Source organism: Urocitellus parryii, chromosome 6 (genome assembly GCF_045843805.1).
Source record: "Urocitellus parryii isolate mUroPar1 chromosome 6, mUroPar1.hap1, whole genome shotgun sequence".
Classification (NCBI taxonomy): domain Eukaryota; kingdom Metazoa; phylum Chordata; class Mammalia; order Rodentia; family Sciuridae; genus Urocitellus; species Urocitellus parryii.
The window spans coordinates 122,113,384-122,235,279 of NC_135536.1; the positions used below are offsets into that span (position 1 = coordinate 122,113,384).

The 121,896-nt window shown below is 36.9% G+C and overlaps 1 protein-coding gene across 19 annotated transcripts; it reads left to right on the forward strand.

Annotated features, from left to right (window-relative positions):
* The first annotated feature begins 43,943 nt into the window (after positions 1 to 43,943).
* Zfand6 (zinc finger AN1-type containing 6) lies at positions 43,944 to 116,455 on the forward strand. Of its 19 annotated transcripts, XM_077799865.1 has the most exons (11): positions 43,944 to 44,075; positions 59,422 to 59,501; positions 77,022 to 77,083; positions 78,871 to 78,946; positions 81,178 to 81,338; positions 92,738 to 92,859; positions 100,511 to 100,681; positions 101,086 to 101,194; positions 102,396 to 102,496; positions 112,802 to 112,915; positions 115,526 to 116,455. In XM_077799865.1, the coding sequence occupies exons 7-11, from the start codon at positions 100,528 to 100,530 to the stop codon at positions 115,672 to 115,674; spliced, it is 627 nt and encodes a 208-aa protein (XP_077655991.1). In that variant the 5' UTR covers positions 43,944 to 44,075; positions 59,422 to 59,501; positions 77,022 to 77,083; positions 78,871 to 78,946; positions 81,178 to 81,338; positions 92,738 to 92,859; positions 100,511 to 100,527; the 3' UTR covers positions 115,675 to 116,455. The 19 variants fall into 19 exon arrangements, with proteins under 19 accessions (XP_077655991.1, XP_077655987.1, XP_077655988.1 ...); XM_077799861.1 differs by lacking the exon at positions 92,738 to 92,859; XM_077799864.1 differs by lacking the exons at positions 43,944 to 44,075; positions 92,738 to 92,859 and adding an exon at positions 55,152 to 55,225.
* Positions 116,456 to 121,896: the final 5,441 nt, after the last annotated feature.

Below are 121,896 nucleotides of genomic sequence, written 5' to 3' on the forward strand. Positions count from 1 at the left end.
AGCAAGTCCTGTTCCCAAGGAGGTCCTAGACTAGGGTAAGTAGCAATGAGACACATGTAGAAACAATTATAAAACAAAATAGAAATCAAAATGTGTTGACATATATCAAGTGACACAAGGATTTTTTTAAAGAAAAATGAATATTTGCTGAAAATCTACTGTGTCAGGACTTATGCCTAGAAGTTTGCAAACCTCATCTTGTTTAAAGTTTGTAGAAGTTATTATTGACTGTTTCACAGAGAAGGAATCCAAGATCCAAAAGTTGACAAGTCATATAGTTAGTAAATAATACAGCTAGGATTAAAACCCAGAGCCATCTGATTCCAAAATACATAGATAAAATGCTACTTATATAAATTTTTCTTAAATCCATATGTGGACAGGAATGAATAAATGCAATCATTTAATAGCTCTGTTTATCCTAACAAACAAATTGGGACTTAATTTCATCATTGACCCTGGAGTATTAGGGCTCCAGCTGCTGCTGCTGAGCTGGTCAAGCAGAGGGAAAATGTCTAGGGTGGACCTCAACAGGCCTCCACAGGGCGCCATCTCGTGTTGGCAAGTAGAATTGCAGCAGAGAAGCAGAAGCCTGTGTGGGCAGGAGCCCCTGGGTCTCTGTTTAATATGGGGCTGGGAAGTACTCAGTCATCATTACCAAAGGCTTAACAGAGACTGAGAAACCACAGACCTCTGGCAACTCTTCATTGGAAAACACCAGAAAATCAGAACAGCTGTGTTGGCTGTGCTTGCAACAAATGTCCTTCATATAATAAGGAGTTCCTTGTCTGTGTCATCCCTTAGCTGAGGTACTGGGGATTGCGGAGGAAAGATGTGGCCCATGAGTTGCTCACAGTCTAACGAGGGAGACAGTAAGTGTATGGAAATCACAACCCCATGTTCCAAGTGCTCTGATAGGGAAGAACACAGAGGGAGTTGGAAAACCTCCAGGATGAGATTATAAGAAGCTGACACTTTAGTATGTGTAGGAGTTTGCCAGGCTGAGACAGGAGCACAGAGAGATGATCCAGGCACAGGGATGGGGGTGGAACAGTTAACTGGAGCTGAGAGAAACTGCAGCGTTTCAATTTCAGCAGTCTAGTCAACAACCAGGGGAAGAAAGGCTACAGGTGGGCAGGGGCCAGGTCACAGTGTCTGTAAGGCATGCTGAGGGCAATGGGGCATGAAGCAAGGCACTGACTCAGCCAAATTTGCATTTTTAAAATAATAGTCCAGGAACAAAGGAGAATCTGCAACAGGGGAAGTGATACAACCTGGTTAAAATGCTTTCATAATCTTGTAATGCTTTTGTAACTAGGAGAGACATGTTTAGGACCCAAATGAAGATAGAGAGCATAAGAAAGAAAGGAAAAGGTGGATTTAAGGAGTCAAACTCAGGGGGCTAGAGTTTTAACTCAGTGATAGAACACTTGCCAAGCATGAGTTTGATCCCCAACCCCTCAAGAAAAAAAAGAAAGCAAACCCTCAGTGATCAGTGGCATGAGAATGGGAAACTGGAGGAGTTAGGTAGGTAGGGGACATAGTCACTAGAGAAAGAAAACCGAGAAGAGCATGTTGGTAGATTGGGTAGAGAGAAGAGATGGGAGGGGAGGGGAGGGGAGGGGATGGGGGGATAGGAAGGATAGTAGAATGAAATAGACATTATTATTACTGTGTGTATATACGTGACTGCATATATACTGTATATACTGTGTGTATATATGTGATTCTGCAACCTGCATAATCAGAAAAATGAGATATTATATCCCATCTGATTCAAATGTATGATATGTCAAGATCATTGTACTGTCATGTGTAACTAATTAAAACAAATAAAAATTTTAAAAATAAAATAAGATTTTAAAAAAAGAAGAGCATTTTGGGTGGACAGGAGAGATCATGCTGGATCCAAGGAACGAAGGGATCATTCAAGAGAGGCAGTCCAGAGGGTCTGGAACTTGGAAGAGATGTTTCAGGTGGAGATTGGGTGTCACTAATATATTTATGATCCTGGAGTCTTGGAAGAGGTTGAACTCAATTACGAGAAGGCTTGCATGGACTAGAAAGGAGCATGGGGCAGTATCCCAGGAATCCCTGATGTTATCTTCCAGCTTCTTGAAGTGGAGCCTGTATAAGACCAAGAGAGTGGGCCAAGGACATAGGAATAGAAGCCAGGCACAAATGGAACACAGACTTCTGAGGGTACTAAAACTTTCCAAAGGGTAGCAGACTCAGACTTCAGGAGGATCCTCATCCATTCTCTCTTCCCTAAAATCTACCTGTGAATGAGCCAGTACTTGAAGGATTGAGCTGCTGGTTTTCTTTTCCTATTTCCTATTCCACACACCCTAGTCTCCCACTGTGGTGAATTTCCTTCAAGGGAAAGAAAAGGGTGCCAAGGCAAAGGGACAACTCAAAGTTTTGGTGTAGTTATTGGGAACATCACTAGGAATCAATTAAATAATCAGCTGATCAATTGTCAGAAGCAATGTGATTACAGATCACTGAGTGATTTTTTGGCAGATGACTGAGTAACACATAATAAAATTTTCATTCCTATCTATTTAGTTTTTTTAAAAAACGTTTTGCAGTGCTTATTGTTGTTAAAAACATAAAAGGAAAATTGATGCTGAACTCTAGGGAAAAAAATACTTATCCATAGACTTGTAAACAAATAGATCAAGTAATTTTTAAAATCCCATATATCTCATTAAAAGATGCATTTCCAATAAAAGTGTGCATCCTGGGCCTGAGATTTATAATATAGTTGCTATCTTGTGTACTAAGAATGATTGCAGTGATAACTGAAGCCAAAAGAAATTTTTGAGTTAAAAAGTTAAAATCATGAGAAATTTCAATGTCAGGAATTTCAAGAATTTACCTCTGAGCTGAGGGTATCAGACCAAACCCGAGGGCAGAAGTTGAGCTGAGATATGGGTTGTCCAAGCCCAGGGCGACTTAGGCAGCTAGTATAAGTGGGCAGTGACCTGGCTCAAGGGGCCCTGGGTAAATTGTGATGAAATAAGATTTCCAGAATCCAGAGAAACAGACAAAACATTCTGTTCTCTGAGAAGAGAAGCGTTACCCCAGCAATGGCTTCGGATATGTAGATGTTTGTACAGTTTGAGCAGAAACAATCCTGCCATGCTGCCCACCCCCTTCCCACCATGACTCAGACAAACAGCCAGTCAGCTGCAAGCTCCAGACAGGAACCCCAGCATCCTGCCTCGCGGCACCGTGCGCCTCTCCTTGTGCCACCCTCTGCACAAATGCCACTTCTGCTCTGAGCAGGGCCAACGCCTCCTGCCTGGCTTTCAACTGCCTGACTGATGAGGACAGACAGGGTGTGGGTTTCAAACTTTCTTCCGAGCTCTTCTTCCTTTTTCTTTTAATCTCATCCTGAGCCTTTCCCCTCTCTTTTCATTGCACTCCATTCCTTCTTCATGGTTAATAGCTTCCTGACTCTCAGATGAATTGCCGTTTGCTCCTGTGGATCCCCAAATCTACAACTCTAGGCCAAATCCTTTTTCTGGGCTTCAAATCTGCCCAAACCAGAATCCTGCAGGGTGGGGCAAGAGTAGGGCTCAAACTCCATATCCAATTGGTCAAAGAGGAAGTCCCTCTCTAATTTCTCCACGCTCACTGGACTGAATTAGTGCCATGGATCTTTGGAAAGCCACCTCCCACCTCCTGTCTCTGGTCTCTTTCCTTTGACTCCATTCTCTTTCTGCCAGAGCCATCTGACCAAGTCACTCCCCTACGTGAGACCTTTTGGAGTCCAGAGGGAGGAGGAGGGATGAAGTCACCTCCTTGGCTGGGCATTCAAAGTGCTAAATGTTATACTTCTGGCCCTGCCCAATTATTTGTAATTCCCAAAACAATGTATCTCCTCTTTCAGGCCTTGGCATCTTGGCTCACCCCACCCCTTTCTCTCTATGATACCCTTTCTTCTTCTGGAAACCTACATTCTCTCCATTGCTGACTCAGGTTCTAGTTAGCAAAGGCTTTGCCAAACTACAAAGCAATTTGATGTCCTGCTCTTCTAAGTTTCTGTAGCTCATCATTCATTCAGTTCAACACACTTTTGTCATAGGACTTAACACTCTCTGCCATAATTGATCCCTGTATCTATTATTTTATCACCAACCAATGTCCTCTTTGAGGGGAGGGTGGAATCAAATCTCATTAATGTCTGTAGAGCCCTAGAAGGGAGAAAAAGGCTTGCTGAGCCCAGGGTAGCAAGTTTTTGGCCACCTGAGTTCCATGGCACTGCTCCAAGAAAAAAAAGCTTAGAGGGAAAATATAGATCTTTTAGTTAACTTTGCCACAATATGTAGAGGGGAATCTAAGGAACAGAAGTGAGACTATCATTGGGACAGTCATGGCTCATCCTGCCCTCAGCTCATGTGTGAAGCTGTGGTCCAAGTTAACACAGAGCATCACAGTACCACGGGCAGCCTGAGCTCAGGACTGGCAGTTTGATGATTTTAAAATGAATCTGTGTCCATATCCACTTACTAGAGTGCTTTCTGCGTTTTAAAATTTTTAAGACCATTGCAAATTCACTTAGAAATTAATGTCTGCCTTTCTGGTTTTCAATCTGCTAAAATCAACACTTTGCTGTGTCACCCTAGCCACTGTAAAGGATAAATGTGGACAAGTGAGTAGTTGACAATGGCCACACTACCCTGAGAAAAGAGAAAATGAAGAGGCTGGCAGAACAAAAGTGTGTCAGAGATTCTCACCAGCCCAGCCAGCAGCTGGAGGTCACATGAGTCATGGCACTCCCTCTTTCCAGGCTTCTGGGCTCAATCTATAAAAACAGATGACTGGACTAGATTCACTACTTGCAACCTGATCTTCAGGGCACTAAGTTTCCATAGAGATGCTTCAGGGACTCCTGTGGGAGGGAGGAGGGTTTGAAGGAATGGGGCTCTATGTTCATGGATGATCTCACTTTTATCAGCACTCCTCCACTTTTATGGGTCTTATATGGTAGTTTCTGCATAAGAGACCATTTGAAAAAAAGGTACTGTTGCTTTAAAAATATCTCAACAGGGCTGGGATTGTGGCTCAGCAGTAGAGCGCTCCCCTAGCACAGGCGGACCCGGGTTCGATTCTCAGCACCACATAAAAATAAAGGCATTGTGTTGTGTCCATCTACACCTAAAAAATAAATATTTAAAAAAGAGTTTTTGAAAAAAAAAATCTCAACAAAGGATCTAGTGACCTCTAGGGCTTTTCCTGTTCTGCTGCTTTGTTGTTTTTTGTTTGTTTGTTCTTTTGGTTTTGGTTTTGTTGTTGTTGTTGTTGTTTATTGTTTGTTTGCTTGCTTTCTTGTTTTTGAAGGGTTCATTAATTATATTCACACAACATTCACTCAGCACATAATATTTAACAATATATATTATACAATATATATTATAAGCTCAAATAAACACAAAGATAACCCCACTGTGCCCCTCAAGGGTTGAAAATCCTGCAAGGGAGACAGATAAGAGAAGGAATTAAAAATAGAGTTTATTTTTATTTGTTTATCCATCTTTTCTTCTAAGACAGAGAAGGGTTTCAGAGAGGTGACTTTGAGGGAGTTGGGCTTTGAAAAATCTATGTTCAGTGATGATGGGTTAGGTGATTTAGACCAGTTCCCCTGCCAAAGATAGCTACTACAATACCTGCTGTAAGGCGGTGGGGAGGTAAGAAGGCAGCGAATATGATCAGGCCCAGATATGAGAGGAGGCAATCCAAAGAGGTGAGACAAGGCATTTAAGACCATTCCCACCAGGATACATTAATTGATTCTGGAAGGAGCAGAGTAATTCTGATGTCTACACATAAGTCTCTCTCCATTCCAGTCCCAAGTTCAAAGCTTCTTAACAGTCTTATCTGCCAGCCTTCTCTTTGCTGGTCTTACCGCTTGGGGGTATGCCTTTTTGTGTCATAAGTGTGTCCCTTTGGGTAGTGTTATAGTTTGGATGTAAGGTGTCTCCCAAAACTCATGTGTGAGGCAATGCAAGAAGGTTTAGAGGATAAATGATTGATTATGAGAGCCAAAACCCAATCAGTGAATTAATCCCCTAGTGGAATTAGATGAATGGTAACTAAAAACAGATATGATGTGGCTAGCAGAGATGGGCATTGGGGGCGTGCCTTTGGGGCATATATTATGTATCTGGCAGAAGAGTCTCTGCTTTCTAATCATCATCTGAGCTGCTTCCCCCCACCACACTCTTCTGTCTCGATGTTCTGCCTCACCTCGCACTCTAAGAAATGGAGCCCACAGTCAATAGACTGAGAACTCTGAAACTGTGAGCCCCCAACTAAACGTTTCCTCCTCTACTATTGTTCTTATCAGGTCTTTTAGTCACAGCAGTGGAAACACTGACTAAAACAGGTGCAGAGCATTAGACCTCAGGCCTGGAGTGAGAGGATGTGGGGAGCTGCACCACATTCCCAGCCCCAAGGACAGGGCTGGAGTAAGTAGGCAAAGGTGCTCCTGGGAGTTAGGCCTCTTATGAATTTCCAAGGGACCACAGGCTCTGCTTAGACAGGGTCTCCTGGGAGGTGTCTGTCCTGGCCTGTTGGAGGAAAATCAGAATGACAGACCCAGGATCAGGACTGTGAGGACTCCATGAGATCTGGAAACTCTGCCAGCCCACGAACCTCTGCCATTTGTCACTGCTTTCTGCTTACAACAAAAATAAGAGGAAGCACCTAAAGCCCACATCTGGCAAGCCTGTCTCTGGAGGTGATGCACCAGGATGCTGGGGAGTGGTTCCCACACCAAGAGAAACCCAAAAAGAAGGTTCTAGAGTTGGGCCATGCTTCCAAAGAGGGAGGAGCATCAGGACTCAGCAGCATCAGGACTTCTGTGAGTATTAGCAACTCATATTATCTCTTCCTGGGAGCAGGCATATTTCAGCACCACTTCTCAACAGGCCTCCCTCCACCATCCCCTTCCATGCATATGTACACGCACACACACATCACATACCACACACGATGTGGTCACCCACTCTGGGTGAAGGAGAAGACACAGGCACAATGATATGGTCTCTCTCTGTCCTGAGTGAGCAAATCCCAGAGAGCATAGACTCCCCAGAGCTGAGCATGCCAAACCCCACACACAAAAAAATCTTATAATTTCATTTATATGAAAGTACAAAACAAGCAAAACTAATCTATGGTGAAAAAATTTAGAGGGGTGGAGGTGAGGATTGACTATAAAGGATATAAGAAAACTTTCTGGGTGACTGCAATATTCTAAACATTGGTAGGGGTTTGGTTATATATCAACACTAGTCAAAATGGAGTTAATGCACACACATCATGGGAATCCCATCCCAATTTAACTGATTGTAAATTTTATATTGAAATCAAAACTACAAGCAGGGGAAGTGTACTAATATCTATAATTTACTTATAATTTAGTTCATCAAAATAAAATGCATAAACTAATGGATAGAGGATGAAAATATGTGTAGTTCTGTGATGAAGCCAGTATAGTAAAATATTAGCAGCAGAAACTAGTTGATGGGCCTACGTTTTCATTCACTATAAAATGCTTTCACTTTTGTATATGCTTAAAATTTTTCATAATAAATGTTAGGGAGGAAACACTTTGACCCAGCAATTTTATCCCAATGCATTAACATGATCAAAATGGAGATATATGTCCAAAAAAAAGGTCTGTGCAAGATTTCATACCTGTTTTATTCATTAGAGCCTAACAAAGGAAACAACTCAAGCTGCAATTCAAAGGTGAAAAGGATGATCTTTTTTTTTTTTTTTTAAAGAGAGAGTGACAGAGAGAGGGAGAGAGAGAGAGAGAGAGAGAATTTTTAATATTTATTTATTTTTTAGTTCTCGGCGGACACAACATCTTTGTTGGTATGTGGTGCTGAGGATCGAACCTGGGCCGCACGCATGCCAGGCGAGCGCACTACCACTTGAGCCACATCCCCAGCCCAGGATGATCTTTTAATTAACTGGTAGTGGATAAAGTGGATACTGTACGTGGAGATCAAGGGAATTTTAATTCTTACCTCATAACATATATAAAAGCTACAACAGAAGAATATAGAAATAATGTCAGGGGGGGGGTTGCAGCTCAGAGGTAGAGGGCTCGCCCAGCATGCGTGAGGTACTGGGTTTGATCCTCAGCACTACATAAAAATAAAATAAAGATATTGTGTCCGCCTATAACTAAAAAATAAATATTTAAAACAAAAAAGAAATAATGTGTGGTATGTCTAAGCAATGTAGTATGGTTTGGATATGAAGCATTCCCCCCTCAAAGCTCCTATTAATACAGGAATACTCAGATTTGAAATGATTGGGTTATAAGAGCTGTAACCTAAAAAGCCCATCTTGGTTTGAATGGGCTAATGGGGTGGTAACTGTAGGCAGGTGGGTCATGACTGGAATAGGTGGGGATATGTCCGGAAGGGTAAGTCTTCATCTTCCCTGAGGACACTTTCCTCTCCCTCCCCCCACCCTCCCTCTCTCTCTCCTTCTCTTCTCCTTCTCCTTCTTCTTTCTCCTTTCTGATCCCACCATGAGGAGAGCAGCTTTCCCCCACTGGAAGGTTCTCCTGTGATTTTGTGCCTCACCTTGGGCCCAGAGCCATGGAGTCAGCCATCTATGGACTGAGACCTCTGAGACTCATGTTTCTCCTCTAAGTTGTTCTGATTGGGTATTTTGGTCAAGCCATGTCTCAGAAGCTGACTAAAACACTATGTAACTCTCTCACCAGCAGTCAAAAATAAAGGACTACTGATACATAAAACGAAAAAAATCTAATGGACATTTGCTGAAAGAAAGAAACTGAACATAAAAGAAAGAGTCCATGCCAGCATGATTCCATTTATGAGAAGCTCTAAAACAGGCAAAACTAAGGTGAAAAAGAAATCAGAACAGTGATTGCTGTGGGTCAGGGAGGCCGCTTGGGAACCTGCAGGAGCCTCTAGGCTCTTGACATGGGATCCTTTACATGAGCATATCCATCTGTAAAACTTGCACAGAGGAGACTTGTGCATTTCAATGTGGGTAAATTCTATCTCAAGACTAAAGAACTATAAGAAAATAACGACTGAGTGGAGGTAAGGAGGGTGGTGTAGATGAAGCAAAGGACAGAAAGTCATAAACAGAAATAGCAGAATATTGAGTCTTGTTAATGCTGAGTGATATGTGTTTGGGAGTTCATTGAACTCTTCTGTTTATTTTATATGTGTTGAAATTATTTCCAAAATAAGATACTTTTTCTACAGATATGATTTATAACTTGTTAGCTTCAAGAACGTCAACTATAGGACAATAATCTAACACAAGATATACAAAAACCTCTCTGCAGGTCTGGGGATAGAGCTCAGTGGTAGAGCACTTGCCTATGGGCCTGAGGCCGTGGGTTCAAATCCCAGCACCACAATAAATAAATAAATAAATAAACCTCTCTGCAGAAAATTACTTAATATTGAGACAAAATAAACTCAAATGGGGATATATAATGTGGTCATAGATTGGAAGACTGTATTTTAATGGTGTGTATTCAATGTAATTTCAATAAAAATCCAAATTGCTTATTTTCTTATGGAAATTTTGACAAGTAAATTCCAGTACATACATTCACATACACACAAATGACCTAAATAGCCAAGATGTGGTTGAAGAAAAACAAAGTTGGAGAACTCGCTCTACCAGATTTCAACACTTACTAAAATGCCACATTTGTTAGTGCAGTGAGGTATCAGTAGAAGAATAGGAGATTGACAAAGAGAACAGAACAGAGCTCCAAAATAGATCCGTATGTATACATCCCTTGATTTAAAATAAATGTACCACCAAAATAAATAAATAAATAAAATGTACCACCACTCCAATGGTAGAAAGAATGATCCTTTAATTGGATGGTTTAGATACAGTGAATGTTGTTTCCGGGAGTAAAGGGTGAGCTTTGATTCTTTCCTTTAATATACATGAAGATAACTTGAGCTAGGTCACAAACCTAAATATGAAAGGTAAAACAAAGTTTTTAGAAGAAAGCATAGGAGAGTCAGGTGTGGTGGCACACACCCAAATCCCATCAGCTCCTGAGGCTGAGGAAGGAGGATAACAAGTTTGAAGCCAGCTCCGGCAAATTAACAAGAACCTGTCTCGAAATAAAATAAAAAATTTGATGCAGCTCAGTGGTAGAGTGTCCCTGGACTCAGTCCCCAGTACCACCCCCAGACGCACACACACACACACACACACACACACACACACACACACCATAGGATAATATTTTCATGAACTCAGGGTAGGTAAATATTTCTTACACAGAACACAAAAAGCTCTATGCATGAGGAAATAAATTGATAAGTTATACTTTATTAAAATTAAGAACTTGTTTAAGGGCTGGGGTTGTGGCTAGTGGTAGAGTGCTCACCTAGCATGCATGAGGCACTGGGTTTGATCCTCAGCATCACATAGATGTAAAAATAAAGATATTGTTTCCATCTAAAACTAAAATTTTTTTTTAAAAAAGAACTTGTTTAATCAAAAGACACTATTAAGAGAACGAATAGACAAAGCATGGATTGGGAAAGGATATTTGCAAAACACATATGCAACAAAGAGCTCATAACTATGAAATATATAAAGGATTTCTAAGGATCATTAAGAAAAATGAGCCACATTTTTAAAAAATAGATTTGGTTAGGAACTTCATTATTAAAACCACATGCAGCTGGCACAATGGTACACACCTGTAATCCCAGCAGCTTGGAAGGCTGAGGCAGGAGGATCTGAATTCAAAGCCAGCCTCAGCAATTTAGTGAGGCCCTAAGCAACTTAGCAAGACCCTGTCTAAATAAAAAATTAAAATTAAAAAATGGGCTAAGGATGTGGTTATGTACCCCTGGTTTAAATTTCTAGTACCAAAAAAAAAAAAAAAAGAGATGCAAATGGAATGGTCAATAGATATATGAAAAAGTGCTTCACCTCGTTACTCATTAGGGAAATGTGAATTCAACCATAATGTGATATTGTTATATACTCAGTAGAGTGGCTAAAATTTAAAATGCTACACGTGTAAAGGTAAACAACAAATAAAAAATAAAAGCCTGGCAATACCAAATACAGAGGATATAGAGCAACTGGAATTCTCTTACATTGCTTTTGGGGTATAAAATAATGCAATCACTTTGGAAAAGGTTTTGCATACAAACAGCGTGGCCTGGCAATCCCATTCTTAGGTATATACCCAAGAGAATTTGTGCCATGTCCATCAAAAGACATGTTTTTAAAATGATCATAGTAACTTATTCATAATAGCCCCAAACTGAAATAACCCAAATAGCTAATAACAGACAAAAAGGTAAATAAAAGTCAGAGCCTTGTTTGTTTTAGAGCAGGGTTTTCACTAACTGGGAGATTTCTGGTTTGCTATATACATTCATCTTGATCTAAGTAGTGGGCATGTACACACATAAAAATCTATTGAGCTGCACACTTAAGCTTCATGCTTCTTATGCACCTTATACATATTACATCTCAATTTTTAATATTTTCAAAAGCTTCTACCAGATATTATAAAAGAATATATTCATGAAATTTTTCTTAAGTAGGACATTAAGCATCAATGATATAGAAAAAAATAGAGATTTAAGAATGTAACAATTAAAAACTTCCTTTATCAAAGGATGACATTAAGAGAATGTCAAGGGGCTGGAATTGTAGCTCAGCAGTTGAGCACTTGCCTTGTACATGTGAGGCACTGCATTCGATACCCAGTACCACATATAAATAAGCAAAATTTTAAAAAGGACCATCAACAACTAAAAAAAATATTAAAAAGAAAAGAAAATGACAAGCCTCAGAGTAGTACAGATATTTGCAATTCATGTAACAGGCAAGGCATTATAACTATATTACATAAAGAGTTAACTAGTATGTATGTGTGTTGTGTGCGTGTGTGTGCGCGTGCGCGCATCTTTCCAGGACAAGGAGAGAAAATGACAGCATATACACCAGATAAGTAAGCAAAAAACTAGAATCAGGGGCTGGGGTTGTGGCTCAGTGGTACAGCACTTGCCTAGCATGTGTGAGGCACTAGGTTCAATCCTTAGCACCACATAAAAAATAGACAAACAAACAAACAAATAAAAGTATTGTGTCCATCTACAACTAAAAAAAATACTTTAAAAAACTAGAATCAGCACTTTGCAATAGAATATACTAAATGGCCAATAAATATATGAGAAGACGCTTAATTTCCCTAATCATTAGGGAAATGCAAATTGTATTTACACCCACCAAAATTACTAAAATTTAAAAGATCAACAATATTAAGTGTTGGTATATGCACAGAGCAGCTGTAACTTTCTTGTACTGCATGTGGGAATATAAATTGTGACTATCATTTGTTTTCTGTATTTATTAAAATTCTAAGATCCAGAAAATCCATGCCAAATTTCATACCTAGCAGAAATGTATATACATATAGTGCAAGTGATATGCAAAAGAATGTTCATAGCAGCACTATTTGTAAACAACAAAAAAAGAAGAAGTAACCTAAATGTTCATCAGCAATAGAGTGGATTGTTAATTTGAGGTATACTCAACAGAAATCTGTAGAACATCACAAGTTGTATTCATTGCACACAGCAGCTGCACATGGCAATCCAGATGGCTCACAAATACAAAATTGAGCCAAAGAAGTAGAACGTGAGAGGGCATACTGTATGATTCTATCTGCAAACAGTTCAAAGCAGACAGAACTAACATGCAGAAGTTAGGGGTACTTCCTATGCAGTAAAAAGAAAAAACAGGGACTGAATGTGGTGGCACACACCTGTAATCCCAGAAACTCAGGAGGCTCAGGCAGGAGGATCACAAGTTGGAGGCCAGCATCCTCAACTTAGTGAGACCCTGTCTCAAAATAAAAATAAAAAGGCATGGCGAGGGGGCTGCAGTTGTAGCTCAGTGGTAGAGCGCTTGCCTAGCATGTGTGAGACACTGGGTTTGACCTTCAACACCACAAAAAAATAAATAAATAAAGATATTGTGTCCATCTTCAACCAAAATAAATAAATAAATAAAGGCCTGGGGAAAGAACCCCTGGGTTCAATTCCCAGTACCAAAAACAAGAAGGAGAAGCAGGTAGAGGAGAAAAAGGAAAAGAAAAAGAAGAGAGAGAGAGAAAGAGAGAGAGAGAGAGAGAGAGAGAGAAGGAAAATGGTTCTATAAGAAATACAATAGAGAAGGCCTTTGGGGTGAGAGAGAGCTTTTAAAGTGAGAGGGGGCAATAGTTGAGTTCTGGGAATGTTCGCTTTTTTGTTTCAAGGGTTGGTTACTTGAATATTTGCTATATAATTCATGGAGTTGTGAGTTTATAGTTTATGCACTTCTCTGAGTGCTGCATTTCATGATATTAAAAAAGAGAAAGAGGCTTTACAATTATCGGGGGGCAGGGGGAGAACCTATAGGACTCAACCAGGTAAACAAGAGAGAAGGAAAGTAGGGGTTTTCCAAACTGGGAGGAGAGCATGCCCACAGAATGAGGGGCCTGGTGAAGGGGAGGATTGTCTAAGGGTCCCCCCACAACAAAGAAGGGAGCAGTGGGAGGTGAAACCAGGGGGACAACTTGAGGCCAGGTTCTAAAGGACCATGACTAGAGCCACCACATGACTATGAAAATCGAACTGCACATGGGCACCCACCCAAGAGGGCAAAGGTGTCTGCCCTGGCACATGCGGCATCTGCCAGAGGAAGAAAAGTCCCTTTCTATTTTGCACAAAGCTCCGTGTCCTGGAAGGGATAGTATCTTCTTGTATTGTCTTTTTCCTACAATTTGGAAGCTTCTTTTTTGGTGAGAGGACATGGGCCTTTACTCCAGGGGCACTGCTAAATAATAATATGCAGTAAAATTCTCCCAAATCCGACTCAAGTCTGTGTAACATTTCCTTCCCTACCCTGCCCAAATTAGAGGGCTCTGGAAGAGGAGCCACTACCCAATCTTTGGCTTCTTTGCCATATGTCTGGAAGGTTTCCCTAAATATCGCAGACTGTCTGGCTCCATGCCTCCATTCAGCACCATTACTGAGGCTGGGCCAAGGCTGGCAAAGGATTCAGCAATTATGGTCATTAGCCGGATGAGGCCATCTCGCAGGTGAGGCAGGTTCCAGCTGCTTCAAAAAACAAAAGGGTCAAACAGTTGCCAGAGATTTTTACACAGGCAGGCTTCAAGGAGTAAAGAGTCTCCAGCCAGATGCCAAAGGCCTGTGGTAGTCCAGGTGGGTTTCCTCCGTCCCTCCTCCTTCTCCACATCCTTGCATCTCAATTCTTCAAGTCCATGTTCTTAGATTGGCTGAATACCTTAGAAAACCTCCTCCTACCTTCATTAGGTGAGTAAGAAAACTAAATATAATCAAGTGTCATTCAGTCACACAGGAAGATGCACTAAAGACGATACAGACTGAACACTAAGCAGGAAGTCCTATTATGTTGACCACTGGTCTATGAGCAGATCAGCACCTGTCAGCTCCCTGCTGCCTGCCCTTCCTACACCTGTGTTCGTTCCTCAACTCCCAGCTGCAGGCTCTTTCTGTGCCCCAGGCTCCAGAACAGGGCATAATCACGGGTCCTCAGGCGTATTAAGGTGCTTCAGTAATAAGGGAGACTGCTATTGTCTCTGAGTCATAAAGACCTGAATCTCTTTGCCTGTCTTTCTATCCTAATAACCTGCCAGGCCCCTAGCCCTCCTGGAACATATGGACCTTTCCTGGGTTTCTGGATACTGTCAGTCTGAACTTCCCATTCCCAGGCACTTCACTGGTGAGAACTTCTGCCATTTTTTGCAGGCTCTTTTAGAAAAAAAAAAAAAAAAGAATGATATCCAAACTGGGCACAGTGATGCACACCTCTAATCCCAGTGACACTAGGAGCGGAGGCAAGAGAATTGCACGTTTTAGACCAGCCTCAGTAATTTAGCGAGGCCTAAACAACTTAGTGAGACCCTGTCTCAAAAAAAAAAAAAAAAAAAAAGGAATTGGGGGCGAGGAGCCAGCGATGTGGCTCAGTGGTTAAATGCCCCTTGGTTCAATCCCCAGTACACTCCCTGCCAAAAAGAAATGATACCCACCCAGACTTTATCTAGGCTTTTCATCTTAATCCTGACTGAACTAAAGCAAAAATGGCTTTTACACTGTAGCTAAACAATGGAATCCAGCTGCACAATGATATTATCATGTTTTATATCTAACCACATATTTCAACTATATATTCCTTCCCTGTTTTGAAAAGTCAGATATTGGTATGACATGCTGAAGTTAAGCTGAAATGTTGAGAAAGGAATGTTTTTACATGGACAGGGACATGTGTGGCCCCATCCATGCCACACCACTGCTCCCAGAGGCCAACCACTCATTCATAGGGAGCCACCCCCACCACTTGTAAACATCCTCTCTGGTTTCCACAGTCAGGCACCCAATAAGCATATCTAATTGCAGGTTCTTGACACTTTTGACCTGCTCCATTTAGGTAGAGTTAATTGCTCCATACCCAATCATGTCATAAGAAAAACCAGAGGTGATTGTTACTATAGTTCAAAAGCTAGGCCTTCCTAATTTGATGCACTAATACATTTTGCATGACATTGAGGAAAATGAGGCATTAAGAGGCTCAAAATGAAACTCAGTCATATATAATTACCATGTAATGAAAAGAAAATAATTTAAAACCATTAAATTAAAAAAAATTGTCCACATTTGAAAGTTAAAAAGCTTCCATTAAGGATAAATCCTCTTAAAACATATGGATTATTATGGCCTAGGGGTCTCAGTTAAGCCTCACCTAAGGTGAGTTCAATTTAAAGTTCATCTCAGCTTCAAATTTTATGAAACCTTTGACTTCATTAATATTTTCCATAGCTTCTCTCTCTCATTTTAAGCCCTTTGGGCTTTGTCCCTCTTAAAGTCTTTTTGTACCTCAGATCTTTAGAGCAGTATTTTAATTATATACAATAATTTTCCAGTTCCTGTTTTCTATCCCCTCCTCTGTTATTGTCAACTATGTTTAGACACACCCATTCTGTGAAGAAGAAATCAGTCACTGTTCTGACACTCTGAAGGAAAAATAATCTCAAAATATACATGTTTTTCTTACAGCCTAAAAAATTAACTGAAGGAGGCTGGGGTTGTGGCTCAGTGGCAGAGCGCTTGCCTAGCACTTGAGGCACTGGGTTCGATTCTCAGCACCACATAAAAATAAATAAATAAAATAAAGGTATTGTGTCCGTTTAAACTAAAAATATTTTTTTTTAAAAAATTAACTGAAGGACTGTGGTGTAACTCAGTGGTAGAGCACATTCCTAGCATGCGCAAAGCCCTGGGTTCCATCCCTACCATTGAAAAAAAAAAAAAAGAAGAAGAAGAAGAAGAAAGAACAGAAAGTAAAACATTTTCTCTCTTCAAGTGATCTTTTGAAGTATGACTCCCCCATGTGATGTTTTCACATATTTGTAAAGAAGGGAGAGCAACCCCACCTGCAGAAATGGAAGCACAGAATCTGCCCTCCCGTCTCACTCCTCCAGTCCTTCTCCTGTGGGGAAAAAGCAGTGGGATGGAGAGCCCCATAGAAGGGCCCCTCAGAACTGGGCACAACAAGGTCAATGAGCCAAAATGGTATGAAAAGGCTGGAGGTGGAGAAGGAAAAAGAAGATGCACACAGAGGGGTGAAGTCCCAGACTGAGGAGGGTCCCAAGCTGGAGTGGAGATGGTCTTGGGGATGTGGGGAGATTGGATGTAAAACCCCGTGAGAATACTCCTGGGAGCTCAGGTCAAAAAGCAAGATCAGAAGCCTCTGCTCGCTCGTTCTCTCTCTCTCTCTCTCTCTCTCTCTCTCTCTCTCTCTCTCTCTGCTGTTTTTGGCAGGAGCTTTATATTTTTGAGTGCCACAAAAAGTTGCTTTGAATCTGGTAGCACCAGAGGTTTGGTTTAGCTCCCCTTTAGGGGGTACCCGAGCGGCTTATTGACACAGAAGCCTGACTGGTGCTCTGATAAGGATACAAACGGGCATTCAAGCAGTTCCCCTGCAGCAGGTTTTGGTCAGCCTACTGCCTGATACCTATCAGTCAGCACCCCTACTTGACCTGATTCAGCAAAGCACGATGGGTAAAAGCCATGAGCCCGGCCATATGGATTCAGTTCCTAGCTCTGCCACTTAGTGGTTGTATAACTATGGGCAAATTCCTTAATCATCATGTGACTCAGTTTCCCTCTATGTAAAATTGGGATAATAATAGTACAGGTTCCACAGAGTTGTTGTGAAGATTGTGTGAGTTAATACATTTGAAGACATTACAACAGGAACAAGAACATAGTAAGCATTCCATAAATACTAACTACTGTTATTATTTCTACTGTCCTAGTTCAAGGTCCTGACCTTTGAAATCTCCCGCATGTTTTCTTCTTCTCCAGGATCCTTCAAATTCCTAACCCACATTTCTTTATCTCTGGAGAGCAAAAGTCCTCATTTTATCATTTTATCTTGCCCTAGAGTTCCTATCAGGAAGAGCCTGATCACTTTACAAAAAAAGTCAGCCCATTTCATAAACTACAAAAGAAAAAAATCAATAAATTGGGCTTCATCAAAATTAAACTATTCAAAGGGTATTGTTAAAAAAAAATGAGAAATTGAGACATTGTGAGAATGTCTATATCTGACAAGAGACTTGTATCAAGAATACATAATGAGCCAGGCATGGTGGCTAATACTAGGGCTTGGCAGGCTGAAGCAGGAGGATGTTGAATTCAGAGCCAGCCTCACTCAGCAACTTAGTGAGGTCCTATGCAACTTAGTGAGATCCTGTTTCAAAATAAAAAAAGGGCTGGGGATGTGGCTCACATGGTTAAGCACCCCTGGGTTCAATCCTCAGTACCACAAACACACACACACAAAAAAAACCCTAGACATAAACTTATCAGATACCTTACAGTTCCACTGCCAATATTCTACTCAAGACAAATAAAAATAAGTCTACAAAAGAAAATTTACTCAAATTTCATAGCAATTTTATTCATAATGACTCCAAACTGAAAACAATCCAAACATCTGTCAATGGAGAAATGAGTAAACAAAGCAGTGTATTCATACTTGGGATCCTAATCAGGCAAAAAAAGAAAAAAAAAAAAAGGCATGAACTGCTAGTACATGCAACAACATAGATGCATTTTTAACTTCTTAAAAGAAGCCGGATAATTAATTTCATACCACATAATTCTATTTATGTGAAATTTTTTAAAAAGGCAAAACTAATCTTGTAAGAGCAGAGAAAACAAATTAGTGGCTTACCAGGGGTAGGATTCGGGAACTGACTGCACAAGGGTAGCAGGGGACTTCTTGAGGTAGTGGAAATACTCTATATCTTGATCATGCTGGGTTACCTGGGGGGGTTTACGCTTGTGGTTATGTGGGGGGTTTACACTTGTGAAAATTCATTTAACTGTACAACAACAACAACAACAACAAAAACCTACATGAAGTGTACACTTAAAATGGGTGTATTTTATTGTATGTAAATTTTATCTCGACAAAATAGTTTTTTAAAACAATCAGTCCCTTTCTTTAGAAACAATAATAATCTGTTCTTTATGCCTGGGGTAGCAGTTACAGGACAATCAGAGGCAAAAGAGGGAGTCAGTTGTTTCTTCTTAAAACAGACTTCATTTTTTAGAGTATTTTTAGGTTCCCAGCAAAATTGAGCAGAAGGGTCAAAGACTTCCAATTTTCCTTGACCCCCACATAACAACCCATACCCAAGTGGTACCTTTGTAACAATTGATAAATATATGGGCAGATCACTTTCATCCAAAGTCAATAGTTTACATAAGACTCATATTTGGTGTTAGACTTTTTGGGGGTTTGGACAAATTAGAGTAGCATACAGAGTGTATTCACTGCCCTAAAAATCCTCTGGGCTCTACCTATTCATCCTCTGTTCATTCCTTCCTATCTTCTAATCCCTGTCAATGACTAATCTATACCTTTCCTTTTCCAGAGCATGGTATAGTTGGAATCATACATGGTAATTAGCCTTTTTAAATTGACTTCTTTTACTCAGTAATATTTGGTTCCCTCATGTCTTTTGGGGGCTTGATAAATCATTGATTTTTATTATTGCTAAATAGTATCAAGTTGAATGTAACATGGTTTATTTATCCATTCACCTACTAAAAGATATCTTGCTTGCTTCCAAGTGTTGGCAATAATGAATAAGGTTGTTATGAATATTCATGTGCAGGTTTTAACTTGTTTGGACAAATACGTAGAAGTGCAGTTGCTGGGTTGTATGTTAAGTCTACATTAGTCACATAAGAAATTGCCAAATTCTCTTTCAAAGTAGCTATACCATTTTGCATCCCCATTAGCAACGAATCAAGAGTTCCTATTGCTCTACATTCTCACTGGCAATTGGTGGTGTCAGTAGTTTGGATTTTGGACACTCTAATAGGTTTGTAGTGGTATCTCATTGTTGTTTTCATTGGCAATTCTCCAATGGTATATGATATTGACACTCTTTTCATATGCTTATTTGCCACCTGTTTCACCTGAGGTGTCTGTTCAGGTCTTTTGTTCAATTTTTAATTACACTGCTCATTTTCTTCCTTTTATTTTTTTTAGTTGTCAATGGATCTTTTATTTTATTTATTTTTATTTATTTATATGCAGTGCTGAGGATCGAACCCACAGCCTCACACATGCCAGGCAAGTGCTGTACCACTGAGCCACAACTCCAGCCCACACTGTTCATTTCCTTATTGTTGAGTTTTAAGAATCCTTTATATGTTTTAGAAAACAGTCCTTCATCAAATATGTATTGTACAAATGTTTTCTCCCAGTCTGTAACTTGTCATCTCATTCTCTTAAAGGTGTCTTTCACATGGGCTGGGGATGTGGCTCAAGCGGTAGCGCGCTTGCCTGGCATGCGTGCGGCCCGGTTCGATCCTCAGCACCACATACCAACAAAGATGTTGTGTCCGCCAAAAACTAAAAAATAAATATTAAAATTCTCAAAAAAAAAAAAAAAGGTGTCTTAAAAAGGCAAAACTAATCTTGTAAGAGCAGAGAAAACAAATTAGTGGCTTACCAGGGGTAGGATTCGGGAACTGACTGCACAAGGGTACAGTCTTTTAAAGATTTAAGAGTCCAGGTTATCAATTATTTTAAAGATTTAAGAGTCCAGGTTATCAATTATTTTCATGGATTGTGCTTTTGGTGATATATCTAAAAAATCATTACCCGACCCAATATTACCTAAGTTTTCTCCTGTTATCTCAAGTTTTATGGTTTTAGTTTTACATTTTATATTTAGGTTTATGACCTGTTTTGAGCTAATTTTTGTGAAGGATGGAATATCTGTGTCTATCCTCTTGTTTAGTTTGGTTTTGTGCGGAGATTGGACCCAGGATGTCAAGAACATAAAGCATGTACTCTTCTACTGAGCAACACCCCCACCCCACCTCTCTCTCTCTATATATATATATATATATATTTTTTTTTTCTGGGCTCTATTCTGTTCCATTGGTCTATTTGTCTATTCTTCTACCAACACAACACTGGCTTGATTAGTGACTTTTATAATTAGTCTTAAAGTTGGGTAGTGTAAGTCCTCCAATTTTGTTCTTCTTCAATATTGTATTCATTTTTTTGTCTCCTTATATAAGCTTTACAATAGATTTGCCAATAGAAAATAATTTGTAGGAAGTTTTATTGGATTGTATTGAAACTATAGATCAAGTTGGGAAGGACTGATATTTGGCAATTTTGATTTTTCCTGTCATGAATATGGAATACCTCACCATTTATTTTATTCTTTTTTATTATATACTATATATATATATATATATATATTCCATTTATTTAGTTCTTTTTGTGTGTATATACACACGTATACACACACATTCATAGATGTGTGACACATACACATATTTGCGGGGGTGGGGGTCTGTACTGTACCCAGAGTACTTTACCACTGAGCTACACGCACAGCCCTGTTTTTATTTTTTATTTTTCATTTTGAAACAGGGTCTTGCTAAGTTGCTAAGTGTCTCACTAAGTTGCTGAGGCTGGCCTCAAACTTGCAAGCCTCCTTCCTCAGATTCCCATGGTGCTGGGATTACAGGCATGCACCACCATGCCCAGCTCTTCTTTATTTCTTTCATCAGAGACTTTTATTTTTTCTCATGTATATTTTAATCATATTGTTAGATTTGCACATAATTATTTCATCAGGGGGTTGCTAATATAAATGGTATTGTGTTTTTAACTTCAAATGCTACTCGTTCATTAGTGGTATATAGTAAAGTGATTGACTTTTTTGTATTAACTTTTTATCCTTCAACTATAATTGCTTATAGTTCCAAGAGGAATTTTGTTGATTCTTTCAGATTTTCCACATAGACAATAATTTCATCTGTAAACAAACATAGTTTTATTTCTTCATTTCCAATAACTATACATTTTATTTCCTTTTCCATTCTTATTACATTAGTTAGGTCTTCTAGTACAATCTTGAAAAGGAGTAATGAGAGGGAATTCCACATCTTATCCCTGATTTTAGAAGAAAAGTTTCTAGTTTCTTACCATTAATATGATCTTAATTGTGGGGTTATTGTAGATCTTCTTTATCAAGTCAGAGAAATTCTCCTGTATTCCTAGTTGGCTGGGTATTTTTATTATGAATGGATGTTGAATTTTGTCATGTGTTTTTCTGCATCTATTGATTTGATCATGTGGTTTTTCTTTTTAGTTTGTTGATGTGATTGAGTACATGAATTGATTACTGCTGCTTCTGCCCACCCCCATACTGAAAATTGACCCCAGGCCCTTGAGCATGCTGGGCAAGTGATCTGCCACTGAGCTACCTCCCAGCTCCTTTTTACTTTTATTTTGGAATCTCATTAAGTTGCCTAGGCTGGCCTCCGACTTGTGATCTGCCTCAGCCTCAGCTGGGATTACAGATATGTATCACCACACCCACACACATCAATTGATTTTGTAACATTCAACCTTAGTACCCCAGGTAAATCCCACTTGGTGATGGCATTATAATTTTGTTGGTAGTAGTGGTGGTGGTACCAGGAATTGAACCCAGGGGCACTTTACCATTAAGGTACATCCCCAGTCCTTTTTATTTTTTATTTTTTAAATGTTTTTATTTTAAGACAGGATCTCACTAAATCACTTAGGTCCTTGCTAAATTGCTGAGGCTGGCTTTGAACTTGTGATCCTCCTGTCTCAGCCCCTGAGTCGCTGGGATTCCAGGCTTGTTCCACAGTGCCCAGTTCTTTTTACACACTATTGGATTTTATTTGCTAATATTTTGTTGAGTATTTTTGCATTAATGTTCATGAAAGATGTTGGTGTATAGTTTCTTGTAATGTCTTTGTCTGGTTTTGACATGAAGGCAATACTGACCTCACAGAATGAGTTAGGAAGTGTTTCCTCTGCTTCTATTTTTTGGAAGAGATTGAAGAGAATTGGTATAATTTCTTTCCTAAATGTCTAGTAGAATTCACCTATCTGGACCTGATCCTTTATGTTATATAAAGCTGTTAATTGTTGTAATAGATGATAGACCTATTCAGATTGTCTTTTTCTCCTCATGTGAGTTTTGCACATCATATCTTTCAAAAAATCTGTCCATTTTACCTAGACTATAAAACCTGTGGGCCATGTTGTTTACAATATTTTTTATGTTTTGTAGGACTATAATAATCTCCTTTCTTTCACTTCTATTATTTATAATTTGCCTTCTCTCTTTTTTGCTTAGTTTGACTAGAAGCTTTATTGTTTTACTCATCTTTTTTAAAGAAACAGCTTTTGATTTTGTCAATTTTCTGTGTTGGTTTCCTGTTTTTTTATTTCATTGAAATAAAATTCATTGATTTCTGCTCTAATTTTTTTTTAATTTTTATTGATTTATTTATTTTTTAGTCATACATGACAGCAGAATGAATTTTGATATATAATACATACATGGAATGTACATACATCAATCATATTGTCTATTCTGTTCTGCTGCCCTCTGCTCTAATTTTTATTATTTCTTCCCTTCTGCTTACTTTGGACTTAATTTTGCTCTGATTTTTCTAGTTTCCTAAGGTGGAAGCTTAAATTATTGACCTTAGTTTTTTCTTCTTTTTTCACATATGCATCCAATGCTATTTTCCTCTAAGCACTGCTTTCACTATATTCCACAAATTTTAGTAAGTTGTATTTGAATCTTTATTTAGTTCAAAATATATTTTAATTTCTCTTGAGATTTCCTCTTGATTCACAAATTATTTATAACTATATTATTTAATCTCCAAGTGTTTGGGGGCTTTCAAGCTATAATTCTATTATTGAATTCTACTTTAATTCCTTTGTGATCTTAGAGCAAATATTGCATGATTTCTATTCTTTTAAATGTTTTAAGATGTGAATGATGGCCTAGAATTTGGTCTATCTTGGTAAATGCTCATAGAAGCTTGAGAAGAATGCAGATTCTACCATTGTAGTCTGTAGATAACAAGTATATCTGGTTGATCTATAATGCTGTTGAGTTCACTTATGTCCTTACTGATTTTCTACCTACTGAGTCTGCCCATTTCTAAAGAGAGATGTTGAAGTCTCCAATCAAAACAACTGACTCATCTATTTCTCCCTACAGTTCCATCAGTTTTGGCCTCATGTAATTTTACTCTCCATTGTTAGGTGCATACTCATGAAGGATTACTATGTTTCCTTGGAGAGGATTACTATGTCTCTTTTTACCCCTGCTAACTTTTCTTGCTCTGAAGTCTTCTCCATCTGAAATTAACATAGGAGCTCCTACTTCCTTTTGATTGGCGGTAGCATGGTATATATTTCTCCATTCCTTTAATCTATATATGTGTTCATATTTAAAGTGGGTTTTCTGGGCACAACATATAGTTGGGTCTTGTTTTTTGAACCAAACTCTGTCTTTTAATTGGTATATTTGGAACATTGGTGTTTCCAGTGATATAATTGAATTAATATCTACCATATTTGTTACTATTTGTTACCTCTGTTCTTTGTTAATATTTCTGCCTTCCATTCTTTCCCTACTTTTTCTGTTTTAAAATTGAACATTTTATGATCCCATTTTCTCTCCTTTCTTATCATAAAATTTTAGCTTTTAAAACTTTTTAAAAGATTGCCCTAGTGTTTACAACATCATTTTGCAATTAGTCCAAGTTCACTTTCAAATAAGAGTATATACAGCTGGGTGTGGTAGTGCATGCATGTAATCTCACTGATTCAGGAGGCTGAGGCAGGAGGATAGCAAGTTGGAGGCCAGCCTCAGCAACTTAGTGAGGCCCTAAGTCACTTAGTGAGACCTTCTCAAAATAAAAAATAAAAAGGGCTGGGGATATTGTTCAGTGGTTAAGCACCCCTGTGTTCAATACCTGGTACCAAAAAGAAAAAGACTATACAGCTTCATGGGAAGTACAAGTACCTGATAATAATAAAATATTCCCAATTCCTCCCTTTTGTCCCACATGGCATTGCTGTAATCCATTCCTCTCAAATGTGTATGTGTGTGTGTGTGTGTGTGTGTGTGTGTGTGTATGTGTGTGTACACTATTACTTGAAGAGGAGAGATGTCTTTCTTAGTCATGGAAAAAATTCTGTGTTCCACAAAAGGGCAAATGATACCATCCAAGGAGCATTAAAGATATTTGGAGAAAAGAAGTAAAATTATGGCCAAACATTCATATCCTATTATCCCCTGGATCCTCCTCCGCTGAGAAACTTAGGTTTTGCTGGGGTTAAGTGGCAGCAGAGTTAGCTCAGAACATAGATAGATCCAAGGTCCTAGGGGCTGGAACCAATCAAGAAATGCCTTCCCGCCTCTGCCAGCATTACTGAAACCCCTAAGAAGAGGAGCTGGGCTCAGGAGCAAAGCCTGGGGGCTCTTCAAGGGCCTGTTTCTCTAGAGGGTATAGAGCTGGAGGTGGAAGAGCCATCTGCTCTGAGAGTCCTATTTCCCATGTCTTTTTCTGCTCAATGCCAAGGGCTCTGCAGGTCCAGCTCTGTGCTGCAGAGGCTGAGATGGCTTCTGCTCTGCCCTCCCCAACACTTCACATTCAACCCGTTACCAAGTCCTGTTGATTCCAATTCCCAAACAAATTCAGGTTTATCCTCTGTGGTCCCTCTTGCCCCCCCCCCCATTCCTCTACATAGCACTATGCTCTTTGTAATTGTCTCCCTACTACTCCTCTTGCTCCTATTTTTTCCTTCCTATAATCCATTCATTGCAGCCAAGTGTTTTCTTTTTTTTAGTAAATTTGATTATCTAATTTCCTGCTTAAAACTCTTCCAACAGTTTTCATTACTTTTAGGAAAAATCCCAAAGTCTTTAAGATTCCCCTTTTAAAGCTTTGCAGGATCTAGTCCTCATGACCCCTCTGGAACTATCTAATGCCCACTTCTTACTTTGGATACTTTATTCACTTTAACTCTCTCCTCCGAAACAACCTCTTTCCTGCCTCTGGGTCTTTGCACATGGTATTCTTATCCAAATCATGCTTCAGGTTTGGGTTTAGAAACTACATCCTGCTGTTTTATGTTCATATAGTACCCAATATTTTTCCATGTAATATCATATTTTTAATTATATTTGTGTGATTATTTGCTTCATGCCCTAACTAGACTTTGTAAAGGCAATGCCTGTGTCTGATTTGCTCATCACTGGATTCCAGATGCCTGGAATGATGCCTGACATTTAAGAGATCTATGAAGGTAGTCTTTAAATGGATTGATGAATGAAGAAAAGCGTGTTTTTAAAGGTGTCTTCTTATTAATTAGAAAGGCAAGGCCAACAGATCAAGAAAAGATAGCTTGTTTTACTCAGATCCCAAGAGAATCTGTTCCCATGCCACACCACTGGGAACATTCAGAGAAGAACTGGCGTCAGTCAGAAGCAGAAAGAACAAATGGAAAATGTGGGCAAGAGGTTTTATTGTTGTTTCCACAAGAAGGAACAAAGGAGGTAAGGTAAACAGGCTTAGGATTGGCTAGTTTGAATAATTTCTGGGGCTCTGAGATATAGGAGTTGACCCGAGTTGTCTGGTACCTGGCCTTAGAGTGATTAGGGTAGAGAGTATAAGAGCCCAGTAAAGAAAGAAGTCAGAAATGTGGGATTTGGATTGGTTGGTTTGCACTCTCAGCCAGAGGTCAGACCCTGCAGAGCCAGCAAGGCCCCCAAGATGTCAAAGAATCAGAATACAAAAATGAAACATGGTTAATATAAGGGATAAGACCCAGTATTCAATGTATACAAATTCCCCTGGAGATTTTCTTCTTCATTTACACACACACACACACACACACACACACTCTATACCCAACCATAGGACTCTGAATTAGAGACAGCAGTCCCTAAGCCAGGGTTATTGAAAGAGGTGCTCAAAGTACAGCTCTTCACTTTCTTTCTGGGAGCAGACTGGACACTTCTTCCCTCTACAAGGGATTAGGAACAGTAATCACCCCCAATTGGAGGCTAAAGAAGACAAGCAGCCACTCATCTGGAACCAGAGCAGTGGCCCAGTCCTATCCTAGTGGAGGGCTGCAAGTCAGCTTCTTGCTCAGAATGTGTTTCTTTGAAGGCCTGTGATTTACCAGAAAGAAGCAAGGTACAGGCAAACATGGGATGCCAGGCATGGGGTGTTGGTCAGAGTTTTTGGTTGCAGACCACAGAACCCGCCCCACCTAGTATAAATAGAAAGGTATTTATTAAGGGACAGATCACAGAACCACTGGAAGCACTGAAGAAACCAACACTGAAGGGAGCCTCCCAGGACTCCCAAACCACAACACAGAAATGTGCAGCCATGGGACCTTCTGGTTCTGTATGATCAAGAAGCTTCAGAAAAAAAAAAAAAAGAAGAAGAAGCTTCAGAAGCAGGAAGCTGCCATGCCAGTCACCTCCAGGAAGCCACCTCCTAAATCAGGAAGCCACCAGCAGCTCTGTACAGCCAATGCCACAATCCTTACCATGTTTCTCTCCTACAGACATCAACATTACGAGCAAGTACATTTGGTTAGTGCAAAGTAATTTATATCTTGTGCTCTAGGGAATCTGGAAATGCCATTTGAAGTTCTCTTCTCAATCACAATGGGTGTGAGTAAACCAATGCAGGTATCCACCACTTTCACTGTGGCCTGTGTGTTCCTAAAAGACCAGAACATGTTTGCTTTTTAAAAATTTGTGAATTACTGCTGGGCATGGTAGCACATGCCTGTAATCCCAGCAGGTGTGAGGACTGAGAGGCAGGAGGATTGAGAGTTCAAAGCCAGCCTCATCAATTTAGCAAAGTCCTAAGCAACTCAGGGAGACCTTGTCTCTAATAAAATATAAGAAAAGGTTGGGGATGTGGCTTAGTGGTTAAGCGCCCTAGGTTCATTCCCCAGTATGAAAAAAAAATTGTGAATTATTAAACACAATTCTGCCTCTAAATTTTGGTGGCTGTCTCTCTGCTCCCCATGGTCCAACTTTCCAGATGCTCAGTGGATGCTTGGATGTTTAAAAGCTACTATGTTCTTCTTCCCTCTTGGCATATACCCATGGTTTCTTAGACAAAATATTTGTCCAAACTCCAACTAGAGATTGAGAAGTTGGAGCCATTTTATCTAGAACATAAATAATACTCCCCAGCGACAAGAGCCATTCATTTTTTTCTGGACCAGCTCAGAAGGTTTAGCAATTGGTCTTGACTTTCTCTTTTCCTTGAAATTCATTAAATAGTAACCTATAATACACACAGGTGACACCTTGTTGATATAGAGAAAAACTTAGGATTTATAATCAAGAATCTGAGTTCAAATCCTGACTCTCACATGATTTATATGTGTAATTTAGGTCAAGTCATTCAGCTTGTTAGATATCAGTTTCCTCATCTCCAAAACAGGCAGGCCTGGTAACAAACTGTAGTCAGCCCTCCATATCCATGAGTTCCACATCTATGGATTCAACCAACCACAGGTCAAAAATATAGGCTTTCTTCCTTGTCATTATTTCCTAAACAATATAGTACAACAACTACTTACATTATATTAGGTATTATAAGTAATCTAAAAATTATTTCAAGTATACAGGTGGATATGCCAACACTGGAATACTTTATATAAGAGATTGAGCATCTGAAGATTTTGGTATCTTTAGGGGTCCAGAAGCAATCTCCTGAGGATATCAAAGGATGACTATATTTCATAAAGCTGTTGAGAAAAGCAAATAAGATAATGTATATAAAAATGTTGTATAAGCTAAGAAACTATCAGCCTGAGCTAGTAGACAGGCTACGCTTTATGAACTAACTTGTGATTTATTAGGGCTGTCTAAGCAACATCCCCTGAGCTACCTCTTGTGGATTTTTTAGGACTATTTGGAGAACTGGGTTGAAAACGACTCTGAGGCTGGGTTCATTGGGAAAAAGTATAATTGTTGGGTAGAAATGCCTGCTAAGATTACAGAGGCTGTTGGTGTTGGAAGGGCATTGGTAAGGAGGATGTCACACATCTCACATGACCATGCCACACTGGAGTTGTAATGATCTGGAACAGCCTTAAGAAGACAAAGCCATGTCATTAAAGCAGCAGTAGAGAATGTAACTTGAAGAAACAAGTGACTTACTTTGTTGAAATAGGAGTGGATTTCCCAAACAGCAAACCCCCAAGCAAGGCCTCACTGCCAGGAATAGAGCTCAACAGTTAGCTTCTTCTTCTTCTTTTTTTTTTTTAAAGAGAAAGAGAATTTTAATATTTATTTTTTAGGTTTTTTCGGTGGACACAACATCTTTGTTTGTATGTGGTGCTGAGGATCGAACCTGGGCCGCACGCATGCCAGGCAAGCGTGCTACCGCTTGAGCCACATCTCCAGCCCACAACAGTTAGCTTCTTTTCTTTCCTTTGTTGAGTTCCATCTCATCTGCCACTTCTCAAGTATCCATGAATCGCAAAGGCCCAGATCTTCTAAGCTCTATACCTGTGCTATACCAAATGCTATCTATACGTTTTTACTTGGTCTATAGGAGACCAAGTGTCCAGTCATAAGCTAGAAAATACAACTCAGGTAATTTAAACAGAAAAAAAAACTATTTTAAAAAAATATTAAGTAGTTCATAGACTCTCTGAAAAGATGACCAGGTTACACAGCAAAGAACAATGTCAAGGATTATGCAACAAAACTGCCACCAGTGGACAAAACCACAGAATCCTAGGCCACTAACATTAGTAACATTGATTACTGGAGGCTGCAGCTAGATCACGTCCCTCCAAGTCCCTAAACACTGGAAGGGTGGATGTTGCTATCTGCCTCAGCTGAATGGACTCTGAGAGGCTGCTGATTCTTTTAGTTTCCCGACCAAAAGTCTGGGGGGAAAGCATCTAAATGACAGAAGCTAAGGGCATGTATCCATGCCCTGGACTTAAAAAAAAAAAAGGTGTGTTTCAAATTTTAAATGTATAGGGAGATATAGGCTCTACTGCACAAAATCTGGAATAAGCTCTAGATGCTAGATGCACTTTGAGATTGAGATGGTACCGGCAGTATGGGTGGAGCCACAGGATGAGAAATCTGGGATCCCTAAACATCATGTCATCATGTTGCCATGCTCATGCTCACCCAGAGCACCTGCATTAGACTGTCATTTATACACAAACAAAAACAAAACAAAATCAAATCAAAACTTCTCTTGTATTAAGTCTCTGTAATTGTGGAGTTTATTCCTAAGGGTAACTAGTAGTGTTATCCTAACCAACATAGTGGCCAAAATAACTTGAAATTTCCACATCATTTCCTCCTCAAACAGATATCTCAAATTCATCAGGTCACCCTCTTTATCCCATACCTCCAAACTTGTTCTCTTTCATTTCCCATCTCTCAGGCCCTTGGTCAGCATTTTGGTTGTCACTTTGCATTCCTTTCTCTGCTTCACCCCTGAGGCAGGCCAAGTCATGAAACCACAGACCAAATCTAGTATGTTGTCTCTGTTGACCCCCTCCTCAGTTTTCCCTCTTCTACTGATGTGACCCATTCACTAAGTCTTATCTTGATCTTGCCCTGACTACTGAATCCATCTTTTAATCCACTCTGCTTCAGCTCCAATCCATTCATCCATTCGTGCAGCCATCCATCCACCCATCCATACATCAACCATGCATCCATCCAGCCAGCCACCTATCCATTCAATTTGTATATTTGAATGCATTATGCAGTGTAAATACTATAATAAATTAGTCCTTGACCCAGATGATTGGGGAGACCAACAGTAATGAAACAGTCCCACTAACAAATATATAATTAGAGGTACTATGAAAGAAAATTACAAGGTGCTGTGAGAACATGATACTGAAGCCCTGAATTGGTGAAGAGGCCAGGGAAACCTTTCCTGAGGATGTGACCTTTGAGCTGAGGGTTAAAGGATGGAGGAGATAACTTGACCAAGGGGCATGGGACTAAGATCCTCTTAGCTGAGGGAACAGTGAGAATAAAGGCTCTGACATATTTGGGAAACCAAAACTCCAATGTGGCAGAGGAGCCAGTCTTTTTTATCATGGTACCCCCTAGGACCTAGCAGCCTGACTGGCACATAATGGGTGTTTCAAACGTTTGCTGAAGGAGAAAATGAATGGAGGGCTGAGTGATGGAGACACATGGACAAGGAGGTAAAACTGTGATTCATAGCACAACCTACTACTAAGAAACAGAGCTGCAGCCTCCATCAGTATGCTGACTTCATGTTCACCCACCTCCAATCCCTACTCCACCAGAGAGCCACAGGTGCTTATGCCGTCCTAGCTCTTATCACGATGTATGTAATTGGATGGTTATTGTCTCCCTCTTCCCCCATAATGAACACCACAGGCACTCATCTTGTTTACCAATAGAGGCCCTGCACATAGTCCACTGCCTGTACAGAGGAAGCATTGCATATAAATATTTAATGAGATGGTAGACAGAGGAGGCAAACACCAAGCATCAAAGTCAGTAGGGCAGGAGAGGGTGGAGTTGATAGTGAGTAAAATACGAGTCAACTGCCAGCGTCAGCCAGCACGGGAGGGGCTGGAAGCCAAGTAGAGCACATACATGCCAGTAGCCTTCTGCAGTCGTGTCTGGAGACAAGCCCAGAGCCTGCAGGTGAGCGAGGAAGCAGGTGCAGGGGACTCAAGGAGGAACCATAGGGCGGCCCAAGTCAATCAGGGGATGGCATCCTTCTGGCTGCTCTAAGGGCCTGACTACCTCTGGAAGGTCACACTATAGCCTTCAAATGAAAGCCCCCTCCCCCACGCCTGACACTTCACTGCTTCTGCTTCTGCAGCACTCTGGCAGTGTTTGTGTGAGAGTGCACGCATGCATGCATATGTGCTCATGGGCCAAGTTCCCCTGATATGTGTGCACCCCTATAAGGATGCCCAAATTATTTCTCTCACCCTGTGCACCCTGCCAGTGCTCAGTCCAGTGCCTTGAACCATGGTAGGAGCCAGAAAAAAAAAAAAAAGCTGGAGGAGAGAACCCTGAACCTGGCAGCAACACAGGCCCGTGGAAGATTGTGAGTTGTTTTCTGAATGCTTCCTGTTTGCTTGCTTGAAACCAGACTTCCTACACAGTCTATTCTCGTCCTCTCATTTTGACTTGCCACCTTTCAAAATGATCAGTTTCACATATTTCATTCTGTCCTTTTAGCTCCTAGTTTCTGTAACATCTAAATTCAATCTTCGTGTACTTATTCGCTGAACACTTACCAAGTCCCTATCATGTGCTGGACATGAAGTCACCAGACTCTGTGGGATTTCGTGGGAGAGTCTGGAAAGAAAGACAGACAAAAAATGAACATTCACAATCCAGAGTGATAAGAGAACAAAGGCCCCAGGGCTCCTTGAGGAGCGGACATTCAAACCAAAATAATATATTATTTGACCTTATATGTTTTTCACAAATCCATTTCCTCATGTGTGACAGTGACTAATGAACCGGAATCAGAGGTATTTGGGTCAGAGATGCCACTAATTAATTGTTTCTCAAACACCCAGCTGCAGCCTCTGCAGCATTCAAACTTCCAGGGATCAAGCCTGAGGGCTTTGCCTTGGCGCCAGCAATGGCTCACTGCACCTGGTCACTCCTCACTCTTAGCTGGCACCTTGCCAGCCCCAGCTCCCTAGATCCAGGCCACACAAACCTCCTGCCTGCTGACTCAGCCACACCCTGGTTGCTGAGTCAGTTCTGGCGGAAGGGGAAGAAAAGCTTGAGCTCCACAGGAGGGTGGAGACCTTCTGCTCTAGTTGGATACTATATACCTAGCAAGGAGCACTGTGCTCCTCAGAGCAAGGGATCAATAAGGATTAATAAGGAATGGTCCTGGTTTCTCTATTCAGAAGCCTCTGGCTCAGGCCACATGTCCCCCTCCTCAAGTTTCCTCAGTAGCAATTAAGCCAAGACTCCTGGGACCAGCCTGCAGAACCCATGTTGCCTGAAACCTGGCCCACTCTCATTTCCCACTCCTCCAAGACTGTTTAAGGCTGCCCAGGCCCCTTTGGCCAGAACTCAACTGCTCCCTGTGGCCTTTCACCCTGAAGAGTTTTGCCTGGTGGCTGCCAGATTTCCTAGGGCCCAGTGCTGAGATTTTCACCTCCTGGGCAGATCTCCAGTGTGTTGTCTGCTCCATCACCCATGATTTGAGGATATATGTCCCAGCCTACATCCCCACTGGGAAATCTGCATGCTGATACTTCTGAACCTCTGAGTTGGTAACTCCTATAATGTTCTATTCCCACTCCCTCAGAGCCAGTTACAACCTGCCAGGTGAAGAGGTAAAGATGAGGCAGTCTTTCCTCTTCCATAATCTTTTCTCCTTCCAAATCAAAACATTTACCACCAGCTAGCAGCTGGGGTTCTGGAAAGATGTGAGGAGGGCATAGGAGGAGCAAGGGGCTATTTGCAGACTCACAGCCTCAGAGCTGCAAAGAACTGTCTGGGTCACTGAACCCTGCCTCCCATCCATGTGGGAAAGAATCTTGCTGCACTTTGCAGACAAATGGACCTTTAGCTTTTACTTGAATCTGCTTTGATGGGCGGCTCCCTTCCTTTCAGGTGTTTGGTTGCTGGTTGGGTCTTGCCCATTTTAGTACGTTTTGCCTACATCTATATCTCTATGAAGGAAATAGCTCCTTAGAGTGCGTATTGTATTCTGAGGTTGAACTCCTAGATTCTGGTGAACCACTGTGGGTGGGAGTGACATCTCCCCCTAAGGATATGACCATTCCCTGGTTTATCAATCAGTATCTCAACAAGTGGTGTACCAAAATGAGGACAAAATAAGGAAGATGTATATTTATGAAGGGACTTTTTATCAAGTTGTGGGCAGGATATAGGTGTACCTCAGGGATTGTGCAGTGACCTGCTTTGAGTAGCAATAGAGACCTTACTCCTTCAGGCTGAAGGATAAGGGAGGAATGCAGAAATGTTACTGGAATGCAGAAAATGGAGTCGTGAACTGTAGACAGCCTATGAGCACCAACTGGGGCTTTCAGTACACTCTCTACCCCCAGACTCTCACAACTTAGACCCAGAAACCAATGTTAGAGTGGAACCTCAGTAGGAGCAAGCTCTCCAGGAGTGTTTTCTGGCACAATTATCCTGGAGTACAAGCTGGACACTAGAGCCAGCAGAACAGAAAAGCTAAATTTTATCATTGTATCTGAAGGCTGAGTTTGGGGCTAAGAAAGAACAAAATTTGAGGACTCAGGATTCAGACAGTCACTGGCTGGGGCAGGAAGCCTGGGAAAAGCATATAGATAGCTCGTGAAAATTCCAGCAGACATGAGTGCTGGCCTCTAACTGTGGTTTTGGGGGGCCTATGTGGCTCCCCAAGATTAATTTGCTGTCCTAGAATTCACCTTCTTGAATGACAGACAACTCCTGCTCACCAGGAAACTCCTGTCTCACTGGACTCTCCTGTGTCCTTGTCAGTTCAGATGATGACCCTGATCAACTGAAATGTGTTGTTTGGGCCTGGATCCTTGTTTTGGGAGCCCACCCACTGCTCAAAGATCCAACCCTCATGCTCCTCAAACTGTAAGTGTACAAAAATTCCCTAGGGGCCTTGCGGCTTTATGTTGTCATTTCAAATACATGTGGGGTGTAGAACCAGAAAAACGAGAAGTTATACTCCATTTATGTATGATGTGTCAAAATGCATTCTTCTGTCATGTATAACTAATTGGAACAGATAAAAACATTACAAATAAATAAAGCAAGCGCATGCGCATGCACACTCATACACACACACACACACACACACACACAAATACCTGTATGGGGTGAGACTCAGTATCCCCTCCCTTTGCCCATAGCACAACCAGGAAAATCATCTCCTGTTGGGGTGTAGATTGCCATTGATCTCCTATTAACAATTGATTTGAGGGACTGAAATGTTCCCATGTGGGGCACAGGCCAGGCTATAGCTAATGAATCCTTCAATATCAGTCTCTGGAATACCTCTCCTCCCTAGGGGTCTGCTGACATCCTTCCTGCCTTCATCTCCCTTGTCTATCTACATGGCAAGGAAAAGAGGACTGACGGACAAGCATCCAACAATTGTTTTCTATATGAAATAGATGAACATATTTTGGCTGCTGAGTGAAAATATTTAAAGGATCAGAAATGTAGTTTCTTGATTGGTTGAAGACTGGTGAAGGTTGGTGAGAAGGAAATGAGATAGCCACTAGGGAAGCCCAGGGGAAGTGTGATGTGATATCTAACATCCCTCTTTTCTACAGCCTTTTAAACCCAAGTGGGACACCCAGGAAGACTATTAATGTGTCTTTTAGGCCTCTCTTCATCGTAGCAAGGGCACTGTCACCTAGTGTCACTGTCATGAGGGTCTCCTGTAACTTGAACACTTTGCAATCCATTGGATGACTCACTCATCTGACAAATATTTATTGAAGGCTCATGGGACAAGCACATTATCTGCCTGGTACCCAAAGCACTGGTGGGGTTGCTAGGCACTACAGATAAACTCTACCCACATAGTGCTGAGTGAAGGCTGTGCTTTGAACTGATAAGGGATGAAGGGAGGCAGCTCTGGAAAGAGCAGCTGGATTAAAAGGGCCACCAACAGGAGCTGTGGCTTTGGTATAAGAATATCACCAAACTTCTTCGACCCAACGGGACTAGAACCAATAATAAAGATCCCAATCTCATACTCTCCCTCTCCCTCTACCTTCTGATCATGTTTCCCATGGACAAAGCACACTGGAGGCCACAGGACAAGGATGCTCAGTGAGGAAGTTCATGTGGGTCAACCTCTCAGGACAAGAAAACCCTGTATTTTGCTCATCCATATTGGATTCCCAGCAACAGATAGGCATCTATCCATCTTGCTTACTGAAAAGGACACACCTTAGCAATGACTGGCTGTAGAGTCTATTGGCCTAAGCCTAGGATCTCAATAAGTGGTGTACTCTAGTGACATCTGAGGTGTCACTAGAGTAAATAAGTAAAAGAAATGCTTTCTTAAGTAAAATTTTTATTTTAGAATACATTATTTTAAATTTTCTTTTAGAATAAATATAGATTTATAGAAAAGCATGAAGATTGTACAGAGCTCTCAGCTTCCCCTATTATGAACATCTTATTGTTGTTGTTTTGATACTAGAGATGGAACCCAGGGGCTATCTAAGCCATATGCAGGTGCTTTTTACTTTGAAACAGGATCTCACTAATTTGCTTAGGGCCTCTCTTAGATGTGAGGCTGGCCTTGAACTTGGGATCTTCCTGCCTCAGCCCCCTGAGCCACTGAGATTACAAGCATATACCACAGGGATATGTGGGGTTTTGTTGTTGTTGTTGTTGTTGTTGTTTTGTGGCACTGGGTGTTGAACCCAGGGTCACTCTACAACTAAGCTACATCCTCCCAAAGTTTTAATTTTTGTTCTTTTTAAGACAGAATCTGACTAAGTTGCTGACGCTACCTTGAATTTATAATCCTCCTGCCTCAGCCTCCTGAGTTGCTAGGATTACAGGCTATTTCAAATATTTTTTAAAGCCCAGGGCTGGGGTATAGCTCAGTGTTAGAGTGTGTGCTCTCCATACATGAGGCCTTGAGTTCCATCCTCAGCACAACACACACATACACACACACACACACACACCCCACGTAAATAAAAGACCAACTAAATAGTTGGGTATAAAATAGATTTATTGAATTCAACACCATGATAATATATTTTATATATATATAAAATCAACAACCAGTTTGAAAATATAACAAAAATGAAATTTCATCTATAGTATCATGAAAGTGTAATATAAGTGAATTATTAATAAGAAATACAATAGAATGTGGTGGAAGAGGCATTATACAACTTCCAAGAAAAATCAAGCTGAAGCACATATATGCCCAAAAGACCACATGGGAAGGGAGGCCCAGATCAAAACCATCAGAGCTCAACTGTCACCTCAAGAGTCTTCCTTTAATATTTCACTGTTATATTAAGTTAAGGAACCAAAATGCTTGGGACATTTTATTAAACTGAATAAACAGTGAAAAGAAGACAGATTTCTTAGTGGGCCATTCAAATACTGTGAAGATGTAAATATTTCTCCCTGCTTCCCTAAATTGTTTTCAGTAAATGCAATCCCAATGAGTACCTTGGCAGGATATTTCTCAGAAAATGGGAAAAAAAATATTCTAAAGTTAACCTGGAGGCATAAGGAGATCAGAATTTCAAATAAAACACAGAAAAAGAAGAGTAAGGAATGGTGGAATGCTATTAAAATGTCCTGGGTGTTGAGTGAAAACACACTATTGAAGCAGATGAGAGGGAAAGCTCAGATCCAGAATCCTTATGTGTACAAGTTGATACAAGGTAAAGGAAGCCTCATACAAACCATGGGGAAGGGGAAGATTGGTACGTTTGTTTGAATAATTGGTTAGAGACTTGGAAATGGATCAATTTACACCCATATTTCACACCTAAATGAAAATAACTTTAGAAAACCAAATTTCTGGTCTAATTAGGGAAAAAGCAAATATATAGACTGACAAATTTCAGTTTAAAATGGTAGATGCTATTGTAGAAAGAAAAATAAAGTGTGTGAAAATTCAGAAGAGAGGAGCCCTAATTTTGACTATAGATGTTAAGAAAACCTTCACCAAGGAGCATGAATGTATATTGGATTTTAAGAGATGAGTAGGAATTTAGTAGGCATAAGAAGAGAGTACATGCACAAAGATGAGGTCATAAAAAGGACCAATGTCCTAAGTGTAATGAAAGGTAAGAGATGAGCAGAAGCATATCCAGGAGTTGAGGGAGCTGCTTCTTCAACTGTAGTACCCTTTTAATATTTTAAGACAGTATGTCAACACAATGGTTCTCAAAGTATGGGACATGAACCTTTATGGGTCCTTGAGAACTACTCAGGTGATCTGAAATGTCAAAAGTTATTTTCATGCCAGGCATGGTAGTACATGTATAATACCAGCTACTTAGGAGGTTGAGGCAGGAGGATAGCAAGTTAGAGGCCAGCCTTGGCAATTTAGCAAGACACAATCTCAAATGTAAAAATAGAAGGGCTGAGAATGTAGCTCAGTGGTAGTGCTAGGCTATCTCAATCCCTAGCACCAAAATAAAACAACAATAACAACAAAACATTTTTTATACTTATTTTTTAGTTGTAGTTTGGACACAATACCTTTATTTTATTTATTTTTATGTGGTGCTGAGGATTGAACCCAGGGCCTCGCAGGTACTAGGCAAGCCCTCTACTGGTGAGCCACAACCCCAGACCCCCCCAAATCTTTTTCATTATAACATTGCCCTTTTCACTCTTATACTCTCAAGAGTATACAGTGGAGTCTCCCAAAGGCTATATGATTTGTGATATTATAATAAACTGAATGCAGAAGTCAGGTGGGCACAGTGGCACACATCTGGAGCCCCAGGCATGGGAGGAGGATTGCTTGAGCCCAAGATCAGTCTAGGCAATACAGACTCCATCTCAAATAACTAATAAGTAAAAGTAAAAACTTGCAGAAGCAAATGAGAATCGCGCTGTCTTGGGTTAAACCAATATTGAAGAGATGTGCAAAAAATGTAACACAATGCTGTGTGATATAGTCTGAAAAATTATAGTTATTTTTCATTCTTAAAATATTCCACATGTTAGCATGTAATAAGTTTGTTATTGATGTCTTTATAGGAATTTGTATCTTTAAATGTTTCACTTTAATTTCTAATAAAGAAAATATTGACAGATATAAACCCTATAAACAAAAGGCTTTATTTATTTATTTTTGGTTTTCAGAAATTTTTTAAGAGTATAAGGGGTCCTGCCAAGCACAGTGGCACACACCCACAATCCCAGCTACGAATTAAGCAGGAAGACTGGAAGTTGAAGGCCAGCCGGGACAACTTAGTGAGACTGTCTCAGAATACAAAACAAAAAGGGGGACAGATGTGTTGGTGCACACCTGAAATCCTAGCAGCTCAAGAAGTTAAGGCAGGAGGACTACAAGTTTAAAACCAGCCTCAGCAACTTAGCGAGACCATAGCGAGACCCTATCTCAAAATAAAATTGGCCGGGGATGTGGCTTAATGATCCGTGAGTTCCTGATACAAAATTCCTGATACAAAAAAAAAAACAAAAACAAAAAAACCCACCAAAACCCCAAAAGGGATGTGAATGAAGCTCAGTGGTAGAGTGCCCCTGAGTTACTGGGATGGGGATGGGGGGTGGCAGGGAAGGAAGGCCCAATAAGCACATGACACTCAACACCATTAGCATTAGGGAAAGGCAAAGCAAATCCAAATCCACCATACTCACTGGCTCACTGGGGTGGCTATAACAAAGAAGACAGATTATAACAAGTGTTGCCAAGGATTTAGAGATATGGGAAGCCTTATTGCTGGAGGGAGCATAAAATGGTAGAGTCCCTAAGGAAAAGGAACAGTCCGGCAGTTCCTCAAATGTTTAAATGGAGATTTACTGTATGACCCCAGCAATTCCACTCAAGAGAAATGAAAATATGTGATTCCATAAAAACCTGGATACAAATATTTATAGCAGCACTATTCAAAGTAGGCAAAAAAATGGACAGCAACCCAAAAGTCCATACATTGATGAATGGATTATAAAATGTGGTATATCAGTATGATGAAATATTTTTGCTATATAAAAAAGAATATAGCATTGATAGACACTACTACATGGATGAAACTTGAAACCATTGTTAGGTGAAGGCAGTCAGTCTGCATATTATAATCCAATATTTATGCAATGCCTACTAGTTGCCTAGGACTGCTAATAATAGGTACAGAATTTCTCTTTGGGGTGATAAAACATTCCAAAATTGATTGTGGCATATTTGTACAACTGTGAATATTTTTGCAACTATGAATATACTAAAAACCATTTAATCGCATTCTTTAGAATTATATGACATATGTGTTAAATCTTGGTAAAACAGTTAAAAATATATTGTAAGAATGAGTTCCTAGCTTTAATAACTGGAATCATGATGTCACCATTAGCCCAAATTGGAACTACAGGAAGCAGAGATGAGAAAAATGAGATTGGGACATATACAGTGGCTGTGATGAACACACACTAAATACCCTAGTCTGGAACTCTGGAAAGAGGATAATAATGCAAATGAGCTGTGATTCATTGAGCATTTATTAGGTAGCTGGTGCTATAAGTATCTTGTTTATGTAGACTGCCAGGTAGGCTCTATACGTACACTATTTATTGTTTCTGCTCCTTCTCTTCCCTGTGTAAACAAGGAGAGGTGGGCTCTTACTGCTGCATCCTGATACCTACAACTGGCAGAAAGATGGTGTGGAACATTCACTGGATGAAAACAAATATAGTTCTTTTAACCCTCCTAACAACCCTCTGAGGTAGATTTATGTTCCTATTTTACATGATTTTTCCTAAGACCACAAAGCTTATAAGTGGTAGTGGTCTATGAAGTGTCACAATTTCTCAATTTCTTGGTATGGATTTGGAATGAAGAAAAGCAGTAAAGGTAATATAGACCCAATTTCTGCAAATTTATAACATATAGGAATACCTAATTGTATTGGTGTCGGTGTAATACAATAGTAAACAGGACAAAAATCACAACAAAAATGTTTGAATTTTTTTAATTAAAAAAATACATTTAAAATAAAATCCATAAGAATTTGCTCATATCGTTGCTAGTAAGGAAGAGCTTTCACAAATATTATCATAGAAAACCCTGACAATGCTCCTAATGGGACGGTACCATTACTACTCCAATCAGCCTTTTGCCTTCTACCTAAACTACATTCCCCAAATTGACCTCCACCTTACTAAAAGCAACTGAAGGCTTAGTCCTCATTGTACTTGTATCAGAAGCTTTTGACACTTTGATCCTTCACACATTTTCCCTTGGCTTTCAGGTCACCCTTACTCTGTTATTTTTCTCCTACCTCTCAGTTTCCTCCTTTGTTACTTCCTGCACGTCTGTATGAACTTTCAACTTCAGAGCCTCCAAGGCTCAGTTTTTGCTTTTCTCTATGCTCACTTCCTGATTATTCTATTGGTTTTAAGTACCGCCTATGTTATAATGACTCTAGAATTTATATCTCCAGCAGACCTCTGCCCTGAACCCCAGTCTCATACATCCAACTACTAACCTGACATTTCCACTTGGCTGTGCTATAACCTCCAGTTCAACATGTGCAAAAATAGTCTTTTGATCTTCTTACCCCAATTCTCAGTTGCTCAAGCCAAAATCCCTTATTTTAACCTTTGACTCATCTTTCTGTCACCCCATATCTCATGTATCATCCCATATATCAGGAAATTTTGTTGACTCTCCTGAATTTCAGCTAGAAATATAGGTGCTTGACTAGTATGTGCAAGGCCCTGGGTTTGATCCCCAGCAGAAGGATTGAGGGACATAAATAGATAAAGATAGATGGATAGATAAATAGATAGATTGGGAGATAGATATGGAAATGGAAAGAAAGAAAAAAACACACATCCACTTCTCAGTACCTCCCTCATTGTTCCTCTGGTCTAATGCCCCTGGATTCAGACAGAACCTTCCTAATAAGGGTTCCTGCTTCTAAACTTATTGTCCTTTGGACTACTCTGAACATGGCATCCAGAATGATCTCTTAAAACCTAACTCAAACCACCAAAGTGGCTCTTGCTTCACTCATAGTTAAGAGTAATAGTATACAAAATGGCCCACAAGACCCTGAATAATCTGGTCCTCCCTTACTTGCTATCTTCCTTTCCTATTCCTCCCAGGCCCACTTGGCTCTAATAACCCCAGCTTCCTTACTGTTCTCTACTTGAGACCTGCGTTCTAACAATTTTCTCAATGTGGAATGTTCCTCACATGACCCTCACCTCTTATGATTCTCCTCAAACCCCTTCCCAGTGAGGCCTGCCCTGAATACACTGCCTAACACTGCAATCTTCCCCCACTCCACCAGCCTTTACCATGCTCTAGTTTTTCTTCTCTCAATTCCACTTTCCACCTTCTAACTCACAACATATACAAATCTTGTATTAAGTTTATTATTTGAAGTCCTTCCATTAAAAATTAAAACCCTGTAAGGCAATGGTCTTTGTTTTGTTCACTGACATTTCCCAAGTTTGTAGGAAAAAATGAAACCTGGGGAGGTTATGTTATTGTTTAATGTCACTGACTCAAAATGTGTCTGAGCAAGAATTTGAACCTCATAGAAAACCCTAATTTTTTTTTTCCCATACAGTTCTATTACCCAATGACCACAAACTAGTGAATGAACCCCTGGCTGCAAAATTATTCCTACTATCAAGCACTATCTATCAATAATCCACCACTTCTTTCCCTTCTCAGTTCTATAATGGCTTCCGGATTACCACTAAGTCAACTACTCAGTCTAGTTTTTTTTTGTTTTGGTACCAGGGATTGAACCCAGGGTCACTCAACCTTTGAGCCATATCCACAGCCCTTTTTTGTACTGTATTTGGAGAGAGGGTCTCACTGAGTTGCTTAGGGCCTTGCTAGGTTAAATTGCTGAGGCTGGCTTTGAACTTGCAATCCTCCTGCCTCAGCCCCCTGAACTGTTGGGATTATAGGCATACACCACCATGTCAGGCTTCAATTTGGTGTTTTAGACCTGTCATAACTGAATCTAAAACAACCTCTAGTCTCCATTATAATCTTGTCTCCATTATCAGAGATGATATCTTTAGGCAAAATCTTCTTTTGTTGGGTTAGCACATTGTTTATATGTGCATACTTTAAATAGAATTTGAATATTTCTTAAAAACACACTTTGAACACCTGTAGGCCCTGGGCAAGCACACTCTACAGTCCTGCTCCCATTTCTTGCCGTAGGTTTAGTTTCAGATGCTTCACGCTTTCTAAGCCCTTGAAGCACCTGTTTGTCACCTCACAAAATTAGACAGTGTTTTTCAAACCCAACTTGCATCTTGGGGCCTCTTTAAGTAGGAATTTCCGTCTTTCCCAGCAGGCTTCTTCACTCTTCCTAATCAGAAACTAATACTAACTACTCCTTGAGGGCCTTTCTGACCCTATCTCCCCTTCCACAATAGATGGAAAAAGGCCCAGGGCAAGAAGCCTAAACCCTATGCTGGTCTGCGATGTTGAAATCCCACCTCTCAAACTGAGCACCCACTGCTGGAAAACCAGTGAAATACTTCAGGCATAAAATACAAGGGTCATCAAAAACTCGGTAATCAAGATAAACTTTTTTTTTTAAATGGGGTACTGGGGATTTAACCCAGGAGCTCTCTACCATCCTGACTCCTTTTCATTTTTGAGACAGGGTCTCTCTAAATTGCTGAGGGCCTCACTGAGTGGCTGAGGCTAACCTTGAACTTGAGATCCTCCTGCCTCACTTCAAATCCCTGAGTCGCTGGGATTATAGGCGCGTGCCACTTCGGCCGGCTTTAATGAGACCCTTTTTTTAAAAAAATTAATATTAATGCAAAAAATCCATGACTAAAAAATATCAAAATCTAAAATAAAGGCCCGGCCTCCTGTGAACCGTATTCGAATTTCACCGTAGGATTAAAAGACCTCGAACTAAGTATCCTGTACTTCCTGCTTGTATTGCATGAAGTGCGAACAAAGGCTGAGAAATTTCGGAGGAGCCATTCTTCCGATCACCCCTTGCACCAGAGCAGCAGCACGGCCTGCTGCACGCACCTGGAACCCAGAACCCGTGCTTTAAGAAAAGGCTGGAATCTGGAGGTTCTTGTGGGGGCGTGTGCAACCGTGCAAGTGTGTGTTACATCTGTGTGCACGCTTCTAATCGCTTCTCTTTCCAAGTCCTGGTCAGGACAGGACAGAGGTTTGCCTCCTAGTATGCACACAGAACTCGGACTTTGGACTAGCAAAGACAGGGGCAATTTGGTTGCATGTGGGGAATGGAAGCTCAGGATTTCTTCTTTGACTACTGGCAGGTGGATCACAGCTCTTCCTGGCGCTTCAGTATGAGAGAGGAACACGCCGCTCATTCTGAGGTACCAGAGGTACCTAACCTATATTACCAGACCATTTTAAGTATCTGCAGGACCCCTATAACTGTCCGCAGTAAAAGAGCGAGAAATTAAGACAGGAAAGGCCCCCAGAAAGCGTGAAAGAAAGGACAGTGAAGGTGGAAAGGGAGGAGGAGCGTCTCTCCTCGTTCCGTCCCGCCCCTCACCTCGGCTCCGACCAATGGTTGCGTGCTCCGAGATTTAGCCCCGCCCCTCCCCGCCTCCTTCGTCCCGCAGCTCCGCCCCGGCCGGTAATAATTAGGCTGCGGGCGGGGGATGCCGCGTCAGCGCGGGGCACTGGCCAATCCTAGGGCTCTCCTAGGCGGTCACGTCATAGGCCGAACAACCAAACAGAAAAGTTTAATAAACAGCGGACGGAGGGGCCGGAGGCTGCGGGGCGGGAGCGAGCTGGGGTTCGGCGGCCTCACCTGTCCCCATTCACCGGCGGCGACCGGCGGCGGCGGGCAGCGCGTCAGGCGGAGAGAGCCGCCGCCAGGTGAGGAGCACGGCCCGCAGACCAGCGGCCCGGGGCTGCCCCTCCCCCGCCCGCTCCCTTCCCCCACCGGCCTGAGGCGCGGCGAGGTCCGCCCCCGGCCCCTCCCGGCGCGGGCGAGCCGGAAGCGGAGGGCTGCAGGCGGGCGCAGCAGGTGGTGGGCCCGTCGTGGCCGCGCGTTCGCTGGCCCGGGCTCCGCGTTAGCCAGGGACCTGGGCCCCGGCTGGGGCGCGACGGGCTCTCGCGGTCCTGGGCCGGCTTCCCGTCGGTGGGCTCGCCGGGGTCCAGGACCCTACTACTTGCGGGCCGCGGAGGCGCGGACGCCAACCGCCCTGTTCCCATTCCGAGCAGTTGGCGGGTGGGGGTCTGGGACCCCGGGCGTCCTCCGTTGCGCCCCGCCCTCCTCTCAGTCTGAGGTCCTCTTTGGAATGTTTTTCCACCTGACGGGATTTAAGAAACCTGTGAGGGGGTTAAAATGGAGCGTGTCAAACTCCCTTCTGTCTGCCGAGGGGTTCGGAAGTTAATCTTTCTTTTCCTTGGTCTTGTTTGGGTTGCTTAGAATTCCGAGTTTTCTTTTTGTTCTTTTGAAATAGTATTTTTCAAGTCTTTAAGTGTAGTTGCGATAAACAATTAACGAAGAATATTGTGTTTCTGATCATTTTAACTTTATTTTAGAATACTCTGCTAACCACACAGTTAAAACTCCTAACTTACCTTCACGACTCCAAAGTTGTTAATTGGCGTGAGGAAGCTTGGACCTGGGGTTACCTACAGACAATGTGTATTAAGTTGTTAAGCGATAAAAACTGAGCAGCCTTAATGGTTTTGATCCTCAGAGAAGAGAAACGAGATTAAATTCCTCTTGACACCCAAATTCGGAATTTGATTTTTTTAAAAATGTAAAATACTGTAAACTGTGTGTGTGTGTGCGCGTGCGTGCGTGTGTGTGTTTTCATCCTGTACTGGGAATTGAATCCAGGGACACTACCACTGAATTACGTTGCCAGCCTTGTGTATTTTCTATTTTGAGACAGGTTCTTGCTAAATTGCTCAGGCTGGTTTGGAACTTGCAGTCCTACTGCCTAAGCCTCCCGAGTCGCTGGAAATACAGGCAGGAAAATACCATAAACTTTTAAGATATGTAATAATCATGTCGCCAGTTTTAGGGCACTTGCAAAATTAACATACAGTCTCCAGAGCATTAGTAAGAATATTTTGTGGAGTGTACATATTTAAATTTCCAAAACAGGTTTTCTTAAGGGTTTTTTGTTGTTTTGTTTGTTTTTGTTGTTTGGGGCTTTTTTGTTTTAAAAATGTTTTTAAAGAAGACAGGGATCACAAATGTACAGGAGGAAAATTTAAGAATTAGTGGATTTATTATCTTCATTGTAGCAATGATTTCCTGCGCAAGTATACATATGTCAATACATCACATTTTACCCTATGCAACTTATTGTATGTCAGGTATTTCTTAAAAATTAAGTAATCAAAGCATATTTAATATCACAATTTAATATCACAATTCTTTTCCCTGGTACATGAAACAACATAGTATAGAAAGATATACTAAAAATGCATGACTCCTCCCCTTAAACCAAGAACTGGAACATTACCAAAATTTGCATCTGCTTATGAGTTTCTATCTACCCTGTAACCCTGCTTCGTCTTACTGAAGTAAACATAGTACTTGCATGAATTTTCTGTTTATCATTCTCTTGCTTTTTTAAAAAAGTAGTTTAATCACATACTTGCTGCAAACAATGTGGCCCTTTAGTTTTCTTGTCTTTTAAACTTCAGCATATTAGTATATGACTGTGGTTCATTTATCTCATTGCTTTATAATACTCTTGTTAACTTTCCATAACTCAAGGGCATCTAGATGGTGGTGTTTTTTATTTTGTTTTGCTTTTGACAGCTGTGCTGTATGAATATTTCTTGTTTCCAGTTCGTGTTGCACAAGTACAAGAGTTTTTCTAGAGTACTAATAAATATAGATTGTATTAGAACTTTTAGATAATCAGAAGTAGATTAAACACTTAGAAATAAAATGAAGTTTAAAAAGGATTCTCTGTTTGAATGAAAGATCATAACCATAGTGATCAGTTCCTAGTTGAACATTTGTATAAGAAACCAATATTCCTGTTCATCTTTATATAATGAATCTTTTCCTTAAAAATTACATTATAAAAAGTTTGGCACAATTTGATATCCTTTTTCATTCAAAAATAGTGTAGTAGAAAAAACACTGCACATTATGTAAAATAAATTGTTCTGTCTTACTTCCCTTGCCTCAAATCTCAGGCAAGTTACTCTTAAAAACTTCTTTACTTTTGCATACTCTTGTAACAAAAGAAACTTCCTTAAGTATATCTTACCAGATTCTTGTGGACTTTAGTTAAGGGAAACACCTGTCAAATGGCAGAGCCTTTAAGGGAAAGCATTAAGACCAAGGTGCTACTGTATGCAGTTACATTGTGTGTCTTTGGAAAAGAAAAAAATATGTGTTATTTCAGGATTTATAATCACATATAAGTATTTTGGAGGTTAGATAATGCCCCAAAGTGTGCTTCTAGTGCAGTCTTTGTCATTCTAAGACACTGCAGAGACAAATGAGGGAGCAATAGTTCCTGAATTTCTTTTTTATCTATTTATATTTATTTTTTAGTTATAGGTGGACACAATATTTTTATTTTTATGTGGTGCTGAGGATCAAACCCAGTGCCTCATACATGCGAGGCAAATCACTCTGCCTCTGAGCCACAACCCCAGCCCTCCTTAATTTCTTGTGTGTAAGAGAGAGAGAAACATGCATGTATAACTTTGAAGTCATGAGAGTAGAGCATTTTTATTATATGTAGCTTACAGATAAATATCAGGATGTTTTACTTTGTTTTGGTAGAGCTCTATTGCCCTGCTTTAAAAAAAAAAAAAAAACCTCATTTTTGTATTTGGTTATAAGGGCAGGAATAATTTGTGTGTTCCCTATTTCCACCCCAAGCTTTAGAAGAAATAGAAAGATAACAAAAGCTACTCATAACACCACCATAGATGACCATTTAACATTTTGTCAGGCATTCCCTTGGTCTTTTTTTTTTTTTTTTTTTTTTAAGAGAGAAAGAGAGAGAGAGAGATTTTTAATATTTATTTTTTAGTTTTCGGCGGACACAACATCTTTGTTTGTATGTGGTGCTGAGGATTGAACCCGGGCCGCACGCATGCCAGGCGAGCGAGCTACCGCTTGAGCCACATCCCCAGCCCTCCTTTGGTCTTTGAATTTTTTATTTCCTAAACTAAAAGTTAATTTGAAACAGTGTTAGGATGTCTATATCTTCAAAATTTATTCCAAATATAATTTGTCTCAATACCATTGTTTTATATAAGATGATAATAGTAGTCATGTAATTGGTATCTTTGCTTTAACTTTTCCCCTGGCTATTCCTCTGGACAACAATAATTTTAAAATATGTATATTAGATTATCATCTTCCCAAGCTCAAACCCCGTCTGTGGTTTTTAAAAACACAAAATAAAATTCAAACTCTTTATTGTGGTTTGTATACACTGGACTGGTTGAGCCAATAAAAATAGTGCAAACTACACATTACAAAAAGAAAGAGGTTAAATATATTTTATTTAACCCAAAAGGCAATGTTTTTACATATGATCAATATAAGAAATTATTAATGGAATATTTTACTTTTTTTTAAATTGTTTTTATAATCTGATGTGTGATCCACTTGCAGTACATCTCAGTTCAACTAGCTATGTTTCAACTGCTCAGCAGCTACATGTGACCTGTGGTTACCAAATTGAACAATGTGACTCCAAAACTATGTTGCCCTGCCTGTTTCTTAGACATCCCTCCTACCATTCTCACTCTTAAGTCCTACGTCTTTATCTATCCTGGCCTTTTCAAGATTCTTGAGTATTCCAAACTTTTTCCCTTAAAAATGTTCCTTCTTATCCCTATCCCCTACTAGGCGATAGGAAAAGTAGCAGAATACAACAATTACTAATTGGGCATTATGTAAAAATGTGGATGTGTAACCGACGTGATTCTACAATCTGCATTTGGGGTAAAATTGGGAGTTCATAACCCACTTCAATCTAATGTATGAAATATGATATGTCATGAGCTTTGTAATGTTGTTAACAACCAATAAAAAAAAAAACACACAAAAGGGAGTGGGGGAATGGGGTGGGCAGAGAATGGAAGTTCACTGTATTAGACAAAGGGAAATGAAAATGAGGATGGGAATAGGAAAAAAAAAAAATGTTCCTTCTTCCTGGAGCACTCAGTCATATTTCTCTCCAGTAATCATTCCTTCAGAGATGGCTTTCATTGACTACTGATTACCCTGCTTTCTTTATAGAAACTGTCATCTGAAATAATTATTTTTTTTGTCTATTCCCTGTTCAACTGTAAATTTCTAGAGGACATGTTTACCACTAAATAATCATGTATTAAAAATACAAATTTTAATTCAGGTACAAAATGGATAATGCCTGTAATCTCAGCAACTTGGGAGGCTGAGGCAGGAAGATCACAAATTCGAGGCCAGCCTCAGCAATTTAGCAAGAATCTGTCTCAAAAAATAAAAGGGACTGGAAGTGTAACTCAGTAGTAGAGCCTTCCTCTTCCCCCCTCCCCTTCCTTCATTCCCTAGTTCTGTTTTTAAGAATTCTTGATTAATACTTTCCTTTTATGGCTTAATAGTTACCCAATTATTGCAGCCCCATTTAAAGAATACTATTTTCTTCTTTCCCTGAAATAAAACCACCTTTTTCTTACAAAAATGCACATACACTTGGTACTTTTTTGCTTATTTAATGCTACTGAATTCCGTCCTGCCAAACCCCCATTCCCCAAACAAATTCTTGGTTGCTGGGGATCTGACCTAGAATTTCACTCATGTTACTCAGATATACTAACACAGAGCTACTTTATATATATACACATACACACATTTATGTAATTAATATATTTATGTATTACATATAATTGTATATATTTAATAAGATATATTATTTTAAAAATTCTTGCAGTTAACAGTTTTTATTGTTTCGACAACATAAGCACCTGCTTCATTTCACAGTGTGCTAAGTGCTAAGGATGCAACTTTGAACAAGACAGGGTCTTTGCCTTCATGGAATTTACAGATCAACAAATAATTTTCAGATTTTGCCAAGTGCTAGAAAGTAAAGAAATGGAAGGTACTAATTAGGTGTCCTGAGAATGTCTTTCATAGGATGTAATATTTAAATTGATTTATACTACCAGTGTGTTTGAAAATTTCTTTATCTTCCCCCAATTGGTTCAGAACATTTTTAAAAATTTTTCAGTTATAGATGGAACATAATACCTTTATTTATTTATTTATTTATTTATTTTTATGTGGTGTTGAGGATTAAACCCAGTGCCTTAACCTGTGCAAGGCAAGTGCTCCCCTATTGAACTACAACCCCAACCCCAGAACATTTTTAATAATTTTTTTGGCAAAAAAAAAATCTTTTTTTTTTTTTTTGGTAAAAATTGCTTTACAGTTTTGAACCACACATCCATTTTCCAACTATAGTACTGCCTTCAAAGCTTGTCCTGTGTGGTAAATTTGGAACTATGATTCTGAGTTGTAAGATCAAGAGGGGCTGGAGGAAATTGCCCTGTGTTGAACTGATAGCTCAAAGGGTACACAGAGTACGTGGCTTGATTTAGAACTTAACAGAAAATTGGAATGACTGGACTTTATTGAGGGAGGAGAATGGGACAAACTTTATTGTAAGACTTATTTTGGACACTTTTATTATCTTCAAGTGGTAGGACTGCTTCCACCTCTCCTCTACCATCCTGTCCAGTTTATTTGGATTCAGTGATTCAAATGGACTCCTACACATAGTTCATTTTATTTTGCCCCTTTGTACTTTTCATCACTGTTTCTACTATATTTTCACTTTTCTCTGCTTAAGACTTTTGCATATGCTGTTTGTTTTGTTGTTGTTGTTGTTGTTGTTGGGTTTTTTTTTGTTTTGTTTTGTTTTTGCTTAATTGTGACTTTCTTGAGGAATCTTCCTTAATACCACAAAATAGGTTAGGTCCTGTTGCTCTATAGTTGTATTTCATATTGGGCATTTCATAAACATTTGTAACAGTTGAAATTCATTAAGTATGTGTGATTTGTTTTACTGTCTGTTTCTTCCTCCAGAGCTATGTTTTACAGTCTGGTAGTTACCAGGCACTTATGGCTATTTAATGAATTAAAATTAAAAAATATTAAAAATTTAGTTTCTCACTGGTATTAGTCCCATATCAGGTGCTCAGTAGCTATATGTGACTTTTGGCTGTTGTAATGAATAGGAAGGATCTGGAGTCTTCCACTATAATAAAAATTAATCTTTGTTTATATAGTTAATGGCTACCATACTTTATTTAAATTAAAATAGTCACATTTTAATCATGAATTGAGGTGTCCTATAAGTATGAACTTGACTTTTAGTACAAAACAGGAATGAAAATATCTGTTTTTAAAAATGATTATATATTGAAGTTAAAATTTGCATATTTTGAGTTAAATAAAATATATAATTACAATGAATTTAACATGTATCTGTAGTTATATTTCTTTTGGACAGTACTGATCTGATTCTAGAGCAGAAGTTTTTTTTTTTGTTTTTTAAATTTTTATTTGTAGATGGACCCAATGTCTTTATTTGTTTGTTTGTTTTTATGTGACGCTGAGGCTCCAACCCAGTGCCTCACACATGCTAGGCAAGTGTTCTGCCAGTGAGCTACAACCCCCACCCCCTCTAGACCAGAAGTTTTTACACAGGTAGAGACTGTTTATTTTGTTGACCATAGTATAACAGCAAATTATACCTAGCACATAGTAGGTTTTCAAATGATTTGGTAAGTGAATAACCTGCCTTTGGTAACTTTGAATGCCATTGTTTAATTGACAAGAGACTCTTACCTATTCAACGTTTACTTTGCAGAATTGTTAGTTTTCTTTGTGACTGATTTTTTTTTAAATTGTCAAGATGCTTTCCTTTTAATATATTTTTGTAAAAATTAATCTTCCTTATCCAATCTTTTAATTGCTTTTCTTCTGGTTTAGGCAGCTAAGGAGACAGAAGGAGATAAAGAAAAGCCTACCAGTCTATTTTTTGTACATTTTTCTATGTCTAGCAGTTTTACTTAGATATCTGTCATATTATTTGGAACGTGAAAAATATTATTTGAGGATTGTGAATACTTTTTCCTTTACTTACACTTTTGTCTCATTATTATCCCTGTTTCTTTTCAGTTTGCATTTATTGGTGACCTTGTTTATTCCTTTAGACTGAAAACAAAGGGCCTTACTGTCTCTTTTACAGAGATCTCTTTTCCTATCAGTTTGGTTTATGCTTTCTTATCTGTATGTTGCCTTAATGTTTCCTTTTTATTCAGTGTTGCCTGAATGGACCATAACTACCCTCTCCAACTCCCCAAATACATGTTGTATATTTTTTTCCATTATGGGTTAGAAGATTTACACCAGAAGTTTCCAAGCTCATATACCTTACTCTTGTAGGAGGAGAATATTTGCCATGGAGATATTTTTTTGAATGATATTTCTTAAAAAATTATCCCTTGGATGGTGGTTTTCAAACTTCATTTTTATTGATCCAGTCATGTTTTGCTGATGTCAGGTTGGTCCTTTCATCAGCTACTGCATAAACCACCAATTGTGTCCAGGGAGAATGCCCAGGATTAATTTCTTTTGTAGGAAGAACAGTTTGAACTATTTTAGTCCTTTAAAATTCAAAGTTTTTGCCTTACTCTGTATGTATCCCACTGAAAGTTCTTTCTAATAGTCTAGGTATCGATTCTTTGTATAGGGTCTTTTTTATCAAAAATAAAATGGGACCAACTTGTTCAGTGGCTTCTTCTAACTTGATTTTAGCTGATATGTTTGGGGAAAATCTCTGGGCTCCTGCAAAGATTATACAATACATTCTTTGAATACTTGATGTTAAAAAAAAAAGTGGCATGCAAGCTGGGAGGGAACTTTTGTGGTATCTTATTGTTCCTATGAAGTAATGTTGTTTCGTACTATACAATTTATGGTCTTGATATTGCTTTCTTTTATTTAGTTTTGTTGTTTTCTTCTGTTGCTGATTTAGAATTGGAGTAAAACACCCTTAGTTTTCATCTGCAAGCCACCTAACATAATTATTACCTCAAAGTTCTTTCAAGTAAGTCCTAGACAATCTGAAATCTCTAAGCCCACATCTCCCATCCTTTTTCTTGGTTATAGATTGAGAGTGGTCTTGGTGTTATATTAGTATATAATTTGTATCTGTTTCATGCAAATAATTAACTTTGAAATGAAAAATAGACATCAGAGCAGAGGTTTATTTGGTTCCCATTGACTCTCTGCTAATTTTATGCTTGCTACATTTTAAGAACAAAACTTTTACCATCTCTTTCTATAATCTTTTTTTGGGGCTATCTGTTTTCCTCAAGTTTCAGACTATAACTCAAATTATGTATTCTTTCTGCTGATTGCTTCTGTACCTCTTTTACCTCCTATATGATCTTTTGTAGAGTATGCACACAGCGGGAGGAAAACCTGAACTTGACTCATGAAGTGCTGGGCATTCAAAGCAGTGATTCCTTGCAAAGGATCTTGGGACTAGACCACTGTGAATTGGCTCTTTCAATTTGTCCACTTAAAGGGCATAATAGATTGCGCAGCTGTTTGGGCTTTAGTAGGGTATTGCTACATATTCATGTCAGGTTGCAATTATGTGAATTTTCAGTTTGTTACAAAGACTTCTCTTTGTATTCAAAACAATTTTGTTGATTTTGTGTTTTAATATGTGTGTTTTCTTTCTGAAAAAAATGGTTGCAAGATTTTGAACTTTGAGACTAAATCTAAATTAAAATTATTAAATATATAAACATTAAAAGCATGCTTTAAGAAGCCATGTTAATTTGCTTTAATTTTCCATTTTTATGAATAACAGAACTTTTTTTTTAAAGATGCAGATGGACACAATACTTTTATTTTATTTATTTTTATGTGGTGCTAAGGGTCGAACCCAGTACCTCACACATGCTCTACCACTGAGCCACAACCCTAGTCTGAGTCAGAATTTTTGATAGAGGTGAAAATTATACTTAACACATTAAATACTTTTGACCTAATCAGAAAACAATTAATGTCAGAGTGATGCTTGATTGGGTCAGGCTACTAAATCATAGCAGTTCTAATGAAAACATAAATTTATATCATGAAATGTAGCAAACTAAGTCATGTATAAAGTCACAGCAAATCTTTTTTGTTTAAAAATCAAAGTACCTCTCTTTAGAATCTCTATAGTAAAAATACCATTTACTGTAGCTTATTGAGTAGTTTAAAAGGAAAATGTCTTTCAGCTGCACTTCAGGATATCCATGACACCTTGAAGTGGGTACACAGTAGTTTCCATCCTTCTTTTAAAAAACAACCATGAATGTGAAAATACTTTGTGTACAACCAGTGACTTGAAAAATTGCGCTCTATATGTGTAATATGAAATAAATTGCATTCTGCCATCATGTATAACAAATTAAAATAAATAAGTAATTTAATAAAAACAACCATTAAGGGGCTGGGGATGTGCCTCAAGCAGTAGTGCGCTTGCCCGGCATGCGTGCGGCCCGGGTTCGATCCTCAGCACCACATACAAAGAAAGATGTTGTATCTCTGAAAACTAAAAATAAATAAATAAATAAATATTAAATTTCCCTCCCTCTCTCCCCCTCTCCCCCCCCCAAAAAAAAAAGAAAAAAGAAAAAAAAAAACAACCATTAAGCCTGGCATAGTGGCGCATGTCTATAATCTCAGTGACTGGGGAAACTGAGGCTGGAGGATCACAAAGTCAAAGCCAGCCTCAGCAACTTTTTTTGTTTTGTTTTGTTTTTTTTTTAATATTTATTTATTTATTAGTTATTGGTGGACACAACATCTTTGTTGGTATGTGGTGCTGAGGATCGAACCCGGGCGGCTCGTATGCCAGGCGAGCGCGCTACCTCTTGAGCCACATCCCCAGCCCCAGCCTCAGCAACTTAATGAGACCCTGTCTGAAAACAAAAAAGGGCTGGGGATATGGCTCCATAGTTAAGTACCCCTACTACATTCAATCCCCAGTTCCAAAAAAAGAAAAAGAAAAATCTTCCTAAACTTTATACCTGGGCCTGAGGGTATAGCTTGGGTAGAGCATTTACCTAGTATGTACCCTGGGTTTAATCCCCAGCACTGCAGAAATAAATAAATAAATAAATACTCTATACCTGAACTTGTCATTAGAACAAATTGTCTTTTCCTTTTAGAACTCCATTTGTAAGCATTAACCTTGGCAAAACATACGGTGTCACTTTGTTAAATGTACTAATATAGAAATAACATTTCTGCCTAGTTTTTCTTTCAGTCTTAGATGGAAATTATCAATTTTTGGTGGTGTTGAAAATTTTACTGTGTTATATTTATTGAGAGCTTGTCAGTGAATTTGATCACTTAGAAATGAATCTTTTGCATTCAGTATTTTAATGCATATTTTCACTCAAATTATCATCTTTAAGTCTTAGAGAACATACTAATACTCTTAGCAAAATTTTATAATGGGTTTTTGTATCCATTTAAAAATTTTCAGACAAAATGTGAATTCTATTAATAAGAATCTGCCTTTTAAAACAACGTAGTCATCTTCATGGCTGTGTAAAAATAAATGATTTAGGTTAAAACTTTTATCACTAAACTTAATGTCAAAGGCTCTTCTGTGGGATTTTTCATTGATGTTATTTAGTTTATTTTTCACCCAGACAAAAGAGAAAGCAAATAGTATATGATGGGAAAACTGAAACATTACTTACTGTTTCTTTAAGAAACCAGCTTATCCAGGGGGTTTTAGTGTGTTTAACCTAACCTGCTAGCAAGGAAAAGTTCTTTAAAATAATGGATATTAGCCGTATCCAATCACAATTATCAGTTTCACTAACAGGGAGGAGATTTTACTCTTCGGCCACTAGAATTGGAGAAGGTGGAGCTTGGTATTCAGGTTTGGTTGCTTTGGAGTACAGCTTCAAGTGAAGTTAATCTGAGGTGAAGCAAACAGAAAATTGTGGAGGTTTTGTTGGTAGGATTTTTGTTCTAATCTCTTAATAATCCTATATTTTGTACTTTTGCTCCTTTATGCCTCTGTGTATGCTAGGTGTTGTTATTTCTATTTTCTGATGCAAACTGAACATTAAAATTAAGCAGGGAAGCAGAACAAAAGGGCTGTTTGGACAGGAAATAGGTGTTCAGAGAATCAAACTTGACTTTCTTTTATCATTATTTTTAGTTCAGAATTAGAGTGACATAAAAAAAAGTCTTTGAATAAAAATCATCTCCAATAACAGGCTTTTCTTTTTGATTGGATGTTGGAGCAATCAATTTTCAGTTTTTATGAGTAACATCTTATAAAGGTCTGTTTGGTGTCATTTTCCTTAAACCTAAGATGTTAAGTTGCTAAAAGACAGACAAGTGTGTCAGGTTTAAACTTGTTTTTAAAGGATTGAATTGCCAGCTGTTTAATTTTCTTTTTTTTACCCCTAGAATGTCCTCCTTCTTTTTAACTCCAGTGTATTTTAAATTTAGCAATATGCTGACATTTTTAATATGTTTACAATTTTAGCTTTGGTTTTAAAAAGGTCATTGATATATTTTTATATAGAACAAAGTAAAACTGCTTTCTTCTCCAAATTCTTCATTTCTTTAAAAGGGGGAGATAAGTAATTAACACCCTTTTGAAACAGGAAGTGGATGGATTTGTATTTTTAAAAAACTATAGGTAAGCTACCAAAACTTGAAAAAGAAAGTATCTACAAATCTGTTGACATTTCTTATTTATGAAATAATTGTATATTTCAGTACTATATTTTTTTCTTGGGAAAAACATATGTTGCCCTTTGCTCTCATAGATAAAGATATGAAAGTTCATTTCAATTATCAGTTCAAACGCCAACTGAGCATTTTCAGCCAGTGTCTTTGTATTTACTGTGCTGTTCATTCCTAAGTCAGACAGAGGTTTTTAAATTAATGCTTTTCTACTATCTCTGTTGCTTAAACAATAATAATAAACAAGTCACCCATATACCCACAGTATCATTATGTGGTGGCCTTATTTTCTCCACCTTTCCTTCTATATATTATGGCTTTTCCCCAATAAATGTGAATAAGTACAGTGTTGTATATTTTTTCACTAAGCTGTATCCTCTCTTATTAAAATTGTTTTAATTCCAGTAGATATGCAATGAAAGTTGATTTGACCTTAACCTAGTCTTTTGCCTGTTCTATTTTTGGGTTGTTCGTAATTTTTCATAATTTTAAATGGAATTACATTGAATACATTTCTGTAGATATCTTTAAAATATTTCCCCTTTTAAAAAGATTTATTTCTTTTGGAACAAACCCCTAGAGTGTGCTTATCTAGATCAAAGGAAATGAACAATTCACTGGCCAGATTGCTTTTCAAAAAGGTTATACCAATTTATATTACCATACTTCATATTTTCTCTTAATAGGTAGCCCCTTAAATTTTTTATTATCCTTTGCCTCTGGAGCTCTCTTGAGTTATTCATTTAGTTTTTCCTTAAACAAATAACCTATTTAAAACTTCATTTTCCAAGATAAAGATGGATCTAAATCCATTTTCTGGATATTAAAATTAGCTGAAGGAAATTGGGGAAATTTTTACCCACTTAAGGGAACAATTATATATCTTTGTTGAGTATTTTATTTATTACATGTTATTGCTATTAACAAGTACAGGGCTTAATATTTTATCCTGGCTTTGTCGTTAATGCCAGCACTCTTTAGTGTGTGCTGCTTCTGGTAAGGACACAACAGAAGAAATATTTCCTTCTAAGAAAATATATCAGAAACATTTTTAGAGAAGGAGCTGGAATAGTTTCAGTTAACATTACCTGTATCCAAACATGTATGAATAGCCATTGTCACTGTGCATTTCTGAATTTTGGGTTTTTAAAAATACACTTTAGAAACAGAATTTGTATGCATAGTTCTCAGTATTAAATGGTATAATAGCACCTTTACAGTATTTCATAGGTTTTCAGTTAAAGGTAAAAAGATACCTGTACACAAAGTGGTGCTAGTCATGTTATTTCTGTTTCTCTGAGAGCATTCTTTGTTTGGCATTAACTGCTGATTAGGTATGCTCTTACTAACTATTCTGCTAAATGGAATAGGCCTTAACTGTTTAGCTTATGAACTAGCTAACAAATTTTACAGAATAAACTTAAAGCAAAATTTGAGACAAAAATACTAATTTAATTAATGGGACAATAAAAAGCCATGGGCTAAGCTGCAACTCATTGGTGCGAGCTATAGTTGAATGTGTTATCTTAACTGGTCTAGTCATTTTCCAGTTTAAATAATTTAAACTTATTTTCTGTAAATTTATTTATTTTTTATTTTTTTAAAAAATATTTATTCCTAAGTTTTAGGTAGACACAATATCTTTATTTTACATTTATGTGGTGCTAAGGATCGAACCCAGTGCCTTCAGCATGCTAGGCTAGCGCTCTACCATTGAACCACAATCCCAGCCCATCTGTAAATTTATTTTAATTAACTGATAATTTAGTATCTCTAACTTTCATAGGTAATGTTGGTATGTTTTTCACTGTTTGTTTTTAGTGGGAAACAATTTTTTTTAAGTCTGTTTTGTTTGTTATGATTGAAGAATGATTTTTCCAGATACTTTGGTTTTTTTAACATTTGGAATAGAAGAGAAATTTTAATTAAATTAAAATTAATTAAAAATTTCCTTATTTACATCACAAATATTTCCTTTATTCTGAATTTGAGAAAATGTAATCTATTTTCTTTTTATCAAATCATTGCTACCAGGTAGAGATGAAGATATGTAAATATAATTTAAAATCATGTCAAATATGACTGTTGATTACATTTTAAGGGATACCCAAGTAAAGATTTACCTACTCTTATACTCTGGAAAACATTAAAAAATTTTGAGAAATTATGATCTTTAATGGATTCTCTACTGCAACTCTACTATATTGGCTTGGTTGACAGAAGTAGGGAGAATCCTCTTAGTTCATTGCTTTCAGTGGGAGGAATAAAAATGAGCTTTCTACCTGGAAAAGAGTACTGTTAAATTGACATAGATGTTGGGGCAAGATATGAATAGTGATAGCTCTGTTTTATCCTTCAGAATGAAGGGGAAAAAAATGACAGAGGGGATATGGAGTGCAGTCAGAGTATCCATTTTTAGACTATTCAGGGGAATGTAGTGATACTTTCCCTCTTAATAATATAAGGAAAATTCTTAATAAGCAGTAAGTTGAGAAAACTTGAAAGAACCTAGAGCCAGTGGCTTAGCATTTATAAGGTCTCTTTATTCTCTGTAATAGGGGAACTGCACAGTTACGAAATGCTTTTCCTGTCTACCTTCTTTATGAAAGTAGGTAAATGTTCGAAGAGGTGACTTTTGTTGATAATGTAAGAGGTGCTTATATATGAACTGATGTCTGTGAGCCTGTTTGAATGAATTTGGATTTCTGTGTTTGGGTATTATTGGAAATAATGAACTTAAAACAATTTTGTGGTTAGCAGTGGTTGGGTAGAAGAAAGCAGATCCATCTATCTCTTCATACATTTAAAAAAATTTTTTTAATTGTTTTTTTTTTAGTTATATATGACAGTAATATTTATTTATCATACATACACGGAGTATACCTTCCTATTTTTGTTGTTGTACATCATGTGGAGTTACATTGATCGTGTATTCATATATAAATATAGGAAAGTTATACCCGATTCATTCTACTGTCTTTCCCATTCCCATCCCTTCTCCCTTCCCTCTTCATACATTTTTTTCTTTCTTCCTTAAGCCCATAGGTCCCTTCTCCCTCTTATATTTTTCTGAGCCCTATACTTGATTTCTCAGTAACATTTAGTGCTCTTGACAGCTTTTTCCTTATTGAAACTTTTCCCATGAGTTTCATGACATTGCTGTGCTTCTTCCTGTTTATGATTCTTGTGTCCTTTGCAAATGTTTCCTCTTTTCAACTATTAAATAATGGAATTAATAGAATTTTTAACACTGCTTACTCTTTACTTTTCTTGGTAATCTCCAGTCCCATATCTTTAATTAAAATCCTATGTGTGGTAATGGTTTCAAGATCTGAATTTGAGACCTATGTTCATCAAACTCACTAAATGTACCATCCAAGTAAGAACCTGGGTGTCATTCTAATTATTTCTTCTTCTTCGCCCCCAATGAGCAATTTTTTTTCTTTTTTAAAGATGGGCATCTGCTATGTTGTCTAGGCTGGCCTCAACTCCCAATCTTCCTGTCTAAGCCTCCCAAGTAGCTGGGATTGCAGGTATGTGCTACCCCGCCCTGCTTTCCTAACATTTATAACTCCAGTATCTCTAGCATTAGTCCACTTCTTCTTTTTACCTGTTAGTGCAGCCACATTATGATTTCTCAATTAGATTATCAAAACAGACACCTAACTGATCTTTGCTTCCCATTTTGACTCTGTATAATACATTATTTACTGTTTAGTCATGTCTGGTTTTTCCTCTGCTCATAATTCATTAATGGTCATTTGTTGCCCTTTGAACTTTAACTTAACTGTCCAGGGTGCATAATGACACCAGCTAGTTCTGGGCTAAATATTCTCTCAGGTAGTCCCAAAATAACCTTAAGTACTAAGTTTTGTTGGTAAGTTAACAATGAGACAATTTAAAAAGGCTAACTGATTTGTCCAAAGTTGCCTTTGCTCCTAAGTAGCAAACCTACTTTGAACTTAGGTTTGACAAAATCCCCTTCCCTTAAGGTACTGAACAATGTATCTTTCTTAGCTGAATTCTGCTTTTTTCCTCATACCATTCTACTTCATCCTTTACCCAGCAATTGACAGTTTTTCCTTCCAGAGTGTGCTCAAAATTTGCTGAGTCTAAAAATGCCTTAAGGAAAACATACATTTTTTTAATATTTATCTTTTAGTTTTTTTTAGGTGGACACAATATCTTTATTTTATTTTTATGTGGTGCTGAGGATCGAACCCAGTGCCTCACGAATGCCAGGTGAGCAGGTGAGCGCACTACCACTTGAGCCACATCCCCAACCCAAAACAAACATTTTAAAAATGCATTTCCGGGGCTGAGGTTGTGGTTCAACGGCAGGGTGCTTGCCTACCTAGCATGCGTGAGGCACTGGGTTTGATTCTCAGCCCTACATATCAGTAAATAAAATAAAGGTCTATTGACAACTAAAATATTTTTTAAAAATGCATTTCTGACCATTTTTTTGGAATACTCCATCCCCAGGTTATTAGAAGTTAGAAGGAGATATAGGAAAAGTAAAGGTAATTTTCCATATGTGATTATGGAAAATTATGAATTTCAAAGCTGATGAATTCCTCACATTTAATAAAAGCTTTTGACCAGACTGTCTTAAGAGGAAGATTAGACAAAGATTGAAAGCACTTTATCTGAGCTATTTGAAATGCTGATGACCTCCTTAAATGGCTGTTAGCCTGGAACTTGTGTAAAAGGTTCATTTGTTTCCAGGTGTGTAAAGTATCTACCTGTGAACACAAGTTAAATAACATGCTCAGTAACTTACAGGTAGGGTACAGAAGCTACATACCTATATTCTCTGTATCAAATATTACATCATTAGAAAAGTTAAATAATGTAGCCAACATCACATAAAAAGAAAATTAAAGTATGTTAAAAAGTTGATTTAGAATAATTTTTATTTCAAATATTTCACTTCTTTTTATTTTCTCTGCTATCCCCTAACAGTAAAATGTGTAACAATAGCTCATTTAATTTTGAATGTTATAATTTATAACTTGAAAAGAATGTGTTTTACATACTTTGATAAAGAAAATGCACGACTGTTTTTTTCAAAAAAATTTAAATAATTGCTTAAAGTATATAGTGCATCTTCTCAATGAGTACTAAATCTCAGCAGTTATGAAACTTTATAAAATAATTTACTTTTAGTAGGGAAATTGTTCTTTGAAGATTATTAAAAGTGAAAAACTACACTGAAGTTGTTCCATTAATTGCTTGAAATTGTTGCTTCAATACCAAGTTCTTATTGACTTGCATGCACAGACCCTAGTCAGATAGCTGTAGTAATCTAGTCAGGTAAATTTACAAAGTGTTGTAAGGTGATCCTTTTCTGAAGGAAGCTCACATTAAGTTTAGTGAAATTGGAGGGGTACGAATATTTACTATTCGATAAATCAGTGTTATATATTACTCAGGTTCAAATTATGGTTGGTTGTAAATTATTGCTGTTGAAGTTCAGCAGGGAGAAAGATTACTATAAGCCAAGGTAATCAGGAAATTGAAAAGTAAGATCAGAGATGTCCTTGGTAATTTATTTTGATATGTCTGAGTCTGCCAGTGACAAGGAACTGCCCTCATCTTATAATTTTGGGTGTAGATCAAAAGCTTAATTTGACTCACCTGAAAAGGAACAATCCTGAAATGTTAAAAATGGAGAGAATAATAGAAATTGTAGATACTCCAACCACAATTTTGCTGGTTTAGCAAGTGGTATCTAATTTTCTACTTGTCAAGTACGTTCCCACTTCCTGGGATTCTCAAGGTAGGCAAAGAGGCCTGGTGGATACTCAAGAATGGTGGGAATGGCATAACTTTGAGTACCAGTGAACTGTGAAGACTTCTATGGAAAGAAATAGTGAAAACAGTGTTAGGATTAATTTAATAATTGCAACTCATTTATTGAACACTGTATCAGATGCATTAACTTTCATTCACTAATTTTTCCAGTGCTAAAGATTGAACCCAGGGCCTCAAGCATACTAAACAAGCACTCTACTGCTTAGCTCCTAAGTTGTTTTTAACTAGACAGTTCAGTGGCATCAAGTACACTCATATGTTGTGCAGTCATCACTACTATCCATCTCCATAACTTTTGCTTTTAAAGATGGGAACTTGATGTGTTGCTCAGGCTAGCCCCAATTTTATGAGCTTAAGGGATCCTCCTGCCTCAGACTCCCAAGTAGCTAAGACTGCAGGCATACCACCATGCCTGGCTTCCAGAACTTTTTTTTTTTAATATTTATTATTTTTTAGTTGTAGTTGAACAAAATATCTTTATTTTATTTTTATGTGATGCTGAGGATTGAACCCAGGGCCCCACACATGCTAGGCAAGCCCTCTACCGCTGAGCCACAATCCCAGCCCCCTTCCAGAACTTTTAAAATCATTCCTACCTGAAACTCTGTACCTATAAGTCCCCGTTTCCTCCTCCTCCTGTCCCTGATAACCAACATTCTATTTTCTGTCTGTAAATTTGACCATTGTAGTTACTTCATGTAAGTGGAATCATACAATATTTGACCTTTTGTGTCTGGTTTATTTTCATTTACATTAATAATTTCAAAATGCATTCATGTTATATAGCATGCATCAGAATTTCATTCCTTTTAAAGACTACATAATTCCCTGGTGTGTGTTTGTGTGTATGTGTGTAAGTCTTTGTGTGGTGGGTGTTTTATTTCTCTTTGGTAGAGATTAGGAATGGATTGCTGGGTCATGAGATAGGTTTCATATTTAACTTCATAAGAATGTTTTACATTCCCACTGATAGCACATAAAAATTCTGTTTTCTCTTTATGCTCACCAATACTTAGTGTGATCAGTTTTTAAAATTTTAACCTTTCAAGTGGATGTAGAGTTCATTGTGGAGTTAATTTACATTTCCTGAATGACTAATAACAATTTGTAATGAATGCTAATATTCTCCTTTGCTGGCTACAGACTCTTGTCATTCCATTTCTCATTCTCATTTACCCATCACATTTACTCTTAAGCTTTATCAAGACCTCAAGCTCCAAATCTCTTGCTTCATCCTTTCCTTTCGCACCAGTTTCTTTTTCAGTCACTGTTTTCCCCAGTATTCTTGGCTATTAATCTTTGACCAATTCTTCCATTTGCTCTGCTTCTAAACCTAAGCTATTGAATGCTACCAGAAGAAAATCACATTGATCTATGTTTTTGACACTACTATGAATTTTTCTGTAACTTTTGACTTAATTTCAAGCTTTTATGTAGAAGTTGCATGAACAGTAGTACAAGGAACTCTCTCATGTCCTTTTCCTAGATGCCTAATTGTTGCACTGTCCCATTTGCTTTATTATATTCTGTTCTTTTTCTCTCAGAATGTGTACACGTACACACACACACACACACACACACACGCATGCATGATAATTTTTCTTAATCATTGCATGTAAGCTGGAGACTTTTTATCCCTAAGTACTTCAGTATGTATTTCTTTAGAACAAGAACATTATCTTACATGGTAAGACTAAAATCAGGGATATAACATTTATGTAATGTATTTTTAAATAATACTGTCCATATTCAGTTTTGTTAGTTGCCCTAACAATATCCTTCATATCTTTTTTTAACTTTACTACAAATGTTATAATTTATAACTTGAGCTTGTACTCAGCCATCCTTTTCCTATGTGGCTATTTTAAGATTTCTTTATTCTTTTTGGTTTAGACCCCCCTTTTTGTCTCATACTTAATAATTGAGATTACCATGTGAATTTTCTCAACTTGCCGCCCCTTCTTTTCCTTAATTTACATTTATATATTTTCATTTATATAGTTATCCTGGGTAAGAGTTCTACTTACATGTATAGAAGGCTAGTACTTTCTAATATGATAGGTAGTAGTAGCTATTTAAATTTAATTAAGATTAAGTGGCATTAAAAATGGAGCTGCCACTAACTGAATTTTAAGTACTCAGAAGCTAGATGTGATTAATGGCTACTGTATTTGCATATGTCTAGGTTCCTATCATTCCAATATTTGAAGGGTTTTTCTTTATTACCACCTTGATCTTGGTGTTTCTCATTTATATATCCTTATGAGTCACCTCACTCTACATGTACCTTATGCTTCAGTCACAACAAATTATATGCATTTTCTCTAGATATTCTCCTTTTCACTTTTCCATGCCTCTCTGTCTTTTCTCACATCTTCCTGAGAGGCATATTCCCAACTGACAACTTCTTTTCTTCCCTAATCATACAAAATCATAATATCTTAACAAATTTACGATTTGTACTAAAGTTGTGAGATCCTTAAAGTGTAGGGACCATACATATCTTTTGCTCCTTGTGTCCTAGCATTCCAAATAGATGTTGAATTGAAACAGTGATATAGTTTTTACCCTCTGGCTGCTTACTCTGGGCCAATTATACTTTGTGTAAATCTCCATGGAAAATCCATGTCTATCTATGAAGGAAGACTAGTCTTCCCTATAACACTGTCTGAGCTCAGTTTTTCTGTCTCCAGTCCTTTAAGAGTATCAATTCACTTGTGGTTCCACGAGCATACTGTGTGGAATTATGGTATCATGTTTTATTTAGCTTGGAATGTCCTTCATTCCCAAAATATTAACCAAGCAACATTCATCATAAACAAAATAATCCTTTCCCTGTGACAAAGCAAATCACACTGTTCTACTACTTCACTTGTTTATATTGTGATGTTTCATATTATATTGTAATTTGTTAACTTGTCTTTCTGAGAGTCGTAACCACTCCTTAATCAAGTCATGCAACTCAGAAATTTTTTCAAGATATATACCCATTAAGCGGCAAAGCAAGATGTTCTCTGTATGTGTGTGTATGTGTGTGTCTGTGTCTGTGTTTCCCCAGTACCTGGCACATACTTATTGCTTAGGAAAGCCTGTTGAATTGATCAATGACCTAACTTCATCCATCAGAATCTATAACTCATTTTTTTTTTCTTTTTGGTACTGGGGACTGATTCCAGGGGCACTTAACCACTGAGCCATATCCCCAGCCCTTTTTTGTATTTTATTTAGAGACAGGGTCTCACTGAGCTACTTAGGGCCTTGCTAAGTTGCTGAGGCTGGTTTAGAACTCTTGATCCTCCTACCTCAGCCTCCCTGGCTGCTGGGATTACAGGCATGCACCACCACACACAGCTATATCTCATTTCTTATGTGTTTTAGCTTGCTTAAATGCTTGGGCTTTGAAGACAGACTCTTTGGATTCAAATCCTTCCTTTACTACTGTTATGTTTTGGATATGGTTTGAGTGTAACCCTAAAAGTTCAAGTATGAGAAGCTTAAGTGTCCCTGATGTGGTAATGTTGAGAAGTGTTGGAAAATCTTCAGGAAGTGGTTTAGCCAAGCATAGTAGTACAAATGTATGATCCAAGCAACTCCAGAGGCTGATGCAGGAAGATCACAAGTTCAAGCCAGCCTCAGCAGCTTAATGAAACTCTGTCACAAAATAAAAAGTTCGGGGGATATAGCTCAGTGGTAAAGCACCTCCTGGATTCTATCCCTAGTACAAAAAAGAAGAAGTGGCGTTTAGTCAAGGTAGTTAGGTCATTTGGAGGCATTGTCCTCAGAAAGGAGTAATGCTGGTCTGGAGGAGTTGAGTTCCTCCAAGTGTGGGTTGTTGTAAAGGAGCAAACCTGTCCCCAGTGTCTATCTCAGGCTTACTGTTTGACCACCTGATCTCTTCTGCTTGGGTTCTGCTGTTGTGTTATTGTTATGAGGCCCTCGCCAGAGGCCAAACCTGTGGAGTCATTTGATCTTGGACTTTTAGGCTCCAAAACTGAACCAAATAAACATCTTTTCTTTATAAAGTACCGCACCTCAGGTATTTTTTACAGCAGCAGAAAACAGATTAATACAACCACTTACTAGCTGTTTGACCCGAGCAATTTCTGTAATCTCGCTAAGCATCATCAGTTTCCTCATCTCTAAGTGGTTTCTCCTTCTAAGAGATGTTGTGAAGATTAGAGGAGATGGTGTAGTATCTTATTTTTAGCAATCATGGGAGCTCTCAATTCTGTTCTTATCTTATGCTGCTATGACTTAGCTACTATCTTCTGTTAGTCCATTCTGCCCTACTGTCACCCCATGGTCTTTTTTACTGGCAGAGCCAATAAGATCTGATAGGAAAAAAGAGAACCCTGGAGAAAAGTCTGAATTAGAGTTGTATTTGGGAAACAGTTGCTCAGAGCTGCTAGGTAGAACTTAAGAAACCTGGACTAGTGTGCATAAAAAGACAAATAGCAGGTGATAGGATTATAAGATACAGTTCCAGGAACTATATATATCTTGGGGGCAGTTAGGATTTTCAAATATTTTTATTGGCTTTCTTAACTTTTGGAATGGTTAAGAAATAATCAGCTTTTTTGGCATCTAAAAATTACTGGGTCACACACTTTGAAGCAGCAAAGAAATTTGAAATGTCCCTTTGTTGGAACTCACAAAAAAGTTTATGATTTTCCACTAAAATATTCTTTCTTGTTAGATCACACATCCTAGGTTTTTATTTAGAAGATGAGGTTGTCTTCATAGGTGTGACCCCATTTGGCAAATAGGAGGAAGCTAAGTCACCAAAGGAAATACTTGCAAAGAAAGATTTCATTCGTGAGCCAAGCATGTTGTACACTATATTTATTTACTTATTTTTATTAGAACTTTATAGTTATGTAGTTGGGTTCTTCCCGACACACTCATACATGCATGGAAATCTGTTTAAATTCATGATCCTCCTCCACTTTCCCTCCTGTTCTTCCTCCCCTCTTCCATTCTCCTTTCTCTACACAACTAGACTTCTTTCATTGGTCTATTAATTTGTGTTTGATTGGTTCTTTATGTTATCCTATCCTTCTCTTCTCCTTTCCTTTCCTTTATTTTACTGTAGCTTCTGCATATGTTTCTGAGTTTGGCTAATTTTACCTAGCATGGTGTTCTCCTTTTCCATTTGTTTACCATATGCCATAATTTCATCCTTTTTTATGGCTGAGTAGAACTTCATTTTATGTGGTATGCTCTTGTAGTCCCAGTACTTGGGAGGGTGAAGCAAGAGAAGCACCTAAGTGTAAAAATTCCAGACCAGCCTGGGCAACATTAAGATAAGACCTTGTGTAAAAAGGGGGTGGGAGGAGAGAAAGGAAAAAGAAAGACTGTATTAGTATTATATTGTCCTTTTAGTTTAGAACAGGTATATAGTTTACCACTTTTGTTAGGTGATTTTGTATTAGAGAATGGAATGGGGAAGAGGAGAATGTAGGGTGTAAATGAGAAGGAGTACTGCAAGAACCATCAATGAATGTAGATGCTTAAAGGCTAATTTGTCTGTGATTAAACTCTAAGCCATGTTTTATTCTAATGTTTTTTCAGAATAATCAAATGTCCCCTTGAAGGCAATGGATTACTAAGAGTTTTTGTCCATTTGCTTTCACAAAGAGTGCATTTATATAAATTTTTTTGTTCAACCTCATTTTTAAATAATGCTCTCTTTCTGTGAAAATCAAGAGTGAAATATTTTAGAGGAAAGTGACATCAAAAATTACTGATTTGTCATTAATATCCTTGATTTTTATTAATTGACTTTAATAAGAAAGAAATCTCAGCTGGACATAGTGGTGTTCATGTGTAATCCCAACTACTTGGGAGACGGAGGCAGGAGGATCACAAGTTCAATGCCAGCTTGAGAAACATAGCAAGATCCTGTCTCAAAATAAAAATTAAAACAAGCTTGGGGGCCGTCCCAGTCATGCATGCCTGTAATCCCAGTGGCTCAGGAGGCTGAGAAAGGAGGATCACAAGTTCAAAGCCAGTAACTGGGTGAGATCCTGTCTCTAAATAAAATATAAAAAAGGGATGATGATGTGGCTCAGTGGTTAAATGCCCCTGGTTCAATCTCCTGTACCAAAAAAAAAAAAAAAAAGGCTTGGAGGTACAGCTCTGTAGTACAGTGTCCCTGGGTTCAATTCACAGTACCAAAAATAAAAGTAAATCAAAGTTTTTATACATATATTTAATACCTCACTATGACCATTAGTATTAATAGCTGATTACATTCTTGAATTTAAACTTTTGCTTCCTGATAATACAGAGCTCTTATTTCTCATAGTAAGAGCAAATCATTTGCAGTGATTATCCAGTTGACAAATTGGAAGTTGTTTTATATTTTCAATCCTTTAATTCTTTAAACAAAAGCACTACATAATTTAGAGTGTGTATTAATAGGGAGAGGGAGAGAACAATATCCTTACTTGGTAGTTGTGGTCATTTGATTCAAATTTAAGGTACCTCTGAGAGAGAGAGAGAGAGAGAGAGAGAGTGTGTGTGTGTGTGTGTGTGTGTGTGTGTGTGTAAGAGAGAATAATTTTAAGAGGACAAACATTTTATACTAACCAGAACTCTTGCATGTTAAATGAATCTGGTAGTTTTTTAGAGAAAGGGGAAAGTGTTGATTATCAGGAATAGGTAGAATACTTTTGTACTGCAGGTAAAATATTTTGTATGCTGCCTGTCATTTGTTAGACCTAGCTTCTTGGACAGTTAAAATAAAAAAGATGAAAGGGTGTTAAATAACATTCAAAGTACATAGAATTAGGTAGTAGGATAATTGAGCCCTAGGGTTTCTGAAAGATGTTAGCCACAGCTGGGCTTTTTATTCTACTTTTTTTTTTTTTTTTTTTTGATAGTGTCTTGGGTGTCTCCCAGGGACCTCCCACATTCTAGGCAAGTGCTCTACCACTAAGCCACATCCCTGTGCAACTGAGCATTTTTAAAATAAAGATCAAACTCTCAAGAGGTCTAATTATTTTATAATTTAAACTGGTATAGTCAGAATATTTTCTTAATGGGCATTCCATCTTTCCAATGGAAATCTTTATTTCATTTACATATTCTACCTTGAAGTCAAACATTTATATGTTGCATATGCTACCTATTTTATGAAAAAAGGAAGAAATAACTGAAAAGCATATAAAATTTGGTTCTATATGAGAGATCTTGGCAGAGAACTAATTTGGTCTCTTGTTAGAGTATCCTTTATGGTATGTGGGTCAGATTCTCACCCTCTGGAAATAGTCAAGTCAAAGAGAATGAAGCTGCGAGATTATTCTTTCAGAAATAGTTTTTCTGGGTTGGGGTTGTAGCTCAGTAGAGTGCTTGCCTAGCATGTATGAGGCACTGGTTTTGATTCTCAGTACTGCATATAAATAAATAAATGTCCATCGTCAACTAAAAAGAATAGTTTTTATTTTAATCTGTTATATATGACAACAGAATGCATTACAATTCATATTACACATATAGAGCACAATTTTTTATATCTCTGCTTGCATATAAAGTATATTCACACCATTCGTGTCTTCATACATGTATTTAGGGTAATGATATTCATCTCATTCCACCATCTTTTTTACCCCCCATGCCCCCTCCCTTCCCTTCCCACCCCTCTGCCTTATCTAGAGTTTGTCTAATTCTCCCATGCTCCCCCTCCCAACCCCATTATGAATCAGCCTCCTTATATCAGAAAAAACATTTGGCATTTGGTTTTTTGGGATTGGCTAACTTCACTTACCTGCAAATGCCAAGATTTTATTCTCTTTTATTACTTAGTAATAATTCATTGTGTATATATACCACATTTTCTTTATCCATTCATATATACGGCTGTGTCCCTGTAGTATTCGGTTTTTAAGTCATTTGGGTATAAACTGAGGAGTGGGATAGCTGGGTCAAACTAAAAAGAATATTTAAAAAAAAAATAGTTGTCATCCCCACCAGCTACCACAACTTTTCTACTTTTTCTCATCTGTGGTACCAAAACCGGAGTGAGGGCAGTGAGTACTGGCTTTGCCATTTAGATTATATGGCAGACATTTTTTTTCATGAATTGAATGAACTAAGTGATATGGATCTAAGTAGTAAGAATCTCTGTATGAGGCCCCGGGTTCAATCCCCGGCATCTCCACTTGTCTTTTGGGGCTGGGGATGTGGCTCAAGTGGTAGTGCATTCGCCTAGCATGCATGAGGCACTGGGTTCGATTCTCAGCACCACATAAAAATAAAATAAAGATATTGTATCCACCTAAAACTAAAAATATATATATAAAAATAAAAATAAAGCTTTAAAAAAAAAGAATCTCCAAGATTTTAAGAAGTGTGTATTGCATATATGCTTTAAATGTGATTTGCTAAAAATTACAATTCTTTAAACTTCCAAAAATTTTTAAAAGTATGCCAAATACCTAATAGAAATAGTGGGTTTTGCCTGTTTCTGTCAAATAAATATCATCTACTTTCTCCCAAGTGGCTGATTTCTTGATCTTATTATTTGTAGATTTTTCCTTCTTAGGTAATTCATTGCAGTTTCTTAAAAGTCTGTTTCCATGCCCTTTTTTTTGCCTGAAAAACTTCTTTTGTTTGCTGTTTAAGTCCCTCATGTGGGAAGAGGGTTGATGAGCAGAGGGGAGATCTAAATTGTCTTTATATCAACTTATTTTCCTGCAAACTTCTCTATTTCTCTAGGGGAAATGGCTCAGGCATAGTGGTACTTTTCTTTTCATCTAGTTACTTAGATTTGGCTTTTCTTCCCTTAACTAAGTCATTTGTCATTCTTTTACTCTCCAGGATAATAAATATATTTGTGGTTTAAGGTTACAGTTGTCTCATGTTTCATTGAAGATAGAATTCATGTTATTTTTTATTGTTATTGAGTTTTGAGACACACTTTTTTACTATGCATGCTTGAAATTGGAAGTCCTCGTGTTGTTCTTTCAGTCACAGTGTCTCTCCAGCAGTTCAGAATGAAGCATATAGACTGGACCATCACGATCCCAACAGGAGAGAATCATATTAGTTCAAGACGTACCATCTTGATAAATTCTCTGTATGTACTTTAATCTCCACCTTCTCAAATTTTACTTTAAGTTTATACTTCAGGATTTGAATATTATTGAATATTAATATAGAGGTTTATTTTAGTTATCATCTGTCTCAAAGATAGAAAGATGAAATCACTTGGTGCTTATTAGCTACTTATTATAGTTAGTATTGACCACTTTTTCTTATGTCAGGCCAACAAAAATATTTGCTAAAATTGCAAAAGGTGGTTTTCCAAAGTTTATAATGGAAAATAACTGCCTTTTGACAGGTTTCTTTTGGGATGCATGATTCAGAATATCAAGAAATAAAGCCCTGTGTGCTAGTGCATGCTTGTAATCCCAACTACTCAGGAGGATGAGGTAGGAGGATCTCAAGCTTGAGGCCAGCCTCAGCAATTTAGTGAGACCCTGTCTCAAAATAGAAATTATAAAAGGGAAGTGAGGTGTAGCTCAGTGTTAGAACATTTGCCTAGGATGGGTAAGATCCTGAGTTTAATCCCCAGTACCAAAGGGAAAAAAAAAAAACCAAGAGATGAGGAAGTTTCCAAAGTCAGTTTTCTTGAAATAATTACTAAACTTGGATTTCTGTGGTAATGGCTAGATTAGTGTCTCTTAAAAACCAAGGATTAGTAGGGCCTAAGGAGACTGGGCTCAAGGTTGGATGTGTGTGCTTTGGCCTAATTTTAATTATCCTAAATTATTCTATAGCTACCATCTTTTTCTTTTCTTTTGGAATTGACCCTCCAGCCCTTTTGATTTTTGAGACAGTCTTGCTAAGTTTCTGGCCCTGAACTTGTGATCCTCCTGCTTTCAGCTTCCTGAGTCTTAAGAGATTACAGGAGTGTACCACTATACCTGGTCTTGAAGTTACCACCTTTACAGTAGTTTTAAACCATCTGATTTTCTGCTGTAAATATGTATTTACTGTGTTCTGTGCTAAAAGTGATACTTCCTATTATGTATCCAAGAATCTTAGAAACTCCGGGAACTAGTTAGATAGTACTAATCCTTGGCCCTAGTCTCCAGAAATTGATTCATTTTGTATGGAGTGGGCCACAGAATTTGCAGTTTTCTGATGTTATAAATCGTTGGTTTTGAGAACCATTAATCTAGAAGTTATATGGGGGAAATCCTTGTTTAGTGATCTTTTCTGGAAAATTACATCTTAAAACTTTGTCTCTTGACATTTTGAATTATACTGTCCTTGATTTTTTTTATTCTAGTTGACAGAAAGCCAGGTTTTTGGGTCTTTAACTTCCTAACACTATATTGGGGTCAATGTTGAAGCTGGTTGGATTTCAGTCAGCAGAGTTAAGACCAATAAATAAGGAGCTATCATAGGGGCACATTATTGATGAAGTAGAAAAGTAGAAAAGTGGGTGCTAGCTGGCTTCAAAAAGTATGGTACCTACCAGTTTATTTTGTGGCTTTGGTAACTACACCTGGATACAGAAAAGGCTGGTCTTGGAATGACTGATTTACACTGTCTAGCAGGTCAGTTCTCACTAATACAGGAAACTTAAGTTATCAAGGTGATCTCTGTGTGATGTTAAAACCAGATTAATGCAGACTGAGTTTTATTGACTTCTAAGTGTTTCATAGCTAATGTCCTTCTACTTTTTTTTCCTAATTAAAGAATAATTGAAAATTGGGTCAACTTGCCAGTGATTTTTTTTTTATCATTAATACATAGTGAAAATACACATGTACTATGTTGTAATAATGTGAAAAGGAGACTACTTAAATTGTACCTTATATACAGTTATTATTGATTTGTTTTTCTTAAGTAACGTATAGATGCTATTAAATCCTTTAAGAGAATACAATACAAATTAGAAAGTCTTCCCAAACACAAGGACTTGTCATCTGGCATACTATTTTTAGATTGTCATAGATTAACCTGCTGACTATTTAATGGTCTGGAAGGAAGAAAGAAGCTAATTTGGACTGGATTAGTATGTTTTACACTGTTAAAGCATTCCCTAATTTATTTTGCAAATTAAAGGTGGATAAAACTTGGTAATTTGATTTTCGCCTAGGTGATTGAATTTCTTATAGTTGATATGCAGGGGTTTCAGGGTTTGTTTTTGTGATGTGGATAAATGCAAACAAGTATTAATCTATTATATAAGCATTTGAATGTTTCTGGCAGGTGTGCCAGAAACTAGAAATACTGTACAATGATGAGCAAGACAGATGGCTCCTAAATTTAGTGTTATTAAATTGTAATAGGCTGAATTAACATGGCTTAATTTCAGCCAGGGAAGTGATTTGTGTATTAACATGTGATTTTTTTTTTTTTTTTTTTTTTTTTTTTTTTTAGTGTTCAGTTTTCTCCACATGAACCTATCCCACTTCTAACAGTATCTACTGATTGTTAACTGATTGTTAACCAGGAAAAAAAGTCAGTTTGATGATGGTTGAAAACAACTTTTTTAGAACTGAACATGGAATTTAAGACATCAGTTATTCAGTTTTAACATTTTTATTAGATAAATGACAACACTTTATTTGAATATTCGAAGTTCTAAATAGTAAGAGAGAAGAAAAGACCTAACTTAGACTGATTTTGTATCCTTCAATACTGCATATAATAAGTAATGACTATGTTTATCCTCAGTATTGTTGTAGCAATATTGATAAACCTATTATGTTGATAGAATTGAGAAAAATTGCTTAAGTTGAAAGGACATTCTTTTTAAAATAGCTATTATTTTGAGCATTTTAATTTTGGTTAACAAGTAAAACATTTTAAAAGTACTATATTTTTAATTTTTTAAAAAATATAATTGGGCTGGAGTTGTAGCTCAGTGGTAGATGCTTACCTAGCATGTGTAGGGTCCTGGTTTTAATCCCCAGCATTAATTAATTAACTAATTAATTAGTTAAAAATTTAAAGTGTAATGCACATTAATTATGTATATCATTTTTAATTATTTTCAGTTTCCTGAAGTCTCTTAGCCTCAAATTTCCCAGTTTACTAAGTTAATCTTTATATTTTATATTTTATTCTTAAATATTGGCAACTAAACTTTTTTGAAAAGGATATCCTACCCCCACTAGGGATTGAACCCAGGGATGCTCTACTACTGATCTTTTTACTTTCTTTTTGAGGAAGAGGATAAGAAGGAATGGACAACTTATTTGCCATTAATAAAAACATTTAAACATCTGGAAAGATAAAACAATCTTTACCAAGCATAGGCTTAGGTGTCTATGCTTATAAATTTAGAATAATAGTTTGAATCAAATGACTTTTGACTGCTCCTATACTATTTTGGTCTTTTAAAATCAGCTTTGAGGAAAAGTATGCAATTTTAGTTTTGGCTTGCATGGTTTTCTAACAACTGTAGTCATGTAAAACATTTTCATTGCCTCAGAAAGTTTCCTTGTAATTACTTTGGAATAAATCCCATCTTCCTACTCTGGTTCCAGGTCTGTGGTCCCCGATCTGCTCTCTTGTCGTAGTTGTGTTTTTGTAACGATTCATGTAAATAGAAACATACATTATATAGTCTTTTGTTTCCTTTTGCTTTCATTTAATGTAATAATTTGGAGATTAACACATGATGTGTTCAACACATTCCTTTTTATTGCTGATATTATTCCATGTGTGGCTATATCATTATTTGTTTGCCCATTTACCTTTTGATGTATATTTGGGTTTCTAGTTCTTGCTGTTACAAATGAAGTCATTTTGAACATTTCTGTACAAGTCTTTGTATGACTTGTGTAAATGAATACCTAGGAGTGTGAACTTTGTTTTACTTTAAATATAATGTTTCTTAGTTTTGGTAGGGAGGATAGAAAAGTGTGTGTTAAACCAAAAGGGGGAAAGAACTGAATCCACAGATGTTAACTCTTATCTTTAACCCACCCTCACAAAAGCTTTCCATTAACTAAACCTCCTTAAATGGCATTTCTTACCTAAAACTTTTGTTTGCAAAAATGTGCTAGTTTTAAATGGGCTAGTGCAATCTTGACTCTACTTGCAACTCCCTACTCCATAGTATTTCTACCTTATACTTAGCTTTTTCAATCTGGAGCCTTTTTCTTTCTTCTTTTTTTTTCTTTCTTTTTTTAGTATTTATTTTTCAATTGTAGTTGGACATAATACCTTCCTTCCTTCCTCCCTTCCCTCCCTCCCTCCCTCCCTTCCCTCCCTTCCTTCCCTCCCTCCCTCCCTCCCTCCCTTCCTTCCCTCCCTCCCTCCCTCCCTCCCTCCCTTCCTTCCCTCCCTCCCTCCCTCCCTCCCTTCCTTCCCTCCCTCCCTCCCTCCCTCCCTCCCTTCCTTCCTTCCCTCCCTCCCTCCCTCCCTCCCTTCCTTCCCTCCCTCCCTCCCTTCCCTCCCTCCCTCCCTTCCCTCCCTCCCTTCCTTCCCTCCCTCCCTCCCTCCCTCCCTCCCTTCCCTCCCTCCCTTCCCTCCCTTCCCTCCCTCCCTTCCTCCCTCCCTCCCTTCCTCCCTCCCTTCCTCCCTTCCTCCCTTCCTCCCTTCCTTTCTTTCACTAAGGATTGAACCCAGGACTCGGATGTGCTAGGTGTGTGCTCTACCACTTGAGCCACATCCCCAGCCCCTCTGGAGCCTTTTTCTATGTTTCTATGCTATCTTCTTTATTCTCAGGAATAGGAGTTAATGCCATTTAAGGTAAGGGAAATACAGAAGAAGCTACAGATCAAAATTTGGGATTTGCTAAATGTTCAGCTATATGACAATTTTTTTTTAATTTTACTGTTTTAAAATTTATTTAATGATATAAAGAGTAATTAGACCATGTTAATTTGACTAATAATGAAAGCCTAAGCTGTATTTGCTGACTCTTATGTAGATGTTGTAATTGCCTTGGGCAGTACAGGTATAAACATCAATTCAGAAGATAAGCTCTTTGTCTTCCTAAATATATTATGTATGTATACACACCTGTGTGTTCTATATTTCTTAAATTTTGTATTTTAGGTTTAACTTGACCTAAATTTGGGGGTTGAATTGGTCAAGTTTCATTCAGTATAAGGTTTTTTGTTTGTTTGGTTGGCTGTTTTCCAGTATTGGGGATTGAACCCACTGAGCTACATCCCCAACCCTTTTTAACTTTTATTTTGAGACAGGGCCTCAGCCTCCTGAGTGTCTGCGATTATAGGAATGAGCCACCATGCCCAGTAGTATGAGTTATTCTTTTATTACAACATCATCTACCTGCAGCAATCAGAGAATTGCAGTTTAACTTTTGTGAGAAAAATTTGCAAAGCAAATGGTTCTGGCAGGGGTGAAGAGTGAACAACACACTACCTGAGAAAATGGACAATAAGGCAGGGATTGGGATTGGAATAAAATAGTTTGCTTGTTTTGTAATTGGGCATTCTACAAGAACCTATTAAAATGCCTTCTTTAATCAAGGCAGTGTTCGATACTGTGGATTTATAAAGATTAATCCGACAGAGATCCTACCTGAAAGAAGGACACAGCTCAGCAATTAATCTCACAGCCTAGAATTAGCTAAAGTACCAGCAAATGTAGAATCAGTTTGCTATCTTTCATCAGGTTTCAGCAATCTATCCAAATTAATATAGGAAGCTAAAATTCATCCCATTCTTCCCAGGTCACATTTTCCCAGCCCTAACTCCTCCTTAACCTCTCTCCTCCTCTGTCAGATTTTACTTTTTTCCAATGTGAATTTTTTTTGTGAGAATTTTCTAGTAGAGTGCTTTTTGGGCCTCTCAATGAGTTTAAAAATATATTTTAAAAATTGAGTGTTAGCATAAGATTTGACCATAGCTGTGCTCACAGTGTCACAAAGATGGACTCTTAGGTGAGATAATAGGTAGAAGAGAAGATAAATTAAAAAGTGAAAGAAATGTTTTAACCATTGGAATAGAAGGATAACTCCAAATTGTGTGATGTGTGGCCATGAGAATTTTCTCGTTTCTTGCATGTTTTCTTTTGTATTCTCTTCTCCCACTTGCCCTCCCCACTTTCATGCTGGTAATTGAACCCAGGACCTCTTATATGCTAAGCAAATACTGTACCACTGAGCTACACCCCAGCCCCTCCCTCCCTCCCTTGTTTAATTCTACTCTTTTGTTTTTGCCACTGAAATATTTGTATATTATCCATGTATGTTAGTCTCTCAATGATTAACATTCTGTTATCTTGTCTTTCTTTTCCAGGTGCTCTGTAATGAATGTGTGCTTCCACAACTTTTTATTGGCAGTATAGACTTTTGTTTAGGGTGAGAGGTTTGTTGTAATATTTTCTGTGTACATTATTGATTACTCATTAGCTCTTGCTTTGTTCTGCATTGCTACCTGGCATAACCAGAAATTAACTTAATTTGGAGTTTTCAGCAAGGAGACAAATTTCCCTACTCTATTCCCAATTAAAATGGAAGGGAGGGAGGAGTGCTCTGGTGGAGAAGCTTGTTTTTTTAACAGTATAGTTTTGAGAAGGTTGCAATAATGTGATAAGGTTGGGAGGCAGACATTGATCTAACTCATATTGGTGAGTCACACCTGTCATCAGTGGAATGTAGTCATATTAGATGTTTTAAACCAGACTACCATTTCTTCTTATTCATTGACTAGATAATCATAAATAGGTTTATACTTCTATTAGATGACAGTTTGAATGTGGATATAAGATAGGAAATTTGGTTTTGTTATTGTTAGATATTCAGAATATTTGAAAATATTGGGTTCGAATATTTTTCAGGTTTTATTTTGAAGTAGTTTAAGTTATAGAAAGTTATAATAATAATATAAATAATTGCTACATACCAGAGTAAGATGCACCATTGTTGACATTTTACCATTTGTTCTGTCATTCACTGTCAGATTGTTTTTTTCTGAACCATTTGAGAATAAGTTACATGCATCATATCCCTTTACTATGTAAAAGTAATACTCCAATTTTAGATTTTTTTCATATTAATGAAAAAGATTAAATTTTATTAATTAAAGCATTAGATCAGTGTTACATTCTGAACAAAGCAGTAACAAAGTGCAATACCAGCTAAAGTTAGTTAAATGTAATCCTCAAGAAAAATGCAAATACCAGTAGTTAAAATGTATTCCTCAAGAAAATGGTTTTTTCCCCCCAGTGCTGGGGATGGAACCAAGGGCATCTGCATGATAGGTAGTCAACAAACAGGTTCTAAGAACAAGGACATTCTCTTATACAACAATATTATCTTATCAAATTAAGGAAATGTAAACTGATGTTATCCAGTGAGGATTTCACTAGTTTTCCCAATAATGTTATTTAAGAAAACTTTTTTTCAGTCCAACTTGGGATCATTCATTGCTCTTAGTTGTCACATCTCTACTGTTCTTTAATCAGGAATATTTCCTCAGTCTTTCTGGGTTTTTAATGACATTGACACTTTTAAAGAGAGTGATAAACCACTTATTTGTAGAATTTCCTCAATTTGGTTTCATCACTGTGTTCATGACTAAATTTAGGAAATGTAGTTCTGACAGGAATATTACGTTTTAAGTGTGTGCTTCTCACTGTATCCTTTTAGGAGGCACATTTCCTCTTGTCTCATTATCAGTTAATACTAAATTTGATCTGGTCAATGTGATATCTGCAAGTTCCTCCACTTAAAAGTTATTTTTCTTTTTGTAATCAGTAATTTGTGGAGAGGTACTTTGAGACTTGACATTTATCAATTCTCATCAAACTTTTATCTACAAAGTATTTAACATACTTTGGTAATTTTGCCTGAATCAGTTATTACTCTGATGGTATTAATTCAGATATTCCATGCACAAGCTTCATAGTACTATAGGCAGTAACCTGCTCCTTTTGTTGTATTCCTTAGCATTAGGAAGTGTTGAGTATTTAACTAGAATACATTATTTTGGGTTTGTTTGACAGCTTTATTGAGATACAATTCAGATAGCTCATGTAAGTTCCTTTGTTTATTTATTTGTTTATTTAGCACTACAAATTAAACTCAGGGGTGCTTGTCCACTGAGCTACAACTCCAGCACTTTTTATTTTTTATTTTGATACCAGGTATCCCTAAATTGCCCAGGATAACATTATACTTGCTGTCCTCCTGCCTCAACTTCCCAAGTAGCCGGGATTACAGGTGTGCATCACCATGCCTGGCTATAATTGCGTTGAGAACTCTTGTGGCATGTGAAATAAACCAGCTTTTCTTTTCCTTCTTTAACATCTCTTTAAAATATGTCCCTTTGCCTTTTCTCTATATCACTCATATTGCATGAAGTTGTTTTTAATAAGAGATGGCTTTTCTGAATTTATAACCATTCTGTTATAAAACGCTCAGTTATCAGTTTCATATTTAGCGTCTAATACCCTATTCCACATACTAATTCTAGATGTGATTTGATATATCAATACAACAGATCACTACTTGCCTATAATCTAGCTTGATGCTAAAGTGTGTGGGTTTTAAAGATACGTAGATCTGGCCAGGTCCCAACTATGTCACTTAACTAGCTCTGTGAACAAACTCTTCACAGTTTGATAATCTGTAAAGAGTTGGTAATTATACCAACTGCTTTTTAGGTGGAGTAAAGATTAAGTGTTCATGTAATTCTTTATATGAAAGATATTATATCAAGTTAACAACTTTTATGAGATGTTGAGTTCTTAAATCTTTTGTTTATATTTGCACAGTTTGAGTAGATTATAAAAAATGTTTGTTATTTTGAATAAACTCTAAAACATTTGGTTACTTTTATAGCACAGCACATGTGTAGTATTTTAAGCATTCAATAATACTTTTTAATTATTGAAATTAGAGTGTTTAGAAGCTGTTTTTCCTGGTGTTTTTTTAAACCATGTTGCTAGTATAAATAGTACATTTACTATGTTCACAAAATCTTAAAGCTTTTCCTAAAATTTACTATAGAAATTAAGGTCAATATAAACACACATATCGAAGTCAATGTACATGTAGGGAAAAAGATATTATATGGTTTTTCTAGGACATTTTTATTGAAGTATACATGTATCTCCTAAAGTTTACTTACAATTGTAGGGAAAAATACAGGTGAAAAAGAAAAACTGTTGAAACATGTAAGACGAAAATTCTCCTTGTCTGTAGCTTTCTGATGCAGTTAATTTTGCACTAAAGTTTACATATAGTAATAGTGCTAAAATATTATTTAAAAATTAGATTGGCTAAGAATATAAACATTAAGGCTATTAAGAATAACCCATGACAAATTTTTAAATGGCACCTCATTTTTATTGGGGAGTATAACTTTAAAAAAAAGTGAATCCTTTAAGTTAATTAAAATCATTTTACAGTTTACTTTGGAAGTATGGACTATCATTGTGACTGTATAATATATATTTGTTAATGGCATAGAGAAATTATTTATTTACTTGTGTATTTAGTTATTTATTTGGTACTGGAAATTAAACCCAGGAGTGTTTTATCACTGAATTACATTCCCAGCCCTTTTTATTTTTTATTTTGAGAAGGTCTCACTAAGTTACTTAGGGCCCCTCTTAGTTGCTAAAGCTGGCCTCAAACTTAGGATCCTTCTGCCTCAGCCTCCTGAGTTGCTGGAGTTACTGGCACGTACCACACACCAGGCTAGAAATAAAGATTTTTATCCTATTGATACTTAAATTTATTTTGTGTATGTGGTTCTGGGGATTGAACATGCTAAGCAAATGTTCTACCATTGAGCTTCGTTCCTAACCCTTACTTCCTAATATTTAAATCTTTGGGGTTTTTTTGTTTGTTTATGATTTGTTTTGAAAGTTCAGTTTGATTAGGATAAATATTTCTTATGGAAATGTTTATTTTTAGAGAACCCTTCTACCACTTGATTAATCTGAAGCAATAATAGTACTATAGAAATTTGAATTTGTAGGGAAGTGTACTTTTATAAACCTTTATGATAGATATGAAAAATATAGCTCCTTCTGTTAGGAGATATAACAGGGTTATACTTGGGACACTGAGACACTCTACTATTTATAAAGGTGTTATTAATTTTGTTGCTAATTATTCCTTTAAAAAACTAGCTAAGGTTTAGGAAAATAGAAAAATGTCTAGTTTTACTTTGTGTGCAAATGATTATAAGAAAAGCTCCTTGCCTACCAACCCTGTGGCTGGATATATAAAAAAAAAAAAAAATCCATGGGTTAAAGTTATATTTGTTACATTTTTACATTAGTGTCAAATACCAAATGGAAGGTTTTATTTTTTAATTTTAACTCATCCATTTTTATATAGCTTTAATAATGAAAGCACTCCTTAAGATTTTAGATGATTAAAATGTGGTACCTGATAAATTTCAACTGTCTCAATTCTGTTTCATGTTAAATGTGTTACAGGAATGAATCTGAAGTCTGCTGCAGTAAAACACTGAAGGCTTTAAAATGTTTTCTTGCATAAAACTCAAACTTTAAGTAGCTGCTTATGAGAATAGGGAAGGCAGGAAGCTAATGTCTGTCTCAAGATACAGGACAGCTGTTTGCTCATCAACCTCAACTGTGTGAGTAGAGAATTAAGCCTGTAACCATGTGACTGGGCATAGAACTTAATTTTTTTTAAATCTGAAGTGCTTGAAGATATACTTAAGTCAGCATAAGACATTTTTATAGGTCCATTTTTTTTCTGGTGGTCAGGATACTAAGGGTGGGGTGGATGGTAGATTTTTATTTGTAAATTATTTTTTGTGTAATATGCAACTAATGTAATTAGTGACCATGCATCTTTTTCAAAATTATTCTAAGCATTGAAACCTGTGTTATTAATTTTAGCAGAAGATCATCATTCTTTGGATTGCTGTTTTTATCCTTTTTTTTTTTTTTTTTTTTTTTTTAACCAGGGACACTCTACCTCTACTACTTAGCTATCTCCAACCCTTTTTATTTTTTATTTTTGAGACAGGGCCTTGCTAAGTTGCCTAGGCTGGGTTGTATCCTTCTGCTTCAGCCTCTTAAGTAGCAGGGATGGATGTGTATAAGTATTCATGGATGATTTAAGCCTTTCCAAATGAGTATTTTGACCAGCCAACCATAAAGATATATTTTAGGAATATGAAGTTTGATGTTAATGCAGAAAATTGTTCCTGAAAATAATTTAGTAATACAATCAGAGAGAACATGTACTTCAAAATAAATGAATTCTTGTTCCCTAAATGCAATTGAGAGTTTTTTAAACTTGACAATTTTTACTTTTAAAAGTACTTTAAATAATATAAATCCTTATTGAAGAAATAGAGGGAAAATTTTTTTCTTTATTACTAAAAGCTATCATCTTAAGAATCCATTTGGGAAGGTTTCTGGGTTTCTCTCCTTTTTTTTTTTTTCTTCCTGGACTTTAGGAATGAGACTCTAAATTGAATTCCATTCCCCTTTAGAGCAGTGCATGGTCTATACAGATGAAATGATTTTTTTTAAAAAAAAAATGTTGTATTAAACAGAATGATGAGCATGTAAATAATAATTTACAAGATTTTGTTAACTGTTTAGTGAGGCAAGGAGTAGAAGGGATGTTATTTGCATGGTGCATTTACACTTAAGTGAAACTTATCTTTACTATCACAAACTTTTATCTTTAATATCACAAATGTGTCTACTGAAAGAAAATAAAAACAGATGCTCTTTAGAATCACTGAATGAGAAGACATTTAGATGCATATTAAGAATGTACATTAAATATTGATGTTTTATGAAAGTAGTCAAAGGGTATGTGGCAGCTACATTGAAAAAGTCAAAGTTTTCTGTTTACCCCATCTTTGCCTCTCTGGATTGATCAGTAGATACACAATGTGAGTCTCCAGAGGTTATCTAGTTCCTAATCTTTCTGTAACCCTAAAAAAGAAATATTGTAATCTTCTTGTTTAATGATGGCAAGCCTCACTTTAATGAAGTTTTTTAAGGTCTGTAATATGAGATTTAACTCTCTGTTCACAGACATTTGGCATTTCACTTGTAAAGCCAAGTTTAATTTTGTGCTGCTGTTTTGCTTATAGTACTTACCAATATTCTTCCCTCTCTTTTTTAAATAGTGTCAAAAATAAATAAAATTCAAGGTGAAAGAAGCCTTTGGAACATATTCATGAAACTTTGATTTTAAAATGAAATTAGACAGGATATACAATGGAAAAGTGAAAAGCTTTTATAGCTTTGGGACATTTGGGAGAAAATTGTATGATAGTAAATTGGTACCAAATTTCCCTTTTCTCCTTTTATCTCTTTTGAGATGATTCCTGTGTTCTATATTACTCTTCTATCAAGGGTGTGGAGGAAAATGCTATGAAGGTAGTTAACTGGGATAGAAGTACATGTGAGAGTGTGTGAGCACAATATGTAAAACTCTTCCACTTGTCCTTTCCTACCGTGTACCTTAACACATAGCTTAGACTTCTCATTCCTGGGCCCATTTCTATGACAGAATTTTACCTGTTTTTATAAATGAATTTTAGCTTCTTTTTCTGTTGTTTCTGCAGGATGACTAAAATGGAGTTCCTAAGCTGTGGTAAAGCTCAGGACATGGTTAAGTCAGGCTGCCTGGTTTTGGACCCTAGGTGTTCCTTTTAACAGCCAGATGATATTGAGCAAATCATGTAAAACTTACTGTGCTTCAGTTTTCTCATCTGTAAAATAAATACAGTAATAATTTACTACCTGATAGGGTTGTTGTAAACTTATAAGCATCAACACTTACAAACTATGATTAATATTGTTAAACCTATTTTCTTTTAAGAGGAGGAATACTAGATTGCATTTTATAAATCCTCGAAGCAACAGATTATAATTAAGGCTTCAGGATTAAGAATCTGGAAATCACAAAGTAGGGTATTTTCAATTAAAGCATCTTGAGAAACTTCCTCAGCACAGTAGAAATTTTACTCCTCTGCACTCCTGTTCTCTATTTGATACATGCATTAGTCCTATTTCACATCCTCCCTAGCCATGGGTGGCTAAATGGCTACTGTGTTGGACACTAGATAAAGTATATACATTAAGCATGATGTTTCTGTTTGTCTGGAACATGAAAAATGGACTCTTGTATTGGCTCTAACTCAATAAAAGAAGAGAAAGGGAAGCAAAAGTACTTTCTTCAGGAATTTTGGAGAAAGTTAGGTCTATTTTCTCTGGGTTTTAATGAAGTGATTTTTAGGCAGTTTGTAAAATTCATTGTAATGTAGTTAAAGTTATTTTAAGTAAAGTATTATTAACAGATGTATTGCATGTGTTGATATCTGTCAGTGACTGTTTTTTGTATTAAAGTGAGCAGTGTGTGTGTTTTATGAAAATAAAAATTGTAATATTTAGATGTCAGAGTTCTTCCTAATCTAGAAGTACCTTTGAAAGTTGGTCATGTTTTGTGTGATGTATTAGAATCTTTCTAGAAGGCTGAAATTTCAGTTAGAGGTCGTAATGGTAAGAGAATCTTACCTGTTTTGAATGATCCTATTAAGGGCTAAAAGTAGTCAATTTCACCATGATAATTCACTTTATGTTTAGAACTTTGTACATATTAAGGAAGTTACCAAGGGTAGAAACATGGTCTTAGGTTCTGGAAGAAATTGCTGTTTACTAGATTTTAATCGGGAACCAAACACATGGGAACAGAAATCCATTTTAACTGAAGAAAGAAAAAGGGGGAGTTATTAAAAAGAGTTATGTGTCTGGAATTCTGTCTTTTCCCTGCCCCAGTCCCTGATTGTAGGTTGCTTCATTGGGGCAGGTATTCACTAGGTCTAATTAACTTTTCTAGAGGGATTATCTCTGGTTCCAAAAGGACATCAAGAGCAAATAGGGTTGTTGTAAACTTGAGTAAGCATCAACACTTACAAACTTCTAATGGATTGTATTAGAAGGGAATGTTAGCAAGGAGGCAATGAGTAATTTTAACTTCTTAAGTTGTTAAAAAGAGGGGTGTGTGTGTGTGTGTGTGTGTGTGTGTGTGTGTGTGAGAGAGAGAGAGAGAGAGAGAGAGAGAGAGAGAGAGAGACAGAGAATATGACCACTCCTATAGACTTGATAAGGGCTTAGTTTATAATAATAATGATGAATTGACATTTTCAATGAGTGCTTACTAATATATATAATTGTGTAGTATTCTGATCCTATTTTTTAATTTAGGGGAAAAGTTTGAAGAATTTAGTGAGATAAATTAGTGATCTTTGGGTACTCAAAGAGTATCTCAATTCAGAGGTGGGGTGCTGCTTTAGTCATTGACCTAGTGACCTTGTTGTATTCTAAAAGGTTCGTGAAAATATATGGACTCTACTTTAAGACTGGCTTACTGTTAATTGTTACGGGTGTGCTCTTTCTTTGGGGATTTCAGGGGTTGGGGGGGCTGGTAATTGAACTCAGGAACACTTGACCACTGAGCCAAATCCCCAGCCCTGTTTTGTATTTTATTTATAGACAGGGTCTCACTGAGTTGCTTAACACCTTGCCATTGCTAAGGCTGGCTTTGAACTCAATCCTCCTGTCTCCTGAGCCAATGGGATTATAGGTGTGCACCACTGCATCCGGCATGGATTTTCTCTTAATCAAGGACTTAAAATAGAGTTTGAATTTTGAACTTGTTTCAAATTAAATCTCTTATGGAAAGCTGGTTTGTGAAAATACTAAAAACAAATGTATTACTTGAAGCAGAGGTTTGTGGCCCAGTTTACCCAGTCCCCCCCCCCTTTATGAAGGATTGCCTAAATGATGTATGTAAGTGTGTGCATATCCTTAGATGCTTTAAGATTTTATTTGTTAAGTCTTGCTCCTTGTAAAGTGTTACCTGAAGTTGGCCATGATACTGTTGGTTTATATGGAAAAGTGGTACCAGAAACAACACTAGAAATTCATATTTTACCTTACAGATATTATAGACCATATCCATATTGTATTCTACCAATGAACTCTTAGGTGAAGTGTTGTTCTGCTACTTAGGTCAAGATTTAATTGTATTCCTCCTAAATAATTGATTTTGTTGTTCTTAGAATATTGTGCCCTCTAACCAGTCATATCTGTCTTTGTGTTAGATGCTAAGAGGAATAACGTCAGCTGAATAGCTTCTAATTATCAAATAGACCCCTATGGGCATATTACATTTTGCTTATTGACAATATTTCTAATATCTTTTTTACCATTTTCCCTTGGATTGACCATTTTTACTGACTTTTGATGTTGTCATGCAGCATGCATTTTAAAGTCACTTTGAATTCTTTGCAGAACAATATGAGGTATATAAAAATGATAGTATGTTGTAGAGGCACTTGTTGAGCTCTTCTTCCTGTTTTAGGTGATGGGATTTCCTCTTGTCTGCAGGTTAAAATGTAGAATCCTTATCATGGATACTAAACCTTCATGATGTGGCTTTATTCTGTTTCTAGGATCATTTCTTAACCATACTATATTCCAAGCACACAGAATTCTCCTCAGATAGACTATATTTACATGTCACCTAATGATTGGGATATGTTCTGAGAAATGAGTTTTTGGACACTTTCACTATTCAGCACGAGCAAAATATACTCACACAAACTAAGATGGCTAAGACTTCAACAGGTGATAAAATTTTATGCAACCACCTGTTATACTTGGAGTTGGTCATTGACCAAAAATCATTATATAGTGTATAGCTGTACTTGCTTTCATCCTTTTACAATTATAAATGCTGAGTATGAGCATTTAGAAAAATTTTTGCTGGCAGTTGTTCAGAGTAATTGATGTATCATTTTATAAACTTTTGAGAAGAGGATGTTAGTAATCATTCCCTCATACTTCATCAAGAAAGTGGTATCATCTCAGATGAAAGTGAGACATTTTCAGAAAACTCTTAATAAGTGATATCTATCTTTGTGGCAAAGAGGCTTTTTTATGTACCTGCCCTTGATGAGCAATGGGTAAATAAGGAATCTTGGATTTATGATTGCAACTATTAGTAAATTCTTGACAGTTTGCTACTTTCTCTCTAATTGTAAACTGCATATGTTTGACTTTTCGGCCACCTAAATCTGTACTAAGCTTCGTATTGCTATTTGTCATAATGTGTTTTCTGCCAATACTGCCCCCACTTGATCTTACTCAAATTTCTATGAATTAGAAAAGGCAGGTATCACACCTATCTTCATATGAGAAACTTGAGGCTGACCATTTATTTATAGTAAGTGATAGAATTGAAACCAACTTTTAGTCCTTTATTTTTTTCACTGTGCCATATATCAAGTTGACCCTATGTGTATGAAAGTTGTTTTGTAACGACTTACAGTTAGGCCTCTTTTCAAGATGTTTATTATCCATTTCCCAAAGTATTATATTTTAATTAATAAAAGAGAAGTCAAGTTCTGAAATATCTTGCAGTCATTTTGAAGTCCTTTCAAAAATATTGCTATGAAGTTAGAGTGCTGTATTTCAAACTTTGTAATTTGGTGTTTCTTAGCAGGTTAGCATTTTGTATTTTTGTGATTTGTGATTTTGGAATTACATAGATACCCGTACACATACATGAAATCAGACATTAATATTTCTGTTCTAGTACCTACATTGATCCTTTTTTTGAGCTAAGGATTGAATCAAGAGCCTGGCACATGCTGAGCACGCATACACTCTACCACTGTGCTACATTCCCAGGCCCCTACATTGATCCTAGAGAGCAGAACCATGTGTCATAAACTTCTGTCATTTATAGTGCCTTGCAGAGCAGTAGACATCACAAAGAAGTCTATTGAGATATCCTTGAACAAAGAGCTCTGTATTAAAAGACAGTAAAACTGGCTTACAGCCATGGAATTTTGTTATTTTTTTCCTGATATTTCTAACCAAACTAATTTTGAAATCTTTCGTTTATTCGCCCAGTGTTTGAGTACCTTCTACATGCCTGCCACTGATCATAGAGGAGGAATTGCCAAAACCTATGGTCTGCTAACCAAATCTTTTCAGTTACATTTTATTGTAGATAGAAGTTTTATTGGAACACAGCTACATCCATTTCTCCACAATTGTCTGACTTCTTTTTCACTACCAAGGTGGATTTGAGCAATTGTAACAGAGCCAGTATGGCCCACAAAATCTAAAATACTTACTGTTTGGTGCTTTAGAAAAGGAAAAATTTACAGACCTAATCTAGAATGCTGCAGTTACAACTCTTTCAAACTAGATAATTGTTTTTTTGTGTTAAATTTGGTATTTTTGTTTTATATTACAGTCTCTCTGGCCTTAACAGACTTCTTATTTATTCATTAGTCATATTTCAATTGATGACATTTATTATTATAAGTAACTGATAATTGTTTACTTCTCAATTTGTATAGATATTTATTTCTCTAAAATGGAAGAATGATTTAGTAGCTATGAGCCTAGAATCTGTACAAAAGTAGACTTCAATTTGTGGTACATAGATGGGAAATTAGAATGAGGAAGGATTTTTTTTTTTTTTTTTTACTCTGGGGTACCGAGATCCCAGAGTAGATCAAAGAGGTAAAGCAGAGTGTTATCTGTATCAGGATTTAATAAAATTAGTAATTTTGTTTCACCAAGAATATGCCTGTATGAAACTTTCTGTGAGGGTATGGTAATAAAGAATATAATGACTACTAGTATAGTTTAGTGCTCTGCCTTCATCCATGCTAAGGTTCCAACTCTTTTTTTTTTTAACCCTCTTGTTTTAGCATAAATACCAACAAAATGAAAAAGATAAAGTTCTTGCTATTATGAAAAACACTTTGACCTCCTGGATCTCTGAAAGGATCTTAAGAATCCCTGGGGGGTCCAGAGAGACCTCTGGAGTTGACTTAGAGGGTATACTCCAGCCAGACTGCTCCTGTTAAATCCCAGCTCTATCATTTACTAGCTGAATGACCTTGAACAGTTTCCTCAACTACTCGGCCTCAGTTTTCTTGTTTTTGAAATAAAGATGATGATAATATTAACATCATAGGATTATTATGAAGAAACTAATATTTATAAAGTGCTTTTAGAATAGAGCTTGGTACACAAGGCACTATGTAAATATTGTGTTTTATTGTTATTGTTGGGGATTGAACCGAGCCTCCTGTATCCTAGGCAAGCACTTTGCCACTGAGCCACATTCCCAGCCCTGTAAATAAGTTAAGCCAATTATTTGTGTTGAAAATTTTTACTGAATTTCAAGGGAGCAAGAAGAGATTTAAATTTGGAGAATGACAGTATTAAACTAAAAAATCTTGAGAGAGAATCATTTACAAATGTTGGAAACCAAGTAGGAGATTTGCCTTAAAGGGTAGAAGAGAGATTCCTTAGAATGGTTAGGTCAAGGAGGTGAAGCATTGTTGAACGGCTGCATGAAAGCCATGGTTATGTGGCTTACAAGCTTTAAGGTCAAAGAAGAAGAAATTAAAGAGAAGGTTATGTGTATAGATCTTATGTATTACGTTGAGTTCTGTTTGGTGTTTTTGAGAAGAAATTTTAATGAATGTCCATGGATATGGAAGCCAGTGGGAAATTTTGAGTGGGTTTCCGTCCTTTTTTTGCAAAAGATATTAAGTAGCCTTCTGTAGGTAAAAACTATGTCTTATTCTTCAAAGTAAGCAATACAGAACCAAGGGCAGTTTTGAGAACATAAAATTGACTTACAACTTAAATTTCACTCATAAAATTACTCTTTGAGGGCTGGGGACATAGTTCAAGTGCTTACCTCGAATGCACAAGGCCCTGGGTTTAATCCCCAGCACCACCAAAAAAAAAAAAAAAAATACTGTTTGGTATGTGCTAAATTAGGCAGATTGCTAAATGAACCCATTTCTAAATGAATTCAATTGGAAAAAATGCTCAAAAGCTTAGAGCATGAGGTAGGCATCTTTGTCCAGTGTACAAACTGTGTAACCATATGTTATTCCAACAGATCCTGCTAGCAAGGTCTACTCTCTTAATAGCAAATTCAGTTTCTTTAATTTTATTTTTGTGGTACTGGGGATCAAACTCAGAGGCACCAATGAGCTATATCCCTAGCCCTTTTCATTTTTTTTGTTTTGAGACAGGGTCACACTTAAGTTGCCAAGGATGGCCTCAAACTTGTGATCCTTCTGCCTCAGCCTCCCAAGTAGCCAGGATTAAAGGTAAATGCACTACCATGCCCAGCCAAATTCCATTTCTTTAAAATGATTCTTTTTAGTTTCTTGCCTGTTAGCGGCAGTGTGCTGGCAAGGTGACAGCAGTTTCAGTCATGCATTCAACAAATATTAAGTGCCTGACATTTGCCAAGCCTTATTTTAAGCACCAGTGAACAAAATTGTCAAAAACCCCTTTCATTATGAAGGTAATGTTTTAGAGGGAAGACAGAATAAGTTTAATTGTAAATTAAGATAAAGGCATTAAAGAATAGTAATACTGAGAAGGTTTATAAAGTACAGTGGGGGTAATTTTAAGTAGAGTATTGAGAGAAGGTCTACCTGAAAAGGTGATGAGCAAAGACTTAAGGGGAATGGAGAGAGTTTAGTCATAAAAATTTTGGAGAATAGAAGAAATCAAGTACAAATGTCTTGAGATAGGAACATACTTGGCATGTGTTTAATAGAGACAACTAGAAGGGGGAGGGGTGCTGCAGATTGTGAGGATCCCTTTAGTCATGGTTAAGAGTTGCTTTTACCCTATGTGAGTTAGGAAAACATTGGAGGATTTTGAATAAGCAACCAGTGTGATTTGGTTTATATTTTACTCCAAATCACTGGCTGCTCCATTGAAAATAGACTATTGGAAGGCAAGCACAGAAACAGAGACATATACCAGTAACTATATTAGTCATCACTTGCTGCATAATAGATTAGTGCCTGGAAGCAACTAAGTTTAAAACAACAAACATTTTGTTAAATGTTTTTAAAGATGCTTAATCTCTTCCTTTCCTCTTCCTTTATCTTTTTTCCTTCCTCTTCTTCTTTTCCCTGATTAAATTCAATAGAAATCTAAATTAACATATGAAGTTGTTTTTTAAGTAAAATTTAGTAAACTAGTGGGGTGTGGTGGTACCTGCCTATAATCCCAGTGATTCCAGACATTCAGAAGACAAAAGGATCGCAGAGTTTGAGTCTGGGCAACTTAACAAGACACTTTTCTCAAAATAAAAAGGGCTGGGTTGAATCCCTGTTACAGCCTGCCCATCCTCCCCACCCGCCTTGCTCCCTAGATGAACTTAATCTAAAATTTGTGTGGAAGTACAAAGAGCCAAGAATAAGAATAACCAATGAAATCATGAGTAAGAACAATACCAGATATCTGAATTTGTACTAGATATCCTTAGCAAACAGTTTGATTTTTAGTAATTAATTCTAATATTCCTAAGGATATTTTTAAAACTCTAGTAATTTAAAACAGGATAGACAAATTGATCAGTTAAACAAAACTGAGAACCAAGGAAAAGAGCCATTCATGTGTGATACCTGGGGATGGAAAAAGATGAGAATGGGTTGTAATAGAAAAAGGGTGATCTTTTCAGTAAATATTTTTTGGTCAATTACATATCCTATGGGGAAAACAGTGAATATTAAACACCTGTTTCGTTTCATACCAAAAACAAAAACCTGATAGATTATGTATCTAAATATGAAAGATAAAATTAAAAAATTGAGAAGAAAATATAGAATGTCTTTATGACCTTGGAGTAGGCAAACGTTTATTTAAAATAACATCTAAAAGCACCATTAAAAAAAAAAAGAACATAAGAACATTTGTTAACAAAATCTAAATTAGATTACTTTAACCTAAGACACCAGCAGTGGAAGACATAAGGAGCAAAAGGGAAACAATACAACAAAAAACTTGCATAAAATTTTTTTTTTTTTTTTTTTTTTTTTTTTTTTGGTGCTGGGGATAGAACCCAAGGCCTCATGCATTCCAGGCAAGTATTCTACCACTGGGCCACATCCCTAGCCCAGAAAACTTCAGGCACTTAACAAAAGAGGATACAGGTGACACCAAAATGGCTCATAAGCATATACAAATGTGCTTAGTTGTATTAGACTTAATGGCAGGGAATATCAGTAAGACTACATTGATATATCACTGTTTAGCCACAAGAATATTTAAAATGAAAAGGCAGATATGTTCATTTCTTAGGGCTCTTGTAACATTAATATAAACTGGATGGCTAATTCAAAGAAATGTCTCTCTTGATTCTGGAGCCTACAAGTCAGTATCAAGTGTTACTATATGTCTATCTTAAATCACTCCCTCTTCTTTGGCTCTTTATTCAAAGGATACATGTAATTCCACTTAGAGCTCACCTGGATAATACAGATAAATCCTCTTCTCCAAATTCTAAATGGCATCTTTTGCTTTATGAAGAAGTACTTACAGGTTTCAGGAGTTAGGACATGGACATGTCTTTAAGGCCACCATTCAGCCCAAAATAGCAGATAATGCTAAATATTGGTGAGATGTGGAAGAACCTGAATGCTTATACGTTGCTAGGAGAGTACAAATTTGTGTAACCACTTTGGAATGAATTAATAATATCCATATAGTGTATGACCCAGTGTTTTTACTGCTAGATGTGTACCGAACCAAATTGTGTATTTTTTCAGCCAGAAGATACATAAAATAACATTCACAATGGAAATATGAACTAGAAATTTCCAAAATTCCCATTAGCACTAGAATAGATTGTGGTTTCTTTGTACAGTAGAATGTGCTGTATAACAATAAGAATGAATAAATTACTATTAGAAAAAACAGAATGGTTGAATCTCATGAGTAATTTGAGAGAAATCAGACACAGAATGTATATGTGTGGTATCTGCCAATAGGAAAGTGAAATTAGTACTTACTGGAATTAACTTTAGGGTTTCTTATTATGTGACCTAATATGTTGGAAATGATGCATTAATTATTTGCTAGGAAAGAATATGTAGTATCCCCATAGATATTGTCCTCATGTTAGCCAGACTCGCGCCTTTTTGTCTTTCAGCCCAAGCAACAGCAGGAAAGAAAATCTGACATAGGGAACTGGGGACTGCTATACAGAGAGAACTACAAAGCATCCTCAGTACAGTAAGAATCCTAATCCAAAGTCCCTATTCTTGTAACAGAGTGAGTAGCATTTCTCCCAAGTGTTTTATATCAAGATGTATTTTGTTATCTATTTACTTTATGAACTTTCCTAGATTTTTTGTTATCTCTGAAAACAAACTATTATATGGGCAATATGTGTATGGTTCTTGGCGCCCCCTTAACCCCAAACATAAAAATTATAGAAGGATATACCATAAATTGCTCCCTTTGGGATCTCCATTTGCTACAATTACAGAGAATTATCCAATTTAAGTGGTTAATTTTCTGTGATTAAATAAATGCAGAGGGTAGGAGAGGCTTTTCTTACCTCTTCTAGTAGTGATTCAGAGTTTATTTTTCAATAACAATTTTTAAAAAATTTATTATGTGCTGACCAACAAAACATGACTGAGCTAGATCTAATCCAAGTTGGCCAGTTCACAGTTTCTCTGGACTAATTCATCATTGTAAATTATGTTTCCTGCAGGAGGAGAAAGCAATGAAATGAAAAAAATATGCATGTCAGGGCTGGGGTTGTGGCTCAGCAATAGAGCACTTGCCTAGCACGTGCAAGGCCCTGGGTTTGATCCTTAGCACCACATAATAATAAATAAAACAAAGGTATTGCGTCCAACTACAACTGAAAAATAATTTTTAAAAAATGCATGCATTTTATAATTGCCTTAGGCTATTGGTCATTCTTACTGAATAGCTGTTTCAGTATAGAAGTCACGAGTACTGCAGAGTAAAAACGGTTTTTCATGATGTTTTCCTCTCCTTTTCAATGGAAACTAATCATTTTTTGCTTAACATGAAAACTTTTAACAATAATGAAGTATGATTAGTAAAATATTTTGTAGGATTCATGTTAGGCATAAATGGGATTTGAAGAATAGACCTAACAGTTTAGCTGGGAAATGAGTTGTATACTTAGTGAATTATACAGAGTACCCCAAGCGGTGGTTCAGGCAAGTTCTTTAGGAAGATAGAGCTGATTTCCTGAAATAGGATTGTTATAGGCAGAGAGCAAAATGGACAGCATTTACTAAGAAAGGAGCCATATGATTTAAAAACTTGTTTCTTTTTTGGGGCCTGGGGTGTGGGTACTGGGGATTGAACTCAGGGGCACTTGACCATTGAGCCACATCCCCAGCCCTATTTTGTATTTTATTTAGAGACAGGGTCTCACTGAATTGCTTAGCGCCTCGCTGTTGCTGAGGCTGGTTTTGAACTCGCAATCAATCCTCCTGCCTCACGAGCAGTTGCGTGCACCACTGCACCCGGGTAAAAACTTGTTTCTAGGAATGAGCATGAGTTGGGTGGGAACCAAACATCCTCTATTTTCAGGCAGAGCAGAATAAGAGCTATTATTCTACTTCTTCTATGTGCTAGGCACTACATTGATGCTTTCTGTATGCATTCTTTAATCTGGTTACATAAATAATTTAAGTACCTTCTTGGGGATTTGAGGCTAGAGAATTTTAGTAACCTGTCCAAGGTAATAAAACAGCAAAGCTGGAATTCAGACTATTGCCAGCATGACTCACAGGCCATTCCCTTTTCACACAGTGTACTTTCCAGGGAAATTTGGCTGGTTGGGGTAAATTATGGAGAGCATGTTTGATATATTGACTACTCCTCCTGGGGGCAATTATTATAAAATAACAGAAGTAGTATGATGAGAACTGGCCATTCCAGGAGAAGGTTAAATAAGTGGATTGGGAGAAAGGATAGTAAAACAAAGGAAAAAAATAAGTAAAATAACACAGGAGTTATACATACAGCCTCTGGGTTCCATCTTCAGTACAAAACAAGCAAACAAACAACAACAACAAACAAAAATCTTGTAGGTGTAAAGTAAGAAGACTTAAAAGTTGGAATGGGAAAGAGCATAAAAATTACTAGAACTTGATGACTGACACTAGGAAATGGAGCAAAGGGAAATAAATTTAATTGACATGTTGCCATTATAATTTATTTGTATTCATTCATTGCTATTCTTTTATCAGAATTTTAAGTTGGTAATAAATTTTCTTAGCAGTCTTAAAATATTTAATTTTGAATTTTTCATACTGATAAGAACTTCTTTGGTAAAAAGATGTAAAGCAAAAACAAATTTTCTTGAGTGGTTACAGCCACTCAAGTGTGGGTGGTGTACACTTCTAACCCAGTGATTCAAGGATCATAAATTCAAGGCCATCCCAGGCAACTTAGGGAGAACCCATCTCAAAAAAATAAAAAAGGCTGGGGGTGTTGCTCAGTGATAGAGTGCCCCTGGATTCAATCCCCAATACTGGGTTGGTGAAGGGGAGTGATTACAGCTAATAAAAGCTGTATAATGTCTTAAGGCTAAATAAATAAATTTTAAATAATAAGACTTCATGAATGCTCGAAGAATTGTAGATTTTTTAGAGATATGGACAGTCATTTTCTCATTTTTAAGTTCAGTAAAAAGATACAGACGTAGCTACTTGCTAGATGTGTGATTTTGGGAAAATTAAGACTTTTTGAGTATCATTTTTCTCATTTTAAAATGGTGCTCAGGCCTGTAATTCCAACTACTGAGTAGGCTGAGACTGGAGGAGCAGAAACTTAAGGACAGCCTGGGCAATTTGGAAGAGATCCTTACTCAAAAAATAACACTAAAAGGTCTGGAGGGTGTCACTAGGTGGTAGAAAGTTCCTTTGTTCAATTCTCAGTACTTATTGGAGGGAGGGAGAAGAAGGAAAGGATATCAATAGCACCAACATGGAGTGTTCTTGAGAGGATTAAATGATAGATAAGTAAAATAAAAACAGTTCCTGCCCCATAGTAAACTCTGAATAACTACTTTGAGTGTTTCTAGGTTGTTAGAGGGAGTAATGAGTTACGAATTTATGTAATAAAGTATCTGAGCTCATTTTATGAATTCACTTCCATTCACAGAATTTTTTAAAAATTATGCTATGCTGATCCATTTTCTTCTAGTAGAGCATTTGCACTTTGTCTCCTTAGATTTGCAGCTTTAGAATCCCACTGCAGCAGTTATGGAATTGTTCTGCCTTCTCCTTTTTCTCTCTGATCATTTGAATGCCAACTGGTGTGTTCTGCAAGTTGTTTACTTACCAAAAAGTTACACCACCAAGGGCTGTCAGGATTTCCATTTTCTCCATAGCTATTCTATCCATAGCGTTATACGTTCAGATAAACTAAGTCACCCTTTTATGGCTTTGGATCTTTCAGAATCTTCTTAAAAGGTACTGGTTTTTTGTCCTAAATGATGAATAAACAGGTTAGTTTTGAGTTTTTATTTCTTTTTTTTTTTTTCATGAAACCCTTTGTGCCTTTTGAGTTATAATCATTGTTAATTTGTTGCTATGCAGGGCATTTTGGCTTGGGAAAAATTGCTAGAGTTACATGGTTTTGAATTTCATTCTTACAAAGCAAGTATTATGGTAGAAAAGCTTTTTGATGGTCTTATTGTACTTTTTATAAAAATATTTATTTTTTAGTTGTAGTTGGACACAATACCTTTATTTTATTTATTTATTTTTATATAGTGCTGAGGATCAAACCCAGGACCTGGTGCATGCTAGATGAGTACTCTACTGCTGAGCCACAATCCCAGCCCTATCTTATTGTACTTTTTATCTAATGTTTACTTGTGGTTTATATAGAAGTAGAGTATTTATCTATTACCCATCCCCTCAAGGAGCCCTTTTAGACTTTTTTTTTCCCTTAAAAACTTGCTCCTACGCCTCCATAAAATTTTCAATCCAAAGATAATTACTGTGTATCTATTTATATATAGTGTATATGTCTATGTTTTATATATAAAGAGGAAGAGATATTTTTTGGTGTGCCTCCTTTCCTCAAAAAATTAGTGTTTGCCTCTTGGAGGTGCTACTGCCTATATTGAAAATGCACATTTTGTTGCAGCAATTCTCAAAATTTTTGGTTTCAGGACCTTTCGTTCTCTAAAATTAGTGAATAATACCCTAAAGAGATTGTTTATGAGGAGTGTATCTAGTGTTATCCATCAGATTATAAATTAAATGGAGAAAAATTTTAAATACTTCTTTACGTTTTAAAAATTAATGGAAAATGTCCCCATCCCCAAAATACACACACTTTTTAGTGATAAGAATGGCATTACTAACACATTTTAGCAACTCTCTTTAAGGTCTGGCTTAATAGCAAGATTCTCATAGTTACCTTTGATTCAATCTGGTAGAGTATTATAAAGCAAATCTGGTCTCATATGTAGTTGGAAAAGGAAAAAGTTTTTCATATAATAGAGTAGTTGTTTGATACTACACTAAAACTTGACAGCTGCTAGTTTTGTAAAGAATAGTTGCATTGTGGAATCTGAAACTACATAAAACCTTTTTGACCTATCCTTGACATCTTTTACTTCAAATGGATTTTGTACCATCACACATTGGATACTTTGAAAATACTACTTTACTAACTTATGCAGATCTTGCATATATTGATTTAATATTGACTGATTGCATTTCATTAATATCACCACCAATATCACCAGAAACATTCAAAATGTTAAAGACTTGTCAAGCCTTTTTTCATTTGAATGCTTGAATACTGTCCTTGAAAGTGAATATTATCAGTTTTGACAGGTGCACTTCATTCGTTTTCAAGAATATTTCCATATACTGCAGTCCAAATAACTAGTTTAACATTATTTCCATGTGAAAAGGTAATTCAGCCAGCTCACAATAAAGAGTTGCACAAGTGTTTTTTTCTTCAGTCATATTTCTCTGTTCAGCAGTAGTGGTTCATGCGTGCATCCCAGTTAGCTACACAAAATATTAATAAGACTCATGTGTTCAAGACAAGATTTAAAGAAATTATTATATGTATTTTTGTATCAGTACTGAGGATTGAACTCAGGGGCACTGTACCACAGAGCTACATCCCTTGTCTTTTTATTTTTTGAGACAGGATTTTGCTAAATTGCTGAGGTTGGCGTCAAACTTGGAATAATCCTGCTTCATCCTTTCAAGTAATTGGGATTACAGGCAATCACCACTGTCCCTGTCTAAAATTAATACTTTTTACTGTTGACTGTAGTGGTGAAGAAGACTACTAGTACAGTTTGATGCCACTGACTTGTTTGGGCTCCTTATAAGGAAGGTTCCAGCTGTTTTATCCACCTTGCTTTTATACCACTAGTGCACATGTCAGTATGGTGAGAAAGACAACTTGTTATTCTGAAAAGTTTTGACCTTTGTAATTGGTTGTTAACCACACTTTGAATGTGGACTTTGGTGTATCCAGATTACCTGGATTGAAACCCAGCTCCATCACTTATTTGCTTCATAATGACCCAGTTATCCTGATAACACAACTAGGTAAACATTATAAAAAAGAAAGCTATAGGGTCTATGGTTGTGGCTCAGTGGTAGAGCACTTGCCTAACATGTGAGGCACTGTGCTCAATCCTCAACACCACATTAAAAAAATGCATAAATAAAGTACAGGTATTATGTCCATCTACAATCAAAAAAAAAAGTAAAAGAAAGCTATAGACCAATACCTTTTAGGAATATGGACCAAAAAAATCAAAATATTAGACATTAGCTTTTCTATACCACCATCATTATCTTTTAATTTGATAGTTATTTATAGGGGTGCAGGATAGGGAGGGATCTGAAGTAGCATATGTATAAAAAGATTTCATGGAGTAAGAAAGGTGCTTGTCAAAATCGCAAATTAGGGCTGGGGTTGTAGCTCAGTGGTAGAGCGCTTGCCTAGCATGTATGAGGCACTGGGTTCGATTCTTAGCACCACATATAAATAAAATATACATTGACAACTAAAAAAATATTTTAAAAATCTCAAATTATATTCCTACTCTAAAGATCTAAATACTAAACAGTTTTAGGACATTTGTCTTTAAAGGCAAATATTAAGCTTATCATTTTTTCCTTTTGTAATCAGTCAAATGCTTTTATTGTTCTTGGTTCTGAAATTTGCATTAAATACCCATTACCCATCAGCTGTATTTTCAAACAGTTTAGGATAAAGGTAAACCTGATAACAGTGAATTGTGAATTCTTTCCCTAAGAGTTTATCAATTCAAGAAAATTTCAGTTGCAAAACATTTTCCTCCTTCGGTTTTTCTCGTTCTTCATGATCTTTGAACATAATACTCTCTGCTATATACGTACACCCATTTTGGAGTAACCTTCATTTAGAGGGTGGTTGTTTTTTAATAAGGAAGAGCTTGTTATTACCGTCTGTCATGTTATTCACGCCAAAGAACCAATTGCTGTATGGGAGAAATAGCACATGGGGTTCTTCCATCTGCTCTAATTGATTATTGCCTTCATGTGGTTCCCAAATATTTCCTGAGTCACAGCATCACTTGACTGAAGCCTCTGTCACATTAACTTTAATTTTAGTTTTTAAAATTTTAAATACTTAAAAAAAATTTATTTCTAATTAGGCAAATAGTATATTCATTTTCGGGAATCATGAAAAGTACAGAAAAGGTATAATCAGGGAAAAAAAGTCGTTAGTTTTGCCATCTGTGGATATGTTCTTACTACCTGTTTTGATGATTGATTGATGTTCCTTTCATGCTAATTGGAAACATATATATGTTTATTTTTGTGGGGAGGGTTACTGGGGATTTAACCCAGGGGCACTCAACCCCTGAGCCACACCCCCAGCCCTTTTTATTTTTTATTTTGAGACCAAGTCTTGCAAAGTTGCTGAGGCTGTCTCAAACTTGTGATCCTCCTGCGTCAGCCTCCTGAGTCACTGGGATTATAGCTGTGCACCTTGCTTAATTGTATATATATTTCATATTGCAGCTTTTCATTCATTACCAACATTTTCCATCAGAAAATATTTTAAAATATTAATGACTGTATAACTTGTCACTAATATGTATCATGCTTTTTAAAAATCCATTCTAATGTTGAGCATTTAGGTTATTTTCAGTTTATCAATATTGTGAATATTCTGTGAAGCAAATGCCTTGTATATCATTCTTTGTTCTTTTTCTGATTATACTCTAGTTATTCTATAGAATTGATCGTGAAAGGAGAATGATTGAGAGCAACATTTGTCTTTTATAGGACTCATGAGGTGAATTGCAACATGCTTTCCAAAATGATTGAACCTATTTCTGATTTCATGAGCATTCTGCCCTATTCTCCATTTCTTCACCAGCATTATGTTAAATGCTTTCTAAACAGAATAAAGTATATAAATTAACAAGTGAATTTTGATCCAAAGTTTAAATGTTTAGAGATTAAATAGTGTAACATATAGCAAAACTTACGATGTATTTTTCTCATTACTAGAAGAGTCCAACTGAACTATATTTAAACAGTTTTTCTTAACTTCAGATAGGTCTTCAAACAGGTCTCTCACAGATTAAAAAAAAGAAAAGTACAAGTCTGTGCCAGAGTTGCTGATGTAGAAATAAATGATCTGTGATCAAGGAAATAAAAACAAAACCAGTTCTCTCTCCTAATATAGAGTTGATTGGAGATAAAAAGTTCAGTGTGCTGTTTGGTTTCTATATTAACTTTTGCCCTAGGTCTTGGGACAATTGTATAGAGTGGTTGGGAGGGAGGGATGCATATGTGGGGTTTTGTCCTTTATTGTATAGAAAGCATATTAGGATAATTATGACTGAATTCTTGTGTCTGAGTTCTTTATTCTATATAAATTGCAGGTGTGCAACAGAGGAACATGGCTCAAGAAACAAATCACAGCCAAGTGCCTATGCTTTGTTCCACTGGCTGCGGATTTTATGGAAACCCTCGTACAAATGGCATGTGTTCAGTATGCTATAAAGAACATCTTCAAAGACAGAATAGTAGTAATGGTAGAATAAGTCCACCTGGTAAGTAATTCTGTAATTCAGTATATCATAATTAAAATACACTTGGTAGTCTGTTGTATCCAAGACCATTTTCACTGTCACATTGTACTTGTATTACCATATTTATCTCAGTAACTTTTCTTTTACACATTGTAATAGTCATGGTGGAAAGTCAGGAATAAGAGTATCCTTACTCTGTAAATAGTCTAACGCCATTCCAAGGTCTTATTTGCTGTGGTACAGAAACTCTTAGTACCTTATGAAAACAGAAGCATAACTCAAGTAAATATAGCTAACTTGGAAAGTAAAGTAATGGAGGAATATGGGCTATAAGATATAAGAGAACTTTTTTTTTTTTTTTTTAAGATCAGTTATTGGGCTGTACATAGTATAGAACCACTAACATGAATTGTGGTCTGTTACAGCAACTTCTGTCAGTAGTCTGTCTGAATCTTTACCAGTTCAGTGCACAGATGGCAGTGTCCCAGAAGCTCAGTCAGCATTAGACTCCACATCTTCATCTATGCAGCCAAGGTGAGGTGGACTTTCCAAATTGTAGTTGAAAAACTTATGAAAAATAAGGAACAAATTCTATTTTTAATCAATTTTATTAAGGAAACTATGTAAGTTACTTGAGGATTAACTGTCCTAAAATTATATCTGACTAATTAGAAAAAGGTTTTTACTGTTTTCACTTGGGAGTGAAATCTTTTAAGTCTTAGATTTCCTTTTCAAATATCTTTTCCTTTATTCTACTTCATACTATATCCTGACCCACCCCTGAAGTCCTTTTGAAGACTTTTGAGTCAATTCTTTAAATTATAGTCTTAGTCTGAAAGTATTAGTACTTTGCATTTTAAAAATATTCTTGTTGGCTGGTTGTGGTGGCACACACCTATAATCCCAGTGACTCTGGAGGCTGAGGCAGGAGGATCACAAATTTGAGGCCAACTTTGGCAACCTAGTGAAACCCTGTCTTTAAGTAAATAAGTAAAAGCCAATAAATAAATAGAGGGCTGGAGAGTGGTAGAGCACCCCTGGGTTCAATCCCTGGTACTGCAAAAAAAACAAAAGTCTTAGCACAGTTTCTCTTTAATACCATTATTGGGTATTATATTTGGTACTTAGAAAGAAAAATATGTTACAAAACAAATATAAGTCTGGAGTCAGAGTTAAAAGCCTGCATACAGAAATACTTGTTTCAGTTTTATTCTGTTAGGAATCAGTACATAAAATCTGTGCTCTGTTTCTTTTTTGTAATTCATGAGTTATTCACTTGTGCTATGCCATAATATCATTTATAATTTTACATTAGGATTCCTTGAACACATCTTTATCTGCTACTTTTTTTAGTAGTGCATTTACATGGAATTGCTTTGTTTCCAAAACACAAACTTCTAACCCAAATTAGTCTCCCGTTTCAAAGCTCTATGGTTATGGTATAAACAAGTGTGTTGGTGTTCTTAGTGATCTACTTAGGTAAGTTGACTTTTAACTTACTATGTTACTTTAGTTAATATTCATGTGTGGAGATCATTTTTTAAAACTGAAATTATGCTGGGATATGATGGTACACAAGTGCTGTAGTCCCAGCACTTGGAGTCTGAGGTGGGAGGATTGTTTGAGCCCAGGAGTTTAAAACCAGACTGTACAATAGACCTCATCTCAAAACAAACCAAAAAAATATATTTTTTCCATTAATAAAATAAAATTTAAAATATTTTTGCTTTTATAGCCCTGTATCAAATCAGTCACTTTTATCAGAATCTGTAGCATCTTCCCAAGTGGACAGTACATCTGTGGACAAAGCAGTACCGGAAACAGAAGATCTGCAAGGTTTGCATATGAACTACTAGCATGTAGTTTATCATTTATTAACTCTTTGAGTATTATACGCCAAACTCTAGCCTAAGCATATGTATTAAAAATTCCTCAAAATATTTATATGCTTTCATTATGAAGAGTATTTTAGGGCTGGGGTTGTAGCTCAGTGGTAGAGCGCTTACCTGGTGTGAATGAGGCACTGGGTTTGATCCTCAGCTAAATAAAGTTTTGGGTGTTTGTTTGTTTTTTAAAGAGAATATTCTATATTCTCAAGTAATTAATTGAATGAAATGTTGGGAATTTCACTTACATATTATATCAGCATAAATAGAAGATTCAGAATTTGTTTAGTTTGAAAAATATAGGTTAATGACCATGTAAAAGTGTTGTTCTCTTTTTATTATTTTGGCCAGTTGAATTTTTAAAATATTTCTTCTCCAAGCAAAGGAATTTGATTCTTTTGGTTTTTGACTTAGATTATTTGAGAAACTATTCTACTTGGTTGGCAGGCACCCCTCTTTCCCCATCTGTGACTTACAGTGCAGTAGTCACATTTAGTTACTTGTATTCACAAGCTGTGGTGCCTCTTGTTCTTTCCATGCTCTTTATGTCCCAATTACATGACTCAGAGTAATATGAGGAGACTTGAAAGTTTGTATGAAGGCTTTCTTAACAGGGAGACACAGTACAGAGGAAGGTCATTTAGGAGGCTTTTAAATAATCTCTTTTTAATTGTTTATGTTCTCCTAATGTGTTAGCCAAGGGTGGATACTCTGGAAAGGCACCCAAAGATGAGCAGTGTGTCTATGTGGCATGATTTAAAGAGAAAAAATGCCTTGACCAGTGACGTCCATTGTGCATGGTGTTGGGATGATAGTGACAGATATATCAGGCAACATTTGTTAAAGTTTGTTGAATTTTAAATTTAAATAAGTTAGCCAATTCTCCTTGTTTTTATTTCATGCCCAACAAATGATTGACATAACTTGCCAATTTGCAAGATTTTGCTATAACAAACAAATATAGTATATGCCAACATAAGTAGTCTGATCTGCCTAGCATATTATAAATTTATAAATATGAATCATAAGTGAAAAATTTTTGTTTTGTAGTTAAACAGAAAAATTTAAGCCAAGTGTGATGTCACACATCTGTAATCCAAGCAGCTCAGGAGGCTAAGATAGGAGGATCACAATTTTGAGGCCAGCTTCAGTAACTTAGCAAGGCCTTCAGCAACTTAATGAAACCCTGTCACAAAATAAAAAGGGTTAAGGATATTATGTAGCTCAGTGGTATAAAGTATCCCTGGGTTAAATCGCCAGCACCAAAAAAGTAATTTATTAAAGAAGGAAGGACAGAGATGGGGGATACTTTGAAAGCAGAAATAGGAAAAATGTCAAGATTCAGTTATTCACTGTATCAGAGAAATAAGAGAAGGGGGTCTCAAAGCTCCTGGTTTTATCGTAATGGCAATGGTATGGTTTCTTTTAGACAGGGAAGCCAAAAAGTTAGTATGGTTAGAGAAAATTTTAAGAAGTGAGGTGGAAATGATTAAATTTCAAACTTGAGAGAGCTCATTTGGAGGTATAGAGAGAGAAGTTGAGAAGGAAGAAAACAGGTTGCCAATCACAAAGATGTTATTATATCCTGTGACAGAATCAATTTTAGAATTTTAGCTATGAAAAAAATTTTAAAGCTTAAGGATGCAATAGTAATTGCTATACAGTTTGACAAAGAATAAAGACTGTAGGTTGGTGAACTAATAATATATGAAGTACTTTTATACCATTCTAGTGTATGGAAAACATAGTTTATTCCAGCTGTCTCTGAGTACAAAGGTGATCGTGATGCCATATTAAAAGAAATTGTAGTCTTTTAAAAATTTAGGCTTGTTTTCTTCATGTATAATTTAAAAGACTTTTAAGTTATATTTAACATTTTTCTGTTGTTTTTTGAGACCATGGATTAAACCCAAGGACACTTAACCACTGAGCCACATCCCTAGGCTTTTCTTGTATCTTATATAGAAAGAGGGTCTCACTGAGTTGCTTAGGGTCTAAGTTGCTGAGGCTGGCTTTTTTTTTTTTTTTTTTTTTAAGAGAGAGAGAGAGAGATTTTTTAATATTTATTTCTTTTAGTTCTCGGCGGACATAACATCTTTGTTTGTATGTGGTGCTGAGGATGGAACTCGGGCAGCACGCATGCCAGGCGAGCGAGCTCGCTACCGCTTGAGCCACATCCCCAGCCCGCTGAGGCTGGCTTTTAATTTGCAATCCTCCTGCCTCTGCCTCTCAAGCAGCTGGGATTATAGGTGTGCACCACCACATCAGGCTAAGTTAAACTTTTAAGTGCCTTTTTTAAAAAAAGTCGGTCATTCATAATTTCAGCATAGCAAATACACAAATCAGAATAATGAGCTTAAGAGATAAATATATTTTATATGCTGAAAACTAACAATAGATATCTAGGTATCAATATACACACATATATGCATGATTTCCCTGTTTGATAACAAATTCAGAGAATGTTTCTTCGTCTATTTTACTAGGTAGCTGAAAAGAAACATAAAAAGTCTCTTTGACTTAGTCAAATGATCACTGGAACTGAAAATGGACCCCAGGCACCCGACTAGGCAGTATTCTTTCCACTAGATAGTTGTGCCTGTTGGACTGTGATGTGGATTTGTTGGGTTATTGTTGATACATCCAGTCCCCTCTCGGTTCCCAGGACAGGATCAGCCATTTTGGCAAGCTACCCAGGTATCTGTTCTTTTCACTCCATGTGTCTCCCACAGGAGAAGTTTACTTACAGGAAGACCATCCCTAATGGAGTGCGGTGCATATATGAGTAGCAGCTGTGTGCCTAAACAAGAATTTCCTAACATTTTTTTAAATGTTTCTTTAGTTGCAGACGGACACAATATCTTTATCTTATTTATTTATTTTTTTGTGGTGCAGAGGATTGAACCCAGTGCTTCACAAGTAAGAGGCAAGTGCTCTACCACTGAGCCACAACCCCAGCCCCAAGAATTTCCTAACATTTTTTTATTGGGGTTTTCAAAACAGCTTTTTTTCTCTACCAGTTTTCTGCTTATAATTAGGAAATGCTGCCACCAGGTGGGTGGTACTACTTTCATTTTGGCTTTTTGGCTTCGAAGATTTTTTCTCAAGTTTAAATGAGAATTCAGCATTTGCAACATGTTTGTCATTTAATTATGCTTTTAATTTTAAAAAATCATAGTATCTCAGGTGGTGTCACTTAGGAATGTAGGTCAGATTTCTAGTTCACAAAAACTAGACTTTATTGTTGTTTAAATACTTTAAATCATTTTAACATACTCAGAACTATCACATTTGATTGGCTGCCTTATTAAACAGTATGTTTGACTTTGATTTTCCTTTCAGTCCCTCAGATCTTGGGTCATAACTAAAAAGAATGGAATTGGAAGTAGAGGTTCTGTTTTCATATCTTGATAACTTCTCTGAGCCTTGTTTTTTATTATTTTTAAATGAGAGTAATAGCCATGTCCACTGTAATAGGATATTAAAAGTTTATTAAGCAACAAAGGTAAAATGAGCTTTATAGATTGCAAAGGATATTTTAACTTCATATATTATCCAAGTAATTTGGAGTTGTAGGAGACTTAGAATTCTAAGGATTTAAAAGCTTTCCAACCGTAGAATAAAGTAATATTAAGGTGTTAAGCTATAAATCACTGAGGCATTCTAGGAAAACTATTATTAGGTAAGGTCAAGGCATAGGGAAATGCTACACTGAGTGAAGGGTGAACTGGAATTTTCAGGCTCTTTCCAAATCTGAGAATTCCTGATTTCATACAAAGATGACTTGTTAAATCATCAGTTCACAGCAGAGGAGAATAATCCCATTAGACTAATTTAGGAAAGGCTGTATGGATTAAAAATCAGGGATTTCTTCTGATTTTGAAGAATGAGTAAGAATAGCCAAAACAAGTCTTGAAAAAGAAAACCAAAGTTGGAGAACTAACAATTCCCAATTTCAAAATTTAAGGTACAGCAATTGAAACTGTGATACTTGTATGGAGATAGTGATCATTGGAACAGTATTGAAAGTACAGAAATACCCATATTCATGGGCAGTTGAGTTTTCAATAATGGTGCTAAGATCATTCAATGGGAAAAGAATTTTTTTTTCCAACAAATGATGCTGGAACCACTCATCCACATTCAAAAGAATGAATTAGGCCCATATCTCACATACAGAATAACCCAAAACACATCAAAGACTTAAATAAACATAAGAGCTAAAAAAATAAAAATCCTTAAAACAAATATAAATTTTTGTGACCTTGAATTAGGCAGTGATTTCTTTACAGCACCTAAAATAATAACAACAACAAAAGAAGAGGATATGTTGAGTTATATGTAATCAGTAAAAATAATAAGTATTGTCTAAGTTCTAATAGAAATTGGAACACTTATATATTGGTGGGAATGTGAAATATGGTACCAATGTTTGTTTTTAATTTTTTTAGTTGTAAATGGATACAATATCTTCTTATGTATTTATTTTTATGTGGTGCTGAGGACTGTACCCAGTGCTTCACACGCGTGAGACAAGCACTTTACCACTGTGCTACAGCCCAAGCCTACCAGTGTTTTGGAAAACAATCTAGCAGTTCCTCAAAAAGTAAACTTGAGCAGGCATGGTGGTGCACACCTGTAATCCCCAGTGGCTAGGGAGACTGAAGCAGGAGGATCACGAGTTCAAAGCCAGCCTGAGCAAAAGTGAGTGCTAAGCAACTCAGGGAAACCCTGTCTCCAGATGAAATATAAAATAAGGCTGGAGTTGTGGCTCAGTTGTCAAGTGCCCCTGAGTTCAACCCCTGGAACAAAAAAAAAAAAAGAGTAAACTTGGGCTGGGGACATTGCCTGTAATCCCAGGTGCTTGGGAGGCTGAAGCAGGAGGATCATAAGTTGGAGAATAGTCTGGAAAACTTAGGGAGACCCTGATTAGAAAAGGCTGGAGATATATGTAGCTCAATGATAGAATGCCCCTGGGTTCAGTCCCCAGTACAGTGGGAGGGAGAAAAAAAAAGATAAATAAAATTTACCATATGACCAAGCATTTTCATTAAGTCCCAAGAGAATTGAAAATGTGTCCTGGGCTAGAGGCCAGGGTTCAGTCCTCAACACAAAAGAAGGGGTGTGGGGTGGAGGGTGGGGTGGAGAAAAGCAAGAAAGAAAAACATGTCTATACAAATACTTGTACATGAATGCTAATAGTTAGCATTGTTCATAATAACCCAAAAAAATTAGGAAACAACTCAGATATCCATCAACAAATGATTGGAGAAACAAAATAAACTATGTCCATATACTGGAATATCATTCAGACAAGGAAGAAAATTCTGATTTATGCCACTCATGATGAATCTTGAAATATTGTGCTAAATAAAAGAAGCCAGCTACTAAAGGCCACATGCCATCTCCTGACAATTTATATAGAATATGCAGAACAGGCCAATCTGTACATGCAGAAAGATTAGGAGTTGCCAGGAGCTGTGGGAAGTGGGGAGTTAATATGTATGAGGTTTGCTTTAAAGTGATTAAAATGTTAAGGAATTAGGCAGGGATAATGATTTTACAATCTTGTTAATATATAAAAACACTGAATTTTATGTATATTTTAAAGGGTGAATTTTATAGTATGTGAATTATAATACCCACACATACTCATAAGCCAGCAAACAAGAATTTTGCTGAGGAAAAGTATACAAGTAGAAAAACATGAAATTTAGGAAATAGAAAACAACTTGCTAAAGTGGCTGGTGCAAATAGTGTATGTTAGAACTAAAGCTGGAAAGGTGGTTGTAGTCAGAAAATGGAAAATCACTAGTAAAGAGTCATTTTAAAGTTTTGGGGTTTTGTTTTTTGATTTTTTAAATTTTTTTGGTACTGAGGATTGAACTCGGGAGCCTCATGTAGGCTAAGCATGTGCTATACCACTGAACTACAAGATTAATGTACCAGTTTTTATCCCAAATAGCTACTAAGAGAAATTGATCTCCTCTGTAGGGTGCTCTGGTACAGTACGTTGACCACTAGCTTCATGTAAACTATTGAGCTTTCTTTCCTTCTTCCCACCCTCCCTGTTTCTGTTCTTCCTTTCTCTTCTCTGTCTTTTTGATACTGGGATTATTACCCCTGACTACTATTGAGCTCATGAAATGTATCTGATCAAAATAAGATTTTTAGTGCATAATGTGTTAGTTATACTGTATGATGTGTGCACTGGGTTTTGAAGACTTTTAATACTTTTTTATATGGATTACATTTTGAAATGATAATGTATTTTATCTCTTTCTACTTTTTATTGTTTCTAGAAAATATTAAATGTATAACACTCATTTCTTTTTGATTCTACTTCTAATACAGGCCTATTTTTTTCTTGAATATTGAAATTGTTTCATTTCATAAAGAAATTTCAAGTTAGGTGTATCCTACAGTTCACTCAGTCTTTAAATCCTCATTTTACATGAAAGAAAAATGAGGTTTAAAGAGGAGAAATGCATTTTATCCCAATGGGTTGCTGTAAAAGTATATTAATTCAAAGTATCTATGGAGCTCTTGCTCTGCCTCAGCACTGAGTGTACAGAGATAATCAGAAGTAGTCACAGTCCTCAAAATACCTCTAATTCTGGACCTGGGATGTAGCTCAATGGTAGAACCCTTGCCTTGCTGGGGATTGAACCCAGGTCCTTGTGCATGCGAGGCAAGCACTCTACCAACTGAGCTATATCCAGCCCCTCTCTGATTCTTGAATGAGGAAACTTGTCATGACTCTTTGAGGAAAGGATATGTATATTATAGATAAAGGATATATATTATATTACATAGATATAACATCTACTGCCAAGATAATTATTTACATTAAGATAATGTTTAGGCGTTACCTATTAATACCTTAAGTTCAGCTTTATTTTACAGTGTGTATATGAATATGCCCCAATCAGAAGTAGTGTTTAGTTTTATATACTTGTTATGTATTTGTATATTTTTTTTTCTTTTTCTTTTTTTTTTTTTTTTTTTTACAGGACCCAGAGCAGAGGGCCTTGTTCCTCTTGAATGTGATCCTCCATGTGGGTAGTTAAAACTATTTTACCTGCCCATTGCTTTCTGAAATATCTTAACAGTAGTGGCCAGTACAAGTGCCATCCATACATCTTATTTCACAGCCTTTATGCCATCTCATAGCCTCCTTCCATATAGACCTTTAGGACCAGTGGATACAACATAGTCATTTGTCTATTTTAATTATTAATAAATAGTCAGTCTGTTTCCAATTCTCATTTCCAAATGTGAAAACTACCTAGTTCTGAGGAGACTCTCCTTATTTTGGCTTTAGGTTCAATAGGATTATGACCCTGTGACCCTTTGGCCACTGTGTATATAGCTCTTAGCGATTGAATTATTTCCTTTTACTAGAATTTGATATTTTTTCATCTCAAATGCAAACTGAGGAAACAGGGTAATTTCTGGAAAGCATAGACTTCTACAGAGTACTATATCATCTTGCCCATGTTTGGTGTTTAAATTTGAGCTATCAGTCACTAGTTTCAATAAGCTGGAGTTAACTTTCATCTCATGAAAATATACTTTAACATTTATTGGACCTAACTTTGAGCCCTAGCTTATTCGCTTTTAGATAGCCTACTAATCTTTAACTTTAAAAGTTGTACGTTTTCCTCAGTTGAAAAGAAACCATTTGAGATGGGTTCAATGGCACACACTTATAATCCTAGCTACTTGAGAACCTGAGGCAGGAGGATCACAAATTCAAGGCCAGCCTGGGCAAAACAGTAAAACCCCTTCTCAAAAAAAGACAAACTATTTGCCTTAAATCTTTAGTGTCGATATTGTGAAATGTCTTTGCTGAGGTATGTAATAATAGCATTTGTATGCATTTCCAAATGCCATTTTTAGTATCAGTAATTAAAACCAGTTTTGTTAAAAAATATAATCTGTGACAATAGTACTGCCATTAGAGCATTTTCTCTATTAGTTTATTTGAATAATAATTTTTTGGAAAACAAATTCGCTATTATGTCTGTAGATTTCAAAGACAGTAAATATAATAGTCTCATTTCTGATTGCAGGTTAGATTATTTTTGAGTTTTCTCTGTATACCTGTTCTAGGTTCTCGGGATAAAACAGTAAAATATGACATTCAGTTCTTGCCCTCATAGAACTCACATTCTAGGGATATTTGTTACTGAAAATAAATGGTTTTGCATGTTCATATTCTGTTTCAAAAGTAAAATGTTTTTATTACTAGAACTTTTTCAAGTCTAGCTTTAGTGTGGTTAGGTGGAGTAATTATGCTATGGATTTCTTCATTAATGCATATTTACTTATTAATTTGTAGTTTTATGTCATATTTTGTTAAAATATGAGATAGTATGTTAACATAAGCAGGTTAGAAGCCAAGTGCAGTGGTACACGCCTGTAAGCCCAGTGGTTTGGGAGCTGAGGTGGGAGTATCAAGAATTCAAACCAGCCTCAGCAACAGCGAGGCACTAAGCAACTCAGTGAGACCCTGTCTCAAAATACAAAATAGGGCTGGGGATGTTGCTTAGTGGTCAAGTGCCCCTGAGTTCAATCCTCACTACCAAAAAAAAAAAAAAAAGCAAAAAAGTTGGAATCCATTATAGCAAATGTTTGTGCATATACATATAGTTCACTGTAAGAGATGCTGTAGATTCAAATAGGGTGTAAGATTTCATCCCTCTCCTCAAGGGGATTACAGTGAAGCTGGGGAAACAGGACACATAGATACAAAAGATAGTACCTTGTAATTCAGTTCAACAGATATTTATTTATTGAGTGGTTGGAGGCACTAGAATTCATAAGAAGCTATGTTAAGTCAAATGGGCAATTAGTGTAAAAAGTGATGTGGGAGCACAGGATAGGGTGTTCCATTACAAGGTTGTCAGGGAGGCAGCAGAGTAAGAGTTGATTATGTAAGCTTCAAAAAGAAAGACAAGTTGGAGTTAGCCAGCTACAAAGAAATGGCATGGAAAAAGACATGTCACATGAAAAGGACAACTTAGACAAAAGCCCAGAAGTGAGATAATTTGGTAAGTGTACGGAAACTAATATTTCAGTATGGCTGAAGTATGCTATATCATTGAGGATTGGTGAGACAAGAATGAAGAAAATCATGAAGGACCCCTGGGCCTTACCCTGACCTTTTATGGGAAACCACCAAAGAATTTTAAACATCAGAGAGGGGTCATTAGATTTTCACTAATGGATGCATTGTGGTAATCACAGTTGAAGAAGAGGGCTTATATAGAGTGTCCAGTATGTGCTAAGGGTATTAAGTGTAATCGTAGTGAAAAGCTGCAAAGAACTGAAATGAGGAAAGGGTATTTGATAGTCTTAAAAAAAAAAAAAATAAGAGAACCTAGATTGAATGAAGAAAGTGGAAAGCCCTATTGAACAGTTCGCAGCATATTCCTGGTATTCATGGGTTGAGCAGTGGATTCCTGAGGAAGGCTTAATTATTGGAGGAGGTTGAGTACTTGACTCATGGCAAGTCACTGTTTCTAAACAAGATGTCATGTCTGCAGGGTTTTGTTATAGACTCTGACTTTGGTGACAGCACTCAGGAGAGCCAGAGTGGTTAGGGGCAGGAGTGGAGCACATTAGTTAGGATTTAGGAACACTAATTTTACCTGAATCTTAATGCATCCGATCTTGGTTTCAGTTTTTAAATGCATTAAGTTATCTTATTTTAAACATTTTAAAACTTTTTTGCATTAGTTTATCTTTTTCCTAACATTTTAAATGCTTTTATGTGAAACATTCTGAGGACTGTAAACAAACTTAGTGTTTCACAAGATCTCGTTGAACACTATTTTCTTGTTCTTTGAGAAATTCTGACCCCAAACAATATTAAGAAGTCTGCATATAGCCATTTGTTGCATGTCCCCTTAGGATACCCAGGTAGTGTTTTATCAAATACATAAATAGAAAAATTTAAAAATAGTTTGAACCAAAAGAAGAAAATCTATAGTTCATCTTCTAGAGTCACTATTAACATGTCAGTTATATATTCTAGATTATTTTCTACATGTGTATGCACAAACACATACATTTATAACCAAAAGGGAGCCATATTTTAAAAATATTTTGTAATTTATGACCATCTTTCCAAGCTAATAAATAAGTAATCTTCTGAATAAAGATTGGTGGGATAGTTGAGTGAGGACACAACCCAAATATCAAAATCTTACTGAATAATTAAATTTTACTACCCTCCTATTTTTGTCAGCTTCAGTATCAGATACAGCACAGCAGCCATCTGAAGAGCAAAGCAAATCTCTTGAAAAACCAAAACAAAAAAAGAATCGCTGTTTCATGTGCAGGAAGAAAGTGGGACTTACCGGTAAGGACCTAAACCAAGTGGTTTTTAATTATGTTTTTAAATAATACATGTCTTATTATTACTAACTTCAGTTAAGATTATTTCTATTCCCAGGAGAGTTTCCATTAAATGTACTTCAGCTTATGAATTTTCTCAAAGAAATAAAAATAGCTTTAATTATGCACCTGAAAGTAAATTGAATAGCTTTTCCTTTAAAAATTCATTCCAGCTGAAGTTGAGAGTATTAGACAAGTAATTCCAATATGCCAGGTGCTATGAAAAGGCTAACATGTAGTTCTGTCTTCAAGGAGAGGATATTTTAAAGTATGTGGTGAACCATGAAGTGCTTTCTATATATAAAATGGGGCTAATCATAAGTTGTGGTGCAGGTTCAGTGAGTTGAGACATGTAAGTAATTAACTTAGTGGGTGCCACACAATGTGTAATCAATATATGTTGGCTACTATAACAACATATCAGTACAGTTGAGAGAGGGAGAATAAAATGTTCCAAACTGTTTAGCAAAGAACATTACGTTAAGTTCAGTCATGTTGCCACTGGGAAGTCAGAAGACAGGAGTACTGAAATTAATTTTTATAAAAGGAGTAAAGACCTGGCAAGGAAAGTATCATGAAGATAGGCTGTTGCCCCTGGGTCTGGAACCATGAGTAGGAATTACAGGTCACGGGAATAGGAACATTTCAGGCAGAAAGAAATATTTGAACCAAATCCCCAAGAAGCAATATAGGGGCCTGTTCAGGGACTGTGAATTGGAGAACATAACCATAGTACAGGATCTGTGAAGAAGGGTATTGAATATGGAGACGAGATAGAGCTAAAGATTGAGGTTTTTACTGAGGTTAATTAGAAACTGGTTACAGCTATAAGTACGTTTATTGTTTACCATGGATAGGCATTATGCTGAACACTTTACATAAAATCCTGACTTATGGACTGAGATAAGATATTGAGTAAAAATTATGCTTTAGGAAGATTACTTCTGGCTAAGGAATGATTAGAGACAATGAAGAAAGATTAGAGTCTGATCAGAGATGTCTTAAACTGCCTCATACCTTAGCAAATAATGTATTTATTTAAAGACTACAACATAGATAAGAAATTCTAAAATATATTATCAAATAGGGTCTTTTAAAATCTTGTCCTCTCTCAGACTTCATGATTACAAAGCTGAGACTTCATAATTTCTTTCTTGTCCAATCTGTCAGTCTAACCTAGTGTTGTTTGCTTCGTTTCTCTTTCATTATTTGAAGTTACAGAATGTTTCTGAAGTAAAAAATGTGATGAAAGAAATTAATGTCAAATGTCAGTGTTTAAAATATTGATTCCTATGCTCCATTACAAAAATTCCATCATAACATAAAATCCTAATTTGGGGGAGCAAGACTGTCCACACATGTCAGTCTCTATTTTGATTTCAATTCTTGGGCATTTCCCTAAAAATAAGTGCAATTATTGCATATTTTCCATATGTTAAGCACCTGATCCATTCCTCATTTAATCCTTACAGTACCTTATTGTTCCAAAATTACAGATGCAGAAACTGAGGCCCAGAGAGGCTAAGTAATTTGCCTACGTTAGTAAGTAGATTGATATTTAGGCAACCTAACTCTGGATCCCATGCTTTTAATCACTCCACTCTAGTACAGTTCACATCTCCACCTGAGGTTAGCAAAATAAGGCTATTTTGAATACTGTGTTCTTTGTTAACAGTTCTCTCAGAGATTTTATTTTATCTTAATTAAATGTTAAGATTGGTTTCTTGAATAGGCTTATTTTTACATTGCAGTATTTGAGTTTTTAAAAATATTCCACTTTGCTGGGTGTAGTAGCACACACCGATAATCCCAGACTCCCAGAAATTAGGGAGACTGAGGCAAGAGGTTCGAAAGTTCAAGGACAGCCTCAGCAAAATAGCAAAGCCCTAAGTAACTGGACCCAGTGGCAAATGCCTGTAATCCCAGCAACCTGGGAAGCTGGAGTAGGAGGATCACAAATCGGAAGCCAGCATCAGCAATTTAGCAAGGCCCTAAGCAACTTAGTGAGACCCTGTTTCAAAATATAAAGGGTTGGGCATGTAGTTCAGTGGTAGAGCATCCCTGGGTTCATCCCTAGTACCACAATTTTTTTTGTTTGTTTGTTTTAATAGTTTAAAAGTAAAATTAGGGGCTAGAATTGTAGCTCAGTGGTAGAGCACTTGCCTTCCACATGTGAGGCACTGGGTTTGATCCTCAGCACCACATAAAAATAAATAAACAAAATAAAGGTATACAACTAAAAAAGATATATAAAAAAAGTTAAATTAAAAATTTTAACATTTTCAATTTAGAAAACATTTTGATAAGGAAGTAACGCTGATCATGTCACAAGTGAAGAAACTTGAACTCAGAGAAGTGTTTATGATCTGATCCTAGTACAAACCTATATTTATAGATAGGACAAGAAGTGAAGCTCTTAGCTAGTGAACTCTGAGAACGTAGTTCGTGAAACCATTTTTGTAGAATGTTTAGATTACTGCCCTAAATATATAATGCTATTTAATATTAATTATGCCAAAGAACTTAATATTTCACCTTCCATCCTGCTCATTTATTTGTATTAATCCATTTTTAGGGTTTGAATGCCGGTGTGGAAATGTTTACTGTGGTGTGCACCGTTACTCAGATGTACACAATTGCTCTTACAATTACAAAGCTGATGCTGCTGAGAAAATCAGAAAAGAAAATCCAGTAGTTGTTGGTGAAAAGATCCAGAAGATTTGAACTCCTGCTGGAATACAAAATCCTTTGACCATCTGCAAACTAAAAATTGACTTGAGGTTTTTTTTCCTAGTCATTGGGAATGTAGAGCAATGTATCTTGCATAGACCTTTTAATCATGCATGTCATCAGAAGAATAGATTTTTGTTTTTGTTTTGAAAATGACTCTGAACATTTATTTCCATTGCAGTTTCTGTGGCTGAAGAGACTTAAACTTTACAAGTATTATCCTTTTAAGATCATTTTAATTTTAGTTGAGTGCAGAGGGCTTTTATAACAAACGTGGAGAAATTTTGGAGGGCTGTGATTTTTCCAGTATTAAACATGCATGCATTAATCTTGCAGTTTATTTTCTCATTGTGTATGTATATATAGCTTTTCTCTGCAGCACGATTTCTCTTTTGATAATGCCCTATAGGGCACAACTAGTTACCAGTAACTGAATGTATCTTAATCAATATGGCTGCTTCTGTTTTTTCATTAACAAAGGTTATACATATGTTAGCATATAATTTCTTTGCACCCACTATTTATGTCTGAATCATTTGTCACAGGAGAGTATGTGCTGATGAGATTCCAAGTTTGTGTGTTTTTAATTTTTTTTTTTTTTTTTTTGGCGTGAGGGAAGAAAAAATCTGTATGCATTTCATTGCTGACTGCAGGTTTCTTTCAGATTACGTTCATTGGTCTGTGTGTATACAATATGAAGAATGATCTGAAGTAATTGTGCTGTATTTATGTTTATCCACCAGTCTTTGATTAAATAAAAAGGAAAACCAGAATGCTCTTTTGTACTACTTTTTCTCTTACTCTAATAGTTAATTTTGTCTTTTTAATCTTACTGTTTTTCTAAGTGTACTACTATTATTTGTCTCATATAGATTTATGGCTAATCTTATGAAGATAAATTTTAATTTTAATTTTTTTTTTTTTTGGTACTGAGGATTGAGCCCAGCCAGGGGCACTAAAACCCACTGAGTCACATCCCCAGCCCTTTTTTAATATTTTATTTAGAGACAGGGTCTCACTGAGTTACTTAGGGCCTCCCTAAATTGCTGAGGCTGGCTTTGAACTCATAATCCTCCTGCCTCAGCCACCTGAGCCACTGAGATTACAGGCATACTCCACCATACCCGGCTAAAATCTCAGCATTTTTTCAAAGCCAAGAATTACTTTCTGTCACTTAGATGTTGGATTTTCTAACCCTTGTCAGAGTTTTCTGTTCTGCACTCTGTCACAGTGAATTAACATTTAGTATATGCTGGTTTTTGGTAGGATTAGTGAAATGGAAAAAGCACAATTCAAACAACAGGGCAGTTGGAGAATTGTGAGTAGAAAGACCCTCAAAAAACAATTTTTTCCTATGGTGGTTTCCATTATTTATCTAGCAGCCAACCTTTTTTAAGCATGAAATAATACATTAAAAAAAAAAAGGTTGAACAGATGAAGATAGTAGTTAACAATACAAATTTCTCAGTTTAAAATTATTTGCTATTTTACTTACATGTTCTATTCACCTACTAAGGATAGTTTAATGTTTAAATCTATAAATTTAAATTATCACATTAACAGAATAAAATGAGAGGAAGCCACTGTGACTGTCTTAATAGATTCAAATATAAAGTATTTAATAGAGTTAAACACCATTCATGATTAACAAAATTTCTTGATAAATCTAGAAAGGAAATTCTCAAATAGTTTCTACATAAAACCAACCAAAGAAAAACCACTCAGGGGCTGGAATTGTGGCTCAGTGGTAGAGCGCTCACCTAGCACATGCGAGACGCTGGGTTCGATCCTTAGCACCACATAAAAATAAAAAATAAAACAAAGGTATTGTGTCCAACTACAACTAAAAAAAAAAAAACTTCTCAGAACCAAAAAGAGAAAAGTCGTTTTCTTTTAAAGTCAAAAACGGACTATGGGTGTAGCTAAAGCATTTGCTAACATGCTTGAGGCCCTGGGTTCTATCCCTAGTACTGGGAGAAAATTATATTTTTCTTTCAGAAACAAATGAAAGCTGCCCCTCTCGTGGCTTATATTTAATTTTGTGTTGGAGAGCCCAACCAATGGAACAAGACAAATAGTCAAAAGAAGAAAGGAAGCACTCATCATTTGCCTGTTACATGATTGGGGTGTGTTTTTGTTTTTGTGGTACTGGGGATTGACCCTATGAACACTGCCACTGAGCTACTCCTCAGTCCTTATTAATTTATTGGTTGGTTAGTTGGTTGGTTGATTTAAATTTTAGACAGGGTCTCTCTAAGTTGCCCAGGCTGGCCTTGAATTTGGCAATCCTCCAGCTTCAGTCTCCTGCGTAGCAAGGATTGCAGGTGTGTGCTGCTGCACCCAACTACATAATTGTTTTTATAGAAAATACAAATCTGGGCTGGGGATGTGGCTCAAGCGGTAGCGCGCTCGCCTGGCATGCGTGCAGCCCGGGTTCGATCCTCAGCACCACGTACAAACAAAGATGTTGTGTCTGCCGAAAACTAAAAAATAAATAAATAAATAAATTAAAAAAAAAAAAAAAGAAAATACAAATCTGAAAATAAATTACTAGAAATAATACTGTCTAGTTATCTAACTATAACATTAATTTTTAAAGAAATATTTTTTAGTTGTATGTGGACACAATATCTTTCCTTTTTATGTGGTGCTGAGGATCAAACGCAGTGCCTCACGCATGGTAGGCAAGCTCTCTACCTCTGAGCCACAAGCCCAGCCCAAATACAACATTAATTTTTAGAAGTCACTTGGATTTCTTTATACTTATTAGAAAAACAGAAGATACCATTTACTAATAACATCAGTGTAGTACCAATTACCTTGGACATTGACTGTATGCTGATCTAAATGATTCTAAAACACTGAGATAAATAAAATCTCAATAAATCCACATGTTCATGGCAATAAAAAGATGTCAGTCATTCCAAACACACCCATAAATTCAAAGTAATTCCCATTAAAATCCAACCAAATTTTAAGATTTTGGGGGAAAAGTACACTGGGGATTTAACCCAAGGACACTTTACAACTGAGCTATATCCCTAGTCCTTTTTTATTTTGAAATTGGGTCTTGCTAAATTGCTGAGGCTGGCTTCAGACTTACCATCCTCTGTCCTCTAACTCCTGGGTCACTGGGATTACAGGTATTCTCAATTGTGCCTAGCCCCACCAGATTGTATCATGAAACTTATTTAAGTGATTCTGAAGTAAGGTAAAAGAATAAATTGGGGGCTGGGGCTCATTGGTAGAGCACTCGCCTGGCACGCATGAGGCACTGGGTTTGATCCTCAGCACCACATAAAAATTAAAAGGAATTGTGACAACCTACAACTAAAAAAAATTCATATTTTTTTTAAAAAGTACAATAGACCTAAAAAAAAAAAAATACATGGTTAGGGTATTTCAAAAAAGCAGGGAGGTTAAGACTTGGCCTGCCAAATGTCAGGACTCACTTTGAAACCATATTAATTAAAACAGCAGTTACTAGTAAAGAGACATAGTCTGGCATTTTCTAGTATTGGAAGGTTTCCATGTGACCTTTGTATTGCTTACATTGATGAAAAGTGGTTCAGTCCTTCAGAAAGCTTGGCATTATCTTTTAAAGTTGGCTTTTAGCACATCCTATAATTCAGAAACTTCATTATATACCCAAGAATTAACTTGCACATAGATTAAACAGGAGACATGAACTGGGAAGAATTCTCATAACACCATGTACAAAAACAGAAACCCAGAAATTACCCAAGCCCTCAATGAGGAAGAGCTGAACGAATAAAATGTGACATAGTTATTCAATGGACTATCATATAGCACCCAAAACTAATGATCCATACTGACACAAAAGATATAATGACACAACAAAACAAAAATATGGTAAACAAAAGCAAAAATGAAGTGTCTTAAAAATACAGTAAGGTTGGGTGCAGTGGAACACACCTGTAATCCCAGCAGCTCAGGAGGCTGAGGTAGGAGGATTGTGAGTTCAAAGCCAGCCTCAGCAACAGCGAGGCACTAAGCAACTCAGGATCTGTGAGACCCTATCTCTAAATAAAATATTTTTTAAGGGCTGGGGATGTGGCTCAAGCGGTAGCGCGCTCACCTGGCATGCGTGCGGCCCAGGTTCGATCCTCAGCACCACATACAAACAAAGATGTTGTGTCCGCCGGATACTAAAAAATAAATATTAAAAAATTTCTCTCTTTAAAAAAAAAAAAAAAAAATTTTTTAAAAGGCTGGGGATATGGCTCAATGGTTGAGTGCCCCTGAGTTTAATCCTGGGTACTAAAAAAAAGTATAATAAGAATTAACAATCAACGGACAAAATATTCCCTTATAAAAAGGTTGGAGGTAGGGCTGGGGATATAACGCAGTTAAGGCCCTATTCAAACCAAAAGAAAAACGTTGGAAGTATAACTCAGTGATAAAAGTACCACCACCACCAAAAGAAAAACGTTGTAAGTATAATTCAATGATAAAGTACATAGCACGTGTGTGGTCCTTGGTTCAATCCCCAACACCCCAGAGGAAAAGTTAGAAAATACATTTTCAAGTAACAGATGAAATTTATATCAAAAGAAGAGGTAGTGATGAAAACTGTCAATATCCTCAGGTGGAAGGCAGCAAGGGATGGGCTAGCAAATGGGAACCTTATGGGGATGATAGCTTCACTATATGCAGACGACTAACAGCCGGCACTCTGCAGAGAATGTCATGAACCAAGGATTATGATTAATCCATTCTCTACCTTAAGTCCAAAGTATTAAAAAGTTAATTATAAAGCTGATTTGATGACCACATTTGGAATTGGAGTTTATGCATGAAACTGCTGTAGAATCAGCCTCAATATTCAATTTGTTTTTCTTTTTTTGTCACAAAAATCCATTCACAGTCTGCAGGCTTCACTACACCTGAACACTAAAACCATAAATCACATTCTCTCATACTTTGTTCTTCATATATTCATTTGTCTGGAATTTCTGTGTCCAAGTCTAGCACAAAAATGTCTTTCCCCTAACATGAACTGCATAGTGCAATCTTGAAATTATTCCTTTATTCCAAGCATATGATACGAAAGCCATTTTTTTCCTGACGTGGAGACAGTTTACACGTATCTGATAATGGCTAAACTACCCTTTTTTTAAGTCTGTAAGAAACATCCAAACAGGTACGCTAGAGAATTTAAGAAAGTCTTGGGTATTTGTTGTAGCATCTTTTCAGAGACTGGCTTCCTATTTTTTTTTTGTCCCTTCTTATTAATATGTAAGCATCAAGATTAATTCAGAAGGCCAGTAGAATGGAAAGTTAGTTAGGAATATGGAGATGAGATGGATAAAATCTAACAAAAGACTTTTAGCAACATCAGGAAATCTTTTGGCATCCCAAAAGACCACTAATATACTTATAATATTAAAAAGTGACTACCAGAAAAGAAAAAGGGGCCATTACTGCTGATCCCAGGGACATTAAAAGATAGTAAAGAAATATTATGAGTAAATCTATACCCACAGATTTGACAAGTTAGAAAAAATGGATCAATTCCTTTGAAAGGCAAAATTACCAAAAGTAGTACAAAGAGAAATTATCTTTGCAGGCTTGTGTCTATGAATCACACAGAGTATGGTGGCACATACCTAGAATTCCAGAGACTCTGTAGGCTGAGGCAGGAGGATGACAAATTCCAAGGCCTAACTTGGCAAGACCCTGTCTTGAAATTTTAAAAAGGGTTGGAGTTGTGTGACTCAGTAGTAAAGCACCCCAAGGTTTGATCCCAGCACCCCACCCACAAAAAAAGAAGAAAAAAGAAATTCAATCAATGGATTACATTCCAGAAAAAAAGAAAGGCCTTGGTGAATTCTACCAAACACTTCAGATAGAAATTATACTAATTTTTCTACATTCTCTTGCAGAAGGTAGAAGCAGAGAAAATACTTCTTAAATTGTTTGGTGAGGCCAGCATCATCCCAATACTAAAACGAGACAAAGACATTACAAGATAATAAATCTGTGATGAGGAAACTACATAGTCTCTCCCTTGAGACTGAGAACAAGGCAAATATGTCCCCTCTCACCAGTCCTATTCCTCATTGTACTAAAATTCTCAGCTAATAAGAAAAGGAAAGAAAAGCTGAACAGACTGGTGAGAAAGAAAAAAAGCTGTCTTCATTTGCAAATGGCATATTGTCTATACAGAAAAATGTGAAAGAATCAATATAAAAA

Excerpts from the sequence above, each read along its gene's own strand:
- Zfand6 (XM_077799865.1), top strand. The coding sequence starts at position 100,528 with ATGGCTCAAGAAACAAATCACAGCCAAGTGCCTATGCTTTGTTCCACT. Across the intron at positions 102,497-112,801 it reads GGAAACAGAAGATCTGCAAG|CTTCAGTATCAGATACAGCA; the intron begins GTTTGCATATGA and ends TATTTTTGTCAG. Across the intron at positions 112,916-115,525 it reads GAAGAAAGTGGGACTTACCG|GGTTTGAATGCCGGTGTGGA; the intron begins GTAAGGACCTAA and ends ATCCATTTTTAG.